The sequence below is a fragment of the Mauremys mutica genome, chromosome 23, assembly GCF_020497125.1.
Source record: "Mauremys mutica isolate MM-2020 ecotype Southern chromosome 23, ASM2049712v1, whole genome shotgun sequence".
Taxonomy (NCBI): domain Eukaryota; kingdom Metazoa; phylum Chordata; order Testudines; family Geoemydidae; genus Mauremys; species Mauremys mutica.
The window spans coordinates 14,084,360-14,225,033 of record NC_059094.1 but is presented as its reverse complement, the minus strand read 5'-3'; the positions used below and the strand labels follow the sequence as shown (position 1 = coordinate 14,225,033).

The 140,674-nt window shown below is 49.0% G+C and overlaps 5 protein-coding genes and 3 non-coding genes across 12 annotated transcripts in view; 1 reads left to right on the top strand and 7 right to left on the bottom strand.

Annotated features, from left to right (window-relative positions):
* The window catches only part of LOC123355285 (bone morphogenetic protein 8A-like), a 36,918-nt gene extending 703 nt beyond the window's left edge, over positions 1 to 36,215 (top strand). Inside the window, exons 1-7 of the mRNA XM_044997598.1 lie at positions 1 to 22; positions 27,637 to 27,829; positions 28,368 to 28,516; positions 30,573 to 30,767; positions 32,057 to 32,136; positions 32,549 to 32,659; positions 35,114 to 36,215. The exon at positions 1 to 22 is cut by the window's left edge and continues 703 nt beyond it. Of these exons, the coding sequence (XP_044853533.1) occupies positions 1 to 22; positions 27,637 to 27,829; positions 28,368 to 28,516; positions 30,573 to 30,767; positions 32,057 to 32,136; positions 32,549 to 32,659; positions 35,114 to 35,263 (900 nt within the window). The 3' untranslated portion in view covers positions 35,264 to 36,215. The remainder of the gene's footprint in view (positions 23 to 27,636; positions 27,830 to 28,367; positions 28,517 to 30,572; positions 30,768 to 32,056; positions 32,137 to 32,548; positions 32,660 to 35,113) is intronic.
* A 6,180-nt stretch (positions 36,216 to 42,395) lies between these two features.
* Positions 42,396 to 53,215, bottom strand: PPIE (peptidylprolyl isomerase E). 2 transcript variants are annotated; one of them, XM_044998164.1, is made up of 10 exons: positions 53,142 to 53,215; positions 50,326 to 50,424; positions 48,929 to 48,972; positions 48,181 to 48,207; positions 47,151 to 47,232; positions 46,579 to 46,679; positions 45,855 to 45,978; positions 45,106 to 45,291; positions 42,942 to 43,084; positions 42,396 to 42,844 (listed from the first exon to the last, which is right to left on the bottom strand). In XM_044998164.1, the coding sequence occupies exons 1-10, from the start codon at positions 53,170 to 53,172 to the stop codon at positions 42,776 to 42,778; spliced, it is 906 nt and encodes a 301-aa protein (XP_044854099.1). In that variant the 5' UTR covers positions 53,173 to 53,215; the 3' UTR covers positions 42,396 to 42,775. The 2 variants fall into 2 exon arrangements, with proteins under 2 accessions (XP_044854099.1, XP_044854098.1); XM_044998163.1 differs by lacking the exon at positions 53,142 to 53,215 and adding an exon at positions 51,614 to 51,728.
* Positions 53,216 to 55,931: 2,716 nt separating this feature from the next.
* Positions 55,932 to 80,221, bottom strand: PABPC4 (poly(A) binding protein cytoplasmic 4). Of its 3 annotated transcripts, XM_044997725.1 has the most exons (16): positions 80,096 to 80,221; positions 76,002 to 76,224; positions 66,039 to 66,232; positions 65,043 to 65,158; positions 64,501 to 64,640; positions 64,144 to 64,238; positions 63,287 to 63,424; positions 62,543 to 62,638; positions 61,567 to 61,839; positions 61,162 to 61,249; positions 60,488 to 60,607; positions 59,389 to 59,516; positions 58,565 to 58,658; positions 57,795 to 57,925; positions 57,618 to 57,717; positions 55,932 to 56,294 (listed from the first exon to the last, which is right to left on the bottom strand). In XM_044997725.1, the coding sequence occupies exons 2-15, from the start codon at positions 76,192 to 76,194 to the stop codon at positions 57,631 to 57,633; spliced, it is 1,893 nt and encodes a 630-aa protein (XP_044853660.1). In that variant the 5' UTR covers positions 76,195 to 76,224; positions 80,096 to 80,221; the 3' UTR covers positions 55,932 to 56,294; positions 57,618 to 57,630. The 3 variants fall into 3 exon arrangements, with proteins under 3 accessions (XP_044853660.1, XP_044853661.1, XP_044853659.1); XM_044997726.1 differs by lacking the exon at positions 76,002 to 76,224 and having other exon boundaries at positions 80,096 to 80,211; XM_044997724.1 differs by lacking the exon at positions 80,096 to 80,221 and having other exon boundaries at positions 76,002 to 77,335.
* LOC123355610 lies at positions 60,206 to 60,339 on the bottom strand. Its single transcript, XR_006575158.1, has one exon. It is a non-coding gene; the product is annotated as a small nucleolar RNA SNORA55 (small nucleolar RNA).
* LOC123355611 lies at positions 62,127 to 62,262 on the bottom strand. Its single transcript, XR_006575159.1, has one exon. It is a non-coding gene; the product is annotated as a small nucleolar RNA SNORA55 (small nucleolar RNA).
* Positions 62,781 to 62,914, bottom strand: LOC123355609. Its single transcript, XR_006575157.1, has one exon. It is a non-coding gene; the product is annotated as a small nucleolar RNA SNORA55 (small nucleolar RNA).
* Positions 80,222 to 84,189: 3,968 nt separating the features above from the next.
* HEYL (hes related family bHLH transcription factor with YRPW motif like) lies at positions 84,190 to 96,033 on the bottom strand. The gene is made up of 5 exons (XM_044997976.1): positions 95,493 to 96,033; positions 90,925 to 90,991; positions 89,976 to 90,059; positions 88,603 to 88,684; positions 84,190 to 86,417 (listed from the first exon to the last, which is right to left on the bottom strand). The coding sequence occupies exons 1-5, from the start codon at positions 95,570 to 95,572 to the stop codon at positions 85,738 to 85,740; spliced, it is 993 nt and encodes a 330-aa protein (XP_044853911.1). The 5' UTR covers positions 95,573 to 96,033; the 3' UTR covers positions 84,190 to 85,737.
* Positions 96,034 to 112,459: 16,426 nt separating this feature from the next.
* NT5C1A (5'-nucleotidase, cytosolic IA) lies at positions 112,460 to 131,455 on the bottom strand. Of its 2 annotated transcripts, none has more exons than XM_044997892.1 (6): positions 131,252 to 131,455; positions 120,219 to 120,386; positions 119,052 to 119,181; positions 117,708 to 117,830; positions 116,803 to 116,987; positions 112,460 to 116,472 (listed from the first exon to the last, which is right to left on the bottom strand). In XM_044997892.1, exons 1-6 carry the CDS (start codon positions 131,390 to 131,392, stop codon positions 116,107 to 116,109), a joined length of 1,113 nt encoding a protein of 370 aa, XP_044853827.1. In that variant the 5' UTR covers positions 131,393 to 131,455; the 3' UTR covers positions 112,460 to 116,106. The 2 variants fall into 2 exon arrangements, with proteins under 2 accessions (XP_044853827.1, XP_044853828.1); XM_044997893.1 differs by lacking the exon at positions 131,252 to 131,455 and adding an exon at positions 120,602 to 120,756.
* Positions 131,456 to 140,674: the final 9,219 nt, after the last annotated feature.

The following is a 140,674-nucleotide window of genomic DNA, read 5'->3' as shown; positions in this document are numbered from 1 at the left end:
GTCATGAGCTTTGTCAACGTGGGTAAGTGCCGAGCGCCCAGGCGGCTGGAGAGACCAGGACCCCGGAGGGCGGGTGGGGCCCTGCCTCGGCTTGGGCACCTGCCCCCACTGGCTCAGGGGACTTTCGTCACCTCTTCTCCGTCTACCCAGTTACTGGAGTCACAGGTTCCCCGGCCAGTGGGGACCATTGGGAGCCTCTTAGCGTGACCAGACAGCAAGTGTGAAAAATCAGGACGGGGGGTGGGGGGCTAATAGGAGCCTATATAAGAAAAAGCCCCGAATATCGGGACTGTCCCTATAAAATCAGGAGATCTGGTCACCCTAGAGCCTCTGGCCCGGCCTGACCCCCTGGATAGCCCAGAACTTCCCCCGGGGAATTCCAGCGCAGACAAACCAGCCAACCTGTGGCTGTAGCCAAACGCCCCCTGACCAGCTTGCAGGGCTTTCTTCACCCCAGTGCACATACAGGAGTTAAGGGTTAGAGCAGCTGTTCGGTTAAAGCTCAACTCTTCTGGGGGCTCTAAAATCCTCAAATGGCCTTGAAATGAGTGTCTGGTCTCCTGGCCCATTGGCCTGGGTCTTTTCTGTCTTTTTTTCCCCCATGGTTCTCATTTCCCTCCCTTGAAAGTTGTCCGCATTCAAATTATTTTTCTGACACGTATTGGTCCCACCCCCACCCCCACCCCCACCTATTGGTTCCCATCTGTGTTTGACCCACCTCTCGCCCTTTATTCTGGGCCCCGGTTTCTAAGGCCGATGCTTTCCCGTGTTGTCCCAGGCTGCTGGTGGATTTCTGTCCCTTTGTTTCGAGCTAAGCTAGCAACACTTCTCTTCTGGTTATTCTTCACTTGAGGGCTGGTTTATGACCATTTGCGTGGACTCACTTGCCGGTTATTCGGCAGTCTGTTAAGCCTCTGGATATTTGTGACATCAAAGATGATGTAATGTGGAGGTGACAGCTTTGTCCTCAAACCATCCCAGATATGAAGAGCCTCTTGACTGCTTCCAGTCTTACATGGCCATGCAACGTGCTAGATATAATATATGGCCTAGTGGCTAGAGCTCTGAACTGGAAAGATGTGGGTTCTCTTCCCAGCTCGTCACTGGCCTGCTGGGTGACCGTGGGCAGGTCACGTCCCCTTGTTGTGCCTCAGTTTTCCCATCTGTGAAATGGGAACAATGACAGCGATCCTCCTTTTGTAAAGTGCGTTGAGACCTTCTGATGAAAAGTGCTGAAAAGAACAATTAGACTCTGGAACTCATTGCCACAGGAAGTCGGTGAGGCCACGAGCTTAACAAAATGGAATTGGACCTTCATCTGAATAACAAGCAGATCCAGAGTTGTTGTTATAATTAATTGAAACACATTTTGTGAAAGGCCTATTAAACCTAGTGCATCCGGACCTAAGCCAATCCCTGTTGCAGATCAAGGTGAGACCTAATGGGGAAGGGAGCAGTTGGCCCCACATCTGCCTACTGCCGGGTTCTTGAATCTTCCTCTGAATTAGCTGAGCTAAATGGATCTTGAGTCTGATCCAATCTGGCAATTCCTGTGGTCCTAAAACTTTATTCTCAGCACCCCACAGGGAAACACACTAATAACCCAGTAGGTTTATTTCCTGTTAGACTGGGGTATAACCTAAACCTAATTTAAACCTACTAGAACTCAGTAAGTTACCATTGGCCAGGGTTCCTGAACTGTTGCGTGTGCCCGTGTGAGGCAAAACATGGCTGGATGGCATCACAAAAGCAGCACCAGGTAGCCTGGCTAAACTCGCAAGATGATAGAATTACCTTCTTCTGACGGGGTTAAACTTTTACTGTCCATGCATCTACCAGGGCTGCCGCTGTCTGAGTTTAGGACGCACAAATAATTTGACTCCGTGCGACTATCTTGGGAGGTTCTACAATGCATCCTTGCGACAGCCGTACACTTTGTTACTTACGTACCACCGCTATGTGCTTAACCTCGCGTCCCGGGCTGCTCTCTGCAGATCTTCACTAGGAACAGAAACCTCACTGCTAAATTTAACTTCATCCTAAACCCCACAGACCAAACCTCGCTACTAATTGAAACCTCTCTGCTTTATTGTAGCGCTGGCTAGTGCTGGTTATGATGCCATTCGCTTGCTGGCATCCTACGCACAGATGTGGCTCTTGTGCCGCATCCTTTTTGAAACAAAGCCTTTAGGAGGCTGGATGGTACCTCCAGATGCTATTCCCTGTTTATCAAGCTGACTTCATGAGTGAGTTGTGGTGGAAGGTGGGTATGGGGGCCTCCTGTGATGGAGATTCCATTTCAGTGTCAAAAGCTGTCACAGTGGTCCCTGTTAGCCTGAGTGGGAAGCCTGCTAAAATGGGGTGGGATGTGCGGGAGCAGAAAGGGGGAGAAACTAGACCAGAAAATGCCTGTTTGGCACAAATTCGGCTGTAACTTTGTCCCTGCTGGGGATAGCCCTGGGTCAGTCTAAACCAGTTCGTCTCTTCTACAATCTCCAGTTTAAAGACCAGGCTGCGAAACTGTAACCCAAAAGTTACTTCCACCTTAACACGCTGGAGGTGAAAAGGTGGAAATCCACCAAAAGTGACGAGTGCCTTCAAAAGGCTGGATGTTAAATGGAATGGGTTTACAACAACGGCTGATCTCCACAGTCACCCAGAAAGGGAGGTGGAAATACTGGGGACGTGTGTTAAGAGCGAAGACCGAGTGTCCGCTGTGGCGGGCTTGCCATTAAGCAGTTGGAGGAGGAACATGTGAAAGGGGCTGCTGAAAGAACCCCTGTCGAACAGTGCTTAGAGGGTCCGTCTACACTGCGGCCGGCCCAGGTCAGCTGACTTGGGCTTGGATGGCGGGGCTCAAAGTTGCAGGATAGATGACCGGCCCCTGAGACCCTGCATGGGGGGAGGGCTTAGCCCAAGCTTGAATGTGACACTGTAATTTTTTGCCCCACAGCCCATGCCCAAGTCAACTGACCCAAACGCTGAGACTCGGTGCTGTGGGTTTTTTTTATTGTAGACGTACCCAGAGAGGGAACACTTGTGGGGCTTAACAACATAGAGGACATGCAAGGATTGGTCCGGGATAGACAGGGATGGCAGAGCCTTTTGTGCCCCGAGTAATGTCTGATGCTGCAGGATGGATTCAGGTTCAGATCTGTTCCAACACACAACGGCATCTGTCGGTTGTGGAGGCGGACTCTGATGATAAAACCACCTAATTTTCAGCAGCAGCGTATTAGTAATTCACTCTTATCAGAACTGACGTCCAAAATACAGGGCCAAATCTGCCCTGATGTAAGTGGGCACAACTCCGATTGGAGTCAGCGGGCACTGCGTCGCTTCCATTTTCGGCATACGTGGGCCCGGAGATCCACCAAACAGGAAGGATTGATGGCCATGGAGCAGAGCATGCAGGGGACACCCCAGCTCCTCTCTTCCAGCAACAGGGTGGAACAAGCTAACGACATCAGGACACTGAATCAGGATTCAAAATAAAATCCTAAAGGTTGCTCCTTATTGCTGGACTCCGGTCAGGCTGGGGACAGTCTAACGCTTCTGCCACTGTCCTAGCTATATTAATGACATCTAAAGTGATGATATTTCTACCCAGCACCTCTGTTCCTGAAAACTAATGTGCAAAGTTCACTGCAACAAATCAAAGGAAGCTAATCAGAAGAGGGGCTTCATCTGTAAGGGCAGGCTTTGAGTGTGGATGAGGTGTTTCTAGAACAAAAACAGCAATATCTGAAACACGAGACCTTGTAGTAATGGGTGACTTTTCCAGTAGCCATCTGGGTAGTTAAAGTAATACGGCAAAACACAAACTTCCGAAGAAGTTTGTGTCAAGTATCAGGGGGTAGCCGTGTTAGTCTGTATCCACAAAAACAACCGTGCAGCTGAAGAAGTGAGTCTTTTTACACACAAAAGCTTATGCCCAGATAAATCTGTTAGTCTTTAAGAAGTTTGTGGAATGTCCTTGAGAAGGTGGAGGAAGTAGCCAGGGGGACAGCCACTTTAGACTGAAGTCTGACTAACAGGGAGAACTTGCTTGCAGATCTGAAGGTTGAAGACAGTTTGGGGGGGGGGGAAGTGATCATGGAATGGTAGATTTCTTTATTCCAAGGAACAGAAGGAGTCAGAGCAGCAGAATAAGGACAGGGGACTTCAAAAAAGGAAACTTTAATGAATGCGGAGAATGGGTAGGTAAGGCCCCATGGGAAGAAAATCTAAGGGAAAAAGGAGTTCAGGAGAGCGGGCAGTTTCTCAAAGAGGCTGTTAAAGACACAACAGCAAACTACCCTGATGCAGAAGCAGTATGGGAAGAATAACAACAGGCCAATATGGCTCAACCGGGAGCACTTCAGTGACCTGAAAATCAAAAAGGAATCCTACAAAAAATGGAAATCTGGACAAATGGCTACGGCTGAGTACAAACCAATACCACCGGCATAGAGACAAGAAGGGCTGAGGCACAAAATGAGTTACACCCAGCAAGGGACATAAAAGGCAACGGGAAGAGGTTCCCCACATTTTATTAGGAGCAAGAGAAGGATGAAGGCAAATGCAGGGCCTCTACTCAGCAGGGAAGGAGGATGAATAACTGATGATATCAAGAAAGCTGAGATGTTTGATGACAGTTTTGCTTCAGCCTTCGTGAAAAGGGTTACGGGTGACCAGATTCTTAGCACAATGAATATTAACGACAAGGGGGAAGAAACACAAGCTGAAATAGGGAAAGAACAGGGTAAATATTCAGATGAGCTAGATCTATTCAAGATAGCAGAACCTGAGGAAACGCATCTGAGGGTACATAAGGAATTAGCTGAGACAATCTCTGAGTCATTCGTGATTCTTCTATATGTTCTCAAAGGTCCAGCTGAGGTCCCAGAGGACTGGAGAAAGGCAGACATAGGTAGGTACGATCTTTAAAAAGGGGGACAAAGAAGACCCAGGGTATTATAGAGCAGGCAGTCTAGCGTCTATACCTGGAGAGATACTGGAACAGATGATTAAACAATCAATTTTTAAGCCCTTAGAGGATAATAGGGTTACAAGTAATGTCCTACATGGATTTGTCAAGAACAAATCATGCCAAACCAACCTAATTTCCTACTGGCCTAGTGAATGTCCCACAGGACATTCTCATAAGAAGACTAGGGAAATGTGCTCTAGATGAAATGATTATAAGGTGAGTGCAAAACTGGTTGAAAGACCGTACGCAAAAGGTAGTTACACCCTCCCAGTTTGACAGCAACACTGGGTCAGTCCTGGGGCCGTTGGTCAATATTTTCATTAATGACTTGGATGGCAGAGTGGGGAGCGTGCTTCTGAAATCTGTGGCTGATCTCAAGCGGGGAGGGATTGCTCCAAACATCCTTACCAAGCTGGAGAACTGGTCTGAAATCAATAAGACGAAATTCGAGAAAGATAAGTGCACTTCACTGAGGAAAGAAAAACCAAATGCGCAATTACAAAATGGGAACTAGAGGCTAGGTGGTGGTGGTACTGCTGAAAAGGATCTGGGGGTTAGAGTGGATCACAAATTGAATCTGAGCCAAGAACATGATACCGCTGTGAAAAAGGCTAATATCTTTCCGGGGTGTAACAACAGGAGTGTTGTATGCAAGACACAGGAGGGAGTTATCCCACTCTACTCAGCCCTGGTGAGGCCTCAGGAGCTGGCGTACTGCGTCCAGTTAAGGGTACCACCCTTGACAAACTGGAGAGTGGCCAGAGGAGAGCAACAAAAATGATAAAAGATTTAGAAATCCTGCCCTACGAGGCAAGGTTAAAACCCAGCAACCTGGGCATGTTAACAATTGAGAAAAGAAGACTGAGCGGGGGCAGGTCTGGGGCCGGGAGCAGGGTCAGGGCTGGGAACAGAGCTGCAGCCAGGCCACAGTTGGGTGCTGAGGCTGGGGATGGGGCGGCGCTGGGTGGCCCTCCCTCCCCACCCCCCCATAGGGGTTGACTCAGGCCCCCCGAAATGTTCTTCTGTGCCCCCCCTAGAGGGATGTGCCCCACAGTTTGGGGACCTCTGCAGTAAGCTGTGTGACAAATTATTCTAATAAGCCATCAACCTAGCGTCTCTGTTAAGACCGTGGTTTTTAGCGTCCAGCAGAGTAATTAATTTAAGTTCCCAGGCTGGTCTTAAGAAGGTGTTGTGCAGGATTCCTTTGAGGATGATGAAAGAGATAATACTTAGCCCTGCCACGAGTGCAGGGGACTGGATTAGAAGACCTCTCGAGGTCCCTTCCAGTCCTACAATTCTGTGAGAGGTCAGCTGCGGAGTGATCGCTTTGGGAAAAGTTTGCCCATGGGTGACAAGGTGGTTTTGTCTGTGACATTCATTCGAATGTCTGGTTTCATCCACACAGGTGGTGTTGGGGCATTTGATGTGCTGGATGAGGTGCTTCATATGCCATGATTAAGGCTATGATTTTGTCATGGAGGATGTGGAAATCACGGAATCTGTGACTTCCAGGGACCTCCATGACTTGAGTCTGCAGTGCTTGGGAACTGTAGGGTCTCCCCGCTGCCGACCCTGCAGCTCCTGGCCGCTGTGGATGGCAGGGTCCCTGGAAGCTTAGAGCCATGAGTGGCAGGGGACCCCACAGCTCCGAACTGGTTGTCCCCCTCCCCCGAGTGGTATGGAGACTGCAGCGCCTCAGTTTGTCACGCATATTTTTTGTAAATGTCATGGACAGGCTGCCATGAATTTTTCTTTATTGCCTGTGACCTGTCCGTGACGTATGCAAAAAATGTCTGACAAAATCTTAGTCTTAGTCATGTTAGGTGTGTGTAGGACCCACGGATCATGAAAGTTGTGTTAGGGGTGGGAGATATTGATCATCCTAGCAGGGGAGATATGTCTGCAGGTTTCACATCTGTTGTTTTGGCAGGGTCCAGTGCTGCTTTGAATTGCTGTGTCCTGCTGATGAGGAGCTGGGGGAGATTTTGGGGTGGGGGGAGAGGGTGGGTTGAAGGCCAGAAGAGTGGGTTTGTGAAAGATTTATTTCAGGCTGTGGACCCCCTCAAGTATCGGTTGTAACTGTTTGATGGTACCCATATGGATTCTAGTGTGGGGTGGCATTTGACAACTAGGGGTGTACAGCAAGTGGGTTTTCCCCCCTGTGCTGAAGCAGGTTCTTCTGGGGTATTTGGGTGACCCGTTCTATGACACAATTGACTCTGGTGGTGCGTCCTTGTTTAGTGAAGGTGGATTTAGGTGTGTATCTCGGACTGCTACTTCAAAGCAAATTCTGGGTGTAGATGACCGATTTCATGATGCCTCTGGGGCAGGGAAGGGAGTTGCTGGACTTAAGTGTGGTGATCTGTGGTTTAAATGGTAGTGAAATGGTTGGGTTACAAACAAACACAAATAATGAAACGTCTGATTCACTAGTGCACTGCAAAATTACTTGGTTTTAAAATGAAAGTACTTTATAGCCATCAGAATTAAACTTATATATATAAATATTTTTTTTACAAATGCTAGCCCTGCACTTACATGTTTGTGTGAGTTGTACTAGCAGAAGAATGAAGTGTATAATGCAAGGCTGTCAGAGAACCTTAGCAGCACTAATGCAGGCCACTGTCTGTAACACACACACACACACTCTCTCTCTCTCTCTCTCTCTCTCCCCCGTCTCCTTACACATCAAAACAGACATACCTTTTTCTAGTCCCTCCCCTACAAACCTTCCACACCCATCGCCTGCAGGGCAAGCTCACCTTTGCTACGGTTTGTGATAGGACCAGGTATGGGAACCGTATTGCACCATCGGCATGTTCCGAACTTTTAATTTAAGATTCCAGTCACCTTCATTTCAAAAGGAAACTAAAAGCTGCCTCATGCTCCCAACCACAGAGCTAACCAGAGAAGAAGCCAAGGGAAGCTGTAGGAACCTGATGCAGCCTTCAGGGAGTTACTATCCACTCCGGTTATTTTGGGAAATACAGCCGAGGAGCCACCCATTTTAATGATTTACTTATGACCCAGGAATTTGAGCTGGGCAGCCCAGTACCTACTAAGGATGTTTTCTTTCTTTGTCACACTCAGTGGGTAGGCCCGGTCAGTAAGAACCAGTCTGGGGTAGTCACTCCACAAACGAGGGTATTACGTGGTGAAGGATCGAGCCATTTTAGGACAAACTGGGATTCATATTACCAAGACAGGGTGGCCCGGATGCATGTTCTATAAAATGACCTGGACGTGACTTTCTGACAATACAAATGCAGCCCCTTTCTGAGACTTCTGCAGCCCTGGCTGTTTTAAAGAGAGGTTTTTCTACTTGCCAGTTATAGAGTGAATCTGCCTGAAAATGCCTCCTCCCCCCGAGGAGCCAGAGAACGAAGACCAGTCTTCTCTGAGCCGTGTAGCTATTTCACTACTAATAAACACAAGGGGGAGATAGCAGAACCCTCCATGTTTACCCCGTAAACTCATCTGCAGAAAGGCATCTAAGGGACACAGTCAAGTCAGTTTCAAAAAGTAGTTTTTTGTGGGTCTATAACATCGTCCTAGTTCTAAAATGTGTTCCTCTCCCCTGCTGCTACGTGCAAACCTTGCACAAATTAAATGTGAGGGCCAGAGGCTCACCTGCCAATAAACCTGCCTGTGTGCAAAGTGCAGTCAGATACATGGAGCAAACTAATCACGCGTTTTGTCAGTTTCTCAGATGCCAGGTGCAAGGATATTGAGTTAAGTGTTCGGTTTTTTTAAGTGAGGTGTCTGCATTTTTTTTTTCAGTTGGCACCGTCCCTTTACAAGGCTGCACAATATAACCAAGAAAATGTTCCACTTTTCCAATTTTCGCACTATTTTCTTCTGTCTCATTTCCATATTTGTAATAATATGCAGTTGTTTGGCACACTAACGACACAGGGCTTAACAGACCAAGTACCACACGGAAAGCACTTAATAAAATAACCACCAGGGTTTTTTTTTTTCCAGCCATTATAACAGGTGGCCATTTGATATAGGGCCAGCCAGCTCACCAGGACTCCCAGCATTTTAGCTGTTGGCCTCCACTTACGAATCCGGGTGGAGCAGTTTTTCCTTCCATCCGTTTTAGCAAGTCAGCTGTAGTGCAGCTGAAACAGCTGGGCGGGTCTGGAGTGTGGCTGGAAATGCTTTTCAGAGGTGGCCACTTAATGTAGGGAAAGTTAATATCAGAGAGATGGGAAATCTTAGGGAGACTTAATTATTACTTCTCATTAACCAAAGAGATTGCATGTTGCGTTCCACAGCAACGTCGCCGCGCTTGGCTTTAAGAGAGTGTTTTTTGGTATGAAAGGTAACTCAGAGTGCATCCAGATTCTAGCAAACAGTGCAGCGCATCTCTCACGTCCTTTGCTGGGAGATGGGACGCTGGCTGTATTCCCCACACAAACTGAGGGGGATCTTCAGCTGAGAGCCGCTAGAAGGGAGCAGAAAGAATTGCCATTCAACCTCGTGCAAAGGTCTGCGCGCACAGTATTACCGCCTATGGGGGATTTCATCAGCACAGCTAGTTTTTACTCTGAGGCCAATTATTAGCAAAGACAAATTACCTTCAATATTAAAGGCTGCTGTTTTCCCACTCCTGCTGTTCCCTTCATTCTCCAATGGCTTATGCTCCCTCCCTAGTTCCTCGGATGAATTTCATCGACAGTGGCCCAGTAGATCAAGACACAGACTGGGGTAATTGTTTTGTTTTGTGGCAAAGCTTTCTCACAACACTGGATGAAGGGTGTGTGTGTGTGTGTGTGTGCATGTATGCTTCCTTTAAATGTGCAGAATCTTTGTCAAGAAAGTATAATTTTTTGCAGAGGGGGTAATGGAAATATTAGCCAGATTCCACTGAAACATACTTTCAAACTTCACAAAGGAATTGCAGTAACATACGTGTCTTGGAAATGAAGGGACCCAAGCAAGCCGGCTTTATGATCAAATGCAACAGAATTTCGGAACTGCTTGTGAATGAATAGGTGGCTGCATTGGAGTGATTCCGCGGCCTTTTGCTCCTAAGTTTGCCCCAGAAGGAGCCAGGAATTGTTTAGGAAATGAGAAGCCAAGCACAGGTCCTTATCTGCCACATTTTGCAATGCTTGGGAGTACTTCTAAATCCCTTTTTCCCCTTTGGAAAGCTTCTGTAGTTTATTTTTTCCTGGTTTCAGCTGAAGGGTAGCATCCTTCTTGCATCTCATTTAAATATATTTTAAGACTCCGAATACTTGATGTGGTTGAAGATGCTGGCATCTCCTTCTAATTTCGGGTCTGAAATGGCCATTTGGAGGCAGCCAGGACTAGTAATTACAACTGCTGTGTAGTTTATAGAAATGGCGCGCACACAAAAAGTTTGACAATTAAAAAAAAGTGCCTAAAAATACCTTGCAAACAGTGGAGACTTGAAGACCTGCTCGTCAGCACTGCAGAGATTTCTGGCTGGGAAGAGGGTTGAAAGGACTGAAAAGAGAGAGCCTGGAATTCTGCGAGAATGCTATGAAGGCGGCCTGGAAGAGCCGGTAGAGATTGCAGGATCCCAGCTCTACCCTCTGTAAGGTGCTGGGGTTAGAGAAACACAGAGAGGCCGATAGCACATCTGGAGCTTTGCTCCACTCTGGGGAGAGGCTCCTTCAGAAAGTGGTTTTATTAGATACAAGACCAGAGGGGCAATTTCAACCCTTCCTCGGGCCTGCAGCTGCTTGAGAAAAACGGCAGCCCGGCTTTCTCACACTGAACATCACTCCGTTCCCCCAGGGTCTCTCTCTGTCTGCCCTTCCCCCAATTAAAATAACCGAGCGCGTGACAAATGAAAGGCACCTTTGAAAGCTCAATTAAGCAAGTCTGGCAGTCTTGTTTGTTTGTTCCCCCTCCTTTTACCTATTAACTTTTAAAAAATGAGACTGAAAACTAAAAGTGTGGGTGGGTGGTGGGAGGAGGGGATCCGAAGGAGCAGAAGGATTTTGATCCCTAGGGAAGCTGCCGCTCTACTTGCTGTAAAACAGGCCTGCCAGAGACTAAACGCCTCGGTCGGCGCACAAGTTCAGCCTTTACTCAGAGGTGCTGAGATGGTAGGAAAGTGGTGCTGGCCCGGTGCTTGGCTGGGATCACTTGGTAAAGGGTTCAGTCCAGCACGAGAGGAGAGAGAGTCTCAATACCCCTCTGGCCTATTGGGTATATAGGTTCTGATACCACATTCGCTCCCCGAACACCTCCAAGTGGCACATTAAGTAGTATGAGTCTCACCTGTCACATGCTGTTTGGTCTCCCAACCTCTGTCCAAGCCTGCCCAGAACCCCCGGTGTGACTCAGACAGCTGGCCCCCACCGCCGTGGCGTCCCTGCTCCAGAACCTGAGCCGGCTACGTGAAAACTAGTGCAGGCATGTCTACACGAGCGGAATCATAGCCCCTGACTGCAGTGTAGACGTACCCTGCCGGGATGTTTGAACAGGGTCACTATCGGTGTCTTTCATTTCCTTCTTCTTTCTTACCAGTTAAGGTGTGGCACAGAACAACCACCGGAGCTCTTTCTGCTGGGGGTCATTCGTGTTTCTCAAGCAGTTTGCTCACGAGGTGCGTAAAAGCAAATGGCCAAACTGCTTAAAGGACTAGTTAGACACTTCAGATAGGTCCTTACTAATATCTGTGTGTGACTTGAACACTTCTCTGGGGAGGCTTCTAGAACCGGAAAAAGAACCCTAGTTGTGGTTTTACTAAAGGCACCTATAAAGCCAGCTGCTATCTGATTTCACAAGTGCTACCTCTCCCTCTACTTAACAATCTTCTATTTTCCATGTGTAGGGTACCTGTCATCCCCAAAGACTATTACCCAAATCCTCCAGACCCTCTGTTACCAGATGTAGTGATACAAACGTGAGCACTGGCCACTGACCTCAATGGTACCACTCTGAGTAGTAAACACTACACCCAGTAGTAGGTGGCTGCAGGATCGGGCCCGATCTTTGAGCTGTGTTACAGGGAAGCATCAACTACTGTATAGCATAATGCAGCACGGTAAAGGGAGAGGACATTTTTGACCAAGGACGTGAGGGTAAACCCCCTTGCGTTCTGAAGATGGCCATAGGATCGTTAATGTCCACACTGAACACACGGGACATCTGACCTGAAATGTTTATCCAGCCATGCAATAAAGAAACCTCAAAACAAGCCAGCTATTTTTGCAGTTTACCTCCAAAAAGAAATGCAGCCGTGTTAGTCTGGGCAAAGCAAACCCATGGTTCCTGGGAGTCTGTGGATTTTCAGCCGGATGCGTAGCTAAGCCAGCCATTCCCACCCAATCAATAATTGTAAAGATTTGGACTTATCATTTTAAAGATCTCCCATTCCAGGATCTCGGTGTATTTTTACAAACATTATTTAAAGGCTTGGAACACTCCCGGGACGGGGAGGGGAGGTATTATACAGGGAGGGGGAGGTATTATACACAATTTCCAGATGAGTCAACTGGGAAAGAGGTTAAATGACTTGGCAAGGTCTCAAGGAGAGATTCTGTAGGGGACTCTGAACCCAGGAGTCTTGACTCTGGGACTCTTACCCTACTGACTAGACCAGTGGTTCTCAAACTTTTTTTTTCCACAGACCACTTGAAAATTGCTGAGGGTCTCGGCGGACCACGTAATGATCTTTCCAAATGTTGTTTGTACCATTAACTAACTATTGTAAAGTGCTTTGGATAAAAGCACTATATATAAAAAAATAGTAATAAGTAACGTTTTTTGTTCTACAAATAAAAGCACACAACTCATATTTTAATATCAGTAGTCTTAGCTTTCTAATGTGATGGATGTGCCCTCTCTCCTCTGCTGTGGCAGCCCCTGAGCTGGGGCTGGGATGGAGGGGGGGGGTCCTCTCCTTCTCTCTCCCACCACGGCAGCCCCCGAGCTGGGGCTGGGAAGGAGGGGGGTCTCTCCCTCTCTCCCCCACCACGGCAGCCCCCGAGCTGGGGCTGGGAAGGAGGGGGGTCTCTCCCTCTCTCCCCCACCACGGCAGCCCCCGAGCTGGGGCTGGGAAGGAGGGGGGGGGTCTCTCCCTCTCTCCCCCACCACGGCAGCCCCCGAGCTGGGGCTGGGAAGGAGGGGGGGTCTCTCCCTCTCTTCCCCACCATGGCAGCCCCCGAGCTGGGGCTGGGATGGAGGGGGGGGTCTCTCCCTCTCTCTCCCACCACGGCAGCCCCCGAGCTGGGGCTGGGAAGGAGGGGGTCTCTCCCTCTCTCCCCCACCACGGCAGCCCCGGAGCTGGGGCTGGGAAGGAGGGGGGGGTCTCTCCCTCTCTCCCCCACCACGGCAGCCCCCGAGCTGGGGCTGGGATGGAGGGGGGGTCTCTCCTTCTCTCCCCCACCACGGCAGCCCCCGAGCTGGGGCTGGGATGGAGGGGGGGGTCTCTCCCTCTCTCCCCCACCATGGCAGCCCCCGAGCTGGGGCTGGGAAGGAGGGGGGGGTCTCTCCCTATCTCCCCCACCACGGCAGCCCCCGAGCTGGGGCTGGGAAGGAGGGGGGGTCTCTCCCACTCTCCCCCACCACGGCAGCCCCCGAGCTGGGGCTGGGAAGGAGGGGGGGTCTCTCCCTCTCTCCCCCACCACGGCAGCCCCCGAGCTGGGGCTGGGAAGGAGGGGGGGTCTCTCCCTCTCTCCCCCACCACGGCAGCCCCCGAGCTGGGGCTGGGAAGGAGGGGGGGTCTCTCCCTCTCTCCCCCACCACGGCAGCCCCCGAGCTGGGGCTGGGAAGGAGGGGGGGGTCTCTCCCTCTCTCCCCCACCACGGCAGCCCCCGAGCTGGGGCTGGGAAGGAGGGGGGGTCTCTCCCTCTCTCCCCCACCACGGCAGCCCCCGAGCTGGGGCTGGGAAGGAGGGCCGACTCTCCCTGGCAGCTGCAGCCCTGGAGCTGTGGAAAGTCGCCTCTTTCTCTGGTCACTGCAGCCCTGCACGTCCCAAATTCCCCCCACCCCGTCTCACCCCACTGCCCCCTCCCATTTACCCTCTATTCCCCCCAGGACCACCACCTCACCTTACATGTGTGTCTTCTCCCAGGGCCAGGCACCTAATTAGTGGAGCCAGTCTGCATGGCTCCACTAGTTAGGTGGGTGGCCCTTAATTCTCTTGTGTGCAGCCACCCAGGTGCACACCTTAGAGGGAACTATCTGCGGACCACCTGAATGGAGCTCATGGACCACTAGTGGTCCCCAGACCGCAGTTTGAGAACCTCTGGACTAGACCATAACCGGAATGGCTGTTCGTATTCGTATAAACTCAGTGTCAGTGTCTCTCTTCCCATTGCCAGGTTCCTTGCTACGCTAGGATTTAATTAAAATTGATAATTTGTCAATTTTTCAACTCTCTTGGGTGACCTCATCAAAGGCTTTACAAAAATCTAGATCCACTGCCTTGTGTCCATTTCCCTGAGACACACAATTTGTAACTTAGTGAAGAACATAACAATATTTGCCTGATCTGTCTCATAAACCCATGTTGCTGTTCACCAAGTTTTCATTTCAATGCACAGATCAATTACTATCGCATGTGCCCTACTAGGGTAATGGGCCCATAGTTTCCAAGATTAACTTTTGGCCTCCTTTTGATGACTAGGTCTATGTTCTCCAGCCCTCTGACACGTCCCTTGTCCTTTGTTATTGACTGGAAATTCTGACTAGTAGTATTTTCTCCCACTACTTCTTTCAGAGTACTTAGAAGAAAATCATCAGGCACAGTTCACTGAGACAGGTTCCGCTTATTAAAGTAACTTCTATATCAACTTCCAAACTTATCACTGTTGCCTTTTTCTTCTACCAGAGACTGAAGAAAAGGGTTAAATACATCTGCCATTAGGAATCCTCTCACTAGTATCCCTTCTCTAAGATTGGTCCTACTGCCTCATTGTTTTTCTTTCTATACCTGATGATTTCAAAATCTTTCTTTGGTTCGACCCCTATAAAATATGAGCCAGTACATGTCTCAAATACCTCAAATCCTTTCAAAAGGATGACCGCTATGACCCTGACAAGACTTGACTGACCAATTAATGTCAAAGCTGCCCTTGTCTGCCCTCACATCGCCTGTTGTGGATAAGTTTTACCAGGTGAGGGATTTAGGGAAGAGGACATTTGGTGAGCTTCATAGTCTGCAGAGAAAGTGACAAATCTTGTCTTGGACCCCACTCAACATCAACCTGGGTTTGACTGACCGCGAAGGCAATGGAGCCTTCTGGACCAGTTTCATACCGGACATGGAATTTGTGCTACAGCGGAATTTCGGTGGCGTTTTAGAGACAGTTCCCTTTGTCATTGTGGACAGCCGCAAACCATGGTGCGTATTGTTGAGGACTGCAAAATGACTCAACTTCCTGGAGGTCTTCGTGCCTTGAACATTGTTGATAAGAATGCTGTGGCTTGGCTTGAGTGGGTTGCCTACACCAAATAAATAAATGTCAAAGCTTGAGATTTTTATCATAAGCTCTAAGGAGACCTCTTAAGTGAATCAGTGTCTTTCAGAACTGCTGTAATTAGATGATTATGCGTATAGGGATTCCCATACGCCTATATGCAGCAAACATGCACCCAACACATGTGGGTAATTAGCAAGTTGTTTAGTTTTCCACGCACGGCATGAAAGCAGCTTGCAAAGTATTCTCGTTACAGATTCCCGCCCGGGAGGAACCAATCATGGTCTTTTGGAGCGTTATTTTAAGTTTTACAGCAAATAAATATAAAAGGCACCTAGAGACCATCTGTGTTAATTGCGCCTCTCCGTGAGTGAGCACGTGCTCATTGAGGGCCTGTTCTTGGGCAGGAGGCCGCCCGATGAAAGCAACACGGGAGGTCGGCTGTCCTTCTTTAATGGGAACCCCTTCATTAGATTTCAGTCGGAGGGGGGAGACAGACAAGAACAAGGAGAGGAAAAGAGGTGAGACGAGGTTTAAAACTCTCCTAAGAAGGGGGAAGACTGAACCATGTCATCATTATTTGTGTGTGTCACTGTGATCCTGGTCCTTGACTAGGGCTCCCTTGTGCTAGGTGCTGTACAGAGGCAGCTGTTCTGTCCTATTTCACTCAGGGTGACGAGTGGCAGTTGGGCAGACGGATTAAATTTTGGTGATTATGTAACGATGAAGCCAGTGACGGAAGGAGCCAAGCAGAATTTTGAACCACGGAGCTTTAACTATTCAGGAAAATGTTGCTTGACATCCATTTAACAAAAACAGCCCTATTCCCGATTCACCCTAGCAGACACATCACTGCATCAGTCCTTTAAAATTAATAAGCCCATGGTGCTTACACACACATTTATATGCACACTGACTGATAGACATAGATTCGGACTGAGATTTTTTTTTTTAATGAAGCCTAAAAGATTTGGATCGCCAGTTCCCAGGGGATTTGAAAATCTCCGAGCTCCCACCCACACACCCACAAACACTCTCACACACGCAGACAGAAATCAGCAAGAGAGTTGAGCCTCTGACACAAGACGCATTCTGAAAAGTGTGGTGTGATCTCTATAACCACCCCTCAAACGGGTACACTCTGCTTTTCGGGGTCAGCATACGTCTCCACACAAGCCCCAAATGCAATCGACTAAAGTAGGAATAACCTAAGCAGCTGGCTGTGTATAGATGATGTTTCCAGGTCAGGACGTGCCCCATGACTGCCTAGGCCACCTTCATAATGTCCTTCTATTGCTTATGCCCTGGAGGAACTAAGAGGAACAAGGTGGGGGAGGGACCAACTTCTGCTGGTGAGAGAGACGAGCTTTCGCGCTTACACAGAGCTCTTCTTCTGCATGAACTCAGGCAGGGACAATGGTCTTCGCAAGCCTGGTCCCGGAAGACTGTTTCCACAGCTTTGTGCCACACTATGTGTGATAACACATCAACCGCAACTGAGAGAACTTCTCCAATGATGCTGAATGTTCCTAGATTTGTCGGCCACCCTGAGCCTTCTGCTTTAGAACTCATCCGATCCACTGAAATGCACTAAACGAAACCAACTCTGGAATAATTACAGCACTGAAAAACACCCAGAATTTTCACATTTAGCATCTCCTTGTGATGTTGCCGCACAGACCTCCTTGATTTTTGCCACAAGAATTCCTATTGCCCTTCCCTGAATGCATGTTTATACATCAAATAGATGACAAATTTCAAGTATTCTGGGAAAACCTCTAATTGCAGTTGTTTATAGTTTTCTAAGTCGTTAGTATGGATTTTATTAGCAAGATGCTGATGCTGTTCCTGTATCTCTTGTCTGTTGTTTCTGTATTGTAGAACTAGGAAAGGAACAGTATTCCATGGCACTGTATCCATAAATAACCGCAGCTGAAAGGAGGAAAGATAGAAATCTTGCTGCTGTCCAACGTAACTTTCTCGATAGAAATTCAATCAGATGATCAGATCTCTGTGTATGTATACATGTTGGTTTCTGTCTCATTTTGTGTATTCTAGCTCTTGTCTCCATCTAGCACATGGCAGATTTCTTATGTTCAATTTCTTCAGAGTAATGGAATTCAAGTCTTCACCTAGGAGAAATTTTGGTATAAACTCAGGGCAGGAAAACGACATTGATCTGAGATCCAGGACTTGCAACACTCCATCCTTGTTCTCTGCCAAAAAAGCATCGCTAAGCGGAGGAGTCAGTGACTTAGTTAAAGTCCAGTATCTTGTGAATTGTCAAATACTGTATTCCAATGGAAAAACGGAGAACTTCAGCTTTTCAAAGGTATGCACCGTTTAGCTATAAGACTTGGCTGGTCATTAAATATTGGACCCTATAGTCATATCATTCTGAGTATCATCTTGCTTCTTCCTTCCGTAACTTTAATCCCAGCGTGATTTGAGCAGCTGGAAATCTGAGAACTGCCACAGCTGAACATTGATGCATCATATAATAGCACATCATAATAAAGACCTACCAGACCTTAATACACTTTGGCAGAGCCAGTGAGAGTGCTTTCAGGGCTATGTTTTCAGCATGGATGCTTGGTCAGTGGAAAGAAATGGATCCCTGCAAGCCATCTGGACCAAAATCAAAGGCCTTTGTTCGTTTCGTTATGATGCTCCCTCTGCTGTTATAAATGGAGCATTCAGTCCTAATAGAACATTCCCTGTTAATGGGGGGGGGGGTAGGTTAAGTTTCAGAACAGCTTTATGAGACCTCCCAGTGCACATTGTCTGCAGAACGCCTTCTTGACAAGTCGTGACTCGACTTGCCATGGATATGGATGGGTTTAAAAAAAATTAAAATGAATCCGGTGGCTTTGGAGCGAGTGTGCAGATGTTCGCACGGTGGTGATTTTGTTTTGTTTTGTTTTTTTTTGTATGGCGAGATCAAAATGCAGGTTTCTCCTCACCAAATGTCTTCTGTAACATCCTTCCCCAGCACAGCTGCCCGTCCCTCGGTGCCAGGCCCACACCACGAGAACAGGAAGTGCTCTCCGCATCCGCCCCAGGCTGCCCTTGCCTGATGCTTTTTATAAAATGTAGCTTGTGGTGAGCCCAGTAGCTGGAGGGAAGATTTTTTAAAGACACATGGATGGATAATTAAAATCTTGGTGTTTCGTTTTGGAGAAGTGCATTTTGCTGTTCACGCCCCTTATATAAACATTCTTTGGATATTCTCTTAGCAGATTTTCCCACTGTTTTATATTAAGAACATAAGAAGGGCCATACTGGGTCAGACCAATGGTCCATCGAGCCCAGTATCCTGTCTTCCGACAGTGGCCAGTGCCAGATGCTTCAGCGGGAATGAACAGAACAGGGCCATTATTTAGTGATCCTTCCCCTGTCATCCAGTCCCAGCTTCTGGCAGTTGGAGATTTAGGGACATCCAGAGCATGGAGTTGTGTCCCTGACTTTCGTGGCTAACAGTCGTCAATGAAACGACCCTCCGGGAACGTACCTAATTCATTTTTGGAACCCAGCTATACTTTTGGCCTTCACAACATCCCCTGGCAATGAGTTCCACAGGTTGACTGTGCGTTGTATGAAGTAGTATCCCTTTATGTTTGTTTTAAACCTGCTGCCTATTAATTTCATTGGGCGACCCCTAGTTTTTACGCAAAGGGGTAAATAACACGTCCTTTTTCACTTTCTCCACACCATTCAGGATTTCATAGACCTCGATCATATCCCCCCTTAGTCGTTTCTTATCTAAGCTGAACAGTCCCAGTCTTTTTAATCTCTCCTCGTATGGAAGCTGTTTCAGACCCTTCGCTGTACCTTTTCCAATTGTAATAGATCTTTTTTGAGAGGGGGCAACGGTGGTATTCAAGGTGTGGGCGTACCAGGGATTTATATAGTCGTGTTGTGATATCGTCTGTTTTATTATCTGTCCCTTTTCTAATGGTTCTTAACACTCTGTTTGTTTTTTTGACTGTTGTACATTGAACAGATGTTTTCAGAGACCTAGCCGTGATGACACTACAATCTCTTCCTTGAGTGGTATCAGTGAATTTAGACCCCATCATTTTGTGTGTATAGTTAAGGATATTTTTTTTCCAATGTGCATTACTTTGCCCTTAGTATTACATATTGAATTTCATCTGCTATTTTGTTGCAACTGCTCACAGTCAGCTTTGGATTTAACTATTTTCAGTAATTTGGTGTCGTCTGCAAGTTTTGCCACCTCACTGTTCACCCACTTTTCCAGATCATTTATGAATATGATGAACAGCACAGGTCCCCGTGCAGACCCTTGGGGGACCCCGCCATTTCTTTCCATTGTGAAAACTGACTATTTATTCCTATACTTTGCCTCCTATCTTTTACCAGTTATTGAGCCATGAGAGGACCTTCCTTCTTATCCCATGACTCCTTACTTTGCTTAAGAGCCTTAGATAAGAGATCTTGTCAAAGACTTTCTGACCAAAATTAGCTACATTAGCTACCCTCCAGTCATCTAACGGAGAGGCTGATTTAAGTGATAGGTTACACTCCACAGTTCTGCAATTTTGTATTTGAGTCCCTTCAGAACTCTTGGGTGACATATTGCTGTTTAATTTATCAATTTGTTCCAAAACCTCCTGAGGAATTGTCTCAGATTGAGGTGTCAATAGAGATCTGTCACCTAAAAAGACTGATTCAGCTGTGGGAATCTCCCCCTCATCATCTGAATTCTTTCCATTGGGCTTCACTGCATTTAGCTTCTCTGCAATGGCCTTGTCTTCCCTGAGTGGTCCTTTAGCACCTCGGTAGTGGAGTGGCCCCAGTGGGTGTTTGGCAGGCTTCCTGCTTCTGATGTACTTTAAAAAAAATGCCGTTAGTTTTTGCGTCTTTAGCTAGTTGGTCTTGTGATTCTTTCTTGGCCTGCCCTGCCCGGTTATACTTTTACACTTGAATTGACAGAGTTTATGCCCCTTTCTATTTTTCTCACTAGGATTTGACTTCCAATTTTTAAAAGATGCCTTTTTGCCTCTAACCGCCTCCATTACTCTGCTGGTTAGCCATGGTGCCCTTTTTTTGGTCCTCTTACTGTTGTTTTTGTTTTTGTTTTTAAATTGGAGCATACATTTAGTTTGAGCCTCTATTATGGTGTTTTTACATAGTCACCATGCAGTTTGCAGGCATTTCACCCTCGTAACTGTTCCTTTTAATTTCCATGTAACTAACTTCTTCATTTTTGTGGAGTTCCCTTTTTGAAGTTAAATGCTACTGTGGTGGGTTTCTTAGGCATGTTTCCCCCCTACAAGGTTGTTAAATGTAATTACATTATGGTTGCTATTACCTGGTGGTTCAGCTGTATTCACCTCTTGGACCAGATCCTGTGCTCCACTTAGGACTAAATTAAGAATTTCCTCTCCCCCTGTGGGTTCCAGGACACTTATTTATGGTGTCTAGAAATTTTATGTCTCATCTTTTCTTGAGATGAGATAGTTGAAAACCCCCATTATTATTGCATTTTCTTCCTTTGTAGCCTCTCTAACCTCTCTGAGGATTTCACAATCACCATCACCATCCTGATCTGGTGGTGGTTAGTATATTCTTACTGCTACAGTCTCATTGGTCAAGCATGGAATTAAAATCCATAGAGATTCTAGGGTAGTTTGATTCATTTAAGATCTTACTTTATTTGACTCTGCTTTCTTTCATATACAGTGCCACTTCCCCACCCGCACGACCTGCTCTGTCATTCCTATGTAGTTTGTATCCTGGTATGACCATGACCCATTGATTATCCTCATTCCACCAAGTTGCCATGATGCCAGGCACTCTAGTCCACCCACCTACGTATTTAGACTTCTAGCATTTGTATATATAAGCACTTGTACATTTTGTCAATCCAGGCGAGTCTCATCTTAAGCGGGGGTTCCGTTCTGCAGTCAGCGCGTAAAGCAAAAACCGCGTCTAGTCAAAATTACATTGAGTGGAATGGCGGGCGGAATCGCCCGCACTATAGGTACAGTATTAAAATTGTTGTTTTTCTCTCTTTTTTTTGCCGACCTCGTAAAGCTGAAATTGCGCATGTTAAATGCGCATAAGATGCGACAGACCTGTATTCAGTTGCTTGTGTTATATTTCTGTTCCCTGTTAACAATGTCAAATGTAGAAATGAGATACCATGCGTTCAAGTGCCGGTTATGAAGATTATGGATAAAATTTTCAAAACTAGCTTAGTGAGTAAAGACCGCATGTTCTTAGGCATGTTGACTTTGCTAGACTTTAGAATCCTACGTGCCTAAATCATTTTTGAAAATGGGATTTAGGATCTTAGATCACTTCGGGTAAAATTTTCAAAACCATCTAACCCTTAAACCATATTTATTCATTACTGAAACTGAATAAATATTAATGGCTCTAGAACTTTTCATGTAAACGTTTTGTTAATTAGAAGTGACTTGGAGAGATGTGTTTTAAGTTGTTTACGGCTGCGTGGATGTGTAGGTGAGAATGGTTTCTAAATTAATAATATATTGGGATGCCAGCTAGATTTTAAAATGAAATCTGCCAACTAGATGGGTTTAATAGTTTTTGGTTTAATAATAATTTGCTTAATGTATTATTTGATTGTTATAAAGAATTCATGTTAATACCCCTTTTTGGCTGACTCTAAGAACTGCTCGCTATTTTAACACTAGGTTTGTGTAAGAAGTTACTTGTATTTCAGAAATAGGACTTTTTTGGTTTTTAATCATTTAATTCTATCCTTTCGTTACAGACAATGGTATTTCTAACCCACGATTAAAAGAGAATCTTTATATCAGATAGCATATATGCTAAGATTAGAGCTGATCAGATTTGTGTGTGTGTGGAAACTTTTGACTGTTCCTCAAACACCAGGAAGTCTTTGGTTTTTCAACAAAATGCTGCATTTCCACGGAAAGCAGATGCTTTCTGTGAAAATGTTCATTGTGCCCAAAACATAATTTTCTGTCTAAAAGCAGTTTTTAATGGGAAAATGTCAACCAGTGCTAAACAAGTTATACAGCTGGGGGAGAAAAGGATGAACAGATCAGGTTTTTCTTTTATTTTTTCCAAATTGTTGTGTGGAAATAATAAAAGCAAATGAAAACATATCAGTTTGATGCTGTATGCAGTGGTGGGGTAGCTGTGTTGGTCCCAGGCTGTTAGAGACACAAGGCAGGGGAGGTAATATCTTTTATAGGACCAACTTCTGTTGGTGAGAGAGATGAGCACTCTTCTGCAGGTAACCTGTAGAACAGAAGTTGGTCCAATAAAAGATATTCCCTCACCCACCGTGTCTCACTAATCACTCAGCTGAGCATTGACAGAATTTCTCATGTGAGTATTAAACTGAAAGTGCAGCTGACTGGCTGGGAAACAGGCCACTTTCAACTCCCATGTGGCTTCCCATATGTGCTCCCAAAAGAACTTGGGTTCAAAAACATATAGACGTTCCCACACCCATTCTCAGTCCTATGCAAGACCTTCCATTGAAAAATCAAATCATTTGGATAAACAGGATTTCTTCTTTTTGCTCTTTGCCAGGTTTATCAGGGCTCACAGCAGGAGATGGGTCAATGTTTGATTATCATTATTTTGATTATTTTATTACAGCAGCACTAAGAGCCTCAGTCTGAGATCAGGCTCTGGCTGACTCAAATCTTATTAATTCAACAATTTAATGATTCAATTAATTAACTAAAGTTAACAAAAACTCACCAATAACCTCATTGATTCCAGGTTGACCTGTGGCAGGTTTGAGGGGAGGGTACTGCGGGCCTGTTAAAGGGAGGTTCTTGCTTGTTTTAGAGATTCCTGGATTTCCACTGGTGTTCACAGTTCAAGAAGGGTCTTGATAAATTGGAGAGGGTCCAAAGAAGAGCCACGAGAATGATTCAAGGATTAGAATGACAAACACAAAGAGCTTAATCTATTTAGCTTCGCAAAGAGATGGTTCAGGGGTGGCTTGATTGCAGTCTATAAGCACTTACAGGGGAAACAAATATTTTGATGATGGGCTCTTTAATATAGCAGAAAAAGGTATAACAATATCCAGTGCCTGGACGTTGGAGCTAGACACATTCAGACTGGAAATAAGGTGGACGTGTTTAACAGTGAGAATAATTAATCATTGGAACTGACCAAGGATTGTGGTGGATTCGCCATCATGGCAATTTTGAAATTGAGCTTGGATGCTCTAGTTCAAATTGGAATTATTTGGGGGAAATTCTGTGGCTTGTGTTATGCAGGGAGGCAGACTGAATAATGACAATGGTCCTGTCTGGCTGTGGAATGCATTAATCGATGAATAATCTAATATAATATATGGAGATAGGTCTATCTCATAGAACTGGAAGGGACCTCGAAAGGTCATGGAGTCCAGCCCCCTGCCTTCACTAGCAGGACCAAGTACTGATTTTGCCCTAGATCCCTAAGTGGCCTCCTCAAGGATTGAACTCACCAATACTCAAACCACTGAGCTATCCCTCCCCCCTGTGGTTTTATTAGGGTCCTTTTGACGTCTTTGTAACTTGCTGGAGCAAGTTCAGGATTGGCTGCTCTGCACTTTGCTGCTTGATGACCAGAGAGGAGAAGAGCAAGAATTCAATTAAATTGTTTTAGTTTTGCAGCAGGGCATTCATAGAATATCAAGGTTGGAAGGGATCTCAGGAGGGATCTAGTCCAACCCCCTGCTCAAAGCAGGACCAATCCCCAGACAGATTTTTACCCCAGTTCCCTAAACGGCCCCCTCAAGGACTGAGCTCACAACCGTGGGTTTAACAGGCCAATGCTCAAACCACTGAGCTCTCCCTCCCCCACTAACAGCAGGTTCCAGAGTTAGTGTCTTCAACCTCTTTCTTCCAGGATGCTTTATTTATACAGGAAAGGGAACAAATCAAAGAGCGAGAGAGAGAGACCATGTGCCAATTTGGCTTTTATGCCTAAATCCCAGGGGTTTCACTGGCTCCAAGCCATACATACATCTGGTGGTGATGTCCTAGCCTCAGTCTGGATTTCAGAGTTGCATTCCTGTAGTATCCAGCAGATGGTGCAGATGTGTTGCAAATAGTTTGTGGACTCAAATTCTGTCGGAGGGAGAATGGCTGAAAGAGCTTTAAGACTCCCTTGTGAATGGTCCCCAAATCTAATAATTTTTAATGAATACGAATTTCTTTTAAACAATCTCTTAATCTGAAGAGAACTTTTTAAACAAATTGTGTGTGTGTTTCCACCTTTGCAATATTTGACCGTTTAAATACAGCTTAGACTCTCCTAAAAGGGCTGTTACACTCTTGAAACAATTCCTGCCATGAGAACCCGTCTGGCCTTTTTAAACAGGCACATCTTTCAGACGTAACCAGGCAAAATACTATGTTAAAATGGAGTTAAGGTTGGGAGACACGGCAGTAGCATGAGGGTAAATAACATTACAGGGATGTTGCAGTTATTCCACGAACAGGTATTACAAACCCAGGAAGTCAGAATTCAGGTTAAAATTAACAGAAATCTGACCATGTTAAGCAAGGGAGGGATAGCTCAGTGGTTTGAGCATTGGCCTGCTAAACCCAGAGTTAGGAGTTCAATCCTTGAGGGGGCCATTTGGGGATTGGTCCTGCTTTGAGCAGGGGGTTGGACTAGATGATCTCTTGAGGTCCCTTCCAACCCTAATAATCTATGAACCTTAACTCTGCCCCATAGTGAAGCCATCCAATAAGCAGACAGTTAGGACTCATGTATTTTGAGTTTGTGGTGCCGGATTAGATTACACTGATTTTTAACACCACAAAGTATCTTTTGCTCATGGCCTCAGTAAAGAGCTGGGGTCTGGGGGGAGTTGTGTTTGAAGAGGACAAACGGATGAGTAGAAATATTATGGTTGAGGGGGAGAAAGTGGAGATTTGGGAGGCCAAGGGGAAACACCATGTGCATGGGTCTGGGGTGGGGGGAAAGGGTGTGTTTGGGGAAGGGGGCTGTGTTAGGGAGACTGGTGCTACTTGAAGTGAGTGGGGAGGAAGGAGCCCAGTCCCAATGTCCCCAGGGCTTAAGGGCTACTCCTGCCTCAGTTTCCCTGATGGTGCCGCCTGGGTGGGCAGTGCCTCCAAGGCAGTAGTGCCATGGGGGAGGCATGCAAGCAGTGATACCTGAGCTCGCATGTGGCCACAAAGCAAGGACAGCTGGGCCACGTCACCTAACAATGAGAATTCTTGACACAAATCCAGCCTTGCTCACCTCTCTGACTCGTTGCAGGCAGCCAGCAGAACTGTAGCATGATATCAGCTATAGCGGAAGGGTGCTTGGTTAGCTCTGATATTACAATGGCTACATTAGTGCCCTTGCCTGCCAGCTGGGAGCCGTATGTCTTCTGCCGGATTCTCTGTGCCTTTGGAGCATCCAGGATCAGCGGAGGAGGTTGCTAGAAAGGATTCTGTAGCTCCCCAGAGTCTAAACAACGGCTCAGTGAAAGCTGAGGATCCAGGAAGCTGAACAGCAGGCGTAACAAACATCCCACTCTGGTCTGGGGTTTGCTAGCGTTCAGCTGCTGCTCCGGAGCAGGGAGAGTCTGGGAAAGTTGTCCAAAGGCTACGGCGGTAGAACAAAAACGGGGAGGTTCTTCAGGAGCACGGCCCCGCCCATCCTGCCTGGACTGACGGGTCTAGTTCTGCCTCCAAAGGGGTCTGGGCACCTTACCTGCAAAGAAGAAAGGGGCCTTGAAGAAAGGGGTGGAAACAGCTCCCTGAGAATACCGGTTGTGCAGCTCCCTGGATGGGGTAGCCGGGATGGGGCACCCAGCATGATGTAGGCAAAAAATCAAAACCATTTGAGGATTCTATGACGTGCAGCAGTTTTACAGGCCGATACTGACAGGCAGGGGCACTTCTTTCCTAAGAAATGGGGGGAAGCCAGGGGAAGGAGAGCGGGAGGGGAGCGAGAGAGAGACGTGTCAGGTCTAGAGACGGGAAGCCCATGAAGATCCACATAGACAGAACTACCTCCTCCTAGCTACATATAAAATCCCCAAATAAAACTTTTACCCCTAGATCTTCTGTAGTGCTTTTCAGCCATAGATCTCCAAGCACTTTCCCAAAGAGGCTGGTATCATTCTCCCCCCTTTGCAGACAGGGAAACTGAGGCACAGAAAAATGAAGCGACTTGCCTAAACTCACCCAGCAGCAGAGCTGGGAGTAGACGTCAGGGCTCCTGAGTCTCAGGCCAGTGCTTGAGCCACGAGGCCGCACTGCCTTCCCAATGCTAATCCTGGTTTTAAATGTACAATCCCAACAACCCCAAATGTTCAAAAATTGAGAGTCCAGCCCCCCAGAATCATGAGTTTCTTTTTAATGGTGGGTTCTCCTTAATTGCCTTCTGATTATTGAGTCTTTGGGTCATGTTGTCAAGCTTTTCCCTGCAAGCCAGAGGGCTAGAAACATTCGGCAGCATTGAACTTAGCCCTGCAATCTATCATTATTATCGATCTTCTCCTATTTGTATTACCAAGACCCACTGTGCAGACACAGAACAAAAAGATGGTCCCTGCCCCAATGGGCAAACACTGGCACGTGATTGTCACTGTGACAATAAGTAAGGCGAGGATTTAGTCACGGGTATTTTTAGTAAAAGTCCTGGACAGGTCACGGGCTGTGAATTTTTGTTTAGTGCCCGTGACCTGTCCAGGACTTTTACTAAAAATACCCGTGACTAAATCTTGGGGTGGCTGCTGCTGCAGGGGGAGGGGGCGTCCTGGGGGGCCAGGGCCAGAAGCACCAGCTGCTGGGATCTGCTGGAGCAGCGACTGCTCCAGCCACCCCGGGGACTACTGCTGTGGGGGGGGGGCGCGCGCCTGGGGGGCCATTACTGCGGGGAGGGTGTGCCTCGGGGGGGCTGCTCTGGCCACCTCAGGGACCGCTGCTCGGACGGTCCCCAGGGCCAGCTGCACTGGCCACTGCAGAAATCACGGAGGTTCGTGGAAAGTCACGGAATCCATGACCTCCGTGATAGACACGGAGCCCTAAGAACAGGAACACTTCATGAGCAATTTCATACAGAATGCTGAAAAAGCAAGATATTAGGGTTTTTGCCACTGAATGCAAGGTAAATTAATTCTAGAGGATCCTATTAAAACCCAGTTGCTTTGGGGCATGTGTTTCTCATCACAATGGGGTGTAACAATGGTCTGCTGGTAAGCTTGATAAACGTTCAGGGTATCATTTGTATCCTCACTTTCCCCAATCCTTCATTTTCCAGTTGAACACGACAGAGACATCTTCTACCAGAAGCCATACTGGAAGGAATTTCGATTTGACCTGACCCAGATTCCAACTGGAGAATCTGTAACGGCTGCCGAGTTCCGAATTTATAAGCTGCGAAGTTTCACTCGTGATGTCAACAAAACCCTTCACATCAGCATCTATGAGATCATGAAGGAGTATTCCAACAGGTGCAGCGAAACCGTTCGGTGCCTCTGAGCTGGAAACAGAAAAAATGTTTTTTCTTATATAGAGCTAGAAACAAATCTGGGTTCTTATGAGCCGAAACTGTAGTGCTGCTTTTTCGCTTCACAGTGTTCAGTTTATGTGCAAACCAGAGTACAATTGGGACATGAGAATTTCCGATTCTGTTTTTTTCAATCTGTGGGGAAATCATTCCCATGTATTTCAATAGGTGGCAGTAATTTAATAGGTAGCGGTATAGCTGTCCCATCTGGACCAAGGGCACTGTCGAGCTTTTTCACTCGTGGACATTGGGGAGCAGGCTTTTTCAGAGCAAATGTCAGCAATTATGCCACCCATTATCATTTGATTAGTACTGCAGGAGCAGCTAGAAGTCGTAGCCATAGATCAGAAGCCATGTGTCCTTGGCGCTGCACAGACACACACAACAAAAAGACAGACCCTGCCCTGAAGAGCAGTCAATCTAAGCAGGTCGTGTTATCTACCTTCAGTTGATTTTGCTTATCTATTTTTCCGTTTCTGTAGGGAATCTGACTTATTCCTGTTAGATCTTCAGGAGCTCCAGGCTGGAGCTGAAGGCTGGTTGGTTTTTGATGTCACAGCTGCCAGCAACCACTGGTTAGTAAACCGTAAACACAACCTGGGCCTGCGACTTTATGTGGAGACAGATGACGGTAAGGCTAACTCAGGCACTGGAAGGATTTAAAAGTCCTGCTGCTTTTCAAAATCTAGCTAGATCTTGGTGTGATGCACCTGGGTGTAAGGAGAATATCCAATACAGAGCTCGCATCAATGTCTTTTTAAGGCATTGACGTTAATGCACTTCCTAGTGTAGGGTATTCTAATAGAATAAGTTTAATGTAATCCTTGCCTGAAGCGATTCTCACGTGTGTTTCGCCGGATTAACCTTTCCTAATTTCACCCATGGATAAAATCCATTCCAAGTGCTACCTCCAAAGGTGTACTTCAGAGATCGCCCTTGAGGCTAGGAGAACGTAATTGCTCTTGTTGGTCCCCTCTCTCTGCAGTATTTCCCTTTCAATAAACATGCTGCTAAGATCAGGCTATTTTGGTTTGTGGCGGTGCATAAAACCTTGAGTAAATGTGTCCTCTCTGTCTGGAAACGGCCCGGGGCAGGTGGGTGGATAGATCAACACCGGTTCTAAACAGCAAGGGCCAGAACCACAGCTGGTGTAAATTGGTGACTTCAGTGGAATGATGCCAGCTTACGCCAGCTGAGGATCTGGCCCCTGGTTGGTTGGTTGGTTTTCATTCAGCCTGAAACAATTTGCATCACAGGATTTCTCTCTCTCCTAACTGCCCACACTAACGGACGTCAGATATCAGGCCCAGATCCTCAGCACCTAGTTCCCGTTCAAATCAATAGGAGCTAGGCGCCTTTGAGGATCTGGGTCTAGGGATTCAAGCAGCTGAGACACTGCAGCGACTGCTCGTACTGTGTGGTCTTTTCCCTGCGAGGAGTTGGTTTTGAGCTGTGCAGGTTCTGAGGATGGCCTAACAGTAAAGATTGTTCACCGCAATACTGAGCTGTGTAAATTACCTTTCCCCTTTGCAGATGGCCCTTCTGCTCAGCCGGTGCGTTCCTGGGTTATTTTATATGCATAGCTCTTAGTTTAAGGATAGTCTCTGCCTGCCAACCAAGAACATGGCCTCTTAAAACACAGAGGATTCCCTTTGTGCCGCCAGTTGCCGTCGGAGACGGTGGTCACGTTGCCAGTCACGTGCTTAAATTCCACCACGTTGCAATGAAGTCAATAACCCTTCGGAAACCTCTCATGTGCCATCTTGTCCAAAGCTGGATCCCTACACGTGAGACCTTCCTCCTTTGCAGAGGGTCTCGTGTCCTGGGGTGAGATTTTTTTCCCCAGACGTGCCTAAGTGAGTTAGGAGCCTAACTCCCATTTTCAAAAGTGACTTAGGAGCCACTGAGACTTCGCCCTGACCCATGTTCGTGTTTGGAAGCCAGCACCTGTTCTGCTCCCAGGCTCCATGAATGCAAAGTGGGAGGGAGTCCTGGCACTGAATATAGCGCTGCCATTTTGCTTCACTTGTCCTATGGCGAGCATCCAAGACTGTAATGGTGAAATTCTGGACCAGGGAAACGTTGAGGCGCTCGGAGGAGAGTGTTATCTTCCTTAGAAAAGACTGACAAACTCAAAATAATTTGAGGAACTTGCTGCTGTTTGGATTTCCTGTGGATCTCTCATTTCCTTGTCTTTTCTACCCCGTTTCACCCTCCCCACAATTATCGCTTCTTGCTTTCGATCCTGGATTCGAATTCTTACTCTCGTTTGTCTGGTCTTCCAAGCCAAGTGATTTAGCTCACAAAGCGTGTCCTCCGATTGGACAATGACGGGTAATGTCTCTTTAATGTGTTGTATGGAGGCAGGCTGCACTTCCAGTCCATGCAAAGAGAGGCCCATTCGTTTGCTCTGGCTCTACCAACGGAGCCCCTGGCAGCCCTGGGTACTCGTCTCTTGATGCCGAAATCTGGATTATGAACACACAGAGGATGAGGGAGGAAAGGTGGCTGGCTGAGTGGAAATAATAGAATGCAAGGAGATGTTACACTAGAAAAATCCTGGGGTTTGTTTATATAGATTTTTTTTTTAATTTAAAAGTTCATCTGCCCCTTTGACTAAAGAGCTTAGTTTTACAGCCTAACTTGCATATGTGATGGAACGAACTTGTGTTTTCGGCCCATCGTAGGGCAGAGCATCGATCCGGGCTTAGCAGGACTGCTGGGTCGGCGCGGGCCACGCTCCAAGCAACCTTTCATGGTCACTTTTTTCCGGGCAAGCCAAAATCCGGTCCGAGTCGCTCGAGCCGTCAAGCCGCTAAAGAGGAGGCAGCCCAAGAAAACGAACGACTTGCCGCATCCAAACAAGCTTCCAGGGATTTTTGGTAAGAGCTTTGGGTTAGAGACCCAGCTAGCTAGAGGGAGCACAAAGGCTGTATTTACAGTCAAGAAAATGATCTTTATCTAAAAGACCATTTTCCTCAGCTGTGCTAACCATGGTATATTTTGTTAGCCCCTTCCTCCTTCAGGAATTTCTCTTCTGGTTGAAACACATGGCTCTGATGTGTCCTCAAGTGAGTTCCAGATGAACTAGATTTTGAGAGAGCTCCCCTCTTCCCCCCAGAATAGGAACCTTTAATTGGATTATGAAGCCAAACAACAGAGAAACTGTACTGTCCGCAATGGCTTCCTGAAGGAAAGGACTTTATTAGACTTTCTAGGTAGTGCTATATCTGAATACGGAATCCTTTAAGTATGCTATTAATATTAGCATCAGCTTCAAAACCATCCTTAGAGTGAAAGGGATCCCATTGAACCTGAGATGTTTTTGACGCGTGGCCAAGCGTAGTAGAGATGATGGTTAGGAACACAAAGATATGCTTCTTTCAAAGTCTGTCTGGGATTAGGGAGTCATTTGGGGCCCATTCCTGAATGATTAAGCTTAGATTTCTCCATGCTGAATGAATCGCTGTTTCTTGATCTACGAGTGATACATCTAGAACCAGTCTGAAGCCTTCACTTCTTTTGGTGACCCAGAGTCTGGGATAATGTTTTCTGGCCGCATTCTTCAAGGTCGCCAATGTTCCTCGGGGTTGTAGCTTCTCCAGGCTTTCTGTTAAGACTTCTCACTAAGCAGAGGGGCTCTGAGGCTAGTGGGGCTTCATTGTCAGGCATAGCTAGAGTTGCCAGAAGACGTTCCGAGATCCCAGGGGATTTTGAAGCTTGAAGGTTCCACGCTGTTGGCTGTTGCCACGGAGCTGGTGAATCCAGCAAGCTGGCCAGGCGCTCCTGGAATCAGAACCAATGTCTCAATGAGGAGCTCCTGGCTGAAGCAACAGGAAGTCCAAGGAATCCGTCAGTGCTTTCTCTAGTAACCCTCCAGCTGAATTATTAAATCCAGATTGAGAGGAATCTGGGTCAGGGTGAGCCTGGACGTAGCATCAGTCGCTAAGATTTTGAATCAGAGGTCCCAATGGGTCAGGGTGTTGCAGAAACAGCTTCTGTCACCTGCTATGTCAAAGACAAAGGATATGGCTAATCTGAGGGGTTTTAAAGTTCTTTTGGAACAGCCTCTCTTATACTGGTGCTAGCAAATACTCAGATAAAATAGGGTAACTTGCTATTTTGAGTGACAGGTATTTTCTCGTCTCTCTCCCCCCATCTTTTTTTCTAGATGACATTCACGTCTCTGAAGGCAGACAGGTTTGCAGGAGGCATGAACTCTACGTCAGCTTTCAAGACCTTGGATGGCTGGTAATTCCACCCACTGCCCCTTGTTTCTTTAGCAGTAAATTCATACCCAGGAAAATTAAATGGGGAAAGTAGCCCTTCCTTGGGGCTCACCTCCACTCCTTCACGACCACAAGGCAATTTAGAGCATGTGAACTCTGCCTCACTTTGATCTTACCTGGGAGATTTCACAGGAACTTGCTTTAACAACATCATTGGCGTTACTAAGAAAAACATGAACTGATACAACCTGAAATCCATCAGTGACCCGGAATGAGGAACTCTCCAGTCAATATAAAAATCAAAATAAACCCTAACTGTTGACATTTTCCCTCGCCCCACTATGAGTAGCCTGATTGTTTCTGCGTATGTCGGAGAACTGAATGAACGAGTGTAGTCGTGCTGCTTAACTATCGAAAAATCTTTCTCTTTGTAGGATTGGGTGATTGCACCACAAGGATATTCCGCTTTTTACTGCGAAGGAGAATGTGCCTTTCCTCTGGATTCCTGCATGAATGCAACCAATCACGCCATCCTGCAGTCACTAGTCAGTAGTTTATTAATGTGTATGTGCGTTAATAGCTTGCAGGGCCCCAGGGTCTGCACAGGATCATTAACATTTGGAGTAGCTGTCAAAAACTCGGTGGTGTATAAATCAGGTCATAGTAGAGAGATAAAAGTGCAGTCCAAGGGCTGGTCTACTAGACACAGAAGAATCTTTTCATGACCCCCAAGTGAGATGTTATATTTTTGTTTGGTTGGTTTTTTTAAATAGACAGTCCCCGCAATTCAGATCTGGAGCTGGGCCTTCTACAAGTTTGAGGGCATTTGGAGTCAGAAGTCTAGTTCAGACCCTTCTAAAAAAAAACCCACCTGTGTCATTAAAGGGGTCAGAGTGACGCGTGATTTTAATCTGGTTGGGATTTGCCTACATGGGCAGATCAAGGAATCAACAGGAAATAATGGAATGAACACCTGATTGGCCAGCTTTGTTTCCCACGGCATGCTTTGCAGACTCGCAACTCACATTGCAAAATGCCTTCTGGTACAATTCCATTTTTCACTCGATTTTTCAGACAAATCATCTCTCGGGGTTAAAAGTTTCCAACTGTGGTGAAAATGACTATTGCCTGTTCTGACTAATTCCTCCCCAACCTCGCAGTTAACTAGAATACGGTTAATATTTGAAAACCTGGAACGAGTTTTCAGGGAGGTGTGTTGCCTTTGCTAGACTGAAAACAGTTTGATTTGCAGTCTCTGCCTTTAGGACACCTTGAAAATGCCCAATAGGAGATGTCCCTCCTGCCCATGTGCACAGATGAGAGTACACGTCTTTCCCAAGATTAGGAGGCGCCATGGGGACTTTACAAAAAAATCTGGAGACATTTAATGCACCATTATAGTTCTGAAACCAAAGCACTCACCAGGCAGAAAATTCCCAGCAGAAAGGCTTTCTACTGCAACATTTTCCCAAGCACACTACACGTGCTTTAACTTCTGGGATTTCCTGACTCATGAGCACTTGATGTCCCATCTTAGAGTTGCACTGACTGTCATTTTAGCATTGAATTCCATGGGGTGTAGACAGATTGCTCCGCTGCATTCGGCTGAGAAAGGGCAGTTTTGTGATACAAAATATTATAGGTTGTTAATATTCATATATGGGAGCAACCTGAAGCCCCACTCAGGATCAGGCCACAGTACGAAGACACAGGGAAATCCTTGCCTCAGTGAAGTCAATGGTAGTTTTGCTGCTGTTTTCAGTGGGACCAGGATTTCACCTGGCTTCGCTACTACCAAGCCATTTATGACTGATCCGCCTGTTCTGGATGCCTTTTAGGCTTTGCCTTTAAACTTAAATCTTCCCAAATCACCACAATTCCAGAAACATAACATGTATAGCAGCAAAGAGTCCTGTGGCATCTTATAGACTAACAGACATATTGGAGCATGAGCTTTCGTGGGTGAATCCCCACTTCGCCGGGCGCATGCTATATGTATAGCAAACCCCTGAAAGTGTGTGACATGTATCAGTTTCACTGCTCGTCAGGACTGGACCTTCCAGGGACTGATGTGAATGGCATCCACTTGGGAAGGCAAAATGAACCGGAAGTATAAAAAAAATCAAAGCCAAGATTCTCAAAGGTATTTAGATGCCCAGCTCCCATTTATTTCAGTGGGCGTTGGGCACCTAAATCCCTTTGAGAATCTGGGCCCTAGTGCCAGCCAGTTTTCTGTCCTGAAGTAGTGCAGCGTGACAGCAAACCACCAGCTTCTGTAAAGGGAGATTCTGAATTGCCCTGAAATAACTGAATTGCACGTATTTGGCAGGGAGGGGTGCATGTGCCTGGGTAATGACTTACAAGCAACTAGCCTTGCATTATATGGGGCGTCACTGGCGGAATTCCTCGTCACCCGGAGAACGAGTCAAGGCAGTGTCACTTTCAGAAGGGAGACAAGGTTGTGTACTTAGTACTTTTTGCACAACATTAATTTTCAGTCTGGACACCGAATACCCACGGGGGAGGGCCTACGTTCCACGTGTGCCTAGAAGCTGATCTAAACAAAATATTTTATTCCTGGGTAACAAAAACACACAGTTTTAAAGCCGCATTCTCTTACCTGCGTATTTTCTAACTGAGGTTAGTATATTTTGTGACAAGGGCGCTGCACAGAAATCTCAGTTTAACTGATGAGTTGTGCTGCAGGAGTGGAGCCATGAGAATGAGGCCAATATAAACTGCAGCGAGTGCTGCCAAAAGTTTAGAATAAATATTTGGATGAAAGCTGAAAATAATCTAGCCATTCAATCAGAGCCTTTTTACAGGTAAGAGCTGCTCTCTTTGAAGCTTTTTCTTTTCACTAACTCGAAAAACCACATGTTTACCTTGAGAGAGCGCGTTACTCCCTGCTACAAGTTCCTTATCCTGCCTGGACCCTGCAGAGGAGCAGCCAATCGTCACCAGTGAAAATTCTCACACCAGCTTGTTTGCCTCCACAGGTCCATCTGATGAAGCCCGAGGCTGTTCCCAAGGCCTGTTGTGCTCCCACCAAGCTCAGCGCAACCTCTGTCCTCTATTACGACAGCAACAACAACGTGATCCTCAAAAAACACCGCAACATGGTGGTGAAATCATGCGGCTGCCACTGAAGCTCCGTGAGGCAATGCGCTCGCTGGTTCCGTGGCGAGGAAAAAGAACTATTTTAACAGGTCTGAATCCCATCTATGGTGCCGAAGTCCCTAAGAGTCAAACCCCTAGTTGTAGACGAGACAACACTTTTATTATCCTACTATACTTCATGAGACTAGAGACGGCAAATCGGGGGCTGCTTAAGTCGCATTGTGTTTCTGGCTGTTGGGGTTTTGTTATAGGACTGTGGCTAGCTGCCTCCTGGATTATTCATTATTACGCGATAAAGTTTAGACTGCACCAGTGACTAGGCCGAGGAAGGCAGGACTTGAGCTGCTTCTAAATCTATCAGTATCTACTTACTTATGTCCAAGTATTATGGTTTTAACAAGCACTTATAGTTCTCAGAATGAAAACACGGTCAGCCAATTAAATAGCTGGCTAACGAACCCGCCCCTCCCATTTAACGTTTGAAAATTCATCCAATTGGAAAAAAATGTCGAGCTTAGGCCATGGTTATAAAATAAACCCCTAGTTTGGAAAGTAAACACTTAATTTTGTTTTTAGTAAATGTCACGACCCAGCAGCATGGACACTATTTCTCGGCAAAAGCCCCCAGGGGCTGCTAAAATTGTACCCAGTAAGTATTTGCTCTGGGGGGGGAGGGAATCCTTTACTGTGTGACAGCTTCAGGTCAATTTGTTTTCTGTGGGCTAAGTCATTTGAAGTGACACCTAAACGAGGGTGTTGGGGGCAAAAGAAGAAAGAGCTAAGAAAAGGATCCCTTTAATGTTGCCTTATCCTATGGAGCCCGCGTTCTAGTTCTTAGGGCTGCCGCTGTGCCTCGGTTTCCCCATTTGTAAAAATGGGGCTAATGATGCTCCATTTTTTGGGTAAAGTGCTTTGAGATCTACAGCTGAAAAGTGCTATATAGGACTTAGGTAATATCATTCCCCTGCCTGCATAGGAACAGCATCCTCACTAGGGGGCATTGTACTGCTTAAACCAGTAGGGGGTGGGGGAGATGCGCAAGAGGTTCTCGGGGGGAGGGGGGGAAGAAACTGGGGTCCTACAGGACCCACTACCATAACAGCAGGAACAGGATAAAAATAGATTGGGTATTGTGGGGCAGGTGCAGGATTTTTAAAAAAAAATAGTCCTCCCACTCTGCAAACCAGGTGAACACCCTAGCCAGAAGTCACTGCTCTCCGGCCACCCAGCGCTGAAGGCAGTGCCGGCGTCAGCAGCAGCACAGACATAAGGGTGGCAATGGAGCATGGGGTGTGACAAATTCTGTGCCTTCCCTGCTATTGTTACCTGTGCTAGGGTGATTAAAGCTCCCCTCAGTATGCCCAGCTGTGCTATAATCCCACCTTTCCTGGCCAGCCTCTTAGAAGGGACCGGCTCCTGCCTCAGGAATTGCATCCTGAGCTAAAATGTTCCCCCCTAGAAATCTGCTTCTCTCGTACCTGGGAAAGCAGAGGTGTGGAGCAGGAAAAGCAATCCTTGTTCACCCGCTCTCCTTTTTATGCAACTTGAATGTGCCAATCTTAGTTCAGAGCCTTGGGGGGAATATCATGTATTGGCCCATGGTCTGTGGGTGACAGAGAGACGCTTTCAAGCTACGCAGAGCTCTTCCTCGGCTCTGGGAGAGGTACTGAGCGTGTCACAGCTCACTCCAAGGTCGAACTGCTAGTAGTTCGCTTGCTGCAGCACACCCCAGAGATGGTGTTTTTTGTTCACCTTCCTCAGCAGTTCAGAGACAAATTCTATCTGCCAAAGGACCTAACACACACTGAGCACCCACAATCCCCCCCCCCCCAACATCTGCCTGTGATGCCAATTGTCCTGCTTTTTATTGCAAGCCTCACACTAGCTGGGATGTTCCTTAAAGCGCCAGCTCCCAGAATCATGGGAGGATCTCAACTTTTGTTCAAAAGTGCCTAGAGTTAGGGGCTGGGCTGCTGGGCAGCAGCCAGGCTTGTCCAGGTGCCCCACTGCAGCATCAGTCTTTGCACAGCCAGGAGCTGCCTTTATGAAGTGCATTCAGCATTAGCCACTCCACTCCAAGTGCTGATGCTTATGTGGCTATGATGTCAATAATAATTTTTATAATCTAAACATTTGCTACCTGAACGCTCGGTGGTTTCTGCACTTTTTTTTCTCCTTGAACCTGCTCTTTCTTTCTTCGCTCTGCCAGATCTGATCGCTTACTACGTTTACCAATGGCAGCGAATGGAGAGCCTATTAAACTACAGCGTAGCTGGGTTGGAGCAGGGCTGGCTTTAGGCCGATTCCCCCGATTCGGGCCCCGCGCCTAAGCGGGCCCCACGCCCATGGTGCCTTAATTTTTTTTACATACCCGGCGGTGGTCCGGGTCTTCGGTGGCACGGGGGGCGGGGGGTTCCTTCACTTGCTCCGGGTCTTTGGCAGCACTTCGGTGGTGGTGTCGGGAGCGAGTGAAGGACCCTTCGGCGCTGGGTATTCGAATCAGGCCCCGCCGTTCCTAAAGCCGGCCCTGGGTTGAAGTTTCCATTAAGATGTTCTGGGGATGGTTTTATATTTTACATGAGGCGCAGTGGGTCGGTGTTGAACGGCTGGGGACTTAGTGCCCTCTGCTGGTGGAACTTGGACACTACAGCATCCTGGAGGGTCAAATGACACAAAAATTAAGCAGCCTGGTTTGGGGTGGGTTTTTTGTGTTTAACCAACCCACCTCTCAGCTTCCCCTGGCTCATGGCGGAGCAGAGCCGAGCACGCTCTTGGGGAAGGGGAGAGCAGGATGGGGATGGTCAGCGCTGCTCCTCTGCCTCTGGGGCCTCAAGCCCCTGCTTGTTCTGCTACTCGGGGGCTCCGCACCGGGGCAGACGATGGTTTGAGGTAGCTGGGGGTGATGCAACAGCCTAGGTCCTCGGTGCATCCATTTCCCGCCTGCTGCCCCGGCTTTTCCCTCCGAACCAGAACTGGACGTTACTGCTAATTCAAGCAGTAGTAACTACTGCTGAGATTGCCCGTGGATGCTTCCATCCAGCCCCAATGCAACTTGGCCCAGAGGAGCCTAGTGCCTGAGGCAGGGGTGAACCAGCAGGCAGACAGCCTGTGGCTTCCCTCTGTGAGCTGGCAGCTGCTCTAACCTGCCTCTCACCAGGCCACCTGCTGAACTCTGAATTCTCTGGGCCTCTTCTAATGCGCCTGCTTGTACAGCCACAGGGCTGCATGATTTGACCCGAAGAACAGCAGTGCACCTCTCCCTGGGCAGGAAAACACCCTTGCTACAGGGTCCTGCCATAAACACAGGATTGTTGGTTACAAGTTACTTGTTTCAAGGCTTGAGCACATCGCTAACTAGTAGAGAGGCTTTTGAGCCCTCATTTGGGGGACAGATTAGTCTCCTGTCTACTCTCCTATAATCCTAAAATTGTCTTTCATCTTAACCTGTTTCTCTGCAGCACTCGGTACTGGCTCCTGTTGCAGACAGGACACTGGATTAGCTGGCCTCAGGGTCCGCTCCAGTCAGGCAACGCCCAGTGTCCTAAAACTTTGTCAGGTTCCACAAAATTTGAGTATGAAGCTTTGTAAATGCCTATTTTTCTCGAACAACCCAACTAACTATGATTAAGGGATCGCCTAGTGATTGAACAAAACATGATTATGTGCAAAACAAAATGGTGAGCTGTTCTTGGACGTAAAGAGAATTGAGGTAAGAAATCATCACTTGAGGACCGGCGAGGTGCTTTTAGTACTGCATCCTCTTTCATTTGAAAAACCAGTTACCAAAGTAGGCTTAGAACGGTCTTATAGGGTGGGGGAGGGAAAGTCGTGTGTTAATATGAAAAATTATCTGTGGTCATGCTCGAGTCTAAATGAAAAGATTAAAAAACAGTTTAACCCCCTGATCCTGTAGTGCAAATTTTTACACCTCGTGCAGCTTTTCAAGAACTCCCTTTTTTGCACACTGAGAGGAGGAGGGTGAAGTTTTACAGTAAAACTGCTGCAATCATTCCTGCGCTGGCAGCTATTCTAATAGGCTCCCCTCCCTTCAGGTTCTGGACTAGTGTAAGGAACAGTAAATGTAGCAATTTAGGAACACTCTGTCTTCTCTACGGAGAGGGGTTGTCTGTTCTGCCTCAGCCTGTCACCCTGGCGCCATGACATGAACCCAGTGTGAGAACAGCTCAGCGAGGAGACAGTAACGGGATTGTAGTTTGGAAAACAGCCCGTCTGACCCATTAACTTTCCAGGATGCCTAAGGCCCTGTGCTGTAGGTACTAGCAACATTAGCCAAAAACATGTTACTGGATGATATTTAAGGCCCATGGAGCTGCAGGTTGTCAGACCAGCTTGATCCAAGGGTCCCTTCTGGCGTTAATCCATACAGCTGAAAGTGACCATCCTAGCCATTTTGGAATAACTCTTTTGTATAACTCCCACCTGTGGAGTTATAGCAGACAAGCTATGCTAGTCAGTTTGCTTCTGTAGACAAGCCTTGAGAGACAAACCAAGGACTGTTCAGGGACCTTACCAGCAGCTCAAAGCGAAGTCACCTGTAGAGAAATCCCACAGCTGTCTGATGATCTGACAAGCCAGGCCCAAGCCAGAGGAGACTTGCATTGAAAAATAGCATGAGACATCACAGCTGCATTCCAGAGGCCGTGACCCAGCCGTCGACAGACCAAGCTCACTTTCCAGGCATGAAACTTGGGAAGTCCACAGCCAAGACCAGCTGTGGCTTCCCCTCCGCTGCCCCAACCCACCTTCCTAAAATAACTGAGAATGAAACATCTGCAGCCTCTTGAAGCTAGCACATACCTGAATTGCAAAAGCCGCTCTAGGAAAAAACAAGTGGGATCAGCCTTCGATAGAGACAGGAAAGGAACAATGGTGAACGAAGGATGCCTGATGCTTACTAGCCTTCTGAATTTGCAAATGAACAAGCAAATTGCATGCATGGCTTATGAAAAGGAGTTTTCCTGCTGGGTGAATAGCTGTATTGTACCTGCCTTCATCAACCCCCTAGCAAGCTGGTTTTAGACTTTCAGTAAAACTATTAATTACGTTTTTCAAATGCGATAATAAAGAACAACCTGTATTCTTTTCTGCATGCAGCCACCACCCAACTGCCATCTAAGCTCCCAGTCCTGCTAACACTTAACTGCACATGGAACTTCTCATGGGATTAGTGCCACTGACTTCAACAGACCTACTTGTGCATGTAAAGTGATACATGTACTTAACCTGGGCTGCAATCCTGCAAACAAACACTTATGATCCCAAACTCTCATAAGTGATGAAATAGAAAAGTAATAGGCTAACCCTGCGTCTAGTCAGGTCAAGGTGAACAGTGGCACTGGTTTCAATGAATACAGGATCAGACCCCAAATGAAAAAAAAAAAATTGAGAGATAATGGAAGTATAAATATGGAAAACGCAGAAGTGATTTTTTTCCACATCAAAACACTTAGGCAACCGTAAGGTTATGCTGTGGCAGCTAATGTTAATGCAAAAAATATCGCAACATAGTTATAGTTTTGATCTGCAATCGTCACAGCTCGTACTTCCTGTTTCCCTTTCCCCCTCTTTTCTATATTCCAAATCACGTTCATTGCAGCGTGTTTGCTCGGCCTCCGCAGCTGCATATTAATTTGAAGTGTGAGACAGACGGAATAAGGAGGAAGCCCTTAAACGCATTTCAGCTGGAAACCCCTGACTGCGGTCCCTGAAGGACGTGAAATAAATGTTCACCAACAATGTCTTTCAGTCTAAAATTTTTAAAGCTGATAGCCCGTAACTACAAATGTTTGGGGCGACTGCTCATCACAATGAGCGTTTTTTAAGTCAGAGAGGTTGTGTGTCTAGTAGATGGATCAGGAGCCCTGGTTCTATTTCCTGTTCTGCCACTGGCCAGCTGGGTGACCTTAGGCAAGTCACTTCCCGTATCTGTGCCTCAGTTTCCCAATCTGTAAAACAGAAATGATGATACTAACCCTGTCTTTGTAAAATGCTTTGACATCTACCAATTAAAAGTGCCATATAAGAGCTATGTATTATTGGTTTTAGCTTAACCTACCAGCCACTCAGTACTAGACACACCCTGGCTTTTAGAATAGATTCTTTTGCCTTACAGCTACTTTTCAGCCAAAGGATCACAGCAAATGAAGAGAGGAGGGAGGAGGTCCAGGGAGGAGGTCTTCCCGTGTATTTGTAAAACCCCACATCATGTATGGTGTCGAATATCAACATTTCTGTACATTTTGAGAATTGGCCTGCAAAACCCAGAGTTGTGAGTTCAATCCTTGAGGGGGCCATTTGGGGATTGGGCCTGGTTTGAGCAGGGGGTTGGACTAGATGACCTCCTGAGGTCTCTTCCAACCCTAATAATCTATGTTTCTATGATTTTAAAATATGTAAATCAAGAAATTAATGCATATTTTAAATGCGAAATGCACGCATAACAGGTCCAATAGAAGATACTACTGGACCCGCCTTGTCTCTATAAAAAGAATATGGTCGGCGAAGAAACACATACAGATGCAGAGCGTAAACACGAACATCAATGTCAGGGAAAGCTTTTCAAAGGGCCTTTCGCTGCCTAAAACCCATTCGCAATCACTGCAAATGCCAACTGTCCCGCTGTTTGTAGCTGCAATCCGCCTGCACCACATCAGCACTAAAGCAGTGCGTGAGCATAACGCTAGACAAAATGCTGGTAGGGAGTTTAGTGCAGAGGACAGTCCTTCGCTAGGGCTGTGCACTAGATGAATTAACTGATGGCACTGCCTAGCTCTTTTCATCCAGAGATCTCAAAGCATTTTACGATGCGGCCCAGTATCAGTATCTCCATTTTACAGAAGGGGAAACCAAGGCATAGGGAGGTGACGTCGGAGGTCGGCTGTTAAACACACTCACCCACTGGCTGCTAAACACACAGACCCAAAGCAGCTGGCTGAACGGCAGATGGTCCGCAAGTAACTCCACACAACACAAGGCAGACTTCTGCTTCTTCAAACCTTTCCCGCGACAGCAACTTTCTTAGATTGTAAGAAACAGGTGGGGACTGTTGTTAGTACTTTGTTGACCTCTAGACGTTACCACGATCTGTGCGCTAAACAACACAACAGTGTGAGAATTCCAAGATAAGGGGCACCTTTTCGGTATTTTATAAAAGCTCTGCTTTATTTTAAACAAGTAAAAATTCTCTGCAGAAGACATCGGCAGGACTGGAGATGCTTCGCAGAGGAGGGACACAGGATCCACTCCGGATTGGACAAACTATTTGCATGTTTTTTTAAAGTTTCCTGTGCCCCCCCGGGTGGAAAGGCACCCACTCATGAGCCTATGCTGTCTGCTGAGCAGACTGTCCAGCCCAAGCCAGTATGGTAGTTTCTAAAGAAACTACGTAGCAGGTGGGACTTGTGGAGTAAGAAGGTGACTTTTCTCCTTGGCAGTCTCCAGTTCTTTTTTCCCCCATCCAGAACAACTTCCAGCCTTCACCGCTCATCTGGTCACCCCATCCAGACTCCTGACAGACGGGCTCACACATACTCCCCACAGTCTGAAATGATCACTTTCTCCTTGGGTTTCCCATCTTTGCTGCCTTGAGCCTTAAGACAAATGAAACAAGAAGTAAAGACAAATCTCCAAGTCAGACCAAAGAAACAACTGGGGAAACATCCCGTTGTCTGCTCCCCGGACTCCTACCTCGATCTGCCGCATCACCTCCATCCCTTCCGTCACCTCTCCGAAGACCACATGCTTGCCGTCCAGCCAGTCCGTCTTATCACAAGTGATGAAGAATTGGGAACCGTTGGTGTTTGGGCCAGAGTTCGCCATTGATAACAACCCTGGGGACAAAATGTTGTTATTGTATTGAGGTCCTGTCATGGAGCAGGACCCGACCATGCTGGGGGCTGGACAGGATGGTCCCTGCCCCGAACAGCTGCCAAACACACCATTTATCATAGATCTGCTCTACGCTCACTGTGAAGCGCATCACCACATCTGGACATTGGCTGCCTAATACAAACACTCCTTCAGCAGCTCCCTCATCACGGGACAGGCACAAGGCTCAAGAGAGAGACCGTTCGTTCTCCTAGTATGTTTTCAGGTTCATAATACAGTGCTGCCCTCTGCTTCCTTTCTTCTCCTGTCTCAGGCTTCATCGGTCCCATTTATGATAAACCCATTACCCGCTGCCCCCCCACCAGTGTTCGTTACTATCATGTCCCCTCCCACCGTGCGTACAACACAATACGTATTACAAGGAGCGTGGCCAGGCCAAATGAGGTCGCAAGTTTAGATTTTTATAAAACACAGGATCCATCGAAACTGTCCCATGGACTATTACCGCCTCCTGCCCCCGTCCCACCGAATGGAAATAAAAAATCCAAATCAACATTCCCTACAGTGTTTACAACCCAGCCTGCAGCACCGTAGTAGTGCATCAGACACTGAGCACAACAAGCGTGAAATTGACTAAGATCGGCGACAGTGGGGGAGCGGAATGGCTAATATCGAGCCTCCTAGCTACACAGGACTGGAAATGACCTCGTGGGTCATCAGCTCCAGTCCCCTGCTATCCCAAGCAACCCCGTTGTACATCCTGCTCATAAACTCTTACTTCGGGGTCTCTAGTGCAAATCCGGCCTACGGCAGCTGGGACCAACTGTTGCTATCATCTGATGGCTACTAGGCAGCTGCTTGGTGGCCTGCGTAAAATACATTGGTGGCCTCACGACGTATGCAGGTGACATAGGTCACTTCCCAGGGGACAGGTGTCCGTATCACAAACCTCACCCACGGGGTTAGCACGGTCTCCCTTTGCCGACAAGCTAAGAAGCAAGGGGCTGAACTGGCCACAGACAATGAAATCTCCTCCCACTCCTAGAGACGCTCTTTCCGAGTCAAGTTCGCAGCACATCAGTGGTGCAACGTGTGTGTGTGAGGGGACAGGGGGTGTATGGAAGAGAAGGGCTGTACCCAATCTGTGGCTGATGCAAGAGCTTCGCTCTCTGGCTACATCTATACCGTAGGCACCGCTGTCCCCTGGGCGCTCGACCCCCACCCCCGCCCTACCCCATGCCCCTGCCCCACTCCCCCCATTCCAACCCCTTCCCCAAAGTCCCCACCCCAAGTCCGCCCTCTCCCTGCCAATATTCCAACTCCTTTCCCAAATCCCAGCCCCGCCTCCTCCCCTGAGCATGCCACATTCCTGCTCCACCCCCTCCTCTCCTGGAGTGTGCCAACACGGCCCAAACAGCTGTGTGGCGGCGGCCGGGCGGGAAACACTGGGAGGTAGGCGGAGGAGCGGGGACACGGCACACTCAGGGGAGGTGGTGGTGGTGGGGCGGGGGGGTGAGGGGAGCTTGGCTGCCAGTGGGTGCACAGCACCCGCTAATTTTTCCCTGGGGGTGCTCCAGTCCCGGAGCACCCATGGAGTCGGCGCCTATGGTCTATACGGCAAACCACTGGCAGTGGCACATAGGGTACGTGTAGCTACCCGCCGCAGTGAAACGCCGACTGCATAGCTACATGCGGCTGCGTAAGAGTCTGGCAGAGGCCAGTCAGTGGGACGCGACTCTGCTAAACACCATCCGTGCAGCCATGGGAGGCACGTCTTGGGCGTGTAGAGAGCCATGTAGGGTACATACCACAAGGTTCTGGCGTGTGTCTATTCTACTATGCCAGGCCTCACCCCCTACGCTGTTATTTACGCCCGAGGGAAGGGAGCGAGTAGCGTCCTGTGTAGACAGAGGCTGAGAATCCAGCCCCGTTTACCGACCACAAACTCAACCGCCCCCCAAAAGTTCCAGCAATCTGCCCCACGCAGTCAGCCTGCTCCCGCGCCCATAGGATCTGGCCTCACCTGGGCCCGTGTGCTTCAGAATAAAGTTTTCGTCGTCAAACTTCTTCCCGTAGATGGATTTGCCTCCGGTGCCATTGTGGTTGGTGAAATCTCCAGCCTGACACATGAACTGGGGGATGATGCGGTGGAAACTGCTCCCCTTGAAGCCGAAGTTCTTTTCGTGGGTGCATAAGCAGCGGAAATTCTCTGGGAGGGGGGGAGAGGGGCCCCGCGGGACAGCGGAGGAAAGAACGCAAAATCCAAGTTCAAAATGCCAGCAAAGGGACTATATGCAAAAGCTCATCTTAGACCAGGGGTGGCCAACTGTGGCTCTTCAGAAGTTAATGAGGCTCCTGGTATAGGCACCGACTCGGGGGCTGGAGCTCCAGGCACCAACTTTCCAATGTGCTGGGGGGTGCTCACTGCTCACCCCCTGGCTCCGCCACAGGCCCTGCCCCCACTCCACCCCTTCCTGCCCCCTCTCCTGAGCCTGCCATGCCCTCGCTCCTCCCCCCACCCCCTTCCCCAGAGCCTCCTGCATGCCGCAAAACAGCTCATCGGGAGGTGAGGGAGGGATGGGGAGGCACTGATCAGCTGGGCTGCTGGTGGGTGGGAGGCACTGGGAGCGGGGTGGGGGGAGCTGAGGGGGGGCTGCAGACGTATTACTGTGGCTCTTTGGCGATGTACACTGGTAAATTCTGGCTCCTTCTCAGGCTCAGGTTGGCCGTCCCTATTAGAAAGTGCCTTAGAGACGTGGCACACTCTCTCACCCGCTGTCATGGGCACAATGTCCGAGCGCAGGAGAATCTGGATTCGGCCAGCGGGCTTGTTTCCAATCTTGATGTCCATGTACACCTGAGGATTGGCCCTGGACTTCTTAGCAGGAGGCTCACCCTAGGGAAGAGAAATGAAGTGATGTTCCCATAGGTTCTTCTTACAGGTCTCCAGCCCTGAGCTCTCAGCCTTCAGTGGCTCATCGCTTCACACACCCAGCACCGATGGGACATTCCACCTGCTGGGTGTGGCTGCTCCCCCTCCCGCAGGGAACGGCAACCCTGCAATCAGGAGTGTGACTGCAGCCCGTGTAGACGTACCTGTGCTAGCTTTACTCTAGCTCAAGTAACAAGAGCAGCGAAGCCGCAGCAGCATATGCAGCCCGAGTTAGCTGCTTGAGAACGTACCCAGGGTCCCGGGCAGGGCTGGACTCGAGTCTGGCCCATGCCCATGGACGCTGTTCTTGTGACTCGAGCTAGCTTTGAACTAGCCATCTTCAGTTTCTGTGGCATCGGAAAGGAATTTCTGAAGTTGCAAGGCCTGCGGCGCTACTGCCCACGTGTCTGACACGCTGCAACGCAGAGAGACGTTTAAACCCACGACCCACCCAAACCCGGACCGTTTTCAACACATCCTTTTGAACGACGCAAGAGGAACAAGTCAAATCCACCACTTGATCCTTTCCTTCTCCACACAGAAGGCCAGAGTCCTGTTGTTTACCTCCTGCGTCTCTGATTTGGAAGGCTCTGCTCCCTCTTCCTCTGCATTCTCCTCAAGCGTCTTCCCCGAAAACTTCTTCAACCAGTCATCATCCGACCAGACTGGGACAGAGAGAAGAAGGGATCAGAACAGGGTCTAAACCAAACCAGGAGTTCTACTGCGGCACTAGCAGCCAGGTCTGACCACAGTGTGTTCTAGACAGCTTTGAAGGAGCAGGAGGACTCAGTCCCCGTAGGAGAACCCTAAGGACACGGAGCCCATGGCACAGAGAATTACAGACCCATTACACAGGTGAATGAGAAAATGATGTTCACTGAGTCAGTAGCCGCAGCCTAGTAAAACCTCCCGTTAGTCACCTCTCTAAAATTACCAGCAGGATCAGCCCACCCGGTCTTGCCTAATGGCTACTCTGCACAGGTAACGTTTACCAAGGGGCCTAAATGACACAGGCCCTCAGCAAAGCGATGGAGAAGGCAGACATACAGCAAGCAAACGGAACCGCTACGCAGCCAGGCACTACTGACAGACAGCAGGACATGAAGGTACCTCCCCCCTCTCATTCACCGACTCACCGGGCCTGGAAGAGCCTTCCTTAATCCGCATCGGCTTGGCCAAGTTGACACGAATCGTCCTGCCAAAAAGCTCCGATTCGTTCTAAGGAGAACGGAAGAGAAAAAGGTGAGACATTCCTGTGTTCTGCAAAGCCCTGCCAGGCTCCGAGGGAGTCCAGAGAAACCCAGAACATCCTTCCTCCCTCTCCCCTGTCCGAGTATTGAGTCTCTGAATGGACCAGGAGCACCTTGGGCTCGGTGATGGACAAACACAGAACAAAGACAGCCCTGCCCCGAACAACTTACGAAGCACGAGACAAGAGAAAAAGAGGGAGGCAGGGAGGAGCACGAGGTAAGAAGGAGATAATATCGGCAAGCATGAGAGGCAGTGGCCTTGGCACACCGGCGGCCTAACGGTTGTCTGTGGTATGCAAACCAGGCATATGCCACAGCAGCCACTGCCCCCAGTTTAGCCGGCAAGTCCCTTTACACTTGAAGAACCTGCAGCCAGTACTACAAACTGCTGAGATTCTTTTCTGACTTGTGTCCCTTCCCGACAGCTGTTACGTGGGGAGAGTTCAGAAACGAGTTACCAAAAAACCCCACCCACTCCAGAGGGTATCAGATCCATGTTTCCCTATAATAATAATAAATATATATAATAATAGGAGATATGCCAATCTCCTAGAACTGGAAGGGACCTTGAAAGGTCATCAAGTCCAGCCCCCTGCCTTCACTAGCAGAACCAATTTTTGCCCCAGATTCCTAAGTGGCCCTCTCAAGGATTGAACTCACAACGCTGGGTTTAGCAGGCCAATGCTCAAACCACTGAGCTATCCCTCCCTCCTTCCTCAGCCTAGGAGCTATGATCAGCTGTGAAGGGGATGGGGGTCATTAGATACAAGCGATTAACAGAAATCTCCAGATGACGCTGAGACATCCTGTCATGGCCCATCATACTGGGAGCGGAGCAAAGCCAAATGATGCAGGGTACAGACAAAGGGCTACATTTCCCCCACGAACATTCAGTAAAGAGGAATGTGATCCATACCATGTTGTCAATAGCTGCTGCAGCGTCCTGAGGGAAGAGGAAAAGAAAATACGTTATTGCTAATTCAGCCGTGACTCCTCTATTCCTGTAAAAAAGCCACACTAGGTGCATAGACGGCTGCTAGGATTTCATATCAATGCATATCCTGGGCAGGGAGCAATTGTCTAACCTCGCTCCTCAATGCAAAGCCTGTAGCTTCTTGCCACATCTCACATGGACCTTCAGAAGCGTTTTCAGACATAGGGGCAGATGCATTCATGGTTTTCTCCCCATCGATCCAATCAGCTAATGCCTCCAAACTGCACACCATTTGGGTCCCTTGTTGTGCTGATTTTTATTATCTGAAGCCTGCGAGAGGGTCATCGGGCCACAAACAGGTGACAGCACGTGGTATCTACTGAGCTAAAACCACCACTGGCATCACAGACTGAGTTAGCCCTGGTCAAGATTTTGGACCACGAAGAGTTTCCAAAAGATGGAGGTGTTTCTGCAGGGTCATCCAAAGAAAGCAGAAAAAACGGAGATGGCAAAGCTGGACCCAGAAGTGGGACAGTGATTCCAGCAGAGGGAGAACCATATGTAGCCATGACTGTTAACCTTGAAGGAGTCAGGAACAAAGGGCGCAATCCTATTCCCACTTAAGTCAACTGCAAAACTACCAGTGACTTCAGTGGGAGCAGGACTGGGTGAAAAATGGTGTCGGAAGAAGAGATTTCAAACTCAGTATTAAAATTTGCTCCTTTCTCACCTCTGCCAACTCAAATTCAATGAAAGCAAATCCCCGGTGCTTTTCTGTGGAGAGATAAGGAACAGTTACAGCCGCCGAGAAAGCCAAAAAACAAGGAGATTTGACAAAAAGTCACTCGCGCTGCTAAGGGAAATTGACGTGTCTGCTACTGCCTCTCCGTTTGAGAATTCAGACTTTGTTTCAAACACAGTTGTGTTTTTAGCGGCTGGTGCAAAGAACTGGCAACATCAGGGGTAATGAAATGGCCCATTTTTAATTACTTGAAGTTGTACAGAAACATTAAACTGTTCTTTATGGCCCTGACGTTAACGAAGCTAAATCTCCATCAAGGTCATTCTCAAGTAATGCATTTAAACAATTTGTTGTATAGAAAGAAGAGCTAACTTTACACCTTCATCCTGAAATAAGCTCCATGCAGAGACTCACTGAAGTCAAGTCTGTGCACGTGGAAATCACTGCAGGATTGGAGTTTTCGTTCACAACCGGGATAGAGAAAAGGCACAGTCGCATGTAATGACAGGAAAAATCTCTTTGCTAAGTATTGAAAGTTATTTACGAAATAAACGAACAAACATGATTTAAAGAAAAGACATTGCAAAACACAACGTTAATCTATTTTGAAAACTGTAATTTAGTTTTAATTGTTTGTGCAAATACATCAGGGAGTCCTAGCACATGTCCTGGAGAATACGTTGTCAGATAATGGACTTTTAGTAATAACAGATCTAACTGCAACTGCTATTGAATCGTTGCTAAGAAGCAGGGAGAGGACACTGGTTTGTAGGCGATTACTGAGGGCCGGGATTTTAAATTGTACTGGTGTGATTCAGAAGACGCTAAGAAACTTCTGAACCTGGTCAAATTCATAGGAAAACTCAAGCCTCTAAAGTTCTGCACATGCCAAAGACAGCACGTTACCCAACACATCCAGCAAATTCAGGGCACTATGAACGCCAACGGTCCTGGTGCACTGGGAAAATGCTGCCCTCGGATTTTGATGTTACAGAAGCACAAACCTTTACAGTTACCATTATGTAGGGCTTTTAAATAAATTAATGGAGATATACCCATCTCCTAGAACTGGAAGGGACCTTGAAAAGTCTTTGAGTCCAGCCTCCTGCCTTCACTAGTAGGACCAAGTACTGATTTTGCCCCAGATCCCTAAGTGGCCCCCTCAAGGATTGAACGCACAACGCTGGGTTTAGCAGGCCAATGCTCAAACCACTGAGCTATTCCTCCCTCTCTTTAAGCCATGATTTCTTGGGAAGCAGCAAACCTCAAGGCCAAGCAGCTAAAGGCGGCAACTGGACACTCTCTCGAATTCTTGGACATGTTTCCTGACACAGAGATCCACACGGAGCAAGAAACAAGACAGACCAAAGCAGGAACCGACTCACCAGTTTCATAGTCCAGAGGTATCTGAATATCAGTGATATCTCCAAAGGGAATAAAGGCAGCATGGAGAACTTTCTCATCCACCTCTTCCGCAAGTCCACCTGCAAGTCACACAGAATGTTCTCTACCTGCGCAGCCTGTTTGCCCACGAAGACTTTCCAGTGCAGAAACAGATGCCAAGTGGCATCAGTGCAGAGGAAAGGAATGGCCTGCTGATTACAGCCAGCTTGTAAACTACAGCTAGCGCAGAATGTGGCTATGACGATGCAGGATTGGGGCCAACGGTTTGGGGAAAGATCTGAAGTTTCTCCAGTGGCTTCTACACTGTTTTCAAAACCCTCCAGTAGCCTCAGAGAAAGAAAATCCCTTCTGTATAAGAGACACCACCCGCCCCATCAGCAAATAAGGACCCTAAAACAAGGCCGGCTCGACCATTTTTGCCCCCACAAGCACACACAAAAAAAAAAAAAGCCGACCGGACTGTGCCACCCCAAGAACGGACTGAATGCCGCCCCTTAGCATGTGCTTCCTCTGCTGGTGCCTGGAGCCAGCCCTGCCCTAAAAGGAGAAGGGGGGGAATCCATTCACAGAATATCAGGGTTAGAAGGGACCTCAGGAGGTCATCTAGTCCAACCCCCTGCTCAAAGCAGGACCAATCCCCAGACAGATTTTTGCCCCAGATCCCTGAACGGCCCCCTCAAGGATTGAACTCACAACTCTGGGTTTAGCAGGCCAATGCTCAAACCACTGAGCTATCCCTCACTGTTTGTTGCCCTAGTTCACCAGCCCCTTTTTTGGGACTGCCTTTGAAACGATACATGATATCTCCACTCTGGCTGAAAAGTCTGTGGTTGTAGTATATTAGCACTCAGAAACCCCTGTTACCAGTTTTTAAAAACCCTTTTGAAGAAATGAACAATGCAGGAACCACTTGAATTCACAAACAATTCCTGCTCCTTTTCTGCTTGCTAATCTACATCTGGCTTGGACCAAATGCTCACACAACCCTCCCACCCGCAAAAAAACCCCAAACTGCTAATCCCATCCCAGGACCAGATTCTTCAGCTCTCCCAATGGCAACAGATAGTCACATGAGCAAGGACAGGCATTCTCAGACCTGTCAGATGTACTGAGCCAAAGCCAGTGAACAAAGGGAAGGTTTTGTGCACCACACGGCACAGTCTGATCAGCCAAACTTTAATCAGCCATGCTGCATCAGATCTGACCTTACCCACACCAACACCATCTTGGTGTGAAATTGTACAGAACTGCAAGCGCTGCACAATTCACCTGCTAGCTCAGGAATAGATCCAAATAGAGTAACATGGAGACTTGGCTGGAAACTGAAATGCAGGCAGATTTCCAGGGTAAAAGGGGGGAACCTTGGCATAAGGGGACAGGTCACATACAAGGAAGTGGAACAGAACCATCAGATTGCCTGCACATACTGGCAGGTCAGACGTACTGACCTCTGCAAGCGGTACGTGCCCTGCCCAAACACACATTGCCCAGCACAAACTAGCCGATCAGACACCAGGAAGTGGAGTAGAACCCCCAAGTCTCAATCTTCCACCCCTGCTGCAGACAGGTTCCATGGATCAGCTAAGCACAGGGGACAACGATAATTTAGCAAGTCATTTGGAGGTCGGGGAGGGCAAGAACACACGAGCCCTGCAGCTTGGTTGAGGGGGAGAGCAAGCAGCTATTAAAAAGTTGGGCAAGGGGTTGAGTAACATCTGTGTTGCCAAGTTGTCTGGATCTGCAGCCCAACCCGTGAACAGAACCTACTCGGGCAGGAAACACATGGCATACAGCCAGCACGCAGGCCAGAGGGTTTGACCTCAGGTGCCTGGCCTTAGGCACCATACTAAAAGAGGCCCGATTTTCATAAAGAGCAGCTCCTCTCACAAACAGGGCTGGCTCCAGGCACCAGCCCAGCAGGTGCTTGGGGCGGCCAACGGAGAGGGGCGGCACGTCCGGCTCTTCGGCGGGAATTCGGCAGCAGGTCCCTCACTCCCTCTTGGAGCGAAGGACCAGCCACCGAATTGCCGCCGAAGACTGAAGCGGCGGCGGTAGAGCTGATCGCAATCACTTTTTTTTTTTCCTTTTCTGCTTGAGGCGGCAAAAACCCTGCAGCCGGCCCTGCTCACAACCCCCCTGAAGACCAGGCCATAGGGGGTTAGGCATCAAGTGTAAACATTATGGGCATTCAGCCATTCATCCCCTTCCGTTCATGCATGAGAGCAGTACGCATCCCACTAGTTAAAGTCAACGCTGGGAGGTGCAGGGAAAGGAAGGTGACTAGCTGAAAGTGCCATTTCGTTTTCATTTAAGCTTAGTCTGACCCATGCTTGCCATTTTTTGTGAGTCTCCTGCTCTTCTGCGTTACCCCTAAAGCCCCAGCTCTCGGATTCCTGGGAGTCTGAGAACAGGAGCAGCTTTAAAAAGACCGATGAACGGTATGTTCCCAGCCCTGCAGTGACAAGCAGGAAAATGTAAAGATCATCAAAGGCTCAACGCTAGTTTATCACAACCCCCCGCAACGTTTAACCCAATCCCATGACTTCCCATTTTCCCCAGCCTCTAACAATCCGCTGGGACAAGGCCACAGGAGCGAGACCCCGGGGCATCCGGCAGTGGCCAGAGGCGAAAGCCAGCCCCGGAGGCGGGCAAGGCAGGGGACGGGGGTGCTCTTCGGAGGCCGCCCCGGGGCGGGGGGATCAGCTGATTGCCAGGGGCCCACGTGGGGCGCTTCACCCCCAGCCCCGGGGAGCGGCGAGAGCCCCGAGCCCCCTCCGGCTGCACCGCCGCGACTCACCCACATACAGCACCCGCTTGGTGGAGGCCATCTTCCCGCCCCGAGCCCTCCCCTTGCCCCGGAACCTCACCCCGCGCCCCGCCCGCAGCCCGGCCCGGCCCGCCCCTGCCGAGACACGCGGCGGCGGCGCCGCAGCAGCTGGGCGCGGGGGGGGGCTTTACCGGCCTCTCCCCCGCTCCGGGTGCAGGATTGTGCCCGTGCGAGTCGCTGCAACTCTCCGCCGCCCTGGAACAGCGAGCGCCCCGGCTGCGCCAGGCTGGCTCTTGCTCGGCCGGCTGGGGGGGGGTGTTAAAAGCTGACCCTAGCCCCGGCCTTCTGCACTTAGGCTCCAGTACCAGTGGCAAGGAGCCCCAGCGGTTCAGGTTAACACAGGGGTGACTTGAGCACCGTCTGTCGGACCTACGGTGGGGGGCAGACCTGGAATACTTGGCTTAGTCTAGCAGAGGAAGGCACAACAGGATCCAGTAGCTGGAAGTTGTAGCTAAACAAAGTCAGAGTGGAAACAAGGCATCCGTTGTTAACAGAGGAATTAACCCTTGGGGCAACGAACCAAGGTTTATGGTAGATTCTCCACCACTGACCATTTTAAAATCAAGATGAGACGTTTTTCTGTAAAATCCACTCTAGGGATTATTTGGGGGGAGGGCTCAGGCCTGCGCTGTGCAGTGGAGTGGATGATCCCAGCAGTCCCTTTGGGCCTTAGAATCTGAATTAGTAACCCCAGGAAGAAGGGCCTTTTTCCTAGGGAAGAGGGGAAATTACCCCAACAACCTAGTGATTCAGGCTGATCAACTGCCCTCCACAGAACAAATATCTTAAACCTTATCCACTACAGTGCGATTAGGTGGTCAAGATTATTGAAGCAACCTCTGAGTTATAGGTTCCCCCCCCAACCATAGTATCCGCTAGTTGCTATTGCTTCTGAGGAGTTTCTGTGGCTCCAGCTAGCATTACAGCCAGTAGGTGCTGCAGTTTGTGGGTGTGGTTTAGAAGTAGGAGTTAATGCAAACTGACTTAGGATTGTAAATGGGGCTATAAGATTTACCCCACTGGATACCTGATCCTGAATGGCAGGGTGTCCAGTGATCATAGGACTTAAAGGTGCTTGCAAGAGCTGTGTTTGCATCAGAGTCCCTAACACATTTCACAGGGTCCTACCCTGACTGGGATGCTCAGTGAGGTACAGCTGCATTTCCAAACAATCAATTAGTGTGGTAAGTGTCATGCCACCAGACTGCAAAGTAACCATTTTCCTGCTTTAAATTTATGAACTGTGGTACTGCGTCTGGGAAGCAGAAACAGAATTATTAGAGTGGTCAGCTAAGATAACAGGTCCAACGTGTAACCGATCTTTAAGAACTACCAGCCTTTTCAGGATCTTGTTACAATATATTGTTCAATTCCCCATACAAAGGAGTCTGTATCATTAGAATCAACATTCTCTGCTTTGTGACTTGCCCTCAGGAGATGCAGGGCACTGCACTGCTGTACTTTTGCTGTCCTAGCTTCTCTCTTGGATTTAGGCAGAGTTAGGGCTTGGCTACACTTACAAATTTGCAGTGCTGCAGCAGGGTGTGAAAACACACCCTCTCCAGCGCTGCAAATTGCGGTGCTGCAAAGTGCCAGTGTGGTCAAAGCCCCAGCGCTGGGAGCGTGGCTCCCAGCGCTGTCTGTTATTCCCCACAGGGAGGTGGAGTACGGACAGCGCTGGGAGAGCTTTCTCCCAGCGCTGGTGCTTTGACTACACTTAGCGCTTCAAAGCGCTGCCGTGGCAGTGCTATCGCGGCAGCGCTTTGAAGTGCTAAGTGTAGCCACAGCCTCATAGACCAGAATCCAGATTTCAGAGGGGGATTCTTGTATATTTCAATACCTTGGCCTGCTCTCAAAAACACCACAGATTGGCAAAGTGGAAAATCGAGGTGGCATTTAAATCTAGAAACCAAAAGAGCACTTTATACTTTTCTAGCACCGTTCTTCCAAGGATCTAGAAATGCTTTGCAACTCGGTATTAAGCCTTAACTCCCCTGTGAAGCAGACATCATCCTCCTTTTGCAGAGAAACTGAAGTGTGCTTTCCAGCTCTGCGGTTTTCCTTTAGGGGAGATTTTCTTAAATCCTTTGATAATACTAACCCTACCTTGTTGGGCTGTACCTCTAAGTCATTTATAGAATACCTTCCATGCCAAAGAACGTCCCCAAACCACTTTACATAGCACACATCAAAACCTCCCGCCACTGAAATGCAGGGACCTTGAAGGTGCAGAATAGTTTTACTAGCACAATACGACACTATACAACTCTTAAACGGAAGTGAAATAAAATATCCAATTGAATATGCAGGAGGAACGGAGGTACACAGTATGTAGTCATCCAGCGTGAAGAATGGTCTGGTATTTTCCACTCTTGCAGTGCCCTGGGATTTTTTAATGGAATGTAATCAGAACCCCTTCTCTATCTTTCATCTGAAAAATGTCTCCCAATACCATTTCAGAGGGCTGTGTCCCACCTATGAAATCAACACCATTTCCAATACAATGGGCTTTCTTTAAAGGTTTACTTTTCAAATACCAACCAGACCCAAACACTGCAGTTTGAAGTCAAAATGTCAAGTGGTATTTTCGCATGGCTATTTGATAGCAGGGATTGTCATGTTGAGACAGAGAGAGAGAAAATAGTGCCATTAAATCACAACTTTAAGTTTTTAAATCATGTGACAATTGCTTAACAGTTTACTTCTGACAAGTAAAAGAAATGCATGTGGTTTGGCACAATAGGCGGGAGAAAAGACCCATTTAATGAAAGGTTTTATTCCTTTATTGATAAAGGCTTTCCAGACTTCGCAAACTAGATTGTTCAGTTAAAAACCAAACCCACAAAAAACTTTCAGTCAGAAATCCTCAATGTCCTGCTTAGAAAAGACAAAGATTAGCTCTGTCCTGGCCACAAAGGAAAAGCTTGCAAACTTAATCCTGGTCTTGGAAACCTAAAGTGTCATGGAATTGACTTTTTAGACAAGATTTTTAAAGATTAATTTACAAAATACAGTATAGCTATGTGATATGTTGCATGGTGTTGAGATCTGCAGGACAGCGAAAGTTATCTCCAAACATCTTGAGCTGATGTCTGTGAAGGGGCTATTTGGCTTCTTTGCATCCTATGAGGGGGGAAAAAAAGGTTAAGAAAATACTAAATTCTCTACAGGCAACAAAGCTCAATCCAGCCCAGTGTGCCAATATTCAAAATTACCAACCCATTAAAAAACCCAAGGGGCAAATTTACTATCTAATTTGCATACTACATTTGTCCTTTATAATGAATTGCCAGATTGGCTGTTGTCATTTTAAAGCGACAGTGTCTCCCGAAATGGAAGATTTCCTATAAATCTTTAGTGCCAGAAGTGGTGATACCCTGTCATAACCGCCTCATATAAAGTACCTTAATGGTCAGTGTTGTAGCCGAGTTGGTCCCAGGACATGACACACAAGGCAGGTGAGGTAATATCTTTTATTGGACCACAGTAATTCCAGACTAATCTACGTTAGGGAATTTATGAGGGGAAGCTGCTATGGAAAGGCATGTGAAAATCTAGATCGGGGTCGGCAACCTTTCAGAAATGGTGTGCCGAGTCTTCATTTATTCACTCTAATTCAAGATTTTGCGTGCCAGTAATACATTTTAATGTTTTTAGAAGGTCTCTTTCTATAAGTCTATAATATATAACTAAACTATTGTGGTATGTAAAGTAAATAAGGTTTTTAAAATGTTTAAGAAGATTCATTTAAAATTAAATTAAAATGCAGAGCCCCCTGGTACTGGTGGTCAGGACCAGGCAGTGTGAGTGCCACTGAAAATCAGCTCACATGCTGTCTTTGGCACGCGTGCCATAGGTTACCTACCCTTGATCTAGATGTAGTTTAAGCCACCCATCCACAGGGGCATTCAGAGAAACTGAAAGCCTTACTTAGCAGCTAATTGACAAGAATCACTGGTAACAGTAAGAATTAAAAACACAGTAGGTAATTTTAATTAAAGGTACTTGTCAACTTGGATAAACCTGGGCATTTAGGTGTGCTGTGTCTCCATTTTGCCCTGCCCAAAAATGACTGATGTCTTGTGGCTTTGCTCTTATTCTGATGGATTCTATTCTTTGACATGGATTAATAATTTAATGGTCTTCACAAATCTCATTTCAGTATATTTTTATCCTTCCCTGACACGCTAGCAGCTGGAGATACTTCAGGAACTCAAGAAACCCGTCTGAAGATGAAATGTGAATGGATCTCTAAAAGAAAAGTTCTGAAGCTTCTATCCTCAAGAATTTCTGTATGCAAAACTGCACTGATCTGCAAGGAGTGGACTGAAATTCTGCTGGAGCCCTAACCCCATTTCTAGGCAGGCTGCACTCCCTACAAACAGTATTCTAGTTACTCTGATACTGAAAGCTTCGAATTGAAGGGGAGGGCAGAGATGCACTCACCAGTCTTCCTGGTTTAAGAGGTAGCAGCAACCACGCCCACCTTCTGGGCAGCTTCCTTCTTGGCTTGGTGAGCCTGCAACACTGCAACAGCCTCCTCCACCTGGGGTAGACAAATGATCAAATAAGATCCATGATCACTCTCCAGCCAAGCCTGCCACGAAGGGCGTGGGAATTTACCTTTGACCGGAGGGATTCTGGAGACTCCAGCATGTGCAGTAGCTCTGAATTGTCAATCTCTAGTAGCATTCCTGTGATCTTCCCCGCAAGGCTGGGGTGCATAGCTTGGATCAGGGGGAACAAACGTTCTCCTAGGAAAGCAAAGGTCAAACAGATGGTCTTTGTAGAGTGCTCTGAGGTGCTTTGCAGCAATTATGACAAAGAGGGAAGGTAAATCACCAGCTTTGAGCCAGGTCATTAATTTTCCATTTCTGTAGCACCTCATCTCAAAAACGTTACAAAGTATATGCACACAGTACCACCATGGGATGCTGCCAAACTCAGGGAGAAGGGCAGCCACCAGGTAGACAGCAGTGAAGGCTGTGGAAAATTTTGGCCCAGAATTGCGAGAGGGACTTTTGTCCATGTAGAGCAGACAAGACACTGGAAAGATCTCCATGTAAACAAACCGAATGCAGTTCAACAAGGCGGAGCCAATAATACTGGAATTGGAAGCTGTGGTTCCAATGAAATGAACATTTCAAACCCTGATAGTTACCACCCCCCCCCGCACTTTTAACCATTATCTGTACACGCATTACAGAAGGGATTTCACTACAAATGTGTCCAGTTGCTTTCTCAAAAGTGGCTGGAGTGTCCTCATATGTGAAAGACTGATGCTCTCCAACTCCCGTGAAGTGTCCTGAATTAGAATAGGATCACAAGGAATGTGTTTAGCTTCCTTATAGCCCTGGAGGCATTTCTTCCTCAAGAACTGTGATGTCACTTACCCAGCATCTGTTTCTGCTCCTGGGGAGGGGCAGCAGCTAGCATAGAAGCAGTTAAAGGTTCCTGTCCCTGTACGTGTACTGCAGGCTGAGGTGCCTGTAAGAAGCAATAGGAGAATTCAGTTGTGACGGGTAAAAGGGAACGGTTGGTTTTTTTGTTTAGTGACAGCAAGAGACTATCTAGCTCCTCCCCAAGGACACAAATAAATCCGTGGCAGAGCCTGTGCAGCTGGAAAGGCCTATGGACAAGACTGGTTCAGTGCTTCACAATCAAGCCTCAAAAAGGAATCCTGGACCTTGGAGGCACGTTGCTTGTAAACGTCCTACGTATGGACAGCTTTAGAGCTGTGAGGTACAGGACTGCTTGATGGGGTAATGTGATGCTGGGACAACAGCAGCACTCAGATTTGCTGTTTAACAATGCAGGGATGTGCCTGGTGGCCTCTGTAGAGGGGTCTAGCTGCATCTTCAAGGATCCCTCGAGAAAGGCTGTGTGCTACCCAGCCTGGCCAAGAGACGACGCGGTGCAGCTGAGGCCAGAGACAAAGTTGGGGGCAAGGACCCAAGAGCATCCCTGGGGGGAAAAAGGGCAAATAAGGGGCCTGCCAGGCTAAACAAGATGATTGGCTTGAGCTGCACAAGCAGAGCTGACTAAGTGGAGGAGCACAGCCAGCTTCCCAAATTCTGCCATCTCTGTTATCAAAGTAATCTGGCCTTTCTGGAAAAAAAAATCCACTTTACAGTCAAGTTTAGCTGTAAAAGCTGCTCCTGTAGCTGCTATGGTCTAACTTTACCATTGCTGGCTGCAACACAGCCCCTCGTATTACCTGCAAAGGCTGTACTGCTGGGTGTGGGCTGCGGACAGTTGAGGCATATTTATAAGGGGGAACTGCTCTGGGAGCTGGGGCAGTTACAGGCGGACGAGGGGCTAAATTCTGAGCTGCAGCGGCGACGCCTGCAAAGGAAGAATAGGATACCAGATTATACACATGCACAGAAGTGTGTGGTACACAAGTCTAAATCCTAGCTTGATGCTAGCAGTGTGGAATTTGTGAACACCCACAACTAAGCACCACCACCGACTAGCAGCAGAGTTTATTCAATGCAGAGCCAAATACTGGTGCAGAACCCTGTCTTTTTCAGTGACAAGGAGGCAATGGTACCAAGCTAGAGCTCAGTCCTGGATCAAGCAGGACCAAGCCCTGTTTTGCATAAAGCATCCTCGTAATACATATACTTGGAACTCAAATGTCATGAGGCGCTGCACTAACACAACATAACCGGCAGCTGAACAGGCTCCTTACCTGCCAACTTATTCTGAGCTGTGTAATATTCAGTTTGTCGTGTTAGACATAGCTGGAGAAGAGGTTAATTATCCTGCTGCGTGTGTTTCGTCCTGGAGCTTGTAACCCAGGGCCCCAGTCAGAGATTAGTTCCTTTTGTACTACAGTGGAAGAGAGCCGCCGTCACCTCTCTAGAGTTATACCCCAGAAACACTGGGCCACCTTAGGACGGGGCTTTTCTCCATCACCCTAAACCAATGACAGATGCTGCTTGTGAGACATTTTCTACTTACATCCTCTCCAACAGGGTGAGCTGGACATCTAACTCTGGAGAAACCTCCATCATCATACAGAGGGTAGTAAGTGTTGCAGAGTTGTAGAGACAAGTCCCAATTAAAGTGCAAAGCAACCTGTCTGGATTGCCTCTGCTGTGTTATAGCACCACCTGTCCCCAGACCGGCACTGCACCGCGCGGAATGGGAAAGATTTAGGTGCTCTCTTTACCCTAACTTATGCCACCCAAACGTGGGGCCCTACCATGCCGCCTCTTGCCATCCACATCCGGCATCAGTCTTCAGAAACACACGAGACTCTGCAGCCCCCGCTTAGACTTGGAGAAGAAAGTAAGAGCTGGGCTGCTTACCAACTCTCTGGGCAGCAGCAGGGAGGCCACGCGAGGCCTGAGCATTGCCAGTAGGAGCCAGATGGCGCAGTGCTGGGCGCGGTCCGGACTGGCGCATGGCATTCGGCATTCCTTGGAATCCTGAGAGAGAAAGGCAATGAGAGGAAATTCTCAAAATGATTAGCAGTTCCGGGCCCACCAGCTGGGAGACGTGAGCGCGCGTGTCTTGAAGGAGGGAGTCAAGGAAGGGGATTCAATGGAGAAGTCCTCATTGTTGCTGTCATCCTTGCCCACATTAGAAAGAGAGGGAACTGTGGCTCTAGAAACCCCAGCAGGCTACACTTGTATGAACACACAGGAGACTACAGAGTATGCCCTAGTAAGACAGAGGGTAGTTCTCAGGGACTGGCATGGCAGAGCCCAGATCAACAACAGCTGCTATCAGGTGTGTGGATATTGGCTAGCAGGGATTTCAGTCCCCAGAACGGGTGGGTGTCCCTCGCCACCTGGCAGCCCAGCCACGACCAAGAATGACGTCTAGTCTGTTCTTTGCAGGGGAACAATTGCACTTTTCTTCCAACGTCTAGTGGCACAAAAGGGCATCAGACACAGGATCAACAGGAAGTGTGGAGGATGATCAGAGAGTAAGACAAACAGGTGTCTTAAAGCCACAGCTCCGTTTCCAGCACACTCACCTTGAGGTCTCCCCCCTTGCTGCCAGCGTGGGTTAGGTCTCATCTGCGTCATCTGACTGGGTGCATAGTAAGTGGGTCTGCTCTGAGCCTGAAGAGGACCGGAAAAAAAAAAACAAAAAAAAACAATGAAGGAGCCATATCTAAACCAGTGATGTAAAATGTTTACAACAGGATTTGATACCCTTCCTGAGCTCAGTGCTCTGTGCCCCAGTGTCACATGACAATAGCAGGCAGCTGGGAAGCCACAGAACGAATCCCATGGACTAGGTACCTCGCATTAGGAGCTGCAGCCTGGCGAAAGGCACAGCAGAAAGACTCAATGGAGTCCTTGCAGCTGCTGCGTCAGAGATTCAAGCCAGGCGATGCTGGTAGTAAAGCCACTCTGACTTACTCAGCTGGGCTTACCTGGGGCACAGCAGGCATGAAGTACCCCCCCGCAGCTGGCTGGAACTGGTTAATGATCGTGTTCGCAGGCAGGGCTCTCATTCCGGCAATGCGCTGCATATACTGATTAGTGAGGTGGGCCTTTCGCTCCTCTTTCCTCTGTGCCAGCGCAACATACAATGGCTTGGAGCCCACGATACGCCCATTCATCTCAGTCACGGCTTTGGTAGCTTCTTCTGGAGAGGAAAAGCAGACGAAGCCAAACCCTTTGCTTCGTCCATCCTCCAGCATCACCTAAAACGGGGATTGACAGAGTGGCAGCATTGTGAAGGCAGGTCCATGTCATGAGGGCTTGGCTAGAGTCATAGCAATCTATTCACAATTCAGGGGACTCAAGTACTCAGTGATCTTTCATGTATATCACACGAGAAGGGACTGTTGTCTGGAGGGAGTGGGTCAGCCAGCAATGAATCAATTGTTGCTACTTCCAACGAAACCTCTACTTCCTTCCTATTCCCTGCCAATAAAGAGAAGCTGTATGTTTTACCCTAGTGAATCTCCACAACCTCCGGTCAGAGGAGGAATGTTGCAGAGTTGTAGAGACAAGCCCTCAATGAGGGAGGAAAACCACCTGTCTGGATTTACTCTGCTTTGCTTTTAGCACCATGTGTCCCCAGGCCCACACTGTACTGCAAGGAATGGGAAAGATTCAGGTGCACCTTTTAAACTGCATGACTCAACACTGCATTCAGTCGCTTGAAACACAAGCCAGTTTGCCATTTCCCACCTCCTCAGCAATGAAGCAAGTATTCAATACAATTCTCAAGTAAAAACACATTTTCGTTCCACTGAAATCCACATCTTGACTGGTCAAGATGTTTTCAGTGCTTAAGAGAACCACAGATATACGAATCACCCTCAACCCCACGCCCCGATTAGATAATGGCCCCTCCCATTCAGGCCTTGAAATCTAAGAATCTATAAACCCTGACAATACCTTGGCACTTGTAATAGACCCAAAAGGCGAAAACTCCTTCCTCAGTTTTTCATCATCAATAGTGTCATCCAGGTTCTTAATGTACAGATTAACACCCTAGAAGAGAGAATACTAATACATGAGGCTCACAATATGGAAGACAGCCATACCAATGAAGAAATTGCATATTTAGGGAATACTGAGCAACCACATCTAGCTGCCAAACCCAGATCTCTCTCCCCTAATAACTCAGGGCAGGAAATGTTGCAGAGTTGTAGAGACAAGTCCCAGTGCAAATGGAAAGGAGCCTGTCTGGATTTCCTCTGCTTTGCTGTAGCATCATGTGTCCCCAGTCCTGCACTGCCCTGCAAGGATCAGGAAAGATTTAGATGCAAACTATACCCTGAGCTAGCTTTACCATAAGCCACAACCACAGAAGGTGGCCTGTTCCCTGCTACCTTTTGTCATCCACGTAAGGTGTCAGTCTTCTTAACTGCAGGAGAGACCACATTCTTGAGACTGTATGTTGATAGTCCTTACAAAGCCCAGACTTTATTCTCACATGCGACTAAAAATTTCAGTCTGTTGCCATAGCTCTGACCCCTGGATTCCCTCTGCCAATACTAGGCGATTGCCTTTAACTCTACAGGTCAGTATTGGAAGATGACAATTAAATAAGAATAGGCATGTTCCCTTTAAGTCCACCAGTACACTTCTGCCTGAAGATGGGTCCTGCATCCAGAACAGGAACACACACTGTCCTACCTGGTACCGGCTGATTCTCTCTTGTTTCAGCTGCTCAAACTTCCGTTTCAGCTCTGCCTGGCGCTCTACTTTCTTCTGTGCCCGGCCTACAAATACCATTTTTCCATTAATATCCTTTCCATTCATTTCTTCCACTGCCTGGACAGGGGTTCAAACAGAAAATTCCTGTCAAACGGTGAAAAAGTGGCAGCTACTTTCTTCTGTGCCCGGCCTACAAATACCATTTTTCCATTAATATCCTTTCCATTCATTTCTTCCACTGCCTGGACAGGGGTTCAAACAGAAAATTCCTGTCAAACGGTGAAAAAGTGGCAGCTACTCCTACTACTACCAGCTTGAGTGACAACAATCCATCCCCCTTTCCTGTAGCATTACATTTGTGCTGCATCTAAATAAAGGCCTGGTAAAATACAAACTGAAGCTGTCAGCAGGAACCATCCTCACACAGGTCACTCTAAATTCCGGACCCACAGCAGAGAGATGTGAACGTACAGATGATTATTCAACCCTTACAGGGACAAATCTTGTAAGACCTACTCTGAGGGAAGTGCATTTCTGAGCATCATGCCGGCTCCAGCATCCTCCCCAACTTCGTCTCCTGGTGTAATGGTCCCGATCAGATAAAATTCCTGCTATTTATCCAACAGGATACCGTACAGATCTAGTCGTTTGGGGGAATGTGGGCTTTAACCTTGAACATCCAGCTTGGTGAAATGCAGAAGCTATTCATCCCAGCTCTGGACACACTCAGCTCTAAGCTTTTCTGAGGATCAGTGTTCCCCATCCCTATACTAGCTGATGGCTTCCCACACTTACTTCCGTATAAACACCCGACTAGAACGAAAGCAGTTTCGTACCTTGTTGGCATCTTCATGTTTTTCGAAGCTCACAAACCCAAAGCCTTTGGACTTTCCAGTGGGATCTGTCATCACCTTAACACTCAGTGTCTTGCCTGTTGCCAAGGGACAGAGTTAGCAGGGCATTAGCTACGCTACGTTTCCAGGAGAGCTTCTCAAAATCAAAACTAAAGCCACCCAGAACACCTGGCTTTCTTTCATTCACTTTGTGTCCCAGTCTCTGCCTCCTGTCTGACAACTGCCCACTCTCTCTGGATTATCTTGGTTCTCTGTCCTCAGAGTGACTCAGAAGTGGCAGCACTCATGTGAATTACTGTGGGGGTACAAGGTTTGCAGCTGCAGCGAGAATGTATTTACCATATTTGCTGAAGAGCTCCTTTAGTCTCTCATCATCCATGTCATCCCCAAAATTTTTAATATAAACATTGGTGAACTCCTTTGCTTTGGCTCCCAGCTCAGCCTCCCGCTCCTTACGGGACTTGAATCTCCCAACAAATCTGAAAAGAAAAAGCGAGAGTCACTGTGAGAAAAAACTCGTTTTCAAGGGTGGGTGTGTGATTTGCAGTGGGCTAAAAATGAGTGTCTGGTAGGAGCTGGGGGAAGATGCAGCAGGCCAGAGACCAAGCAGAAGAAATCAACTGTCCTATGGTGGAGAGGCGGCAGGCCAAAGATGCCCACCCAGCTCTGCAGTGGAGAGTGTAGGGCAAGGATACCCACCCAGCCCATTAGTGGAGAGGTAGCATGTCAAGGCTTGGGCAGGGAAACTCACCAGCCCTGTAGTGGAGAGGTAGCAGGCCAAGGCTTGGGCCAGGAGAACCAGCAGCCTTGTGTGTCCCCTGTTAATACCGAGATGCATCATGGTTCATGCGATCGTTGCTGCTTCTGGCTGTGACACTCACACTTTGCGGTCGTTGAGCAGCATGCCATTCATCTTCTCGATGGCTCTGTCTGCAGCATCCTGGGTCTCAAAGTGCACAAATGCGTAGCCCTTAGAGCCATTCTCATCACACACCACCTACAAGTGATGGAACAAATCAGATCAGCAGCTCTGCACTAAGACAGAAAATATTGGTTACAGGAATAACAGCAGAGACGTCCTCTGTTTTCCTTGATTTACACAGAAGGTCTGACTAAGATAAAAACAGGGTCCTGGTTCTTGACTGGGGTTCCTTGGTACAATACAAATAAATAATAACAAAAACTAAGTACTGGAGAGAAGCATGGTCCAGTGGATAGGAAGTTAGGCTAGGAGACAAGAGACTTGGGTTCTGGTCCACAATGTGCCACTTAGCTGTTATGTGACCTTGAGCAAGGGTATGTCATCTCCCTTCCTCAGCTTTTCATTCTGTGAAGGGCTGCTGTTACGTACCCTCCCTTGTGAAGGACTCATATCTGTGAATGAAGTGCTCTCCACAAGGATAAGCCTGACCTAGGATTGCTGATGTACTACATACAAAAGCCAGAATCCCAGATTTAAATCATATGCCAGCTACAAGCCAAACATGAACCCACCCTTTCATAGCCTGAAACTTGTGCTCATTAGTATCTTCAACTGCAGAGAACAGCTTTTCCATTTGTTGTGCTCGCACAAGTGGCGTGTCAACAAGGGAAAACAAGTCATGCCAAGGGACCATTTTAAGAAGAGGCTTTCAAAGCTGTGCACAGCTTTGTGCCGCAACGATCAAGATCAAGTGTAACTTTAATGATCCTCCCTCTTCTGCTCAGCTATGTCCTTTTCTGCTCTGCTTTTGGAGATTCCCTTGCCCAAGCATGGTGGAGATCCCCGCTTTCCATCCCTTGTCATGTGTGTTTAGTTGGATCAAGTAAGTGCGATGGAAGGTGGATTCTTAGACAAAGGTGGGTGTTCAGGGCTTCGGGAAGGTACCAAGTCTCACCTTGCAGGACAAGATATTCCCAAATGCTGAGAACGTGTCATAAAGTGCCTTGTTGTCTATGGATTTGTCCAGATTCTTGATGAAGACATTCCCAACCCCCGACTTCCTCAGAGAGGGGTCCCGCTGAGACCACATAATGCGGATGGGTTTGCCTTTGATCACATCAAAGTTCATGGTGTCTAGAGCACGCTCAGCTGTGAAGAGAAGAAAGTCAGGAAGAACAAGCTTCTGCAGCATGGCAAAGGAGAAAGGTCGCTGCTGCATTAGTACTACAGCTTTCTTTGAATCACTTCCAGTTTATGTAGTCTCCAGAACACTTAAAGGACAAGGCCTAGGTGATATCCTTTGGCCAGTGAATCCATTGGCCAACTGACCTTTATTGTAAGATTAGACATTTAAAAATAAAAGACTCCATTGCCTATTTTAAATTGACGTATTTGCAGCTAGGTCATTAGACATGTTTACAAGACTACATTAAAACGGGTTTAGTATAGATTATTTTTCACAAGAGTAATGGCACAGTTTAGCAATCAGAAGACAGGACTGGGAATCAAGACACCTAGGCCTTGTCTCACCTTGGAAAAATAATTTTGTTTTTCCTAGAGCTAACTTGATTGAAAATAAAGGCCTGTTTTCCTAGTCTAGACCTGCCCCCTGTTCTACCACTAACTCACTGAATAACTGAGCCTTAGCATCCCTCTAATCAAATGTCAGGTATTAACCTACTTTTGTAAAGTGCTTTGATATCTGGGGTAAAACATGTCACGAGTACAAGAATGGGTGAGGACGAAGTGAACCAGGAAGGTCTTTTTCTTCTACATGGAGACAGACAGGAGAAGTTGTTTTCCTGAGGGAGAGGGAAGGCATGGTGGTAGGAGCCAAGGGGACAGACTGGATGATGCATCTTTAATATTTATACATATTCAGTAGGGCTGTCGATTAATCGCAGTTAACCCATGCCATTAACTCAAAAAAATGAATCGCGATTAATCAGTTTTAATTATACTGTTAAACAATAGAACACCAACTGAAATATATTAAATATTTTTGGATCTTTTTCTACATTTACAAATATATTGATTTCAATTACAACACAAAATAGAAAGTATACACTGCTCACTTTATTTTGTTGTTTTTAGAGAAAATATTTGTAATAAAAAATATAAATAGTATTTTTCAATTAACCTCATACAAGTACTGTAGTGCAAACTCTAACGTGAAAATGCAACTTTCAAATGTCGATTTTTTTTGTTTCATAACTGCACTCAAAAACAAAACAATGCAAACTTTAGAGCCTACATGTCCACTAAGTCCTACTTCTCGTTCAGCCAATCGTTAAGACAAACAAGTTTATTTACATTTATGTGATATACTGCTGCCCATGTCTTATTTACAATGTCACCAGAAAGCGAAAAAAGGCGTTCACATGGGACTTTTGTAGATGGCATTGCCATTCCAGAGGACAGGCTTCCATGCTGATGACGCTCATTAAAAAAATAATGCATTAATTAAATTTGTGACTGAACTCCTTGGGGGAGAATTGTATGTCTCCGGCCCTGTTTCACCCGCATTCTGCCATATATTTCACGTTATAGTTGTCTCGGATGATGACTCAGCACATGCTCACTTTAAGAACACTTTCACTGCAGATTTGACAGAACGCAAAGAAAGTATCAATGTGAGATTTCTAAAGATAGCTACAGCACTTGACCCAAGGTTTAAGAATCTGAAGTGCCTTCCAAAATCTGAGGGGGATGAGGTGTGGAGCTTTCAGAAGTCTTAAAAGAGCAACACTCCGATGTGGAAACTACAGAACCCAAACCACCAAAAAAGAAAATCAACCTTCTGCTGGTGGCATCTGACTCAGATTATGAAAATGAACACGTGTTGGTCTGCATTGCTTTGGATTGTTATCGAGCAGAACCCATCATCAGCATGGATGCATGTCCTCCGGAATGGTGGATGAAGGGACATATGAATCTTTAGCACATCTGGCATGTTAAATATCTTGCAACTCTGGCTGCAACAGTGCTTTACGAACGCCTGTTCTCACTTTCAGGAGACGTGAACATGAAGCAGGCAGCATTATCTCCTGCAAATGTAAACAAACTTGTATGTCTGAGCGATTGGCTGAACAAGAGGTAGGACTGAGTGGATTCGTAGGCTCTAAAGTTTGACATTGCGTTAAAAAATAAAACAGTTATTTTGTACATAAGTATACATTTGTAAGTTCTACTTTCATGATAAAGAGATAAGCACTACAGTACTTGTATTTGCTGAATTGAAAAATACTATTTTTGTTTTTTACAGGGCAAAATTTGTAATAAAAATAAATATAAAGTGAGCACTGGACACTTTGTGTTTTGTTGTCATTTGAACATGTAGAAAACATCCAAAAACATTTAAACAAATGGTATTCTATTATTGTTTAACAGTGTGATTAATCGCGCAATTAATCACAATTCATTTTTTTTAATTGCTTGACAGCCCTTAATATTTAATACTCTGCACTAAATCCTCCTAACACCTTGTATGGCCTAGCTTACACTCAAAACAATTTGCCAGTATAGCTATACCAGGAAAGCCTTCTGGTGGAGGCACAGTGTTTCTGCTAGCATGGCTTATACCAGTTTCCCCAAAGAAATAAATGATATCCACAAAAGCACTTTGCTAGTATAACAGTCTACACTAGACTTCCGCCAACATAAAAATGTTGTAAAATCATACCCCCAACCAACATTGCTATACCAGGGTAGCTGCAGTTATGCTGGCAAAAAAATCCTTTTGCTAGTATCGCTTATTCTGTTTGGGGAACTGGTTTAAGCTTTACCAGCAAGAGAATTCCTTTGCCAGTTGAAGCTGTATTTTCACAAGGGGGTTTCCTGGTATAGTTCTACCAGTAGATCTATGCTGGCAAACCCTGTTAACGGCAAATGAGGCCTAAGAGAAGAGGGATTATTCTCCTTGTTGGTGCAGGGAGAGGTACATAAACATGTAATATGGTGGGAAGGAAGTTTGAGACACCCACGTAGCCTATGGGGCAAAAATGGTGCTTCAGTAACCCACTCTAAAGATCGCATCAGAGAGGAATAAGAAAACGAAAGAAATCTGCGTATGCTATATTGTAAACATTGAAGTGTATCCATCTAAATTCTAAAACGCCAGCAATGTAGATTGACTCTGAACCCACTGTAACCCCCCTACGGGATTCTATTTCTGTTATCCACTGGTGTATTAAAAGGACCATTACATATGCACATCAGGATCTTGTTCATAAAATTAAAGATGCTCAGGACACACTTCTATGCCAGAAAATGCTCCCACAGTATGCAAGGGAAGAGAAAGAGGACACTAATGCCCAGTATGAGGCAGGGGGGAAAAAGAGGACGGACCTGCATTAAATCAAAAAATAGTCATGAGATAAGAAACCTACCTTCCTAGGTTTGTGTGGCTTCCTTTCAGCCCACTTTCACCCACATACTAGAGTAAAAACCACTGAGCTGGATTTGAGGTTCCATTTTTTTTTTTTTTTGAGATGGATGATTTTCCATATTTAGATTCAGGGCCTCAAAGAAGTGAAGATTGTTGGCTACACCAGAGCAGCAGCAAATTCAAGAGAAAATGTGATTTTGATTGTCTGCTGGCTACACATGCCCTTTATTGATCTCTAGCTGCAGATGAAAGAGGATCTAGAGAATCCAACGTTTTCTATGCAATAAATTAGCTCATGGATTATCTTCATGTCAGCATGGAGCTCAACCACCACAAAATATATGACAAAAGTCACCAAGACCCCCTTGAAATATGAGTCTACTTGAACTCCTGTTTGTAGAAATGTTTCTTAAATGGGAAGTTTCCCTCTGCTACAGAAATGGCTTTTCTTTTTGAGTGTTGTCACACGCTCCTATTCTCCTCACACAGCTGAAACTCCCCTCTCACTTGTTCCTGAACTACGCACTTGCAAAGGAAAGTGAACATGTAAAATTGTATAAGAGAAAAATACCTTTGCCGTAGGGGCTCAGCTAACTTTGTTTAGTCAAAAGGGTTAAATTCAACCAACTGGCGTACTCAATTTATTCCTCAACTGCTACACTCTGAATCAACGCCATTCTTTCAGCAATGTGCAGTTTACCACCGTCCATTTCCAGTAGGCACTTCAAAAGGCAACTCAGTCCAGCTTGTTGAATTTGGCAGCATTTATTTATAGCAGGGAGAGGTCCTCCAGAGGCATGTGTTGGCAAGGACACAAACTAATAGTATATACCATTTGTAGCTGAAACAGGACTCCTGTTGAAAGGTGACAAGCAGTTTGAAGCAAAGGCACGCAATCAGAATGAATTCTGAAACTCTATGACAATTACTGAGCCACAGACTAGTTAGGATCCTACTCGCATTATTTCAGCTCTTCTACTGTTACTAGCTAGGAGCAGAACTTGTGCTGCTGCTGTCTCTGTTAAGATATTAGGCCACAGTATCCCTGTCTGCTGCTTGAAGTCGGTTTAAAGACCCCTCGTAAGCATTACAGCGAGTGGTCCAAAATAGATTCTCCTGGTGCTTTAGGGAAGTTTACATCTCCATCTGTGGATATGACAAAGCACAATCGCACCATTTTAGTGAATGGGCATGAGTGGCTTGAATTAGCCAAAAACCCCACCTCTGATTCATTTCCCTGAACTAGAAACACTTCCAACATTTACTTCTATTTAGGCCAAAGCTTCAGCCATTTCAATCCCTGTGTCTGTTTCTCTCCTACTGATTCCTGTCATCCTTCCAGCAGAGTCATCTGCAGCTGACAGTGCTGCAGCATACTCACTTTTCTAACTGACTAACCCACCACTCTTTTCCGTTTCATGCCTGTTCCTAGTGAAAACTACTGAGACACTCCCTGCCGGACAGTAACACCCCCTTCCCCACTCTCTGATCAAGTGCTGAAACAATGCTGGAGTTCGCCACTGTAGTTAAGGCCCATAAAGGCGGGTAACTACAATGCAAAGTTTCAGCCATCAGAGAGCCAGTACTAGAGTTTTACTCTGCAAGGAAAGCTGCCCCAGGGACCTTCTGCCCCTGTTTATTACCACTGTCTTTAAAAAAAAAAAAAAAAAAAGAGCCAGAGTTCAGCCACTCTGATTTATTTACCACTGGTGAGTTTAAGACTGTTTAGGCTCATTCTCTCTGCTTTTCTCTATGTTACTTGACCACAACTCATGTTAAACTCTAGAAAGTCAATGAATTGATTCTTCATTCAATGTCCTTGAAGAAAGATTTCAAATACAGTTTGGGTCGTCCTAATGGGGGAGGCTCGCAAAAGAATTTCTTTGTAGACAAAATGTTGGGTATTGTCAGCGATGCTGAAGGAGGAATAATTGGACATGAATAATTCATGGGCCCATGACAAGTGCTGGTGGGGCTCAGTTAGAGAAGGACACTGAAGGAGGTAAGTCGTCCTTTACATACAAACTTCCCCAAGCTTTCTTAGCCCTGGTCTACACTACAAAGTTAGGCGATGTCTACACTGGCAATTGAACGACTAAACTTGTCTTTCAGGTGTTAAACCCCCACCTCCCGAAAGACAAAAATTTTTTGCCGCAACAAGCGCTAGTGTGAATGGTGCGTTGTCGGCAGGAATGCCACTCATTGGGGATGGAAGCTTTTTGTTAGCAGGAGAGCCGACAAACAGCGGCTACGCTGCACGACTTTTAGCAGCACAGCTGTAGTGACACAGCCATGTCGCTAAAAGCTGCGTAGTGTAGACACAGCCTTATATTGGTATTACCATGTTGCTCAGAGGTGTGGAAATCCACACCCCTGAATGACACAATTATACCAACCTAATTCCCAGCGTAGACAGCCTGGCAGGGAGGTGGAGTACCTACATTCTTATTAGCGAGAGAAGGTGGGTGAGGTAATATCTTTTATTGTGCCAACTTGCAATAAAATAGATTACCTCACCCACCTTGTGTCTCTAATATCCTGAGACCTTTTGCAAGCCGATCACATTGTACAGTTGTGGAAAAGCCTCTCTTCAGAGATTTCTGGAAATATACTCACTGTCTCAGCAATAAGAACCAAAAGTCAACAGACCGGTCACACTCCATTCCATCTGTTGACTTTTCGTTAAGATTCTTTGGGGGAATGATTTCTCTTCCCATGGGCTTCTGTAACAACTTAGCTATACATACAAGTCCATATGAAAGCTTGTCTGTTGACTTATTACTGTGTTTTTAAAACAAACAAAAAAATGCACCTGGCCATGCCAGACTATGAAAGCTGAACTACAGCTAATCACACATGAACATTCAATTCCTCTTCTAATTATGAAGCTGAAAGAATTTTCTTCAGTGTTTTAATAAGAACCACGTTAAAGGCCATGGTTATCAACCTAACCATCAGCCAGAATACTGGAGCATTGTCTTGGTCAGTCTACCTTCTTTTATTAGTTGTCCCTTGAAATTAGTGGGTTTCTGAGGCCCCACAGATCCTCCCCTTAGGCTGGGGGGGTGGGGGAGGGATCCTTTAGCATTGGGCGGGCCCAAAAACCCAATAGATACAACAGGCTCAGGATTCGACAGTCACCCATTACTATGCCATAGAGATGTGCAATCTAAGGCAGTATTACTCTCTCCCCAAGAACTACCCTTCTCCAACAGGCATATCTTTGATGTTGGCCAGCCAAGGCAGTGGCCACCCAGAAAATCACTATTCCACTACCTGGTACCCTAACTAGCTAATAAAAAAGTATGTAAAAAAGCAGGTGGTCTGCACTTTAGATGCAAGTGTCCTGGGAAAAGGAAACATGGGCTAGTGATTACCACACAGGACTGCAAGCGAGTTCTAACTCTGATTCCTTGTTCTGATAAAGACTTGCCACATGACCTTGGGCAAGTCAACTTCTGAGCCACAGATTCTCTGCCTGTAAAATGAGACTATTTTCCTCACAGAGAGGTAGAGGCATGATTGATCTGTACCTGTAAAGCACTTTGATCCTTGAATGGAAGGTTCCGTGGACTATTATAGATTCTTTGCTCAATTCTTTGTTACTATTTCATATGCATTGGAAAAACATCTGCAAGTACTTTGAATACAGCTTCTAAACAAGCAGTCTGTTCTCCCTAGAACTCTGGGGAACACTTTTACCTTGTGCTAAAATGCTACTTTGTAACATCTTACAATAATATTCAAACCATAAGAGATCGCTTACAGCAACAATATGGTAAATAGCACTGTGGCAAACTGCAGTACTACACGAGCATCCTTCCTTCTCTGTGTTGATACTAATACACCTCTCTCTCGATATAATACCGTCCTCGGGAGCCAAAAATTCTTACTGCCTTATAGGTGAAACCGCGTTATATCGAACTTGATTTGATCCGCCGGAGCACGCAGCCCCCCCCAAGAGCGCTGCTTTACCGCGTTATATCCGAATTTGTGTTATATCGGGTGGCGTTATATCAGGGTAGAGGTGGATGCCATCTTTAAAGGGGAAAACAAGAACTTTTTTTCTGCTCTTCCATGACAAGTCTTGCTTACAAAGAGATTGTGATGTGCCACCAATGGCCTTGTCTTTCCAAAGGGTTTGACAATATTCTGTTTACTGAAGCAGCCGTCTCTTGCTCATGCAGCCGAACAGCATGTGTAGCAGCGATCACCACGTAGGAGAAATTCAAAGCTCTTCAGAAGAGATCTTTTTCATGAAAACAATGGGAATTTGGTGTTTTCTCCTTCCCGTACATTTCTCAGTGACAAGGCTTCCCATGTGTTAGTCATTTGGCCTACTTAACCTAGAAGTAACTAGACACCTGCTGCTGTGCCAGAGTATTACTTCAGCAGAGACTTTCTAGAATGCCTGCTGCCTTACTGGGAGCCAAGTATGAAGCAACCCCACCCTCAAATACCTGCCTATTTATTGCAGTGAAAAGTGATCTTGAAGTATATTGGAAAGCCACCTGTCTTCTACTTTTTATGCATGACAGGGCATTTTTTTAATAGATCACGGAGAACACATAACTAATCACTCATATACACTCTAAAAAGGCAACACTTTGCCCCTTATAGCTTCAGTCTGCTTTCATAGTACTCAAGGGCCCTTTAAAATTGTCCTCTGCTCTACCCACTTCTCAGCTTTAGGAAAGCTACAGTGAGAAAAAGTTTGCATCGCTACATTTTCCTGCATCTCTTCCTTTCTTCTGATGGATACTCAGACTACATCTCTGTGTTCATCTAATCTGAGGTCTGACTCCCACTTGGCCTTGTTTCCATTGCCCATTGTTTCCCCAGCCCCGAGAGGGAGATAATACCTACCTCTCCCAGCTGAGGAGGATCAGTTAATGTTTACAAGGTGCTGTGAACACAAAAGTGTTCTATAAGAGGTAATGACACAGGAAGTTACAGGACTAAGAAGAGAACCATGTGTACAACCGCAGCCTCTCTCTAATCCATCCCTTCTTGCTGTGAAGTCTTAAACCACATCGTACATTGCTTGGCCTGTGTATGAAGCAACTCCAAAGGTTCCACGTATGAAAAAAATCATTGGGCTATGAGGCAGCTTTTTAGTAACACGTCAATAGGCAGGAGCAGAAGAGCCATTCAAAGCAATCAGCACCACTGGGGAAAAAGGGGAAGGTGCTACTCTGGGGTCTCATGTATCAGGAGACAGGATGAAAACCCAGGGCAGTATAAAATCAGGGCCACACTATTCCAGACGAGAATTCAGCCCAGTAGGCTCTGCTTCTCAATAGGTTTAGCGGAATATATCCGTTATGTAGTAACTATTCTATTTATTACAGATTAGAAAGCTCATGATTCAAGGACCATGTATTCCTTTGGTGAATACAAGACTGTATTCTTCAATCTGAATCTAACGGATACAATAGAGTTCACTTGTAGTAGAAGTTTGTGCTGTTGCAAACTAATTCTGGATTAAAGTTAAAAGTTCACCACTCTAGAGGCTTACATCATGTAAAGATGCTGCTAAGTCACAGCCCTTAGGTGTCTGTAATGCAAGACTGCGGGGACTAGGGCAGAAAACGCTGATCCAGCTTTTTCTCTGGATATGGACATATTCAACATTGACTTCCTCTGCCCCATCCTTCTCAAAGCTCTGCTGCTGTGGGCCAAAGATACCTACCTTGAACAGAGCCTAAGCCAGGCAAGGTACCATCAGCACTTCATGTGAGCTGGGTGTGTATTCCTTTTTAAAAGGGTAGAAAAAGCATCAGTAAATGCCGCATTTCAACTTCCCGACCAATAGCAAACTAGAGCAGCCAACAGACAGTTTACTCACGGTATGTCTATACTGCATTTTAAAACCATGACAGAGTCTTAGGGTGAGGGAAGGGGGTGGGGTCAGGGCCTGAGCCCAAACATCTACACTGCTGGTTATAGTGCTGTTGCAGGAACCCCAGTCTGTGGATCCAGGCTCTGAGTCTCGCTGCCATGGGTTTTACAACTCAGTGTAGATATACCCCCAGACATTACAATCCTCAGCCCACTGCACCTACCAAGTCTCACATAGAGGGTGGGAGTGGGAAGATTCCTTTACAGTCATTCGGACTGAAGGTCTGACCAGATGCTGACTAGCCTTCAGCTTCCTTCAAGGTGACTGACTGGATAAAGACCCAGGCACGCAGCTTAACGCAGGACAATTCAGGGAGGGAAATCGAGGAACATTTCATTCTCAAATAAGTCAGGAAAAAGCGAGTCCATGGAAGCTGATTTTTGGCAAACAGAAGTCTTACTTATCTGCTTCACAGAGGTGTTGTGAAGATTAGTTAATGTTTGCAAAGGACTCTGAAGAGGTGAAGTGGTTAATATCATTCCAACTTCATAACCAAGTAGCAGAGCTGCCATGAAGCGGCTTGCCCCTGCCCATTCTCATTCACAGCTAGGTGACTGTATAGGAACTTGTACAAACAGCAAAACAGTTCCGAGAAAAAGAAGAGGGATAGGCATTTATGTCCAACTTACCATCAGCTGGCTGCTGGAAGTTGACATAGGCATATCCCAGGGAGCGACGGGTGATCATATCCCTGCAGACTCGGATGGAGAGTACAGGCCCAGCAGGGCTGAACTTCTCATACAACATGGCCTCGGTGACATCAGGGTGCAGGTCGCCCACATACAATGACGCCATCGGGTAGCTACTAGCAGCCGTATTCATCTTCCACTCAGCACGCACTCCCACCAGAAACTAATTTGTTTTTAAAGGTTTTTTTTTGTTTTTAAAACAAAGTTTTAGAAACTAAAACGGAATTTACAATTATATATATATTTTAAAAATCACTAATTTTGGCTAAGGGAAAATGAAGTGGGAACAAGGGGTGGGTGGTCCCCCTCAGGGCAGAAGTAGAGGCCAATGGGAAGTCAGGATAAGAGCAGAGTGCTCTTGGCTTGGATTGGGGGTTCGTGCAGCAGATTGGGGGTTCGTGCAGAAGAAGCTTATGGGGATTTTGGGGGTGGGGATAGAATGGTGCAGAAGAGGTGAGTTTGATTATCTCAGGCCCTGGGAGAGGAAGAGGGGAAGCAGCTGGATAGATAAAAGGCCTGGAAATAGGCAAAAAAATTTAAGCCTTCCACAAGCAAGAAGTTCAAACCCCACCACCCACCCAACAACTAAATCCAAGGCCTCCTCCACACGGTGGAGTTTTTCCACTTTGCCTTTGTTTCCAAAAGCAAAATGTCAATTAAAAAAAAAGAAGTGTTTCTCTTTTTTAAATATATTATTTTTTCTTCCAAATCCTTCAGACCCAAAGTCTGAGGCTGCTGTGTTATTTCATTTTTGGAGATAAAAAAACTTGGACAAAAATAAAATTAACTTTGCAATATATAGTTATAGGGTTTTTTCCCTTTTTCTTTAAAAGGAAAAAGATATGTCGCTATTTTTATATAAAATATATGCCGGTTCCTCGGACTAGCCTAATAAATACTGGTTTGGAGGAGCCAGGCAGGGAGCCATGGGCAGTTCCTTTCCCGAGGGGAGGACACGCGGTGCGATGGGTGGCACAGACAGACAGACACACACGATCAGGGGGGAGGGGAAGGGCAGAGACCCACGTGGAGCGAAGAGGGCGCAGACAGACAGACAGCCAGCCGAGGGCGGGGAGCCGGGGGACAGACAAGGGGAAAGGGTCCGGGAGCCGTGAAAAAACACTGAAGGGCCAGGGGCCAAAGGGCCAGACAGCCGGACCCGGGCCTGGGAGACGGACACACCCAATAGACGGGTGGGAGAGAAACGCGGGACCTGGACAGACACACGGACAGGGGGCAAAGGGGCCGGACGGACACACGGACCGGGGTGGGGGGGGGCGAGGAGGAGGGGAGAACTGGACAGATCCACGGACCGGGGACGAAGGGGCTGGACGGACACACGGACGGGGCGGGGGAGGGGCCGGACCGACACACGGACCCGGGGGGGGAGGGACCGGACGGACACACGGACCCCGGGGGGGAGGGACCGGACGGGCCGGGGGGCGGGAAGGGCCGGACCGACACACGGACCCGGGGTGGGGTGAAGGGCCGGACGGACACACGGACCGGGGGGGGAGGGGCCGGACGGACACACGGACCCGGGGGGGGAGGGGCCGCACGGGCCGGGGGGGGAGGGGCCGGACCGACACACGGACCCGGGGGGGGGAGGGGCCGGACCGACACACGGACCCGGGGGGGGGAGGGGCCGGACCGACACACGGACCCGGGCGGGGGAGGGGCCGGACGGACACACGGACCCGGGGGGGAGGGGCCGGACGGGCCGGGGGGCGCCGCTCTCGCCCCGGCGCTGGCTCGTTTCTTGGGAGTTTTTTTTCTCGGGTTTTTGCGATTTTTTTGGGTTTTTTGGTTTTTCTGGGCGGCGGCGGGAGCGCGGCGGGGCCCGACACCGACTCACGCGCTGCGGCCAGGCGGGCGGAGAGGCGGCCCGGGGCCGGGGGAGCCCCCTTTATACCCGCTCCCCGGGGTGAAAGGGCCGCCGTGCCGCGGAGAGGACACGGGCCGGCGGGGAGCGACCCGCCGCCGCACCGCAGGGATGGGCCGCCCGCTGCAGCGACCCCTGGCGGCGCAGGAGCGGCTCCCAGCCGCCCGGAGTCCCGCCCGGCCCCTGCGGGGGGGACCTGGCCCTGCACTGCGGGCACCGCCACCTGGAGTCCTCCCCGCAATCCGGGCAGCACCTCCCAATCATTCACCCCTCTCCAGTAATCTGGGGGTAACCTCCCACCCCACATCTGGGCAGCACCCCCCAATCATTCACCCCTCTCCAGTAATCTGGGGGTAACCTCACACCCCACATCTGGGCAGCACCCCCCCAATCATTCACCCCTCTCCAGTAATCTGGGGGTAACCTCCCACCCCACATCTGGGCAGCACCCCCCCAATCATTCACCCCTCTCCAGTAATCTGGGGATACATCACACCCAATCCCCCACACATCTGGGCAGCCCCCCAAATCATGAACCCCCCTCCAGTAATCTGGGGGTAACATCACACGCAATCCCCCACATATCTGGGCAGCACCCCCCCAATCATTCACCCCTCTCCAGTATTCTGGGGGTAACATCACACCCCACATCTGGGCAGCGCCCCGCAAATCATTCGCCCCTCTTCCGTAATCTGGGGGTAACCTCACACCCCACATCTGGGCAGCACCCCCCCAATCATTCGCCCCTCTCCAGTAATCTGGGGATACTTTACACCCAATCCCCCACACATCTGGGCAGCCCCCCAAATCATGAACCCCCCTCCAGCAATCTGGGGGTAACATCACACCCAATCCCCCACATATCTGGGCAGCCCCCCAAATCATGAACCCCCCTCCAGTAATCTGGGGTTACTTTACACCCAATCCCCCACACATCTGGGCAGCCCCTCAAATCATGAACCCCCCTCCAGTAATCTGGGGTTACTTTACACCCAATCCCCCCACACATCTGGGCAGCCCCACAAATCAGGACCCTCTCTCCAATAATCCACAACAACCCCCTTCACCCAAACCTCACACACATATAGGACAGACCCCTGAAAACAGGACCTCCTTGCCAATAATCCAGGTTGACCCTCCCAAACATCACACACACATCAGGGTAGCCCCCAAAACCCTGACCTCCTCCAATAATCTGAGGTAACCTCATGCCCAAACCCTCATGCACACATCAAACCTGCCCCACCCCCCAAAACTTGGATTCTTCCTCCCCAGCAATCCTGGGTAACCTATCCAGGCAGCCATCTCAAAACCTGACCCTCTTCAACAAACCAGGCAAACCCTAACTCAAATCCTCTCTCTCTTTCTCTCTCTAAACCAGGAGCAACACCTACACTCAAATCCTGAGCAGAGCATCCCTGAGAATCCAGGGACATGACCCCACTCAAATTATAAGAACTGCTCACCAACAATGCAGAGGGTAAAATCCCCCCAAATTCTGACATCCCCCCCTTTCCCCAGCAGTCCAGGGGCAAAATCCCAAATCTTTTGACACCTCCCCCGAGACAACAGAAGTCAATTCCCACTCCCTGCCCCTGAAAAATCCTACTAATCTACCTGCTCCTAAAATCTGACCCCTGCAGTCAGGGGACAATTTCTCACCAAAATCCTGACAACCCCAGAACACCCTCTCCCCCACGACCCCGTGTACACATTCTGTCATTCCCACTTCTTCAAAAGTCCAGGGGCAAACCCACTTTCATTCCTCTCCTGATTATTGTCCCCACACCCAAATTGGGGCAAATCCCCGCCCTGACCAATTCTGACACCCTTCACCCCACAAAACACATGGGCAAAGTCCTGACATTCACTTTTCCTCTACAAAACCCCATCCAAACCCTTGCAACTCCCTTTAACCTGGCCATTCCTGCCCTCCTTCCAACTGTCGAAGGCCATCCCCGCCCCAAATCCTGTCAGTCTACCTCCCCATGCCAATTCTGGGGCAAAGTCCTACCAATAACCTCCCTCATGCCTCCTCTGGGCTAAGGACAACCCACCACACAAATCCTGACAGTCTTTCCAACCCTCCTCTCAGCTGCATGGCAACAAAATATACCCCCACATACCAATCCCCCCTTCACTCAAGTTATACCAAAAGTGTGTTGCCTCTGCATGGGGAGAACGGAGCTGAATATTTGTAATGCCACTGAGATAAATTCCTAGCCAGGAGCCGATGTCGTCCCGTTAGCCAGTGAAGAGATGGAAATGTTGGAACCAGAAGATTCCATGGCAGTTGGGGTTGGGCCATTGGAAGGGGCAGTTGGGAATGGGTCGTAAGGACATGAGTATGGGTCAGTATAGGGTGATTATTTTTAATGGCACCTGAGAGAGAGTCTTGTCCTCTCCTCTGAAAATAGTGCACAGGAGGACTGGGGTCTCTTCAGTCCATGAAGGGACTGAAATCAAGATGTTTGGTGGTGCTGTGACAATTAGTGAACTGAGGGTTACGAGGCAGCTGGTGAAACACAGGAGAGGAACAATGTCCTGGGATTGAAACTGAGGTGAAAAAGAGAGAATAAAGGAGGAAACCAACTGAATCAGGAAGAAAGGGGGAGCAGAGAAAGAAAAGCAGACAGTGAAATGCACCTGAAGACAGGGTGTGCGCCTGACTACTCTCTTGCACTGTCCTGGAAGTGCGTGCCTCTTAGCTATGGTTTTGGAGATACCCCCAGCACTTAGATCAGGAGTGACTGTAGCTGAACTTATTCCCATAGCAATCTGCCTCCTAGTATTTAGAACATCATTTTTCCTTGAACAAAGGCTAGTTCCTGAAGAAAACGCCAGTTCACATCCTGTGTTGCCCTGGAGCAGGACCAATGCTCATCAACATCTCCCTGTGGAAGTCAGTTGTCATTCTCCATTCACAAGGTGAGTAAAAGGGCGGTGGTTGAACAATGAATGGTGAAGAAAACTGCTGGAACATGTTCCAACACCAGACTCACTAGAATCAATGCTGTTGTGATCTATAATTACCCAGAATTTTTAGTATAAGAGTAAGACACATCAGGGCATTAATTATGTGCAAGAGAACCTAACATATCCTTCAGGGTCTTGTTGCGGTTATAATATGGCTTTTCAGTTATGCATTTAATTTTCTTTAATCCTAGATAAAACCAATGATTATTTCAATTTATTGGTAAACTATCCTTCCACTATGGTAAATAATTTACAGGGGAAGAATAAAAGGAAACAATGGATATAACAAAGTATCTTGTTTGACAATATTTTTTGTAAATATTTCCAGCCCTCTGGCGTTTTCTGCTTCTGAGCTCATGTCCTTCCAACGCCTCACAAGATCATTGGACTCTGGTGACACCTGGGAATGGGTAGCAAAGCCTGACGTAGTGTTGTTATTGTTTCTGTTTCCTTTCCACTTGCTGTTATGTTCACTCTGCCCACCTGCCTGCTCTGGAGCAGAACACTGTCAACCTGCAATTTCTATTAACAGAAATCTGACCATGTTAAGCAAGGGAGGGGTAGCTCAGTGGTTTGAGCATTGGCCTGCTAAACCCAGGGTTTGTGAGCTCAATCCTTGAGGGGGCTATTTGGGGATTGGTCCTGCTTTGAGCAGGGGGTTGGACTAGATGATCTCCTGAGGTCCCTTCCAACCTTAATTTATGATTGTATCCTCTGAGCCTGGGTTAGGATTTCTCATTAACTCTTTGGCTTTACCATTAGGGGGCAGACCTGGATCATATTGAAAGCAGAAGCGCTTCTTCCTGCATTTGACTGGAAGAAAGGACAGGAGATGGGGAGGATCACTTCATCCATTTAAAACAACGGGAGAACATAGGTCGGCAAAATTATTCACACACGGAAACTTTGGTAGATGGAATGTAGTTACGCCTTACAATCAGAGCTAGGATTGCCAACCCTCCAGGATTGTCCTGGAGTCTCCAGGAATTAAAGATGAATCTTTAATTAAAGATTGTCATGTGATGAAACCTCCAGGAATACCTCCAACAAAAATTGGCAACCCTAATCAGAGCATCTGCAATATAACAAATGTCTCCTCTTGCCCAGACCTGAGGAAAAGCTCTGTTGAAGCTCAAAAGTTTGTCTCTTCCACCAACAGGAGTTGGTCCAATAAAAGATATCTCACCCACCTTGTCTCTTGTCTGTGGTATGTAACCTATCATTTAAACCAGCTTCTGCCAGATGACTGGAGGATAGCTAATGTGACACCATTTTTTTTAAAAGGCTCCAGAGGCTATCCCAGCAATTACAGGCCAGTAAGCCTAACTTCATTTCCTGGCAAATTGGTTGAAACTATTGCAAAGAACAGACACATCGATGAACATGATTTGTTGAGGAAGAGCCATCATGGTTTTTGTAAAGGGAAACCATGCCTCACCAATCTACTAGAATCCCTTGAGGGGGATCAACAGACATGTGGACAAGGGTGATCCAGTGGATATAGCGTACTTAGATTTTCAGAAAGCCTTTAACAAGGTCCCTCACCAAAGGCTCTCAAGCAAAGTAAACTGTCATGGGATAAGAGGGAAGGGCCTCTCATGGATCAGTAACTGGGGTAGAAGGCAAGGTGTAGGAATAGTCAGTTTTCACAATGGAGAGAGGTAAATAGTGGTATCCCCCAAGGATCTGTACGGGGACCTGTGCTGTTCATCATATTCACAAATGATCTGGTAAAGTGAGGTGGCAAAACTTAACTATGTTCAGTAATTTGGTATCATCTTCAAGTCCAAAGCTGACTGAAGAGTTGCAAAGGGATCTCATGTGACATCTCCAGCAAAACAGACTGTGGCACAACAGCACATTTCACAACCACGACAGGGGTTTGGAAGACTTATTTGACCCCTTTTGCTGGATGCCTGACAGCTCACAAAGTTAACAGCTCTGCACAGTGCAAAGTGAGGGGAGGCTGCTCATTGTGGGAGCTCTAATGCACAGACTAGCTCCAGGAACAATCAATCCGTGGGGAACTTCTCTGAACAGGAGTATTTCATCCCTGATTGACTCTGCCCCCTCAGGAAATGAGTGAGGACAAATAGCAGGGGCCTGGAGCATTTATGTGTATTGAGAGCAATCGGGAGGGACTCACTTCCAAAACAAGTGTGTCTGACCCAGATACATTTCACACACACACACACACACACACACACACACACTCAATGTCTGAGCCGCCAGCTGAATACACCACTGGCCACTTGCTTGACGTCTGGGATGGAGAGGGTCTGTTACATTAAAAAGACACTACTCACTGTTCCCCCTTTGTTCCTTTCTGTGCTTTCCCCTTCATGGCACGGCACCGCTGACTCAGGCCAGGGTCACATGGATGCGATTAGAGGGTATTCAGCTGGACCAATGCCAGCTTGATATATCCAAGAAAGTAAAAGCACCGTTTCAGGGAAGAGGGGTCTTGCTTTGATTTGAGTGGAGGTACACTGCCTTCTTATATGTTATAGAAAATAATAATGCCAAGAGAGGTGCACTGGGGCAGTAGACAGCCTGTGGCTAGGACGGCCAGATGTCTTGGTTGAGAGGAATGGTTCTAGTCTGCCAACCCCTGCTGTGGAAACAGGTCCTGGTTCTCATAGACTCCATGGCCCTCTGGTCACCAGCTCACACCAACTGCCCTTCCTGTGCTTCTGTTTTGTATATCAGCACTTCCTACACCCATTCGGGCCACTTCTGAGCACTCTCTTACTACTGCCGCTTCTCAGCTGATTGCAGCAGGAACAGAATAATACTAATACTTAGCTCTTATATAGATCTTTTCATCTGTTCCTATTTTACAGATGGGGAAACTGAGGTAAAGTGAAGTGGCAAAGGTCATATAGCAGAGCTGGGAATAGAACTCATGAGTTGAAGTTCACTCCCCTAGTCACTAGGTCACAGTTTCAAAACCACAAGAGCTAAGAAGAGATGAGACAGGAGCAGAGCTTGAGAACGCCAAACTGCCCTAGAGAGGTAGGGATTGAGAGGAGACTCAGAGGTACGGAGTGAGCAGAAGACAAAGAATAATCATCATCCTTGGCATTTATATAGGAACACACAGAGAGGAGACAAAGGCAGAGAAAGCTTTCAAGAGTCAGAGGACATTATAGGGGCTGATCAAAAGCCCAAGAAGTCAGTGGAAAGACTGCCATTGACTTCAATGGGTTTGGGATCAAGTCCATGCAGAGAACATGGCGATAAAGAAAAAGAGCAGAGCTGGGCCTGGGGGAAACAGGCTAGAAACTTTAATTAAGGATCTGGAAGTTGGCAAAAACAAAGGAGGAGCTTGGGGTAAAGAATGCTTTCTTCCCCTCCTCCCTTTATGGTAATGGATTTTCATATGGGGAGGGAGGATTGATGGCTGAAGAGGGGAAGAGAGAAGGAAGGGCATCCTTCTCCCTCATATTTCAGTTGCCAAGCCCTCCCCTCCATGACAGGTGTCACTTTGGAAACCTGCTCCCTTACTCTGTAATGCTTCACTGGATGAGGAAGGTCTGTCTCTCTCACAGACATCTGACTTATCTACATAGGGAATCCCAAACAGCAGCTGGCAAAGGAATTTTGCATAGTAATGTCTGATAATCCTTCCTGAAAACATTCTGATAACAGCATTGATCTAAGCACAGGATCAGGCAAATGTTTCCATGAATCAAGTACACCAGTGACACTTGGGAAGGCCCTGGTTTTAGGTAAAGGCCGAGCCATGGGAAATGAAAATGTGGACTGCACACAGTATTGGGGTCTTACGTACAGGAAGGCCTGTGCTGGGATAATTCTATGCAGCAGGAATGCGTACTGGGTATCACAGTGTGTCAGTTCAAAGGGAGATCGGGAACCGTTACGTTTTCATCCAACTCGTCCCTCAGGGTTATGTGTTTCGAATGAGCCTGTTACACACAGTGTCAAGCTCTCCATTTTTAGAGCTCAAGAGAATGGCGTTGGCCAACGGAGAGGAACCTCCCAACTGTCCTGACTGTTCACAGCAATCCTGAGGGGGGTTGAGTTCAGTTATCAAAGGACAGTTTGTGTGCGTGTGGTGGGTCATCTCTATTACTCGCCAGCACGTCTCTCCTCACTTAGACCATGTCAAACAACATGCTGAAGCTGGGAGGAAGTCAGTGTTGGAAAGTCAAGGTGTGGGAGGGAATATGTTTTATTGGACCAACTTCTGCTGGTGAGAGAGACAAGCTTTTGAGCTGACACAGAATTCGTCGTCAGGGCTGGCCTGAAGAGGAGCTCTGTATAGGATGGAAAGCTTTCTTGGTCACAGCAGAAGTTGGTCCAATAAAAGATATTCCTTCCCACACCTTGACTTGCTAACATCCTGGGACCTACATGGCTACAACAACACTGCATACAAGTGGTAGAAAGTGTCACTGCTTGGGAGCTCTGTGTCTCCAGCAAAGTCAAATCAGTGCCAAGGCTGGTTTACATTCTCCAAACTGCAACATTCAGCTCTACCAGGGCCTGGGCTGGAGAAGGGAAAGATCTGAATTAGGATAAACCTCACCCACAACCTTTAGTGGAGTTGTACACAGACAAATACATTCAGTTCAATACAAAATCTGCAAACCTGAAATGGGAAAGAGGGAGACAGAGTGATGGGGAGGGAGGGAAGATGACGTGAGGAATAAGAAGGGATGGCAAGGTGAGGAGAGGATCCTTTATCGATCCTTTATTTCTGCAAAGCAGGAAAGAAGCTGTTCATCGGAGCGTACTTTTTGAGCAATGGCTGCTGATGATTTTTGTCTCCGTTAGGATTTTGTCAGGGAGGGATCAGAAAGCCCCAATTTCAGTAGCCCAGGAGCGGCAGAGTCTGGAAGTCCCACTTCGGTTGCCTGGCCCCTGGGGAGAAGCATTCAAAGCAGGAGGAACTGTGTAAGAAGCAGGTGGTACGGGAACTCCAGCAGAGGTGGAGGAGAGCAGGAACGTTGCAATCTGGCTGCTTCTAGAGGTGGCATCTCTCAGGGCACCACCCGGTGATGGCACACTGGACATGGCACCTGGGATTGTTGATCTCACTGTGGGTCTAGCCCTCCGGGATGAAGAGGCCATCCTATTGGAAAGGAAGTTTCGGCGGGCTGGCATGATGGCACTAGGAATTCGGCGAACGGGAGCTCTTCTCATGGTGGTACTTGGATAAGCCACGGGGGAAGCAGTCAAGACAGCTAGACCCGGGACAGCCTCCCTCCTGGGTATTAGTACTTGGTTGGCGGGGGCTGTGGAATTGTGGAGGAATGACCAGGGCCACATTTGAAAGGGCAGAAGGGAAGTGGCTATGGGCGAAGGCTCCATTTCAGCAACGTAATTATTCAGGTGGGAGAGGAGTCGTAGCCGGATAGGATCAGCACCGTTTTGTCCCTCAAGGATACCAAGGTATCTGACAACTTCAGTGAGGCATTCACGGAAGCCGATACTCCTGTAATCCACAGCCAGGGCACGGGCATCTAAGAACCCTGTGAAAAAAAAGACAGATAAAGCATCATGTCCACCAAGAGCACAGGCATCTGATAGCACTACCCATTTTAATGTAATTGTGTATTTGACCTGAGGACTTTGCCGCCCCATGATATTATTGAAGCAAATAGCCAAGTATGCTTGAAAAAAGAATGTGACTTTACATGAATAAGACTAGCATCTGCAGTTACTCTAGCTAGGATAAAATGATCAGGGCCATCAATGTTCTTGGTTCAGGGCATAAACTGATCACCAGCTGGGATCAGGAAGTAATTTCCTTTGGATTCTGTCACTGGCTGTTACTGGAGGCAATACTCTGGGTGTCTTCCGGGATGGCCATTCCTAGAACAGCAGGTTGTGGGGTTTCTACTTCTCAATGGACAGCTTAATAGCCCCTCCCTGTGTTTCGAGACAACTGTTTGACTCTGTTACTCAGATTTTATTTAACCAGATGTCCAACTGAAGGACATAAGACAGTCTCAGACCCAAGACTATTGTCTCTAGAGGGCCCAAAGCCTTGGATTGTGGAGACAATCAGTGAGGTATGTGGCAAAGCTCCGACCTTGCCCCCGTGGGTCCTGCACTCCTAGGCGGTTTACGCTAGCCTCAGTGGCTCACTGTGACCCTCCACGTAGCCCTTCTCTCTCTAGGGCCAGGGTTACAGTCTACTGAGCCCTTTTCATCATAGGCTGCAAGGAGGTTGGGGAGAGAACTCCCACAGTCTCTGTTGTCCCTGGGGGAATATTTCAGAACAGTTTAGCCTCCTGTCCTGACAGGGACCTGACTTCCCCTCCCAGGAGCTGTTCCTGTAGTGGTAGGTTGGGAGGAACTCTGGGTTCCAGCCCAGGGACCCTAATGGCAGCAGCTGTTGGCAGCCGACCTTTCACTGCCAGAGTTGCTACATTTCCCTGGGCCACTTCCCCACAGCTCTCCTGCTTCTCCCTTCTTCACCCTTACCGACGGTTTGAGGGTGTCTTCATTAACTAGCCTTTCAGCCGCACTTCCTCTCCTCTGGCTCCCTGGCTCTCCTCTGCCTGACTGGAGTGAGCCCTTTTTATAGTATCAGCGGGGCCTTAATTAGAGTCAGGTGGTCACATTAGCTTAATGGCCTCACCTGACTCTTTGCAGGTTAATTAGAACCAGGTGTTCTCATTAGCCTGGAGCAGCCCCTGCTCTGGTCAGTCAGGGAACAGAAACCTGTTAATCCAGTGGCCAGTATATCTGCCTTCTGCTGTACCCAACTGGCCGGGTCTATCACAGGTACAATAAAACTACCAATTGTTCCTTCGGTCTCTTTCCTTCCTGGACTTCCCGAGAGGATGGGCAATAAACCAGAGAACGCCACCAGCATGGACAAAGTACTGAACCCCTTCACATTTTGGGGACCCTGTTGACAACATGTTTCAGCCTTGCAGCATAGCCATGCTGAGTATTTAAACAATCTTCCTAGACCATGATGTAACTCTGCTAAAGTCCACAGTCTGGTCCCATCTCCCCAGCGAGACAGAACTGTGTTTTAGCCGAGTCAGAGGATTACTGTGTTGAAACTGAGATCCCCGCCAGAGTCGCTGGGCAAGCGGAGAATGGAAACTTTGCTCCTGCGGAGGATGTGTATCCCCTTGGGTTTTACAAACTGTTAGTTGGCGGGGGGGGGGGGAGTCATGTTTCTATGCAGAGTCACTAACCAGACTCCAGGCAGTGCCAGGAAACATATCCCGATGGGATGCGGAGGAGGCAGACTTGGGTTTGGAAGCCAGGTCCATGGGCGAGCATGACTAAGTGTGTAGCCTTGCCCGGGTCTGTGTGCGGAGCTGTCGCTGTTCTGGGAGTTGGCTGCCTTTTCTGTGGTTACACAAGACATGCCGTGTGGCACACCTCAGTCTGCCAAGGCCTACATGTGAGATCCTGACCCATATGCAGGAGCACAAATAGTAGCACAGGAAGTGGAAAGCCTCCCCATGGGAGAGCCGCTTCCTTTCAAAAGCAAACACAAATATTTTCTATAACCTTAGTATTAATGATTTCTGGAGTAAACAACGGGACGCTGCTCTCGGAGCCAAGGGTGAATTTTCCTCCCCTCAGAAGAAATCCTGTCCCCCTGGGGGTCAGTGGGAGGTTTGCCGTTGCTTTCAATACAGCCAAGATTTCACCCTCAATACACACGTTTACAGAAGCAGTTCTCACCTGTTCCTCCAGTGGCATGAAGCATTTTTAAATGGTCCACTGTCATTTGCAGGATCTCTGCCTTCTCCAGCTTGGAGGAGCCCTGTGTATTGAAAGCAGGGAGGGGCAGAGAAAAAGAGACTATCAATCCACCATTTTAAAATCTAGGTTTCCATCTCATTAAGGGAGCCAGCTTCAAGGGGGCCTGAACTTTCCAGAAATGGGCAGATGAACAGATTCAGGGTTTGGATTCAGACTCATCTCGAATCAAGTGGTAAGGAAAATGGATCTTCCCTCAAAAGATACTGTGAAGCAAACTGAAAATCCCCATTTCCATTCATCCCTGCTGCTGCAAAATGTCTTTTATCCTCCATAAGATTTCCTGGAAGATTTATTACCACCCTATTTTACCACCTACTTATCCTCTGGGGTGATAATAATTTAGAGCGTTTATAAGGTTTTCAATCTTGAAGAATCCTAAAAGGATCTACAGACTGTAGTTAACAATTACCCATCAGTGAAATGCAGCCACCTCTGGGGTGGAATGCAGCAGTCGTTGTGCGCCATTGACATTGCGTTACACTTTTAAGCTGGGCCAATGAAGAATAATATCTCCAAATGTAGTTGCAGAAGGAATTTAGGAAAACAGAATGGCATTACCCAAGTTACAATTTGAGCATGACTCTTGGATTTAACACCCCAACTGGGAAACGTACCCTGAGAGGTTTGGGACCTTTAGACAAACAGGGGACAAAAAGAAGCAACAATCACATATGCCGGACACGTGGCTTGGATTTCAGGAGATCTTTTCACAGTGAATGGGCAGGACCTTGTTTTTAGATCTCATACAAAAGACAGCAACTGCTTCAGCATTAGGGCAGCATTGACGACAGAGAGAAGAATGCTCCCTACTCCATCTCCAGCATCTTTCTACAGCACCAGCTGGTGCTCTTCAGATTTTCCATCCAAGCACTGACCACTGTCCAAACCCTGCTCAGCTAATGGGAGCTAATTAAATTAACGCCTAATGTGGAATTGCTGTAAAAGCAAGATACCCCCCAACCATTGAACCACAACCCTGCTTTGGACTGCCTGAAGGTAATTTACTCTGCTGATACGACCCCTCTATGTATGTTTGTTCATAAGCACCAGAAGGTCTTTCCTTTAACATAAGAACATCCCTAGTAGGTCAGACCAAGGGTCCATCTAGCCCAGTGTCCTGTCTTCCGACAGTGGCCAGTGCCAGGTGCCCCAGAGGGAATGAACAGAACAGGAAATCAGCAAGTGATCCATCCTCTGTCACCCATTCCCAGCTTCTGGCAAACAGAGGCGAGGGACACCATTGCCTTTCTTAAAACGGTAGGAAATGGTCACGTCTAACATTCTGCACGTACCTGCTTCTCAAAGGCAGTAGGGACTAAACGCCTCAGTTCAGACAGGCTGCTGTTAATACGGTCCCGGCGCCGCTTCTCAATGATCTACGAAAGAATTCCATTCAGGGGAGCGTAGCTGGGCCCCGTAGCCCCTAATCATTTTTAGACTTCTCCTTCCCATTTCTAGAATGCCTTCCATCTAGGGATCTCAAATTCTTTAACAAGCATTGGTTAATGGAGCCTCATAGCCCTCCATGGGGTAAGATTGTCCCTCATTTTTAATATCCCCTTTAATATCTACAGTTTTAGATTTTAATCAAATGAAATAAATCAGTGTTACCAATGGAGAAACTGAGGCACGGGGTGTGTGTTAAATGACTTGCCCAACAACACTTGGGGTGGGAGCCCAACCCAGAGGGAGGATAAAAGGGCCCAACAAACCCCAGTTGCCGCTGAGGACGAGTTCCCCAGTGAAGGCAGGGTGGAGAACGGTTGTTGGGCTACCTTCAGAGGAGCCTGTCACAAGGCCCATCACAGGGGACACGCTCGATATAGGGCAGCATCATGCAGCCCTACGGAGATTCCAGCCAGTGCGGTGGTCCAGGGGGGCAGCTCAGGGAGGATGCTGTGACTTAGACAGGCCACCAAAGCTAAGTTATGCCTGGAGCCTCTCCAGCCCCCAGAAGAGCCCATCCCTGGTGTTGTAGCGTTGGAAACAGAAGCCAGCAGCCCAGGATCGTCTTTCCTATACTGTTCTAACACTGCTTCCCCCTTGGGATATGGAGCTCACCCTCGTTAACAACACAGATCCATGAGACAGAAGGGTTAAAACGGTCCATTTCTTTGCTGAAATATAGCTTACTCAGTAATGGGCGTTAAAAACCTAACAGCTTTCACATGTCCTCAATCTGTGCGTGCCACTGACGGGCACAATATGGCTGTTAGATTTTGTAGCATAAATGCTACTCACCCCTCTCCGCTTCTTCCTGGCTTGTATCTGAGATGTGGTGGTGGGAGAAACAGCCCTGGATACTTGGCTGTATAGAAAGAAGAAGGAAAAAAAGGGAGGGGGGAGGTGTTTCAGATGCTGTCTGTTTGTTCACCACACACACAGACTTTACACCCACTCACCACATGTGATTTCCCATGTGCAAGGGAGTTTTGAGATTTTTGTACCATTTTAAGCACAGTCTACTTAGAGCTAAGTAAAGCGGGAGGTGGCAGGGGGAGCTGGGCAGGTCTTAGGATCTCTCCTCCCTGAAAATGCCCATCAGATTGTGAGAGATTTCTGGCAGGCTAGGAGGCATAATCGTCTTTTGGTATCAGAATAGCCAGCGTCTTCCTGACTTGTTGAAAAAGCAAAGATCTGATTTTTAGAGTCCCCGTTTTACTCTGTTCATGAGGATTTCAGATCTTTTATAAACCCGCAGCACTTGATACCGTCATTATGATAATGGACCCACAACTGCCACTGACATAAGTAGGAAGTCAGGGAACTCACGCCTCAGGATCAGGCCTGGGGACAGCATTTCTGTGGTTGATCAGGGCTTTCCTGGATAATTATTTCCCTGAGAAGAACACTTCTTGCAGCTGCATGTTTGCTTCTCCTGCGACAGACATAAAGTTATCCCAGATTCCCCAGGGCAGTATCTGGTTACACAGCAAACAGCTGAAAGGTAAACTTCTAAATGGACAAAACCAGTTGCTCCCCATAATTAGAGGGACTGGAGCACCGTGGAGATGGAGCTCAGCTGTGAAGGCGGAAGTAGGTGGGAAATGCCTCTTGTTATATTACTCCGCACAGTGATCATTGCCTGCCAATAGACAGTCCCTGAAGGCGCTGCTGTTCTGTCCTCCCCAACCGGATGTCACAAGAAAAATGAGATCTAGAAAGGGAAAAGCTGGGGGAGAATGCTCTTCAGCGCTTTCATCTGCCAGGACCCAAAGGTGAGACAAAAGACCCAAAGTAACGGTGCAGGAAGCACAATACGAGGGGAGGTCAAATCTTTCATATAAACCACATTTTCCTCATCTCAGAGTCACCATTCTGCTGTCTAATGCAGGAGAATGAATGCAGGATAAGAGCAGCTTTGCATGGGAACATAGGGACGTTTGGATTTCAAAGGAAGGACCTCCTTTATAGGGACAGCCAATTAGAAGATGGGGGACTTCACGGACGTGGAACCCATGTGTATGTTTGACCGAGAGAAGCTACAAAAGTCCTCTGCTTGAATGATTTCTCCTGGTCCTTGGGAGACTTTCCTCTCAACCGCAGCTCCTGAAACTGACCAACTGCTGGACTGTTTCTGCCTCTTGAGAAATTTGAAGCAAAGATGATAAAATCTAAACACAGTTTATAACATTCTCCAGTACAGACGTCCCGAGGGACCTGAAGAGCAAATAAGAATTATAAGTCTGGAAAGGGGGTTGGGTTCACTCCGCCAAACCGCAATATTTTTCACTTTGACAGAGCATTTTAATAGCAGAACCCGTTAAATAAGTCTCTGTAGGCAGAGTGTGTGCTGCACAGCAGGGCAAACCCTAGAATAAGCATGGTGCATTAAAAGTACCTTTTGTTAGGCACAAGGTAAGGGGTTTCCAGAAGTTGTTTCACTATAATTCTTCTTCTTCCATATGGCAAAAGACGTGATTAGCAACATTCAAATAACCAAGTCCAGATTAGTGAGCCGGGGCAAGATGGCAACCTCCACATGGTGCATCTGTTACATGTTATTGATTAACACAATGAATGTCGTCAAAAGGCTACTGAACATGGATTTGTTGATCTCTCAGTATGAGCAGCAATGTTTCACATAAATCACCCACAATGACAAACTCTTACCTTGAGTATGTCTCATATACCCCGTATATTTGTAGCCTTTCCACACCTGCTGTGTGTTTTCCCTGTGTGTATGTGTCTACTGTGTTTGTGTGTGTGCATGGTGAGAAGGTGTACAGGGGAGAGCGTGTGCATGTGCTCACAGCAAGGAATATTTACTATTATTTGTACTGTTGTATGTGGGATTATGTGTGTCTATATGGTACAGGGATGTGATTTGATGTGCAGTATGGGTGTGTAGTGTATGTGTCCAATAGAACTCACTAACAGTCAGTTTGAATACAATGACCGTCCATTTGTAGGAAAATAAAAAGTCCCATTTTGTTTGAATGCATTGCTCTTTGCCGGACGGATGGATCTGGCTTACTTCAAAAGGGTTTCTTCCATTCGACTGACACATATGAGGAACTTAAGGACATTTGGTCTAAGTTCCCGGAGAACTATGATTGATACGTTTCTTGTTGTCTGGCTTTGTCATTTGTGGCGTTATTCAGCTGGCTTTTTAATAAACAAAAATAATCATTTTCGCATCTGTACCAAGGCTCAGCTGAGGATCTCTGCCATTTACAAACATGTGTTAATTATGCTTCACAACCCCGGCAGCTTATCCCCAAAGTCACACAGCAAATCAGCGGTGGAACTGGGAATTAAATCCAAAACTCCCAATTTACTGTCCCAAATTACTCCAAGCTCTAGCCAACACTCCTTACTTGGAGGAGTTTCTCTTTGCCTGTTACTTTTCTTACATTAGCACATTACTTAGGTTGTAAACTCTTCAGGGCAGGAACTGTCTTTTCATTACATGCTAGGTGCTGTACAAACACAATGGGGCCCCCACACACCACCCATAGTATGATAAATAATATAGCAACCATAATGGTATGTTTTACATCTTGCTTTGGAAATACATATTTTCAGTTGCAACAGAGATCAAACCCATCTCTATGGTTGTTCACTGACATAAATCATTGAGACGGTTCTCCTACATACTGTCCATCAGTGTGTGTTAGACAGAATGGGGTATTGTGCTGTATAGATCGGTGATGTGATATATTACATGTGCGTTGGGAGGGTGGATTATATACAGATACACTCCAGGGTTGTATTACTGCTGTATGCATGTGTGCTATGTGTTTGTATAACGCCACAGTGTATTATGTGTTGGGTAAATTGATGCAGTGTAACACTGAGTACTAATATCAGCAAGTACTAATGTTCTCTAGGGCTTAATTCTGTGAAAGCCTGAGCATATCCTGCTGAGGCACCTAGCAAGAGACGCGCACAGAAGGAGGCCACGGGTGATTTCTGTATTCAGGATATCAAGCAGTGAAGGGCTTATTTCTCCGGGTGCACTGGGGGATACTGGGCAATAGACATGAGTGTCCAGAAGCAACCAACGGACAGGATAGAGAAGAAAACAAGAGTTCTTCATACATTCCTCTGTCTGTGTCTGCACTGACAGTGCCTGGGCTACTGGCAAACAGAGGACACAGCATGGGAACAGCAGCGGCAAGACTCCCTCAACATACAGAACTGCAGTGATCGGGGACCTTGCAAAGAATGAAAATAGCACCGTAGAGGGGGAAATCACATAGGGCCAGCTGCTTCCCTTTAACCCTCTTACCAAGCTGCAGGGTGCTCGAGCCTGACAGGAGCCCAGAAGCTGAAACTCGGCTAACTGGACAGGTAATGCCCATTGCTAACCTTGTTTCGTTTGTACAGTGTAAAAAACTCTTACATGGGAAAACCACAAACCCTCCCCCATTCAATAAAGAGCAAATGAACCTTGGCATAACGGGGCAATGAGTGCATTATGAATCCACGGACAGCGTGGCTAGTACAGGACAAACTCACTCAGCCAAAACCAGTCCAGTGGCACCTTAACGACTAACAGATTTGTGGGTGTTTTACCCACGAAAGCTTATGCCCAAATAAATCTGTTAATCTTTAAGGTGCCACTGGCCTCCTTGTTGTTTTTGTGGCTACAGACTAAGACGGCTGCCCCCTGATATTTGTCACTCACCCAAAATTCTTTGGGAAGTTTCAGATAAACAGCGCTGCAGAGGATAGAGACTCGCACTTGCATTAGGGGAACATACCTAGCTGTCTCTTGGGCGCTAGGAGCTCCAGTTAAAGAAAGTTAGATTATTCCTTTCCTTTAGCCATGATGGGAGAGCGGGAAACCAGCTGCATTAGCCAGTTTGGCATTTCCTCCAAGGCTGGCAGTTCACTATCCCTTCGCCGGGGGCTGGGCTGAGTTTCTGTCCCTTTGCTTTTCAGCTGTGAGGTTTGTGGTGAGGATTAACCCTGGTCATTAGCCCTTTCCAGCCCCAGAGCCCGTCTCCAATCATCCTCACCCCCCTCCTTGGCCATTCTGGGAGTAGCCCAAATTTGCAGCAGGGGTTCACCCCGTGGCCCCAAGTGGGTGGCATGGCTGAGAGGGGAGCTCCCAGTGCCTGGCTCTGGAGCTGCTGGAAGGACCCTGCTGGGCTCTAAACCCACCTCCCCCGGTGCAAAGGTGCTGGAACTAGGGGTGTGGCTGCCCCCGCCCCCCCAAGTAGCTTCCATCAGATCCAGGGTTCACAGTTTGGTGCAAGGGCTCTCAGCCCCCGCCCCCGCGCAAATTGCTCCAGCCTCCCCTGCCCCAGTGCGCCCTGACCCCCATGCCAGCTGCCCCCCACCCCGCACGGCCCCCTTACCTGTATTCCTCCTCTTTGCCCACGTCTATGGTCCCGTCCGACTCGAAGCCCGACCAGGTCTCCTCGCTCAGTCGCTTCATCCTCCGAGACAGCGGCGGGCAGGCAGCCTCCTCTGCACCCTCCCCGCACCTGGGGCTGTATGTGGGGGAGGCTGTTCCGCACGTGGGGGCGAGCGGGGGTGTATGGGGGGGGGTGTCCCGCACCTTCCCCGCACGGGGAGGCGATCGGGGGTCTATGGGGAGGTTAGAGGCTCCCCCGCACGTGTATGGGGGGAGTCTGTCCCGCACCCTCCCCGCACTCGTGGGGGGTCTATGGGGGTCGTGGGAGGGGGGGTTGGGAGCTGTCCCACCCTGGCCGGGCGCGGTGCGATCGATCCTGTCTCCGCGGCCCTGCTCCCCTTCTGGCTCCAGGAAGGGAAGAGACCCCCCGGGCTGGGAAGAGGAAATCGCCCCCCGACGCCTGCGGGCAGCTCCTCCGCCCGCTCCCTCCAGCCCCGTCTCCGTCTGCTCGGAGTGAGGGATCGCTCGGCTGCTCCGGCTTTCCCAGGTTCCCACTCCCCTCCCCGCCCCCGCCTTCCCGGCCCAGGAGCAGCCCGTGTGAACCGACCCGGGCGCCCCCCTCCTCGCCTCGGTGATTGGTCCCCGGCGCGGTTTAAAGGGGCCAGTGACCTCACTGGCAACAGAAACCCGTGGGAAAGCGATGGGCCTGATAAAGCCCTGGCTTGTTGCAGGGAAAAATCAACATCCCGCCCCACACGCAGAGCCGCCGGCGGGGCTCCAGCGGGGCCAGAGCCCTGGGATTCAGATGCAAACCAGCTTGGCCTCAGCGCTGGGCCGTTTTCAAAGGGCTGCGTGGATCAGTCAATGGGCAGAGGCTGGGCCGGTGCTTTCAGCCCTGATCGGGTCATTAGAACCGCCACCCTGGGTCAGAGCAAAGATCCGCCCAGCCCAGTGTCCCGTCTTCCCACAGTGGCCAGTGCCAGGTGCCCCAGAGGCAATGAACAGAGCAGGGAATCACCCAGCCCTCCCTCAGGTCAGGTGCCCAGTGCCCCAGCAGAGACACTCCTAACCCCACCTACCTGCAATGCAGGTCAGGGATCGTTCCCAGCCCGCTCTCCCTGGGCCTTGGCTTGTGGCTCTTCCTTTGTGACAGCGGGGACCAGATCCTCAGAAGCAGGGCTGGTGCAACCATTTAGGCGGTCGCCTAGGGCGCTGGGATTTGGGGGGGCACCATTTTCTTCGGCAGCGACCGCGGCAGCTGGATCTTTGGCCACCCCGGTCACCGCTGGCATTTAGGTGGAGGGAGCTGGGGCAGGGGGGCGCGGGGAGGACCGCCTGCAGCAAGTAAGGGGGGAGCGGCACGCAGGGAACTCCCCAGCTCACCCCTGCTCCGCGCATGAGCACGATCACAAGCACCCCAAGGCTGCTTCACTTCTCCCGCCTCCCAGGCTTGCGGTGCCAATCAGCTTAGGTGCCGCAAGCCTGGGAGGCAGGAGAAGTGAAGCAGCCACGGCCTGCTCGGGGTGCTTGTGCTCGTGCTCATGCACGGAGCAGGGGTGAGCTGGGGCGGGGGGGTGCCTCAGGGTGGAGGGTGGGAGCTGCCGTGGGGGAGGGCGCCTCAGGGCGGGGGCGCGGGGGGGAGCGCAAGGTGGAAGTTGCGCCTAGGGCGCGAAACATCCTTGCACCGGCCCTGCTCAGAAGTATGTAGGTTCCTACTTTCCATTGCCATCACTGGGCGTTAAGAGCCTAGCCTAGCCTACCCTTTTGTATCCTCTTGTGAAAAATCACAGGCCCCTGTGACAAATGGCTTTTTCATCTCTCCTTGGCCACCTCACCTGCACTCTGCCCCCTACCTCTGTGTATTCTGACCTCTCAAATCCTTGAGCAACTTCCAAGCAGCTGCTCTTAAAGCAAAGGAACCTGACAACTAATTTCTTCCCTGCAAATGGGGCCTTTCCCCCAGAATTACCCACCCTACATCTCAGATCAGTGTCACATTCCATAGAGCTGGGTGGGGGATTATTTTCCCGCCTCGTGGAAGGTTTTGATATTTTGAAAACTGTTCCCATCCTGAGTTGTGACCTAAAGTCAAAATCGCACACTTTTTTTCTCGCACACTGGGAGAAAAAATGGTTTGAGTCAATCGAACTGTTTTGCCTCAAAAATTTTGAACTGGTGTGTTTTCAGTTTTCACACCTTTTTTTTTAAAACTATGTTTTAGCTTAAATTTGAAACCAATAAACTGTTTCAAACTGGAAAGCCAGACTTCTTCATTCTAAAAATGTCGAAATGAAACATGTCAACACAATTAAAACCCCCCCTTTTTTTTTAGTAGAACAATACATTGAAACTGACCTGCAAAAAGCTCCATTTTTGATGATTTGGCCTTTTCTGATGAAAAACTATTTTATGAAAAAATTCCCAACCAGCTCCATTCAGGACTGAACAGATTTAAGGTTTGGTATCCCATGAACCATTAAAACGAGGAACCAGGGCTTCATTCCAACAGAGAGGAGCTGGGATTCTCCACTCTCCAACGGGATATAGTATTTGTTTCTAGCCATGATAAATTGTGAGGTATTGGCCCTTAAAAGCATGACATGATTTACAGAAAAGCTCTTTTAATGGCGTTTCTAGTTATACATTCTCTCTCTCTCTCTCAGGCTGGGGCTTTTAGACTCATGATACTGAAGCACTTGGATTTATATGCAGAAGGATATGAAAAATAGTGCACCAAACTTTTAAAACTCTCCAAACCAGGCTGTATATAAAAGGCATGTCATAAACAGAATAAAGGAGGGTGTGCTGTCATATAAAGGCTCCCTTGCCACTTTTTTGGGTCCATCTGCAGAGCTCACTCATGATTTACTCACTCCCAAGTAATGACGTAATGGCAAAAGAAAATGTTAGTCACCAGCGGTTGGAACAATTTGCAGCCCACTCACTCCTAGGAGTATCAGCCCAAGGATGGATATTGTGTTACTGCTTTGAACGCTAGTTCAATTACTGTCGTCTACATGGCGATCCCATGGCTAATTAGGTTAATCCCAGGATATACACGGGAATCTGTCTCACGCCCTGCTTTCTATTTCAATGCGCTAGAGAGATAGGTTGGGTTATTTCAGCACCCTTGTTCATTCAGTCCTGCATCCATCCGCTCCCTGTTCCACAAAGTGCGTCCCAACCTGCCCTGGAGGGCCCCTCTTCTGGGTAAGAAGGAAATTTACCCTCCACGCTCATTTATTCCTGGGCCTTCTCTAAGCATCATTATCTGGGTTCAACCGTAGAGTCATTGGCAAGATGGTCTTCTAGGGTTACTCTTCATTATGGATGGAGCAGAAGCCATGAAACTCACTTCTCTTGTAATCAGATCCATAGTCTAGTCTAGCCTGTGCTCCTGGAGAGTAATTTATAATCACTCCTGCTAAATCGCTGGGGATTGGTCGAGTGATCCGAGCCACCCCGGGATTAGCTGCTCTGGAGAACAGCAGAAACAGATACTGTGCAGAGCCCACTCACGGCTCCGTTCAATAGAGACTGCAGGGAAAGATTAAGGGGAATTAGCTGTAGGTTGCGGGGGTGCAGGTGTAAATAACTATTGTTCCTTTGTCTGGCTAGGGAGTGTGTGTAAACGTACACACCAGACACATGGAGAAATCAGTGAGGGCTCTGAGGTGAAACCCTCATTTTGCTGCCCACTCCCGGTGTTTTCTTTTGTGCTGTTTGGAGCCGGGCTGGGTAAGATTCCCACCAAGGCTAAGAAGAGAACAGAAATCTGGCTTCTCATACTGTTCCTCACCTAGGGGGCTAAGCATCTACTGGCTCAAAATGGCTTTTAAATGGCTAGCTCGAGTCACTAAATCATGAAAAATGTCTCTGACCACTACTGACCTGCTCTTAGCCATCACTATAGGGGCCTGCCACCCCTTTGCCTGCAGTAGGGTGTATTCGAGGAACGCAAGCTCCTGGAGTTCCCCGTGTCTCTAGAAGAGAAGTGGATTTGTGAGAAGCTCGTTCCCACGTTCAGCAGCAGGACCGTAGACAAAAGGAGATCAGCGCAGCTCATTACCGAGCTCTTAGAACGCCGTACGCCAGCAGAATAGAAGATTAGTCAGAGCTTCCAGCAACCCACCAGACAAGAAACTCAGTCACCAAGGCAATGAGTTTTCCTGGCTCATTCCCACTCTAGTCAAACTTTTGAACTTTCAGGTATGGGAGCAGCTTCCCCTGATGTTTTGAGGAACTTCTCCTTCCTACACGCTCTTCCGTCTCCAGTGACTTTCCTCATTTCATAACCTATCCCAGGTGTTTCTAGAGTGCCCATCACCATATGTGCCACTCCCTCCCCCAGCTGTGTGACAATTTCCCATGTGTATTGGCTCACCGAGGCCACCCTTGAGGGTCACCATCTCAAAAGAAAGCCTGGTTTTAATAGTCCATCAAGACCACAATAGACGTGACCTCACAGGGGAAGGGAGACCAGCGTTAGAATTGCTCATGAAAAACCCACACCTTTAGTGGGCTTAATGTCTCAGGGAACTGGCCATGGAATCCGGAGCCATTCACCACTATCTCTAGTGCAAATCCGGATGAAGTGGGCAGTGACAGTCAGTGCCATCCAAGGACTGTTTGTTGCCCAAGGTGAAACAAGTTGTTGATGGTAAGTTCAGTCTCTAGGGGATGGGTAGCATCAGCATAGGCTCTACCCATCAATCAACCGGCTCTAAATGCTGAAGAACGAATAAGCCACCAAGGCTCATGTCCTCTCTTTGCTGTCGAGGACCCTGTGGATAAATGATTCCACTCCCCAGGACTTTTCAAGCTGGCATTTTTCACTGGCACTACAATTAAACCAGCCACTGCTTTGGGATTCCTGCCTCTCCTCCCCTCCCATTCAGCTCTGGGAAATGTCCCCCGAGAGCTGCCAGCTGTGAAAAGCGGCAGCAGCTGGAATGTGGGAGTGAGGGCAGAACTGATGGAAATAAAGCAGTGGTAGGCAGAGCATATCTGTTACCTTCTGGTGACCCGACACCTCCAGTTTAACCCCCTACGTGCCTGGAATACCCTGTCCACATATCTTCTGTCAACATCAACTCCTAACCTCAGGTTCCACCAGGGACTGCCAGATCAACAGCTGTAATGTCAAGAGTGGGGGCCTCGCAGGGGTATTTGGGACAGGATTCCTGGCTGCAAACATGGCATCACGGTGGGGAAACTTTCTTATTCCATGCTATTTGTGTGCTGGGGCTAAACAGAGGCCTTCATAGGAGCTGAGGGAAACATCCAGGCTATTAGATGATTTTTGAATGGAAGTTTTCTTGAATGGACAAAATTTAATCTCTGTGTTTGGTCAGGTCTGGGACACTGTCAGAGGGAGATTGCGTACAGTGACACAGATCCAGGGGTGCTCAAAATGTGAAACTCCCCCGGCCCACAAACCGACACAATATGGAGAAGGCACAGGAAACTGTCAGAGACAGACAAGGGAGAAAATGAAATCCCCTAAGACACCCGTGCACAAGATCACTTTCCCAAGGTGAATGCTTACCGGGCTCTGTGGCTGCACAGCGCACAGCAGAAGTGATTGTCGCCATTCTCCGTTCGGCACGGCTGCGTTGTCACGTTGTGTGCATGTGTCCTGGCAGGTAGCACCCGTGGCTGGGTCTGGCTTCTGAGCACATCCCTGCTGCTAGCATCACCAGTCAGGCCGATCAGCCCACTATAGGAAGTGTGAAGCTGCACCTGTCAGGCTCTCACCTCCTGGCATGCTGGGACAGCATGGAAGGGTCTGTTATCATGGTACAGGGGAGAGGAATTCTGCCTGATAAGATAGCGCTCGCCCCTCAGAGCCAGCACCCAGAGCCTGTCTCGAACCCACTTCAAAGTGTCTGTCACCAGTACTGGCCCAAACTGCCTGACATGGAGCTGCTGGCAGCTGTCACTGCACCTCGCAGCTGAGGTGTAATACAAGACAGAACAGTGGGATGAGCCCAGCGCTCCACCGCAAACTGTCTACAGAGGCAGTGTGGCCTAGTGGATAGCTGACTGGGACTCAGGAGGACCTGGTTTCTAGTCCCAGCTCAGCCACTGTCCTGCTGGGTGACCTTAGGTGAGTCACTTTGCCTCAGTTTCCCTAGCTGTTAGATTGGGGTAATGATACTGACCTCCTCAGTAAAGTGCTCTGAGGTCTGATGAAAACTGCTAGCTATTATTAATTATTATTATTATAGGAAAGATCCCCATTATTAGCGTTACAGTAGCATCCGAGGCCCCAGACGAGATCAGGGCCCTTAGTGAGCTGAGAGCATTGAGCAAACAGTCCCTGCCCCAAGGAACTTACTGGGTGGAAATGGGGCTGCCCCTCCCTCACCCGTGAAACATGCCCAGCAGTAGTGATGGGCCTCAGGGGCACCCTGGAGGGCAGCGGGATAAGGAGTTTCCAGGGGAAAATGAGTCCCCGGCGAGCAGGATGGGCTCTGCTGCCTGGCTCCGGGGAGGCTGTACTGGAGATCACTGGTTCGAATGCCAGCAGGGTGTCTATTAGCGCCATGCCAGTGCTACTGCAACAGTGGCAGTGTGAAGAAAAAGGTTGAGTGTAGACAAGGCCTAGGCACCCCTCTGGGGCCAGTCCTGAGGGGCTCCAGAGAACACAATGCCAGAACGTGAAAGTTTGCCCTGAACCTGCCTTTCCTACCTCGGCCCCAAAATACCAACCCTCCAAAAGGGATGGTTCCCTCCTCCCCACCCAAGTGATAATTCTCCAGCCCCCTCTCCTGAGCTGTGGGAGAGCTCAGCCTAGTAGACAGTTCCACCGCTTGCGTCCATAAATCTTGCGAGTAGGCAAACACAAACAGACGCTATCCCACCCCAGATGGAACGCATCAATCCCAGAGCCTTTCTTCTCCGACCACTTCAAACTGTCGTTTCTTCTGAAGCCACAAGAAGGCCCACTTTGTAAAGCAAATTCGTAAACATCAACTTAGCTTGAACGGCAAACAAAGGGGCTGGGACTGTTTTTAATTACTGGGTTTTTAAAAGGGCTGTATTCGGTTAATTACTTTCAGTTGTAAAACATTCTGCTGCCTCCAGCCCTGATCCTAGTTGCGTTGCTGATGGCCAGTTGGTGTTGGAAAGGTAACGAGGGCACGTGCATTTACCGGGTGTGAACGTGAGCACCCATGTATTTTATCGACCACATCCTCCCTGAAATACGACAGCCCAAGCTTTTCAGAAGTGACTAGCGATTTGGGGCGTGCAGGGGTGTTGGAAAAATGTGTATAGTAGGGGGTTCCGAGAGCCACTGAACAAAACTGTAAACCCTGGATGTGATGGAAACCACTTCAAGCTGGGGGGCGGGGGCTGCTACACCCCCAGCATCCCTGCGGGCATCTCAGTTTCCTTTAGATCCCAAGATGAGTGCTCAGCAAACGGAACCTCAGCTGAGCACCCAGAATGTCTAAACACTTTTGAACGTCTTGGCCACAACATTAGACTATATGCTACTTGGGTCAGGGACTGTCTTCTTGTTCCATGTTTCTACAGCATCTAGCCCTGTGGAGGCCTGGGCCGGGAGTGGGGCTCTTACACGCTATGATAATATATAATCATATGCATTCCTGGTCCAGAGGACACCGAAGTGACACTCTTGTCACAGTCAGAGCTTGGATCAATACTACCCCCCCGGGGCACATGATTTACGAGGAGTGGCTAAGGGAACTGGGGTTATTTAGTCTGTAGAAGAGAAGAGTGAGGGGGGATTTGATAGCAGCCTTCAACTACCTAAAGGGAGCTTCCAAAGAGGACGGAGCTCGGCTGTTCTTAGTGGTGGCAGATGACAGAACAAGGAGCAATGGTCTCAAGTTGCAGTGGAGGAGGTCTAGGTTGGATATTAGGAAACACTTTTTCACTAGGAGGGTGGTGAAGCACTGGAATGGGTTACCTAGGGAGGTGGTGGAATCTCCATCCTTAGAGGTTTTTAAGGTCAGGCTTGACAAAGCCCTGGCTGGGATGATTTAGTTGGGATTGGTCCTGCTTTGAGCACAGGGTTGGACTAGATACCTCCTGAGGTCCCTTCCAACCCTGATATTCTACGATACCCAATACCGTAGTAACTCTATTACTGCAGCACTTGGAAAGGAATTAAGTGTGTGGGGGTGACTTTGTGCATTCATGACGTTTGCATACAGCACCGATTCTAATTGCATCACTGAGGGGTCAAAGCCAGCTGGGAAGACCAAGCCTGTGCAAGTCTCTGGGATGAGAGGAGGGTTAAAGATAATGAGCCTGCAAAGAGCCATGAAAGGCATCGTTAACAGAAACACCAACAGCCGGGAGCTGCTGAATGATCACGCTGAGTACCGTAGCGTTGTCCCAGCACCTGGCTCATACGGCAGGGGGAAAGAGAATAGGAGAAAGTCCCAGAAGCAGAGCCAACTCCCACTGAAATCCCGGGGACTCTTTCCCTTGACTTGCATAGGAATTGGAGTGGGCTTGATGGGATGAAAGGAGAGAAAGGGCTAGAGAGCCCTTGGGGACCCCAAGCAATGAAGCCACCAGAGGCCCCCAAAAGCTTGGGGGGTCTCACCGCTGCAACGAGGGGGTGGGGAATGCAAACCGGGAGTCGTGGAGGGGGCGTCACCAAGCAAGGTCCATAGTGTGGGCTCCAGCGCCGGGAGAGGTGGAGACGGGTTTCATTAGCAGAGATCACTGCGTGTTGGAGGGGGGAGGGGGGGCACCCCGTAACTGACGTGAGGTGGCTTCTTTCCAGAGCTCTCACATACCTGCCAGCAGGCTTCCCCCTGAAGCAGAGAGACCTTCCGTTTCCTCAGGGCATGGTGCACCCGCAACTTGGGCCTGGCCAGCGACTCCAGCTCTCCATAAGGAACGAGGGGATAGGGCCTTCCCCCCCCATTTAAATTAATACTTTCCAGACGGTCTGCTCCGCCCTCCACATTCGCCTCCCTGCAGCAGCCCAAATCCACCAGCTTTTCTCTGGCTCAGCTGCGTTTGTTGTGGGTCCAGCGTGGAGGGATTTCAAAAGCCGAACATTTGGAAACTCTCTAACGCAGAGGAAGGGAGCCTGGGGGCAGGGAAGCTCTGGGCTCCCTGTGTCATAAAGAAAGGGCATCATGACAGCCCCCCAGCGCGCCTTTGCTCCTCCGGCGCACACAGGAGCCCGCAATTCCAGCTGGGGATCGGAACGTAGGTGGAGGATGGAGGCTTGGTTGTGCAGGAGCCACGTCATTCCCCTGGGCTTTTCGAAACGCCCTGCCTGCTGCAGGCCCAGGGAGGCTGTGCTGAAGTTTAATCACTAAGCCCAACCTGGAGCCAGGGGCCCAGACACACCTGCCTCCCGAAAGAACCCAAACTGGGCAGAAGCAGCAAGTCTGACAACAGAAGGCCAGAGTGGTGAAGAATGGAGGAGAAGCAGGTGAAGGACTCACAGGGACGTGCTGGACATGGTCAAGGAGGTGGGGGTCCATGGCCACAATTCCTTACCAAAGAGGTCAGAGCTCAGTGTGAGCTCAGGGCACAGAGTCAAGTCAGTTCGCATTTGATCTGAAGCAGTTCAGCTGGCCCATGTAGAAGCTACCATGCTGTGGCTCCCTCATGCACGTTGTGACTTTCGCATGACTGCTAACCCCTGTGGACACCGCTCAATGGACAATACTGCCCCTGTGAAGATGGCCACTCCCCTACCACCCATGGCTACTCTCTACCAGGCTGTCCCTGTCAAAGCATGATGGCCCCTGGATGCTTTAAGCATGATGGCCCCTGGATGATTCACCATTTTAAAAGAACATATATGACCTAAGGTCAAAGTATCAATTATACATGGTTCCGTTAGGAATAAGAACAGGAGGAGCACTTACCTAGTGACCTTCTGCCAATGCCAACTGGGACCCCAGCGCTGTGAGCTTCCTCCTTGCAGTGCCCTGCCAGTGCCAGCTGGGACCCCAGCACTGTGAGCTTCCTCCTTGCAGTGCTCTGCCAGTGCCAGCTGGGACCCCAGCGCTGTGAGCTTCCTCCTTGCAGTGCCCTGCCAGTGCCAGCTGGGACCCCAGCGCTGTGAGCTTCCTCCTTGCAGTGCTCTGCCAGTGCCAGCTGGGACCCCAGCGCTGTGAGCTTCCTCCTTGCAGTGCTCTGCCAGTGCCAGCTGGGACCCCAGCGCTGTGAGCTTCCTCCTTGCAGTGCCCTGCCAGTGCCAGCTGGGACCCCAGTGCTTGCGACTAGAAACCAAGCTGCTCCACAGGAGGGTTTATCCAGAGCTAAGCAGTGGGTGGGTCACTTTTCTGCCAGCAGCCAGCCGCTGGTGATGAATGGCTACTCTCTCTAATTGAATAGCAGGAAGTTAAATCTTGTTTCTTTGCATTCTAGTCTGTCGGCTGGAACAATCGCCCACCTGTAGCACTGCCCCCGGGTATAAATAAGGAATGAAATCAGCGCTGGCAGGGAACTGGCCTGTATGCCCAGAGACTTGCCAGACATTGTACAACCTCAGGAGAGAGAGAGAGAGCTGGGTACCGTGGAACATGTGGGCTGGTGACAGCACGGATGGAGGCACATCGACAAGTGTGGGTGGAGGAGGGGGCTTGTTTGTGCCATGATGCTTGTGTGGAGTATGCATGTGGGCAAATGTGCAAATGCAACTGTGCACTTGGATGTGAGCGTGCAGCCTGTACACACAACTGTGTATTCGTGTGCAAGGGCTCAGTAGCGGCAAGTGTGCTCCAGCATGCAACAGGTATACGCAACTGTGTGCAAATGTGTGAGTCTATGCCGGCGTCTGCTGGTGTGTGGGCTGTATACACAACTGCATGCCTGTGGGTGTAAGCGTGTCATGGAAGACTGCATGGGCCCATGGCATGGATACACAAACGTGTGCAAACTAGCTGCAAAGCTGCACTGGTGTGCGACACGTATACACAAGTGTTAACTCTTAATTCTCCAACTTTAGATTTTGCCGCATTCTCTCTCTTCGGTACTTTTAAAACCAAAGCGCTGTCGTGGAATCCCATGTTCTCACCCTGCCCTCAGCCCCGTGCACCACTAGCTCACCAGACAGCCCCCCACCCCTGTGTGAATCTCTCGAGGTGCCAGGCAGCAGCTGTCCTGAGTTTGCTGGTGGGGCGCAGCTGGTGGCCCAGCTGAGGAAGAGAGCGAGAGGAAGCTCGCTGTGAAAGGAGCAGGCCCCTGTGTGTGTGTCACAGGGAGGGGGTGGGAGACACCAAGACACACACACACAGAACGCCCTTGTCTCTGCAAGAGGAAAGAATTAATTGGCCGGGGGAGAGAGGCGGCAGCGAGTCAAAAGCCCGTCCTTCCGAAAGGCCAAAGACAAGACTCCCCTCCCGCCCCCCCGCCGCATCCCTTGGAGCGACCCTGTCGCCTTTGTGCCGCTAGCCAGGCTGAGACAAGGGCGTCTGTCCAGGCACAATGTCCCCCACACAAGGATGAAACAGAGCCCGAGCTTCATCCAGCCGCCCGGCCCTTTCATCCCTCCTCGCACCCTGGGGATGACGTGACACTCCCCAGCCCCACACTGTAGGGGACTCTTCTCCGGGGCCTCCTTCCAGGCAGTCACTGTGGTAACAGAGCCGCGGCCACGAATGCCGCTTCCCTGTTTGTTTTCTCTGTGTCTCTGTAACGGGGCCTGGCGCTGGCCTCCTCCCCGAGCTGGAAGTGGCGGGTATTCACGGCCCAGCAGTTTGAATGAAGCCAGATCCCCAGGCGCATTCTTGTGGGTCCCCCCCCCCCCTCCTTTGGCACAAACGAAAGGATTCAAAAGGAAACCAGGCCTGGCAGCCGTGGGGGGAGGAGGGAATGGGGAGATGAAAGAGGGACTCGCTCCAGCTTTCCCTTCCAGTTCCCACACTCCGCCAGCCGCTGCAAATCTGGTAATCGTTCCCAGCCGCACCTGGAGGAGTGAGCCCGGGCTGACAGGGCCGGGGAGGAAACCGGGGCTATTTATAAACGGATGGGAACAGCTCCTGGTGCAGCAGCAGGCCCCCGGCCCAGCCGTCGACGGAGTCGCCCCATCTCAGATGCCCGACATGCCGGAGCCAGTTGGTGAGACAGCCGCCCTGTCCCCATTACAACATGCTCTGTCGCCGAGCCAGCTACCGCCTCCCGTACGCGGCCCCCGGGCGCAAGCCATTGCCAGGCCAGCTGCCCCTTCTCCAAAGCGCCTCACGCCAGCGCCCGTTGCCGAGACAACCCCCCAACCCAACGGCCCCACTCTCCGGAATGGAGCTCGTCCTTGTGCCACCCCGAATGCACCACGCCACAGAGCCCAGCAGGGAGACGGCTGTCCCGGCCCATATGCCCCACGCCAAGACGCCTGCCTCATCCCCAATTGCGCGGCACACTGGGGCAGATCACAGGAAGGGAGGAATTTTCCACTGGGAGCAGTGGACACAACATGAAGCTTCCGCCCCACTCAGAGCACCAGCTTTAGAGCTCTGCCCTGGGGCGCTGCCATTCTCACTGGCAGGGGATGAGAAACCACCAGCGTGAATGAAAGAAACGAGTTTAGGCCTTTCCCACTGTTCTCCCATTTTCCTCTCCCGGCTCACCCATTGAGTGACAGCAGAAAGCTTCTGGGCGAGGAAGACTAGAGCTCTGCAATGATTCATGCCCCTGGGGCATGTCGAATGGCACAACTCTCCCCAGCCACGTGCAGAGCACACACAAATACCCCAATGGCCACAACAACAGAGATCAGCTTGGTGTATAGAGCTCAGACAGAGGAAACTCTGTTTAGCATGAAATAAAGTGAAAGTCCCACGTTAATTTCACTCATTGCAGTCTGCAAATAGTAATTCTGATTATAATGAACTTCTGCTGAGGGTGGCCTCCTGTAATGGAACAAAACTTCGCAGTAACAATAATAATACCTGGCTCCTCTATTTTAATTTTCAAGTGCCCATCACTATAAACATTATAAAGGGCTTTCACTGTATTTGTGTATGTCTCATAGATGCATAAACGACACATACACACTCATTTAATAAATGAAGCCACATTATACTTGTGAAACACTCAGTTTAAATTTTCCCTCATTGATACTTGGTTCAAAATTATTCACCCGATAATTTCTCTGGATGTTTCTTGGGCTCCAGAATGATCCTGCTCCACAGACTGCGTGTGAGCAGTGTTTTAAAACTGACTTGATTGGTAAGTTTTGATTGGGAACAAGTCACATGGTATGTTTCCAACCCCTGATTGGATAAGTGTAATTTAGAATCAGATTTTTGATGCTGATACCTGCACTTATAAGGTCAGAATTCATTTTCTCGAACATTCAGTAACCATCACTTAATATTTGCTGTTCCCATGAACATTCCTGCCAGTAAATGTGTTGAGTAGAATACTTATGGAAAGTGACCACAAAAGGGAACAAACAGAGCTGAGACAAATCCCAGGTTTAGTGGTGTGACTTTTCACAGTACACACCCACCCACAAGGGTCCTGTGCGACCAACAACCGGATTTAAGGATTGTCGCTAACACAGTTCAGCTCTCAGGGCTGTGCCAGAACTGTAAAAATGGAACTCACAGGGGCCGAATGATGAGTTCCTTTTTGAAGAAAAGAATCAGCAAGGAGAGATTGTCAGGAGGGAGGAAAACTGCACTGGGCTGAGGGAGGGAAAGCACCACTGTGGGGCAGGCTTGTTCCAAGCACTTTACTGATTTTCTTTTTGAACTTAAACTGCGCCCATTAAGTGATGTCCTTCATCCAGGAATCTGAAAACAGTTGTGCCATTCTCCGGCATTTGGAGACTCACTAGGTCTCCCCTGGTGGCCACTGTTGTAATTTCCCAACTAAAGACCGCTGCAACCCCCAGACCGAAGCCAGGCATCAAGTGATAAAACTTGAGTCATGAATAAAACTCCCAGGAACAAAAAATCTCTGACCAGGTCACTCACTGGGTTGCAGTTGAATTAAACAGACAAATACACTTCTAAAAAGGCAGATCTCTGGACGTCAGTTAGGTTTGCTCTGGGTGAGATTATCTGAACCCTGCTGAGTTCAGGACGTGAGTATCTCTCTGGTTTCTGACCAAAGGCAAATGCTGATCATGCCTCCTGCCTAAAAGGCTTTTTCCTTTCGTCCTAGGGGTTACCCCTCATCTCAGACAAACCGTGGGGTGCACCAGCAGCTGCCCTTCAGAAAGGCAGGCCCCTCAGTCTGACTTTAGGGTAGGGCTGGTTTAAAGCACACACCTTTGCTAGGGCATTGCAGACCCATGCCTAGGGCCCCACAGTGCCTATTTAGGGACACTCCCGGCTGCATTGGCTTCTAGCTTCAGCTCCATATAAGAGCAGCATGCCCTGGCCGTGATCATGACATAGCTTCAGGCAGCAGGCTGGCACTCCGCCCGGCTTCCAAGCAATGCCCTGAAGCAAAGGGGAGAGGACAGAAAAAAACACACACCCATGTTTGATTTCAGTCTGGTCGCTAAAGGGTTATTATCTAACGGTGTGGACGCCAGGCTGTACACATCTACACCCAGCTGAGTCGTGGTCAGCTTGATGCCATCTAAGCCGACTGTTCACAAATACGATCACCCCGCGCACAGGCCGGGACTGAGCGGGGTAGAAGCATCACAGTTTGTCCACCCCCCTGGCTCTCTCCCAAGGGCACTACAGAGGAAGCCGGTTACAGGATGGTGGTAAATCCTCCTTCCGAGCTGGACTCACCCCTGAGCCGATTCTTGGCAGAGCGGGAGAAACTGGTTTCCTGCGCCTGCTGCACCAAGCAGTTCCGCACATGCTAGGTCGTGACCTGGCTCCACAGGTGACACCCTCCCACCCTCCACCCCCAGCCCAACCCACGCGAGCTCAGGCTGAGGGCACCCCGACTGAGGCATCAGCAAGCACTGCTATAAATAGCCGCATCAAAGGAACGAGATGGCCAGGCTGCCTGGATACTGGCAGCAGCCCTGCTCGTGCTGAAAGCTGGTGCCCGCGGCCTGGTGGCCTTTCCCCGCTATTCTGGCCATTGCATTAGAGGCTGCTGCAATGCACATACTCCCCTCTCTGCACTTGCTGCCTAGAGGGAGCTAATGTGGGTTTGAGGACATGCCCCTGCCATGTGATAGCACAGTGCACCCGGTGTAACCCGCGCTCCCGGTGCGGCACTCTGCCCCCTCCGTGGCCGTACACCAGACAGAGCTTTGGGGCTTTGCAGTGAGCGAACAAAGAGGGACCCGTTCGTTCAGGCCAGTAGAGGGCTGCACTTTTAGGTCAGATGTCCTACAGCTGACAGCTCGCCTAAGGCCATGGAGTTACACCGGCAAGCAGCCGTCGAACAGAACCACAGGTCACTGGGCGCTTGTGAAGACAGAAGTTCCATGACGTACATGGTGAGCTCCGCAGGGCAGGGCCCACCTTGTCATTTAGTGTTTGCACCGCACCTAGCGCAAGGGGGTCCTGGGCCATGAGGTGCTACAGGGGTACAAAGAACAAACAGGTTACATGTTGCTCTACCTTGGTTTTATGCGTCACCTCTCACCGGAGGATCTCAAAGTGCTTTACAAGCATCACATCTATGTCCCCAGCCCACGTGGGGGTAGGTAAATATTCCCCTCAGTTTGCCTGTATCTTAAACAAGCCAGTGGCAGAGCCAGGACTAGAACTAGGCCTGATCCGGTCCTCTGACTACCTCATGGACCGCTGGACATCGGTGGTGTTTCACTCTCAGGGATGAGCCTCACCAGAATCTTCACCTTCAATTCCAGTCTCATCACCGCCGCCGGCTTATCATTTAGCCTATTAACATGCTAAGAACCGATTATTTTGCGAACATCTGTTCTGACAGCGTATGACTGACAGCGTAATCATCAATCTGCTTCCCCACCACCCCCAATCTTGTCTTCTGCAGAGTCCCTTTTTAAAATAGGTTTGTTGCAAAGCCCCCATGAATTCTGATGCTCTAAAGATGAGACACAGGCAGTGGAATAACGATTAACCCTCTGCACACAAAACCATGGGTCTAGTGGCAGTTACCGTCTCTGCTCAGTGACATGCCTGCCGTTGCAGCCCATTCACTCCCGAGCCTTCGTCAGTTTGTTGTCGAGTTGGGCCCTGCTCCTGCATGCTGCGCCATGTGGGTGGGGACCATTGAGCTCACTGGAGCTCTGTCTGTTGGTGTCCACCTGCACAATGCAGTTTCCAAGGCTGGAGGTTTAGACCGGAAGATCTTGAACGCCGGCAGGGACGTCAGCTGTAGCTTTGCTAGTGCACTCTGAGCACTCCCAGTTGTGTAGTTTAATTAGCTTCAGGCGGTTGGTATGAGAATATGCAGCGCTGGGGAGGGATGCTTGAAAGGAATCACACTAAAAACAAGCATACATAGGAATGCTTTCCACTAATGCTTTCGGCTGGCCTATGCCGATGACGCTGTACTTAGACAAGGGCAGTGGTAGTGGTGCTCACATTAACTACAATGGTGCTGTTCAGACAAATCTGGTGCTTCTAAACAAATCTCCTCCCAACAGGCCTTTTCTCCCCCTCCCCCTCTGACGACTGGTGGAGCGTCTGCTCGATGGAAGACTTTTGCCAAGTGATATTTTTATCCAGGGTTTGAGGCACGAGTCCAAATGACAGCAGAAGATTGTTGCTCAGACGGAGACAGCACCTTGGGTTACACACCACGTCTCCAGCCACTGCCTGGAGAGCCCCAGCGCTTCCCGATGCTTCTCCAGCTCCCAGAATGCTGCTTTAAACCATTTCCCGCCTTCCCTCTGGGTGGCTGATTGGCCCTGGGATTCCCAGCCCTGCCTCCTTATTCTACTAAAACATCTAGGAGGGGCTAAGCGGGGGGTTAACCCCTTCCTGGCTGGCAATCAAATAGAACTTCTGTGGCCTGTCATCCCCTGACACCCGCCCCCCCTGCCCCCAAGGATTCCAGCAGGGGACAACGAGTAGTACCAGCTGTAGTTTATTACAGACAAACACGCATAGGAATTTCCATGGCTACAGCAGTTCAGTCACAGATAAAACCATCAGAGGACACAGGAGTGAAACCCACACAACAGCCAGGAGGGCCCACTAGCTGCTGGTTCAATGCAAGAAATGCCACTAAGCCATCCAAGTGTGTGATGAGCTAGGAGTCCTGGTGATCATTTCAAGGGGGCTGCTGGCAGGATGGAAAATCCATCCCGGCCCAGGAGATGACAGACGGACACAAGCAAGCAAGCCACAAAAGCAGTGAAATCCAGTTCAGCCAGTGATGGTGCACCCTAGGAAGCACTATGGACAAAACTGTACGGTGAAGGTCAGACATGAGTAGGGCAATAAACCCATTCAATGCCGGCAGGATCCACGCACTACAGTGGGGAGTCCTCATTTCTCGGAGTCTCCTGGGGCCTCCCCCCAGTACAAGCAGGGAATGTACTTGCCCCGTGCTGGCAGTGAATGGGGAGAGGCAAAGCAGGAGCTGCCCAATACACTCGTTCCTGGCCCTCTGCATTTCCTTCTCTCTCTTTTTTGTCTTAAGCGTTGGAAACAAAATTAAAGTGCAAGTCACGCAGCCCTCTGGTGGCCGTGGTGCTGGCATCGCACAGTCTGTGATTCCCCATGTCGCCTCCAGAACTGGGCACAGGCTCTTTCCCAGAGCTAGAGGCAGCTTAGAACTGGGGTCTGCTTGCCAGGCAGGTCAAACCCCCGTTACTGGGGTTTCTTTTGAGCGTGGCAAGCTCTCGCTACCATAGAGTGCTGCTTTTAAATAATCTCTCTTGCTCACCCACCCCCCGCAAGTAACACTCTCGTACACGTGTGCACACACACACAATCAGATACTCACAGGCTTCCATGGACAATCTCTTTCTCTGACACACACACAAGTATATCACACACACACACCATGGACAATCTCTCTTTCTCTGACAAGTATATGATATCTCACTCACTCACAAACACACACACACACACACACACATGCATCCATGGACAATCTCTTTCTCTGACACACACACAAGTATATATCACACACACACACACACACCATGGACAATCTCTCTTTCTCTGACAAGTATATGATATCACACACACACACTCACACGCATCCATGGACAATCTCTCTCTTTCAAACACACACACTCAAGACCACCCATTACAATCACTCTCCCACAGACACACTTACACAGATGGCTATGTTCAATCACACACTCCCCCTGCCCCCACACCAATATTTCAACAAGTCCCAGACCCAGACAGATACAATTTCATAAATGTTAGCGGACTGTTCTGCTCTTCATTACAACTACTAGTTCCTGTTGCAATGTCATCTTCTAGACTTGGGGGAAGATCGGACTTGGACTGCTTGCACTTGGCAGAACTTCCAAAGATGTCAGTCAATGCCAATCTACAGGAAGCACCTTGGGGATGTTTACATGGAAGCCCTGCATGTATCCTGACAGGCCAGTTGGAAGGGTCCCTGTCAGACGGTTTTGATCCCAACCGAACCGCCTCCTACTTTTCATAAAACTGAATATTAATAGAAATGGTTTTGTGATATTTTGTTTCTTTAAAGATTTTTGGTTTGGATTTAAAAACCTTCCCCTGAGGTGTCTGCAACCCCAGCATGGCAGTAGAGTGAATCTCAACGTGAAACTGAGCAGAGAAACAAGATTTAAAAAAAAAACGTACCAGTGCTTTCATTGTCCAAGCAGGATTTAGTGCAAGGAACAAACCAACAGGATAAGTGGTGAAGCGTATGGTTGATTGTTAATGTTATTTCAGTCGATATATAATAACCCGAGCCCTAATCTCATCCTTGGAAATGGTCAAACCGTTTTAACTGAAAATGTGCAAAAAAAAAAGTCAGCCAGAGGCAGCCACCTCATGTGGAAAATTTCAGCCCCGATGAAATGGTCCAAATTTGGTAAAGTTATAAGCAATTTAAAACATTGTCTTATAATGGTATGTGCCAGGCAATCTTAACTATGGGCATTGCTACCTGTGCTACCTAGACCACCATTCACAGGGAAGGAGTATTTTTTAAAATGATCTTTAACCTTCTATCGTTCCTCCAATCTGCACCTTCACGTAAGAATGTTGTTGAGTGAATTCCATACACTGCTTTCCGAACAGCTCTCTGACTGATTCCTTTCTGAACTGGCAAAAACAACAAGGAGGCCTTGTGGCACCTTGGAGACTAACACATTTATTTGGGAATAAGCTTTTGTGGGCTAGAACCCACTTCATCAGACTAACACGGCTGCCCCTCTGAAACCTTTCGGAATTGGGGATTTAATTCTTTCCCACTGTGTAAGCAGCATCTTTCTACTTCAGGAGACACCACAGGTTTTAGGAAAGTACCAGGAGAAGGATGATCAATTGCACAGTGGCCTCGGTTTGAATGAAACTTGAATTTTGCTGTGGTTAACGAAAGACTCAGGCTCAAATTCTCAGCTGATGTAATTGTCGATTTCAAGAAAGTGTCTGTCTCTCCCCCCACCCACCATAGGTTAGGACTGTCTTTCAACTTACACATATTCTCAGCCCAGGTCCAGAGGTCAGGAAGCCACATTTTGAAAAATGGCTTCTGATTTTATGTGGCTCAATTTTCAAATGCTCAGCTTGAGATGCCTTTTTTTCCCAGGTGTCACTTATGGATTTAGGTATCTAACAGTAGCACCCAAATGTGGGCCATAGCATATTGGCCCAAAACACTGACTAGGAAATAGGGCTTGAGATTTTCCTATCTAGAGTTTGACCAGTCTTTGTTTTCCCAAACATTAGTGGATAAACTAAAGGTTGGGTGGGTGCAGCAACAGCGGTGGGAAATTGGCTGCATCCCTTAACCTCATTTCCAGTCCGTTTAAAATTTAAAACTGTAAATGTTTTGTATCAATAGCGTATCATTGTTCCTGCACGTAAGCTGGATTCCACTGAAACACATTGTCAGCCTTGACTTCTTTTTTTTAATATATCAAAGCTCTTGGACTGGGAATTTCCCTGTTGTTTTTTTTTTAAATGAGCACCAAAAATTTAAATTGGGTTGGAATATAAGATCCACAGAAGGGGAGCCCTGTTCTCACAGATCCTGTCCAATGCAAGGTCCCCCCTCCTGTAGACTTATCTAGTCTGGCTGAGTTTTGATTAAGTTCTCCAAGCTTTGTGGTCAACATCTGGTGCAAAACTTAAGCGTGAGCACCTCTGGGTTTTTATGGGCCCTGGAAACACAGAGGAGGCATAGCAGGATCAGGATGGCTGGTGCTGGGCTTAGGCATGAGGGTTCTGAGGCAGGTGTGGAGATGAGGTGACAGCCAATGTGGCACAAGTCAGCAATGGCTGATGCTGAGATGCAGGAGCAAAGGTAGCAGAGGTAGGTTTAGGCCTTGGTTGACCCTTCCTACCTTTATGCAGGGGACATGGAGGGTGATATGGGGCTGGAGGGTCAGAGACAGTCAATAAAGTGCAACACACACAGGCAAAAGGAAACCTTTCCTTCAACCCACCCAGACAAGGCACCTGCAGCTTCAATACTAATCAACAAAGACGCTCAGCCCCTGCAGACTTGGATATCAATCCATGCATGGTGCCCTGGTCAGGGATGGCTTGGGTAGCTACCCAACCAGCGAGCACCTGCAGTCACCACCAGCAACGCTACTTGCTGTTCTTGGTTTGTTTCTCTTGCGCCATCCGCCTCTGCTTCTGCGCTATGCCGTACGGGACGTGGGCCGCGATGGTGCCACTCTCCTTCGCCCCCTCCACGTGGAACATCTGGTCGTCGAAGAAGATGTGCGGACGGATCTTCTCCAGCAGCGGCCCCTTGGGGGCCCCTGCCAGGAACAGGGCTTCGTCAGTTTCTAGTCCCCAGCTGCGGAGAGTCTTTAGGGCCCGAGCCCCAGAGCTGGCAGCGCTCCGGGCAGTGACCAGGTAGGTGCGAATCGGACACTCCAGTCTCAGACCCTTGGAGTAGAACTTCTTCTGCAGCTTCCCGAGGGATTCCAGAAAGCCTTTCAGCGGCCCCTACCCAAGCAAAGAGACACTGTCATTCATAACTACCTTCATCCCTTCCCCAACCTCCATGCTTTGGGAAAGGCCCTGTCTTGGCCAAGCATATAGGGACCAAGGCCCAGATCCTCAGAGGACTTTAGGCACCTAACTCCCATTGAATTCCCCTGTCTTTCACAGCCATCTCCTTGGAAACCCAGTATCAGCCTCATCCCGCTCTGCCCCCTCGGCTTGTGCTCAGGGCTAACGGAGTGGGAATTGCTGGAGGAGTCAGCCAGTTCTCAGCGCTGCCTGCCCCAGAACGGGTTCCTGGGGCTAGCGTGTCAGGGGGGCGATTGGCCATACCTGGGCCAGTGGCTTGTTCTCGTAAGCCTTTTCGTGTTCAAAGAACATGTCGAGGCCGTGCGCCTTCACAATCTGCTCCGACTCGTCCGAGAAGAGGACGGCGTCCCCGTCGAACGCCACCCGCAGCTGGTTCTCCGACACGTTCACGTCTTTGCTGGGGCTGAACATGGTGGCCGCAGCGATTCCTTTGTGTGGGGGGGAACGAGAAAGAAAAGTGACAGGCGGCACGTCTCCTCCCACTGTGCTTCCAGGTCCTCCTACTGCAGAGCCGAGCAACAGAACTGGACACACGCAGAGCAGAGACACGCCGACACTGGTCCTTACATTGGCCACTTGCGTCTGGACCCTTACATCAGGATTTAGGAAAGCCAGAGGCACTTAGATCCCTAGGTGAAGACATGAGCCTCTGGATGAAGGATCTAGTGCTCTGCTTAGGTGCCAGCCTCCCTCCTTGCCCTGCTGCTTCACAGCCCTGGGTATGATCTAGTATTTAGTTGGGATGTGGGGGGAGGGGAGGTGAAGATTGCAGAATTGACATCGGTTTCTATCATTTGTCGCTGCATAGCTTACAGGTGCTTTCAGCTCCTCGGCCGTTCCCACCAGCATGGAAGGAGTCAGTATCCCTCCAGCAGCCAGCTGAGGAGAGCAGCCCACCTGCCCTTTGAGAAGCTATAGATCTCAGCAGATGCTGTTGTCTCCATGGGAACGAGAGGTCCCCCCTCACCTCAGCAAGGGCAGGGCTGTGATGGAGACAGGGTGTGGGACGCCCCCACTACCCAGCTGCCGCACAGACCCAGAGGATGGAGATCCCGGGGCTGCAGGTCTTCATGTCGCTCTGGGAGAGCGACGTGATGTGGGCTGTGCCCGCCACCCGCTACCACCCAGGGTTTGACCGTCAGACTCACCCTCTTCAATGGCCTCACTCACTTTCTCGGCGTCAGAGGAGAGGTACAGGTTGGTGTGATAGGCCTTCAGGTAGCAAGTGGGGCTGTTCCCTCCCGTCATGCAGAACCTCTCGATGAACAGATCTGAGGACGGACGGATGCACCAAATTAGCTGGGATGGGCCAGCAAGGGCCCAGGCTGTTATCCAGCCCTATGGTGTGCGGGGAGCCCAGCAGCTGCCACTGGTGGGGGAGTGAACCAGACTCGGGATTTGCTCCCGCTCTGACGCCAAGCCAGAGGAAAGAGATGGGAAATGAGCCCAGGGCAGCCTGGCCACCAGAAGGGTGGGGGCCCCATGGCTGCTGGCAACAGTGATGCTCATGCCAGCCCTGTCACAGATGCTGGCACAGCAGTGCTGCTAGGACACAACGCCTTCTACCTAGTAGCTGTTGCCACCTGTTTCCCGACACCTGTCAGTAACCCCTTCACCGAGCCCCTGCACCACACTACACTTAGCAGTGTCCTCCTGTGAGCCACCCTCCTCCCAGACACAGGAAAGCCCCAAAGGGGGCACATGGTATTGATTCAATATTGACCTACATAGAGACAGGGCGTCCTAGTGGCCAGGACACTAGGCTGTGACTCAGGAGGCCTGGGCTCTAATCCCAGCTCTGCCACTAGCCTGCGGAGTGACTTCAGGAAAATCACTTCACTACCCCTTTCCTCAGTTTCCCCACCTGTAAAATGGGATAGTCTCACTGACCGGCTTGTAAAGCACTTTGAGATCTACTGATGCAAAGTGCTAGACAAGAGCTAATTATTATTATACTGCTTCTATACCCTCCCATCATTCCTTCCACTCCCAGGGTTATTCACTCCAAGAACTCAGATCTAAACTAGGCATATGGCAAAATCAAGGTTGGTTTGAGTTTGGCAGAACCTCATCAGATGGATTTCGATCCTGGAAAGTACCCAAGTGTGGTTTGATCCAGGTCTCGTTCCATCCAAGTGCCCAGAAACGGCATAAGCTCTGATTTTGGCTTAATCCCCCCAAGAAGAGATGGCCCAAAATTGGGCTGATGTTGCCAAATCCTCATTTACCAAACCAGAACCAAGGTTGATTCAGAGCTGGATCGCATTTGATTGGTACCCTCGAAGATTGGAGAGGGTTCGTTAACAACCATCTTTAGTCTAAGCCACAGGAGACTGGGGCTTGCTGGGTGGTTTAACAGAATAGCAGGGGGAACAGAAGATAAAGCTTTGCCCTCCAGCTTCTCCACCATCACAGCCACTAACCAAAGACCCAGTGGCCACCAGCTCCCAGGTCATTTCAGTGGTTCTGGCTCAGGGTCGTTCGGTGCTTACTGTGATGATTGATGCTGTTGATCAGGCGGACCCCAACCTGGGCGTGGTTATTGGTCATGAGGACAATATCAAAGAGTTCTTCGCTGTCGGGGTAGAGCTCTCGCAACTGAGTGTTGACAGCTTCAAGGGCCTACAAGATCAAAGAAAGAGGGAAGAGTGATCTAGCCACCAGCTCAGGCATATGCTCCTTAACAAGAGAAGTGGGCGGGAGAGAGCTGAAACCTGATGCCCACTGATTTACATGTGGCCTTATCTGCTTATAGTCAAAGTGTTCCCCTCTGCCCTCTACTACTGTCTGTGTAGCTATGAACAGAGATACGAAAGGTTGGTTGGAACCCATCTAGGTATGTCCCTCAAGAGAGTTAGCAATTTGTTTCCCTATGATGCATGTGTCTCCTAAGTTCTCATCTTTTAAAAATAAATTTGACAGCACTAGCTACTCCTTGCAATATTCTTGCCAATATTCCATCCATCCATCCATTACTCCTTTGCTTTCTCTCTGAAATACTGACGCTCTGGCGCTTTCAGAGAAGACCGCCCTGTCAGAAGAGTACCTGTATCTCCTTCCTTCATGGCCCTCAAAAGGCAGAGGAAGAGTCTAATCAAATCTTCTACATGACACAAAACAAGGACAGCTCATGACTCCTTGGGCACATCTGAAAAGCCGGAAGTTGGGAAGAATTTTACCTAAACTGAATTTTTCAGTTCTAATCCGTGCTGTTCAGTGGAAGTCACTACCCTTAAAGCTTTCTCAGAGTATTTTCCTTTTCTCCCTCGGTTTTCTAGATTCTTTGAGTTGAATTCTGCTCTCTTACACCAGTGGGAATCCAGAGTAGCTCCATTGTAGCCACTACACCTATTCTGGATTGATACCAGAGTGATGAGAGCAGAATTCTCTAAGGTTGGTGTTTACCTTCAGTTTTATCCAGGACACCATGAGCCCAAGTCCTTGTGCCTTGCTCTGGTGGTAAGGGAGTTTGGAAAGGCAAAGGAAAGAGTAACCAGATGTCCCGATTTTATAGGGACTATCCCGATTTTTGGGTCTTTTTCTTATATAGGCTCCTATTACCCCCCCACCCCACCCTCCACCCCCGGTCCCGATTATTCACACTTGCTGTCTGGTCACCCTAGCAAAGGATCTCAGGGGGCTGGAGCAATGGTGCTCACCTTGACAAATGGGAAGGCAGCGCCAGGTAGGAAGGGTTCATTCTCATGGTCCAGCTGGTATTTCACATATGCCTCCACCCCTTGCTCTGTGTAAATCTTCTGCTCTTCCTCCATGCGGAACAGAGCCCGCGAGGAGACTGCGATTGTTATTGCATTCTCAGGCTTTGGCTGCATGACAGAGAGAGACAGAAATTGCATCACTAATACATACATTTTCCATCCTTGGTCACAGGATTATGGACCTGGTTCCAGCATGTAGGGGTATCATCAAATGCCAGGCCAGAAAGGGAGCAGCAGGTCCACCCCTCTCCAAAGTCTAGGAACATCAGTTCTGGATCGTTCTCTAGATCAGAATGTAGGGCATGTGTCTATTAAAAACAAACCCATCCCAATCTTCTCACTCCCGATTAAACTCCATCTAGCTCAGCCCTCTGGGCCCAAGAGTCACACAGACAGATTGCCTCCATTTCGCTTGACTGTGTGCTGGGAATCGCGCACAAATCGATATTGCTTGCTTTAAGGTTATAGGCAGGGAGCCAATGCTTGTCAGCACTTCATTCCAGAGTGCATTCTGAGCCGGGACATTTGCACTCCTTGCATTCTGGGGCTTCTCCGAGCTAAGAGGTTTCTAGGAGAAGCCTCCTCAGTCCCATGGCCCCTCTGAGCCGAGACATTTCCGTTCCCTGCACTCTTCATCAGGGGTCACTTGGCACTCACTCAACTGCTGAAAAACTCTCCATGTTTCCAGCTGAAGGAACTCTGGGGGCCATCTTGCATAGAATGTGATGGGTTTTTGCCTCCTGGTTTTATGTAGCATCTAGTGTCCTTTGACGTTAAAGGCCAGATTCAGACCTGGTGTCCATGAGTGCAATTCAGCTGAAGACCATGAATGGCACCTGATTATACCAGGCATAATGTGGTCCTTAGGGTGTGTCTATACCAAACTATGAAGTTATGGCAGGGGCATCAAATGAACAGAATAGCTGCTGTGTCTCCTGTGACGCTGCAAAACTTCGACAGATAGAAGTATCCTCCCCATTCCCCTGTCATTCTGGCATTCATGGGGCACCTGTCCCCAGCACTGTTGATGCAAGTGTAATTTTAAAACTAAGCACTGCATTGTGGGAGGGAGTTCGGAAAACCACTTGACCCAGTGCAGTGGCAATGCTTGCAGCTTCCCATCAACACTGGGAAGAAACCATCACAGACTGTGCTGGGTCAGCCAGAACTGAAATACTATAAAGACTTTGTCCCAGGCTTCAAAACCAGCCAGTGCCGGCAATGCTTGGAAAACGCCTGAGGAAGGCTGTTGTGTCTGGATGGAGGGCAGTGAACGGGTGTTGTAAGTCCAGAGTAAGCCAAACCACCATTGATTAGCAATCGTTATTAATCTTTAAGGGCTTGAGCTACACCCTACTGAAGAAATCAAGAAGAGTCTTGTCATGGACTTCCATTAGGCATGGCTTGGGCCCTGGCACGTTTATGGTGCTGGAGGTGGGATTGGCACCTTGCTGAGGGGATGAAGACACCATCTCCCCCCAGAGGCGTTTACACTCTCAGCTCTGAGTCGGAGAGAGGATATTAATCTCACGCCAGCCACAGAAGCAAAGTTGTGATGTGCTTGTGGCATCTCAAAAGCACAATGGCTCCTCTGCGGCAACTCGCTGGTTGACAAAACAATTGGAAGCGAAGCCTGAACAGTGACTCTTCTGCAGGCAGCCCAGCAATGTGCTGCCAAGAATCTAACAAAGCTGATCCCTCCTCGGCTGCAGCAAAGCCTGTGACTCTGTGCACTCGCAGAGAAAGCACACATTGGCTCCTGAGCAGTATTTTTATGGCCTCTGGGAATAAGTCATCTCTGCCACTCATGATTTAGCTGCGTCCAGGAGGAGGAGGAGGAGAACTCCACCTGAGACAGGGAAAGCAGCCTGGCCTCTTTGTTTTGGTGGGGAAATTTTAAATGAGACAGCCCCCAACACCTTCAGAGTTCCCTCCAGCGCAGAGAGGATCTGCACGGGGAGAGGGCTGGAACTGGCAGAGAATCTCTGAATCCTAGGTCAGACAACAGCTGAGCACGCTGTGGCTAACAGCGCCACCACCATGGACTTCTGACCCACTCCTTGGCAACAAACCCAATACAATAAATCAGGTTGGCGCTGGGGAACAATCTAGCCTCTTGTGTTCCTTTGTCCTGAGAAAGACTGAGCCACACCCTGCTCCCAGATGCACCAGCGCAATTCCAGCAGCATCAGTGGAGTTGCAGCGGCATAGCTGAGAGCAGAATTGGGCCCACTGCGTTTCCAAGGCAGCGTCGAAAATCTGAATTTGGCATCTCTTGCACGTACAGAGGCATACGCTAAGGGATTTCGTGCTCCGGGACACAGCAGTTTAGCTGATTGCAAGGTATTACTGATGCATTATGCTGAGTGCATTGGCTTGACTGATCCCACTCTTTGTTAGATTATTTCGGAATTATTAGTTTAAGTCAATATTAGAGAGAGATGACACGGCCAGGCTACAACAATCTATTGCTTATCGTGAGGCACCAGCGAAGGGCACGGTTCCATTGTTATCAGAGCTGATTTGAAAGGTGAGTGCGTGTGGACAGTGAACTGCGGCATGCAGTTTCCTGTGATTTCATGTAAAGAGGTTTGGGGGGCTGAACCTGGATGAAAACCTATGGCCAGAGGTTAAGATTTGGGGGCTATCGAAGGGTACTGGTTATTATACGGAGACAGTGAAAACTAGAAACCAGACAGTAAGGAACAGTGTGTTAGATGGGCCCAACCCCAGTAAGGGAAAAATTTTCATAAGCGCCTAAGTGATTTAAGTGCCTCAGTCCCATTTTCAGACGTCATTTGGGCATTTAAGAGCCTAAGTCTCACTGAAAGCCAATGGAGTTTAGGAAGTGATGTGCTTAAGGGCCAGATTTTCAAAGCGATTCAGGTATCTAGCAATTCAGACTGGCAGCTAGCAAGACTTCCAAAGGCACCTCCCATGGGATTTAGGCACTTAGGTGCCTAAAAACCTTTTCCAAAAATGCGTAAGGGTGAGATTTTCAATGTTACTCTCTGTTTATTTCAGCTCTGATTTCTAGGCTTCCTGTTTACGAGGGTGTCCTGACCAATATTGCTGTTATTTTGCTGTTGGTATAGGCAGGTGAGCTGGTGTCATTCCCAGCCTGCTATACAAACACAGTCCACACGCTCTGCAAAGTCCAAACTCCCCCCCTCCCGCCCCCCTGCATTTGACTTTATTAAAAACAGCAACACGAGAACAAAGATTAGCTCAATCCTTCTCGGCAGGCTCGGCTGCTCTGTAAGGCCTGGGCCTTCTCCAGCCTGCTCAGCCCTGATCCTCTCCCACCCCTAGAGAGTCACTCCCACCTCCCTCACACCCAGCTGGGATGAAGAGTCACCTGCCTCAGAGCATTAACACAACCCATCTACTCCTCTCTCTGCAGGATCAATGCCAGCAAACAGAGCGATTTCAGCAGGTGCGGCCAGGCTGGCCCACGGTAATTATACAGCCCAGAAAACCGCCTTGCAGACAATAAACAGTGCAAGTGTCCCTAAGCAGTGTTCGTACACCAGGGCAGTGACCTGAAACCAACAGGACCCTTTCAATATAGCTAAAACAATGGGACAAATTCTCCTCGCCAGCACGCCGAGCTTCACAGATGTACCGGAGAGGATTTGGGATCAATTGTTCTGCAGGGATGTGCCTGGACTGTTGTTCCCTAAAATGACTTCTCCTGGGCTTTGCTGGCATGACTATCCAGGACCTCAGGTATTACAGTCATGGGGACCATACAAGAACCTAAGATAGAGGGGAGAATTCATTCTCTCCCACTAGCCCAGGGTTTTGGCCTAGTAGCACAGCACACCAAATACATAATTCACATGTAGCAAATAGTAGCAAATTTGCCATTTTAAGATCAGTTACCCAGGGGGCCTTAGTCAGTTATTAACTAGTCATGGGCCAGCTCTTAACTCTAATTTGCATTAATAACTCCAGTGTCATGGGTCATTTATGAGCTAAGATATTAATTAATAACTATTAGAGGTCCCGGGTCAGGTCGTCACTAGCCTTTGGCAGTTAATCCAGTTCAGGGGCACAGCTGTTATTACCTAAATTAGTTTTCTGGGTAAACCAAGTCGGGTTATAGGACATGTGTGTCCGTTTCCTGGTACATGGCGGACAGCAGGGAAACGCATCCTCCAGTAATAGGAAAAGAATTTCCTGCAAGATGAAACTGGGTCAGTGTTGTGAATGTCACAACAACTTAGTTTGATCAGACAAACCCAGGGGGCTCTGGAAAGCCATTCCACGTACCAGCTGGGGCTGGCATGGTATGGCACAGAGAAATCTGCCTCTGCTGTCATACATGCATGTATCCCTGTGCTGCGCACACCTTGCCTGTATGTCTATGTGCCACTGACACCCTCGTCTTACGTAGCTGTTTACAAGACGCTCCAGGTTCTCTCTTTGCTATTTAAAGGTACAGCCCCCCCCAAGGGGTAAATTTCAGAGGTACCGGTAATCAACGCAGCAAGAAATGGATCATTAAGCCAGATACCCGAATGTATCCCACCGTACATTTCTGGCGTATCCCCCTGCTGTTTTGTAGCAGTGGGCAGGCAGAGCTGTCCAGCACCACGCTTCCACCCTGTTGAATCCTGTTGACTCCTGCTAAATAATATTCTGCACCTCTAGAACACTGTCCATAGGAGGACCGTACATGCTGATGAATTGAGCGTCACAATTTATGCTGGTCAGTTAGCAGAATTCCCCTTCTGCAGGAGACGCCGACAGTTACAATAACATTTTGGTCCAGTTCAGAGCAAAGTCAGAAATGTTAAAGTTCCCACAAGACAAATGCTCCCCAAAAATCAAAATTTTGGGGGTAAAAAACTAAATGTTTCAATAAGTCACTTCAATGCAACTTTTATATTGCAATATTAAGTGGCCTGTATACACATCACATTAACAGAATATTTAAATTCACATTTTAATACAAGTCCAAATGAAATCAAAGTGGCACTATTGAAATGTTTCAGCTCCCCCCGCCCCCAATCAAGAAGTGTCACAAAACCAGCCCATTCCCCAAGAAACATTTCCGTTTTGATAAAACTGCGGTTTTAATAGAAGATTGTTCCATCGATTATTTTTTTACCTGCTCTATTTACCACCCTCCAGTCCGGAGGAAGTCAGCTCTTCGCTCTACTTTACGGACGGGCAACCAAGGCTTGGCGAGTAAGATATCTGCCCACAGTCATATGGCAATCCTGGGGGAGAGGCAGGAAAAGAACCCAGGAGTCCACACTCCCACTCCTGCGCTTTAACCACTAGACTGCGCTGCCTCTCCTCCTAATAAACAGTTGTATTCTTTAGCGACCGCCTAGCCACACTTTATATGTGCTGTCAGACCACATGGGACCCTTTGCAGCATCCCACCCCAGCGTGACCTTCAGTGACCTTCATCCGGTGTGGGGGCCCTTGGGGCCAGGAGACTGGAGAGTTCAGAATAAACACTGTTTATCCTCAGAGCCATGTTCAAGGTTACTCAAGGTCAGTTAATGCCGGTTCATCAAACAGTGTCTGGAAAGCAGCTCGGGGGCTTTGCTGCACTGGATCAAACTGAATTCTGCATTTTGGAATTTAAAAAAAAAATAGGTCAGATGATCTACCCTCTTCCTTTGCCACTGGAGGATCAGCCCAAAGGCTCCATCAGCGGAGGATTAATAAAGAGCTTAAGAGAAATATTATAGGCGGATAGTGAAGGGGAAGATGGTGCTGTGCTCTAGGGCTCTGTTCATGTCTGGACTCAGCATCTTAAGACGAGGACAGAAGGGCAACCAGGTAGGAAGCACTAGCCATCAGCAAACAGTGCAATGCAGAGAGATGCTAAAAGGGGATTTAAACCTTTGGGGACAGCAGCTCTATGTCTAATCCTCCTCCCAAGCCGGCATTGCGCTAGCGGTCTGGAAAGTACCTGCTTCCTTTAAGCCACTATCGCAGCTTCAGTGATTTGGGGTTTGTACAATCACATCTGTACACATTATACCAGCGCTTTCTATCTCCTTGGATGCACCGGTTATGTAGTGAGCAAGCCAACAGCTCCCATCGTTCCTTACCAGTCGCCCCTACCCTCCCGCGCAGTTTTTATTTTCTTAGAAAAGCTTTAGCCATAAACAGAGAGTTACGTTAAAATAAAAACACTTCAAACACAGAAAGAAAAATAGAGAAATGATGGGCGGGGGGAATGATTAAAACTAATAATATTGTATATTTCTATAGTGCCTCTCATCCCACAGTACTTCAGATTATGTATACTCAGCCCCGCTGAAATGCAGCCAACTCTGGGTGGAGAATGATGGCCAACTGGCACTCAGTGCAGGAATTCTGGCCAGGATCCCGGAGAGGGGGCAGGGGGGCACATATTCTTAAAGACAGCGTTAACGTCCTCCGAGAACAGGCAGAACGAAGGTCTCATCTGAAAGACCCAGCTCTGCTTTATCCTCCTCAAAAGGATGACGGGCTGAGACAATTCTGCCAGGATTTCCAGGGAGTCTATGTATTTCAACCTTCATATTTATAATTGCAAGCGATCCCTTCTGGCAAAGCCAGCTTCAAACCTTGCACCAGATGGCACTCCTCTAATCCGGTCACCTAATCCTGTTACATGAGTGCTGCTGTGGTTACAAGTCCTAAATACCCTTCCAAGAGTTGATGGCCAAGTCCCAGAAATCCTGGATGCCACCAAAAACCCAGACCGGAGATATGACTTCCAGTTAGCAAAGCTACAGGACTTTGGGATATATATAGTGCAGGCTCCCATGCTGGTACCAAGGAACGTGCAGAGATCCCTGAACTTCACAGGAACTGAGGGGAAATCCCAGCTCGAGGGAGACACGTCCCACACAGCCAGACAGCGAACACCTTAAACGTACACAAGGAGCAGGCGAGACTGAAGTTGATGAATCGAGAAGCAGGCAGACGGCATCCTGGGAAAATGGAGCATTGCAGAACAAAGCGCTGCCCTGACTGGTATCTGCAGCTATGGCTCATCTTGTGTTTGCCACTCAGTGGGCAGCTGCCATGGCCTTGGGCAGCTCCTGCGAACCTCCAGGTGTCCAGCCTGGCATCTCGAGGACAGCTCAGGAGCGGGCAGCCTGATCTGAATGGGCACTGACAGGACAAAACCCATAAGGTCCTTCCAGCCAGGGTGTGTCTGTTCCCTAGTGCCTAATGCCCCATTGCTTGGAACAGCTAAAACAGGACTGGGCAAGACACTAGTCATTCTTCCCCTCTTCTGGGACCCGATTCCACCATCTCACTCTCAGGAAGTTTCGCTGGGCATTCACCCTACATTTTCCCTTTCCTAATTTCCCCCCATTTCTCCTGGTTCTACCCCTCATGCCAGCCTAAGTCATCCCTCGTCCTCCTCTCAAATATTTGCAAACTTCTCTCCCCATTCGGGCCATCACCATAATAGGCGTTTCATGCTTTCCTCGCAAGTGCCTTAACCCCTCGGATCGTTTCTCTAACTCTTCTCTGAAGTCCCTCCAGTTTGTCAATAACTTTCTGATCACAAGGGGCGCGGAACTGAGCGCCGGATTCCCCATGGGAATGAAAACGTGCTCTCTTTTAAACCTGTGTTAAGGTAACACAGTCATTGATTGTTACTACTGAATGAATGTGGTTTTTATTTCTACACTATGGGCCAGAGCCTCAGCTGGTACGACTCAACACCGACGAGAGTGCGTTCCAGGGCCCAGGCTGTGTCTGAGCCACAGTCGGTCATAGTGCCCCTTAGAAGGCTTTAGCTCAAGCTGGAGCAGCTCACGCTTTTAGTTCTGGAGATTGCCGGTTCAGTCACTGGCGTGTCGGCCAAGACTGGGCTGTCACAATATCCAGGTTGCCCCACCTGAGAATCTGGACCTATATTGATGAACACAAACATGATGAAACATTAATATGACCTGAGGTTGGAGCCATGTTGGTGTCATGCTGAGGATTGCAAATGCGCCCTCAGGAAAACCCTCTCTCTGGGATGTCAGCTGCAGGAGCTTAGGGGACAGCTGTCCCTGAGCCCAGCCCCAAACTGTAACAGGAACACTACTGCGTAGCTGTGAGTGACTCTCACCGACTCTCCTTCGCAGCAGGTGCCCCCAGACCTTTGGAGCTTGTTTCTTTCCCATCTCCAGATACTTTGCATGCATCAGCCCCTGCAGAGCAGTTCTCAAAGGCTTCTGGGTAGCGATGGACCTGACCAAACACAATTGAGACGTTGATCTGGATTCAGACCCTCCCCTCCCTCCAAGTTCAGAGATGCCTGGATCTGGTTTGGCCCATTAGAGAGCTAGGGATCTGTGAAATCTGCATCCAGCTCCAGCTCTGGATTCCAGCTCCTTCTCCAACACTTCAGGAGGATTTAGTTTCAGGGTCCCATCTTGGGACCAGTTGTATGTCGGGGGGAGGGCAGGCAGCATCAGCACCAGGTGGCAGCAAAGACAGATGGGTTCAGATCCTTTGGCGACATGGATAAGGGATCAGCCCTCTGAGGAGGGTGAGGAGGATTTATTCTGCAGGGAAAGGCTGGAGCAGCCTGACTTGGGGCAAGGGGACAGTTATGCTCTGGGACTCTACTAAGGAGAGAGGGGAGGGGAGCAGCACTTGAAGGGAAAACGAGTTTTCCCAGGGGCTGCCTTGGTCCTGTACGTTATTTACAGATGGATCATTTTCACCCCTTGGTTCTCATACATGGTGTCACTGGAGAGGGTTCTGAGGCCATTAAAAGGCATTTTAAGCATTATGGAATGATGGGTCTAATTCCTGAGCCAGCCCTAGTGGTTGGAGGGAGACCCAAGGCAGCAGTGAGAACCAACACTGCTGGGGCGGGGGAGCTGACAGGGGCCCCCTGGGAAGGCCACTGAAAAGGAGTGGAATTGGGAGGAAGAGACTAGATAGGGGCCTGGAAGAAAGGGGGTTGGGGGGGCTGGATGGAATGATGCTTTATGGGATGCCTCAAAGCCTAGGTGCCTCTGGGCCCAATTTAATGCACCCGTGACCCCCATTAGCTGTTTACAGCCCCACGCGGCTATGGAAATCAAGGGCTCACTACTAGCATCAGCAGCCCCCTCCCCCCCGCTCTCGGGACTGGAAGATGCCGCCGGGTCTCTTCACCCGTCTCTCTCGGCTGGTCTTATATCCAACAAGCAGCAGGGCTGTGGGATCAGCTGGCGTCATTCCAGGATCCCAGCTCTGCCATGGAGACCACTCCCAGCAAAGAGCAGAGAGGACGGGCATTTCCCCTGGGCTGCGAAGGCAGCAGGCGGGCAGAGGGACAGAACAGATGACAGACAGACTACGGATACCTAGAAATATCTCTTAAACAGACCACAGATCCCTGCCCCCCCCCCAGCGCTCGGGGGTCAGATTAAAGTTCACTGCGATGGCTGGGATGCTTATGGGTTTTCAGAACACTATATAAATAATACAGGGAAATGCCTTGCACCCATTCATCATGGGCTGTGACAGCTGCCTCGCAGGGTGTGCCCAGCTGCGTCTGAGCACAACAGAGCTGCAATGGAAGCTCTCTGCATGGCTGTTGGCACCTGCACCTCCCAGCCTGCCTGAAACCAGCCCGCAGGGCAGGAGTATGAGCTGGGCATGGAGTCATGGCAGATCCCACAGAGAAGATTCCTGGCAACGTGGTCAGAGAGGGAGTGTTTTCCAGAGCCGAGGACTAGGAATCAGGACTCCTGGCTTTTGGTCCCAGCTCTGCCACTGACTGGGGGTGACTGTGGGCAACTCACTTAACTGCTCCATGCCTCAGTTTCCCCATCTATCAAATGGAGATAATAATACTAATTCCCTACTTCTGAGGATGTTGAGAGGTTGCATTAATGGCTGAAGCTGTCTGAGGGCCTTGCCTGAAAGGGGCAGAGGATCATTGTTATAACCCAGGCTGGATTATCCCCTCTCAGTTCCCACTACAGCTGTGAAGGCTGAAGCCAGTGACCATCCTCCATCTGCAGGATTCAAGGAACCAAACAAGATTTCCACACAGGAACGTGTCTGACAGAGACAATGCCCACAGCTGGCAGGTCTCCACAGAACTCCAGCCTATGAAGTCTCTCTCTGTCCGAGTTCACACCTGAGGTTACAGGTGTGAGACAGAAGTGTTAGCTGGGACCCCCTATAACATGCACTCAGGGCTTATCAGGGGACAGGCCTGCAGGACCATAAGCACAGAAATTTCCAGACTGGACCAGACAAGGGGTCTATTGGCTCCAGGACCTTGTCTCTCTCAGTCAGTGGCCAGTACCTAATGCTCCAGAGGCAGGTGCAAGAACCGTAGAAAGGGCATTTAACAAGCAAGCAGTTTGCAGGGAAGTTTATTCCTGACCACAGGTAACTGGAGCAGGCGGGTTTCTACACCTTGTTTTCCAGCCCAAGGTTCCTGTGGAGGTTCTGCTGGTTGTGGGAGTTTCTATTATTAAACCTGTGCCAGCTCAGTGCCTGTTAGATAACACAGGGCTCAGACAAATGAGATTGAACAGAAGCAGCCACATTCAACTGACATTAACCGGAGCTGCCAGGAGATTCAGCGTTAGGGCTGTCACCCATCCTCAACCCACCCCCTTTAGGTGGGCACGGGGGTCCCCCACCCTCCAGCAACGGTACCCAGCGGGGACGATAAGGGGGGTTACAGATCAAGCTTGGGCCTGGGCTACGGTGGAATATCCGGTGTGTTCTGCCTGTGACATGCACCCAGCGGATCTTGCATTGCGTTCAGCAGCTGCCCTGCAGCCGGGGAGCTCCGTGCCCGGAGACCGCTGGGCTCCATGCCCGTCCTCAGCAAGGCAGGAGCAACCATCCTCCCAGGTGGGGCACCAGCCTGCAAGGGCATCGCAGCAGCAGCAGAACGATGCAACAGGTGGTGTTAGTGGGGGGGTGTCAGGTGGCTCAAATCCTGGGGGTTGCCCCCCCCCGCTCCCACCCCCCAGCAAAGGAAAGGCTCTTACTGGTTTGGGTTTCTTTTTAGGGGTCAGGCTGTCATAGAAAGTCCTGGCTTCCTCCCAGCGCTGCGGCGTCCCGGCCTCCTGCGCCCCGCCGGCCGCTTGGCCACCCGCGGACGAGCCTTTCCCCGCGGCTGCCGGCTCCATCTCCCCGGCTCGGAGCGGGCGGGCGGAGCCCGGAGCGCGAGGAGCTGCGCGGCTGGGTCTCCCCGGGACGCGGCGGAGCGGCGCGCGCGCCTCAGCCCCGCTGCTCGGCTTGGCGGGGCGGGGGGGGGGCGCTTTATAGGGCCGCCCGCCCTGCGCCTAGCCCGGAGGGGCCAGCTGGCTTAACCCGTGCGGCGCCGGAGCCTGCCGGGCTCTTCCCAGCCAGCGCAGCGCTGCCCTGCAGCCCGGCCGGGAGCTGGGAACCCGCGCCGGGGTGGGGGGTCGGTACTGCAGGGCAGGGCAGCGCGAGCTAATGGGGAGGGCACCTGGCTGGGGCGCAGGATGCCTGGGTTCCCCTTCTGGTGCCGCCACGGCGTGACCTTGGGCCAGTCACGTGCTGCCCGTGCCTCTGTTTCCCCTCTTGTCCACTTCCAGGGGTGAGACTCAGACTAATCTGGAGGCAAGCGGGGCTTGAACGTGTCTCCTGCGGCTCTTTCCTCTGCGCTGGTCAGGCCTCAGCTGGAGTATCCTGTCCAGCTCTGGGCACCGCATTTCAAGAAAGACCTGGAGAAATTGGAGAGGGTCCAGAGAAGAGCAACAAGAATGATAAAGGTCTTGAGAACATGACCTGCGAAGGAGGCTGGAAGAACTGGGTTTGTTTAGTCCGGGAAAGAGAAGCCTGCGAGGGGACATGAGAGCAGTTTTCAGGTATCTAAAAGGGTGTCATCAGGAGGAGGGAGAAAACGTTCACCTCAGCCTCTAAGGACAGAACCAGAAGCAACGGGCTTAAACTGCCGCAGGGGAGGTTTAGGTTGGACATTAGGAAAAAGTTCCTAACTGCCAGGGTGGCTTAAACACTGGAATAAATTGCCCAGGGAGGTTGTGGAATCTCCCTCTCTGGAGATAGTTAAGAGCAGGTTAGATAAATGTTGATCCGGGATGGGCTAGACAGTATCTGGTCCTGCCATGAGGGCAGGCGACTGGACTCGATGACCTCTCGAGGTCCCTTCCAGCCCTAGAATCTATGATAGCCCCTCATAGGGCCTTTGACTATCTGGTACTAGAGTAAACGAAGCAATGACTTGGGGCTCTTGGGGGTAATGGTGAGCACTGATTTGGCTCCTGAACCCCTGAGGACTGAGTGGCTGCTTTAGACTGTAAGCCCCTGGACTCTCATTATGTGTATGCACCGCACCGAGCCCAGCAGGGCCTTGATCCCTGTCGGAGCCTCTGGGGGCCACAGCTGCTGTTCTCAGGAGAGGGGTACAAGGGTATTCGGGGGTGCTAAGAAAAGAAAGACCGAGATCTGCAAAGCTATTTAGGCTTCTAACCTCTGCTGAAGTCAATGGGAGTTAGGAGCCTAAATACCTTGGAAGATCTAAACCAAGGCCCCTGCCCAAGGAGCTAACTCAGGTGGAAACAATCAATGGGACCACGGTCATGGGATGCTCAGGGACTGAGAAGCAAGGCAGGAGGCTTGGCAAAGGGACACACAGTCCAATGGCACCTTACAGACTAACAGATGTATTGGAGCATGAGCTTTCCGGGGCGGGGGGGGGGGGGTGAATACCCACTTCAGCAGATCCATGCGTCTGACAAAGTGGGCATTCACCCACGAAAGCTCATGCTCCAATACGTCTGTTAGTCTGTAAGGTGCCACAGGACTCTGTTGCTGTTTACAGATCCAGACTAACCCGGCTACCCCTCTGATACTTGGAAAATGGAGTGTGTTAAGGAAAGATCCCACATGAGAGAGGAAGGGTGCTTGGAGCCTGGAGACAGGAGGGTGCTCCCAAAATATAGGATGGCAGGAAAGATGGTTCAAAGCTGAGAGTGGGGGAAGGAGGCAAAGGGAACAGGTAGAAGAGAGGGTACAAAGGAGCAGGAGGGTTGAAATGGTAACAATAATACCTAACTCTGTGTAGCACTTGGCAGCAGTTGATCCCCAAATGCTTCACAATCTAAATGTATTTATCTTCACACAACCCCTGTGAGCAGGAGGGTTATCCCTGCTGTGCAGACGGGGACCTGAGACCCAGAGAGGCTAAGTGACTTGCCCAAGGTCACACAGGACATCTGTGGCAGAGCTGAGAATCATACCTGGGTCTGCCAAGTCCTGGGCTAGGGGCCCTACCTACTTAGGGTGGAGTTATGCAAAGCCCTGGCAGAGAGGAGGCACTTCAATTTGGTGCTGCAGAAGAGGGGGTGCTGGTGCGAGGACTGCTGTGGTTGAAGCACTCAGAGAGGAAGATGAGCTAAGCAGTGACATGTGGGGGAGGTGAGATGTGGGCAGGTTGTGCTAGTCAAGGCATGAGAAGGCTTAGAGATGGGCCAGGCTTTTCACAACAGGGGTGCAGAGGAAAGGTTGGAATCTAGAGGGTGGATGAGGCAGGAAACTAGAATTTGGTGAGGGTCTGTCTGGGGGCACCAGAGAGGAACCCCACATTGTGAAGCTGGGAGCCAGGGAGGTGATGAGTTCTTGGCCGTGACAGAGACCTGCCCACCTTTTGATAAACTGATGAATGACAGGTTAGTCCTGCTGGCCTGCCGGTGGAGTGCAAAGGACCATAAATCACCCAGAGTAGTTGGTGCAAAGCCAGTGCTGGGTAAATGTCAGGGAGACTTGAAACCCCTGGTGGGAACGGCGTGAGTCCATCATCCTCCAGCAGGCTCCTCGGGGACAAACAGATCCATGGTTTGGTGGTCTGAGATGGAGACACTGCAGTGCACTCATCAGGATTCACCCGCTCTTCCTCTGAGTCCCTGCAGGGGGGACTATGCTGTGCATTAGTGAAGGGAATTATTAATCTTGTTCATTAGCTAATAAATCATCTCCCAAGTGGATTCATTTATATAACCCAGCCCACCCAAGTGAAGTCTGAGGCCCAACTTTAACTGCTAAAAAACCCACCATTTGAGACAAACTGTAAGAGGAACCCTTTTCCGCTACAGTTGTGCAAAGAAACGCACAACCAGGAACTCACTGAATCCAGGCTGCAGAGCAGGAGGCCGATTCCCCTACTTGCTGAACACATGATAAAAGAAAACAGCTTCTGCTGCAATGTTATCTGAAACAGCAAACGCCCCTTTACAGCAAAACCTAGAACCGATCCACACCCTAACCCGCCCCTAGACCAGGTCACTTCGACGTCTCTGCTGCACTGAACTTTCAGACTGGAGCAGGTCAAAACAGTTGAGACTGAAGTTTTCCATCAGAAAATGCTGTTTCACGGAAATCGAAATGTTTCCCGGGAACCTGTTGACTTTGGTGAAACGTTAGACAGAAAAGTTTCAAAATCAAAGTGGAGTGTTTCATTTCAACTTTCTCATTTAAACTATTTATTATCGGATCGTCATTATTATTTATAGACTATATAACATTCTATATTATGCTGTAACATTTCATTTCAACACAGTCATTTCAAGGTTTCCAAAGCAAAATGCTTCAGAATCTTTTCTTCTGTGACTGTTTCAACCTTTCCATCTAGATTTGGCACAAAACAAATTTCAAAATGTCAGAATTTTCCATGGGACAGAAATCCCATTTTCTGCCCAGCTCCACTTCAGACCAAGGGAACCAAACCACCTCCCCCTAAACTAGATGATCCTCAAGGCACTAGATCAAGACCTGTGGAAGAACAGTATATGAGTCACTGGGAAGGACAGATCAAAAACCAACAGACCAGGCTGTTAGGGACACCTGCATGGCCCAGCAGCCTCATCACAGTGAAATGTGTAGAACTCAGACCAAAGAGAATCAGGGCCCATCCACTAGAGATGGAAACTGAGCGACACAAAGCACAACCCTGGCATGAAGGCACGAAGAGGAGAGACAACACCCCACCCCACCATACAGCAACCTGCTACTGGATCAGGCACAACGGGCTACATATACAGCACGTACACCCGTGCAGGAGTGGGAAGGTGGCCACTGAGAGAGGCAGCTACTTCACCATCCCTCCTGGCACAGATCCAGCGATTCCAGTCCAAGGCTTAAGTTACTGCCCTTTCTAATAGCATCGCTGGCTCGTTACCAGGATCGAGGGCTGGGGCCTGCACACAGAATAACACAGTTATGGGATTTGTACCGTTTCTCCTTCCCCAGACACTTGCAGAGTTGCACACGCATGGGAAAGTCCAAGGTGACCCCATCTAACCAACCTCAGCCCCCGCTATGCTCAGGAGACTATTTTGTTGGGGCAAAGCTTTCACATTCCCCTGACCCCGTCCCCAAAGCTTATAGAACTGCAGCCCACCCGTGACCCAGCCAGCTGGCCAGGCAAAGGGACCCACCGTGACCTGCACGCCGCCTGCTTCGAGCAGCACCAGCAGAGCACAGTCACCATGGGTGTCTCCGCAGCCAGTCTGTGCCACCTCCCTTTGGGGCTCCTGAGCCTGGGAAGTGAAGTACCAAGCTCCCCCCACCCTGGCTTTGGGGAGCACCCTGGGGCTCTCCCCTCAGGAACAGAAACTGCAGCATAGCCAAGATATCCAGTCGTAGAGCCGTCTCCCTCCATTGCCCTAGCTGTGGTGCAGCTCCACCAGGGGGAGCACTTGTGTAATGAGGGCACAGGTGTTTTTACCAGTCTATCGTCTAACTCAGTGGTTCTCATTTGTGGACCCCTAAAAAGTTTCAGAGGGAGGTGTGCAGACCCCTTTGGAAATCTTCGGCATAGTGTGCAGACCCCCAGGGTTCATGGAGCACAGCTTGAAAACAACTGATTTAACTCCTGTCTTCTAGGTGACAATGGGAAAGGCACCTGAGCCCCATCTACACTAGGGCTGCCAGCCATGCTTCTGCCAGTGCAATAACTGGAGAGTTCCTGAAAAATGCCACCGTAGCCCCGGTTCGTCTGTCTCTCTGTTTAGATGGTAAACACGTTGGGGCAGCGACTCTTTGGGCCTGAACCCCGCCAAGCGCCGACTGCTTCCACCACCTACGGCAGCTGCAGCTCCTCAGCCCCTCTCAGGATCAGGCCCTTCGTCGCACGGCGCCGCACGCGCTGTTGGAACTGAGCACAAAAGGCAGTGCCAGCCGGGGAGAGAGCAGGGTTTGTCAAGTCACCCTGCCTCCGCGCTTCCAAGTGAGGCTGGGCACCCGCACTGCGGGGAATCCTGGGGGCACTTTGCTGCTGAAGACGTGCCAGGACCCTTTTTATTATTAAAAAAAAATTAAAAGTCTTTTAAGATGCTAATACGAGAAGAGTTCCCTAGCAACCGGGGCTCGGTCGTTATCTTAACAAGCTTGCGATGGAGGTGTGTGGGGAAGAAGAGATCAAAATATAAGGAAGAATGAGGCAGCCAAGAGGAGGAGACTGAAAAGGAGGAAGAAAAAACGGGGAACCACAGAAGCAGGGGATGGCTCACCAATGAGCAATGGAGCCTCCCCCTGTTATCATAGCTATTTATGGTGTAGTCGTGCCTAGGAGCCCCACGTATAGTCCAGGCCCGGTTGCGCTAGGAGCTGTACATACAAAAGCACTGTTCTCATCCAGCCCAGGTTAGCAATGACTGGATGTTGGTACCGTGCAGTGACAGTCTGGTAGCCCCATGGGAGATGAGTTTGCTGGGTCTCCAGCCAGTTCCCAGGGGCCAAATGACAACCAGCGCCTTCCTAGCAAGCTCAGCAGTGTCTGAGCAGAACGCTCGTGCTGCAGGCCCCTCCTGACTGCAGGTGGGGGGGACTGGCACCGCCTCTGGGCCCAGAACTGTCTGACAACTCCCATGAGACCTCGATTCATTGCAAGCTAAAAAACGGAGGCGGAGGAGAGCGAAAGGGAATGACAAAGCGAGAAAGCGGCCCAGCCCGAGAGGAGTGGGCTGCAGGGCACCTGGCAGCATGACTCAGAAAACTCCCTCTGTTTCTGGATGTTCCACTGCCCTCTAGTGGAACGAGAGCCTCACAAGCAGGTCTAGTTACTGAGCGGCATACGACAGAGAGGTTCCTTCCACGGGGGGTGGTTAAAACATGCTGGTCCCATCAGGAGGCTCGGTGCATGTACCCCCCGGCGCCCTGGGGCCTTGCTCCAGGTTTGCGTTTCCTTTCAGGAAGAAAGCACAGTTAAGTGGTTAGAGCAGGGAGTCAGGGCCGCTGGGGGTCGCATCCCAACTCTGCCACTGCCTCCCTGCTTCACCTCAGGCAAGGCCGTTAATCTCCCTGGGCCTCAGTTTTGCCATGTGTGAAATGGGGCTGATCCTCACCTACCTCCCAGAGGCATGTGAGGCTTCCACCACTCCCACCTGCCCAGTCATCCCCTTCGTTAGATTTTTTGAGCCAGGTCCTGCCAGCCGCACACTAGCGGCAACCTGCTGGGGCTCCTTTGACCGGGCCCTTCAGCGGTTTCTTGGGCTGCAGTCAGCACTGTCTCCGATCTCGTCAGCGTCTGTCATCAATTCCTTGCGAAGAGAAATGCAGGAGCACACGTCAGCCTGCCCTTCCTTTGACCTTGCCTGATGCGGTCGCAACTCCCAATTTATACTAGACAACTGCTGTCTCCCATGAGAATTGCATTCCCTCTATCCTCTAGAGTAACTCGTGCCCAGTTTTGGGGGTGGGCAGCAGGGAGCCTTTGCCCCAGCCCTTCTTTTACAGAGAAAGTCAGTGAAGTGAGCAAGGCCAGGACTGGAAAAACTGAGCTGGGTTCTCCTGCGTGGGACACTGTTGCGGTTCCTTATCCCTGCCAGCTCCCTCGCACAGTCTGCGTGACGGGAACACTGCTCCGGCAGGGTGAAGGAGCAGGAGTTAAAGCTGTAGCGGGCTTGGCTACATGGGGAAACAGACCAGAATAGCTACTGTGGAACAGACTATTTGCAGTAGTTCCTTGTGCAGATGTTCGATCCCAGAATAAAGGGGATTTTATTCCACAATGGATTACTCTGCTTTAGAGCAACACTAATTATTCCAGACTCAAGTGACACGTCTTCCAGAGTAGCGTCCACACAGGGAGCTGTTCTGGAATAGCTGTTTCAAGGATTGTCTACATGGAGAAATTGACTGGGAGAGGAGGGATTGGGCATGGGAAGTCACGCTACAGCCCTGGGATTAGACTGTAAAATCTTGCGGGCAGGGACTCTCGCAGCCTGTAAGAGGTACTCTACAAACACCATGGGACTCCATTCTCAGGTGGTCCCTAGGCACTACTGCAATAATCATCATGAGAACCAAGCTGATGGCTGCTCTCGGGCTCTGCTGTTGTGCCAGGTGGTATACGTGAGTGGAGGAACTACATCTACCTCATTCTTTTCCATTCAAGAACCCTGGCATCTGAAACAGAATATGGAGGTGGTAGTAGTACCCTGGCCTCTTGGAATAGCTGATCATAAGAGGTCATCAAAACAGCTTCCAGCTGGAGGATGCTGCGCCATCCCCTCAGAGCAAGGGATTTGGGGACACATCTGGTCCCATCCCTGCACTGCTCGTGAGAGGAACAAATATAAAACGCAAGAATTTTCCCACGTTGCACTGGTTTGTTATTGCTTCTTGCATCTCCTCATTTTCTAGGATCTTCCACTTAGGAAGGGGATTCCTTGTTGATAAATAGAAAAGCAAGAGCCAGGGGCAGGTAGAGGCAAAGGGCTGCTTGCATCACTCGCTCAGGCTAACCCAGAGCTCATGTCGCATTCCAGACCGACACAGCTTCCTTTCTGGGTGACGGAGCGGTGCAAAGCAGAGCCCAGGCACTGACGTTAATCACATAAATTAGCTTTGTGATAACTTGGTACAAGCTGTACCCATTGTGAACATGGCATATGGGCATGGGGGTGTGGCACTTGGGGGAGGCCGCAAGCTGCCAGCACAGCTCTTGGTGCTGCAGAGTTTGGGAGCCTCTGGGGCCAAGGCAGAATCCAGCATTAGGAAGGTAGATACATAATCAAGCTGCAGCTCTGGGACAGTTCTGCCAGCGGGGCTCACACACATGGAGCAGAGGGGACACCACGAGGAAATGCCGATCTACTGCTGGGATCTAGGCCCAGCTCTGCCACCGCTTCATGCTCTGGTTTTAGGCAACGCCCACGGGCCCGGTGGTTCAGTTTGTACAATTAAAATGTGAAGAGTAGACTGACTGTTGGGCAATGGTGCTACAGCAGGGCCCAGGACGAATTCCATTCCAAAGCTCATTGAGACCTTATTTTAACACCCCCCACCCCGTGTCTCTGATGTGCTGCTCATTTTTCCTTTAAGGAATTTAATAGTTGACCTAGTGGCCTTTGGGCCATCACCATCCCTCTCCCAAACCCTCCTGCAGCGCTCACTGGAGCAGAAAGCAGGGTAATGGGCACGCTCAGCCTTGTTCTGCACGTGCTCCGGGCTGCGGAACCAGCCCCACGCAACTGCCCAAGAAACTGGCCTGCACCAGCACTAAGCCAGCTGCAGGGGGGAGGGGGGGGGAAGAGACTGGTTCTTTGGGCCTTGCAGCCCCAACTCAAGGTTCTCCACCTCCTTCCCCCTACCCCACCCCCCCTTTGTAAGGCCTGGAGTGAATGGGCTTTGTGCAGGGGAATACAATTCCTCCCCCCCCCCCCACACACACACCCACTTCAAGCTCCCCAGAGCATCTGCCGAGAGATGCACAGCAACCCATGGCTACAGTGATGTTAACAGCCCCTGTGCCCACCTCACCCCCTGCCCAGAGGGCTGGAGCAGAGGGTCTATGAATTTTGGATTCTGCAGCGACAGCCCAGCCCTTAATTAATTGTTAATCATGTTAATTACAATAGGGCCTGAGGGGCCCTTTGGGCTAGGTGCTGTCCAAGCCCTGCACTCCCCCTGCTCGGGGGGTGGGGGATCAGCCCCCCTGGAGCACGCCCTGAAGCAGCTGGCTCCCCAGAAGTCCCTTTAGGTCCCGCTACACTGCAGCAAAGGACCCCTGCGACAGCACAGCAAAGGCTGGAGGTCACAGGGCTTGGGGCTAAACATTGCAGTGTAGACGTTAGGCTCCGGCCCAAGCCTCTGGCACCCCACAAGGGGGATGGGCCTCAGCCCAAGCTCAACTGTCTACACTGCAACGTTTAGCCCCAAAGCCTGAGCCCGTGTCAATGGCCCTGAGCGCTGACCCTCGGGGAAAGGGGTTTTTACAGACGTCCCCTTTGGGGACGAGGCTCTACGCCCACCAAGCAAGGGGCAGGATCTGGCCCTACATTCGGCTTGTAGCAGGCACGAGGCAGGGCTCTGCCAGAGAGTGGAAACCAGGTTCATCAACAGCCAGGCAAAGCCAGGGTGATGCTTTGGCTGGGACGGAGATAAAGCCAGGAGGGGGGCAGGGTTGTGAATGTTTGCTCAGTTTT

Coding starts and splice junctions, on each gene's coding strand:
- PPIE (XM_044998163.1), bottom strand. CDS start 51,713: ATGCCAAGGTTCCCCCCTTTTACCCTGGAAATCTGCCTGCATTTCAGT. Junction 47,233..48,180: donor CAGCAGCTATTGACAACATG/GTATGGATCACA, acceptor CGTTCTCCTTAG/AACGAATCGGAGCTTTTTGG. Junction 45,979..46,578: donor CCAAATCAGAGACGCAGGAG/GTAAACAACAGG, acceptor TCTCTTCCCTAG/GGTGAGCCTCCTGCTAAGAA.
- PABPC4 (XM_044997725.1), bottom strand. CDS start 76,194: ATGAATACGGCTGCTAGTAGCTACCCGATGGCGTCATTGTATGTGGGC. Junction 62,639..63,286: donor AGAGAATCAGCCGGTACCAG/GTAGGACAGTGT, acceptor TCTCTCTTCTAG/GGTGTTAATCTGTACATTAA. Junction 59,517..60,487: donor TGCTGCTGCCCAGAGAGTTG/GTAAGCAGCCCA, acceptor CTTCCTTTGCAG/GCGTCGCCGCTGCAGCTCAG.
- HEYL (XM_044997976.1), bottom strand. CDS start 95,572: ATGAAGCGACTGAGCGAGGAGACCTGGTCGGGCTTCGAGTCGGACGGG. Junction 90,992..95,492: donor GGCAAAGAGGAGGAATACAG/GTAAGGGGGCCG, acceptor CTTTCTATACAG/CCAAGTATCCAGGGCTGTTT. Junction 90,060..90,924: donor CCAGGAAGAAGCGGAGAGGG/GTGAGTAGCATT, acceptor ATTCTTTCGTAG/ATCATTGAGAAGCGGCGCCG.
- NT5C1A (XM_044997892.1), bottom strand. CDS start 131,392: ATGGAGCCGGCAGCCGCGGGGAAAGGCTCGTCCGCGGGTGGCCAAGCG. Junction 120,387..131,251: donor CTAAAAAGAAACCCAAACCA/GTAAGAGCCTTT, acceptor TCTGTCATGCAG/CCAAAGCCTGAGAATGCAAT. Junction 116,473..116,802: donor AGAACAAGCCACTGGCCCAG/GTATGGCCAATC, acceptor TTGCTTGGGTAG/GGGCCGCTGAAAGGCTTTCT.